The sequence below is a fragment of the Sycon ciliatum genome, chromosome 12 (genome assembly GCF_964019385.1).
Source record: "Sycon ciliatum chromosome 12, ocSycCili1.1, whole genome shotgun sequence".
Classification (NCBI taxonomy): domain Eukaryota; kingdom Metazoa; phylum Porifera; class Calcarea; order Leucosolenida; family Sycettidae; genus Sycon; species Sycon ciliatum.
In genome coordinates, this window is record NC_088654.1 from 11,787,338 (window position 1) to 11,931,516 (window position 144,179).

Sequence of the window (144,179 nt, forward strand, 5' to 3'; positions counted from 1 at the left end):
TCTTTTTCAATTTAATTTTCCCTACCCAATCTCCCTTTGGTGCGTCCATGGAGCTATGAAGCCGAGACCTCTGGTCGGCGGAGCTTAATGGGCCCCACCACCACACTCCATCATTCACCCCAGTGTCTGGAGATATGTGGATTTTGTAGAAAAAAAAGAAAAAACAATGTGGATTTTGAAGAAAAAAAAGAAAAAAACAATGTGGATTTTGTAGAAAAAAAACAAAAAAAACAATGTGGATTTTGTAGAAAAAAAACGAAAAAAAACAATGTGGATTTTGTAGAAAAAAAAAGAAAAAAAACAATGTGGATTTTGTAGAAAAAAAAGAAAAAAACAATGTGGATTTTGTAGAAAAAAAAGAAAACAAAACACCTCCAGTGCGTAAACCAACTGCCCTATAATGCCTCGAAACTTCTTCTGTTTTGTAACATGGAAAAATGCGGGCACAAGTCTTGCGATCGACTCCACCATTGAACTAAACCAGATTTCGAATGGTCAGACGTGCATAATCTACCACAAAACTGACAAGGAGTACTGAGACATCCCAAGGCATAAAAGTTGTTGTTTGTTGTTGTTGTTGTTGTTTATTTTACTTCGCAGATTCTAACGGGCAAGTTGCCCAATAACAAGAAAGCGAAGGCAAAGAAAATAATAAGGCCAAAACAAAAAATAGGCTTGTTTCCGGTCGGCAACCCCTCAAAAAGAAGACTCGGTCGGCCGGAATGAAACTTTTTTTGAATACTTTTTTTGGTTCCTCAATCGTTGTGGTATTGATGGACAAGAGCACCTACACAATGTACATTGTACATATATCATGGCAAGGATCAATGTCAAAGTTGACTGACTCACTGTTCTTGTACAGCATGTGGTGTATTCCTGTTTTCGTACATCCTGAGAAATCAAGCAAACAGTTCGAGTCCTTCCAGCTCCGTTATTCTAGCTCGTATCGACCCCATAGGTTTTCGAGCCGACAGCTGAGAATCTCTGCTACCTTGTAGGTGTTTCGATTGTGGAATTCGGTTGAGATTTGACTGAGTTATGACTCGTTGAGTGCACTTGCACACATGGCATTGCCACCGTTTGCATACATTTGGGACCAAAAAAAAGTTTCAGAATTTGGGAAAAAGTGGCCCGGTCGGGCGACCGGAAACAAGGTCATTATTTGTTTTGGCCTAATACTAATAAAAGAAATAACCGGGGGCAGCAGAAAATGAATAATAGCTTTAAGAACTCAGATGGTGAGCCAAGGAACAAATTTCCATGTTTCAAATAAGCTCTTTTAAAAGTAAAAAGAAAAGAGTGGGTGGTACAGCAGTCTTCCTAAAGTCAGCTTGAGCACTGCTCGATAGCGCTAACCAAAGGCCTTCCAACTTTACTTGGAAGGTTCACGGATATTAGTGCCAATTCCAAAGAGGGGAAAGTAAGCGCCATCAAGCCGAGTACAAGCTGCATTCCAAGGCGTCATGGACTACTGGCCTGGTATGATGACGAGACGGCAAGACAAGACAGAACGGTTGAACCAACAATTCGACAACGCAAAGCTACAACCACCCAGCTCGGAAGGGCCTAGGGCTCAATCGCTAGATGTCTGTGCAAAGATGTGTATATAGATGGGTTGCCAGGTAGCCTTAAACTTTCTGCACGTAATCATGCCAAAATTACAAAAACTTTAAAAAAAATGTTTTGGTCGTTAAACTTTCTGGTTTTACAGTACATCAGACACGTCACCTCCCTGCATTCTCAGATGTGGAGTCGGATGAGTGGGGTGGGCATGTTCTGCACGACTTCCAGGAGAGAACTGCATGGTGCAAGACTTGGAGGGGTTGAAGCACCCTCCGACTGAATAAGCCCACTGCAGAACAGCATCAGTAGCGGCCTGGAGGGGGTGGACCATTTGTTGTTGGTTACGTCCTCCGGCTGCTCTTCCAAGAGTAGTGTCATCGGCAAATAAGAGCACATCAGTAGTGACATCATGTTCATGGTTTTGGGTTCTATGCCCGTTTGAAGTTGAGAATTCAAATAAAATACAAACAAACAAACAAACAAACATCAGGCGATATGGTACGAGGAAGGGCATTAATATAGAGAATGAAAAGAATGGGGCCAAGGTGAGATCCCTGGGGAACGCCTGAAGAAACTGGGTGGGTCGGCGACTTGGTAGAGAGAACTTTGACACAGTAGGACTGTCTCCGAGGTAGTTGGTGAACCAAGAAACGGCTTCAGGGGATATTATAGTAACGAGCTGACGGAGAAGAACAGGGTGCGGTACCTTGTCAAACGCTTTCGCGAAATCCAAGAATAGAGCGTGGTAGTCAGTGCACTTGTCGAGTGCTTTAGCCACTCTTGAAGACAGGACAATTAGCTGATCGAGTGTCGACTTGCAAGGAGACAAAGCCATACTGGTGGTCTGTAAATAATCCCTGCCTATTGAGGAAGCTGGTGAGGTGCACGGCGATGCTTTCAACAAGGCTCTTCGTAAGTAACGTTCTTGTTTCTCTTTCCTCTCTTTAATTTGCATTTTCCCTCGGTCCGTGGTTGGCTTCACCCTCACTTTCCCCTTGTACGTGTACTGTCGTGCTGTAGTAGTCCGGCCTCGAGACCAGTTTGCGCCTTGCACTGTCCGTTTCTTAAGCCCTGAAGATCTAAGTATCTTAATTCTCATTCTCATTATAATTTTCATATTCGCTTTCATGTTACTGGGTTCTATGCCCGTTTGAATTTGCGAATAAAAAAAAGCCCAGTGTTCGCAGGTCTACTGTTTACTACTGAGTGCTACTACTAGTACTTGTAGTAGGTTGGACATCTGTGCAAGAGGTTTCTGGTCTCGACAGCAGGATGCATTTTTTGTTGTTAGGGTGACTCACCCATCAGCAAATTCAGCATCCGTGTTGTCGAGGGGGCAACTTCTTGCATAGATGTCTAGGAAGGAAAGCCAGAAGGAGAGAGCATGTCTGCAGCGTGTAGTGAATGTTGAGAGAGGTGCATTCACACCTTTGGTCTTCAGTACCAATGGCCTGTGTGGACGCGAATGTCTGCGGGCTTTAAAGAATTTGGTCGGCTTGATTGTTATGCATCATTCTGGCTTGCAGTATTCTTTGGTCATGATCATTTAAGATTCAGATCTCTTTCGTTTTGGTCAAGTGATTCATCACCTGTTTCCGCGGCTGCCGGGCCTCATATTTGCGTAGGCGATCCCGGGCTTTGTCATTTCTGGATGAGTGCCGTCTACGGTATTAATTTTGTAGACGCAACTTCCGGTTAATATCGACCTACTTTACAAGTACGGATGGTCTGGAATTTTAGCCGACTTTCCAAGTTGCGCTATTGCAAATAATGATCTACTTTGATAGTAGTGACTGCTAATAATTGCCTGGGTTTGACTTTGGATTTTTCTTCAATCATCTTTCCGATCACATTATCATGGACTCTCAATAAAATTCTTAGACTATAGTGCGACTGTAGTAGTGCTGCGCAACGCCCTTGGCGTAACCATGGTAACTGACTGGACTGGATTTACATAATAATTATTTCATTGGCGCATGTTCATATTGAGCACTACGGTGCTACGGGGTAGATCTACTGTTCGCGCACACAGCCAGCAATCATCTTGCTAGAAGAAGCATCGTCAATAGTAGATCTACAATTTGTTTAGCTCATTTTCTTTCTGTTGAGGTTGTGCTTGTGTTTGTTTTGCCCGTACCTGAGTAGATCTACTAGTACGTACTGCATTATACATGTATATACATGTATATACATGTATATGAATATTATTATTGTTTGCCTGATGATTGCACACAGTGCATGAAACTCAGAGTAGCAAAACACTACGAGTGGTCCATTGTTTGTTGACATGACTTGATTGTGTCAATGCTCCCCCCCCCCCCCAAGAAATTGGATGTTGAGCACTTTTTCTGCAGCTGCAGGCATAGTCTTACTGAGTATATATATTATTATATATATGCGAACTAATGCCCATACCGTGTATTCAGTCTTCAGGTCTGTTAGCCGAGTGGTATGTCCAAACTAATGGGACAAGCAGACCTCGAATTACTCGCGTGTAGCACTTTTAGACTTGGTTCAGCTGCCATAGTTAGTGGTTGATTTGATAAGCAAGACCGTATACCTTGAGCGCTTGCTTTCAACGTACAGTAGTGAACCATAACGTTCAGATTGTGTGGCTCGTTCCTTGGATACTATTGAGAGAACGATGTCTGGCGGAGGAAGTGAAGTATGTTCTTTCTACAGAACAACTATCGGAGAAGAAACGTTCAACAGCGATACGAAAGGCATCACTGATTGCGAAAGGAGGACAAGCTGTTGTGGTGGAGGCCTGGGACAAATGGGAAAAGCGGAAGGTTGCCATCAAGAAGATCTGCAAGCCGTTCCAGGATGCCAGCTCGGCTAAGAACACGTTCAGGGAGATGGTTCTCATGCGCAACTTGCAGCATCTCCTGTGATTGGGCGTATTGGAGATATTTACTTCAGCCTCAAACCTGCAAGAATTCAGCGATGTTTACCTGGTGATGCAGAAGATGGATTGTGACTTAAGTTCTAAAGTCGGCAAGCACTTGGACCACTCTGATATCATATCAATCCTGCGTGAGATTCTTTGTAGAGTTCGTTATTTGCATGCCAGAAACATCATTCACGGAGATCTCAAAACTCGCAATATTTTGATGAATAGCGACTGCACGTTGAAGATTGCTGACTTCGGAATGTCGCTAGCAGATGAAGCTGCAGGAAGCCTCAGCCCGTCGTCATACATCATTTTCATTGCTACTTGACTATAATAAACTGTTGTCTCCACGTAGGTTCATGGCTAATATTTCAAATTTAACCTATTCTGTCCATGTATTAAAAATGTAGGGATTATGTTTTCTTATATCACAAGCACTTTCTGTTCTAAGAATTTGTAAAGGCATTTTGTATGCTACATCGATTCTGGTGATAATTGATTGAACGGTTGTGCATGAAAAATCCGAGATAAAACCATAGCAGAGCCTTGTAACGGAATCACAGCCATTCCATTCCCCGGGACGCAGGACACAAAGGACAAGACTCGTTTGGTTTACATAATATTATTGACAATACGGAAATGGAGACAACGCTCAAAGGGACGAAGTGACGAACAAGAAGACTGACGAAAGGACTCTCGACTACAACATCGCGCATGCTCATATCACACATGCACGCGACTAGACGAGACAGTTTGGGGAATGCCATCACACAGGAAAACAACACATCATTTTACAACACCTGCCCCCTTGATGACATTCCACAAAATAATAAACCGACACCACGTTCCACATGCACAACAGCAAAAGGAACCACAGCAAAACGGAAAAACCAAAACCAACCAACAGCTTACATTGTAGCACAACAAAACTGGGCCACGACACAGGGCCAAACCAAGACACAAGAGCCGACGCTCTCAACCAAGCCGCACCACAGGGCCAAACCAAAAAACACAAGAGCCGACGCTCTAAACTCAGGCACACGAGAGCCAAAGCTCCAACAAAATAATATAACAATATGCGCGCAGCAGCGCAAAATAAATCTACAACGCAAATTAATGCAGAACAACAGAACGACGAGAAGAGCAACATACCGACAACCAAACTCAACAACACAGCAACGAACTGAACAGCGAGAGAAACATGATCAGACAATTAAGCGAGCAAGACAACAACAAGACGAACAACAAAGGACGACACACAGTCGGTGATGCCAGACTCATCCACTGGCCTCTGGCGAGCCACGGCCACACGCTCCATGCGGTACCTGCCGTCCCAGGCTCCAGTCCCCAGCTTCTGCCGGTCCACCACCTTCTCTGCCTCCTCTCCGCGTCGTCTTCCGCTTCCACCAGCTCCTCATCTCTCCTGATCACCTCCATCCCCACGCTTACTATTATTTGTTGACGACGACGAACAGACTCATGACAAACTTACTCATCCTCTGCGTCCCGGGTTTCGGCACCACGTTGTAACGGAATCACAGCCATTCCATTCCCCGGGACGCAGGACACAAAGGACAAGACTCGTTTGGTTTACATAATATTATTGACAATACGGAAATGGAGACAACGCTCAAAGGGACGAAGTGACGAACAAGAAGACTGACGAAAGGACTCTCGACTACAACATCGCGCATGCTCATATCACACATGCACGCGACTAGACGAGACAGTTTGGGGAATGCCATCACACAGGAAAACAACACATCATTTTACAACAGCCTTTCTGTCCACTGTTGGCCTGGTGCATGTATCTTGTATCGAAAACAAAATCATCTTGAAATGGAGTCATAAATACGTCACATGACAGTGTCCATGTCTGCAGCCAATCAGACTGTGTGCAGCAGAGGCTGGGATTGTACCTGGCTCTTAGCTGCTCATCTAACTCACCGTTGTAGTACAATCATGTATCAGCAGTGACCAGTGTGATCACCACCGGTACAGCAGGTGTCAAAGTCAATTGAATAATAATTATTATCCTATCCACACTGGGAATTAACCGTATTGCGTGGCCGATCCTTTCAAATTTAATATGGCAATGAACGGAATCAGCTGAAGCGACATGTTTAATACGAAGGTTTTATTGAAATGTAAAGTGGTGATGGACAATGAAAATAACTGTGATGGAAATGTAATGTGAACGATGAAAAATATAAACATGCATCAAACTAGCTTTCGCACAACACTCATCAGGAAGCATCGTTGTACTAATTAACAAATTGCAACACAGATTACTATAAAGGATCAATAGTGATATCATAACACCTAAACAATGTCAAAAAAAGTATCACAAGGCATTCTTGAACGATACCATGTGCGTGAAAGGTAACAATCGAACACTCCAAGGGGACAAAATTCAAGTATGGAACAACACTAGTGACAAAATTCTGGCCCAACACGGCCAGACAAACACATTCCACTGGTGGAACAATTTCAAAACGATAACACTCTCCTTTTGAACACAAAGGTCAGGCTTATGAATGCGTTGGAGCACAGCCTCCAACACCTTCACCTGTAACTGATAGCCATGACGTTCACGACACAAAACGGAGAAACATGAATCATCCCTCCATACGGTTCACTTGCGAAAATGAACAGTCTAATAAATTGTCATTTCTTGACGTACTTGTCGAGAACACTGACTGTGGAACTGTGACTTGAATGTGTCACTTCTCTTTATCGAAAACCCACGTTCACTGGATAGTATATCGCATTCGACTCGTATCGTTCCTCGCAGTACAAAGTAAACTTAGTCCTGAACCTCGCTGACCGAGCCAAGCGCATTTGCTCCCCTAGTAAACTTGCCGATGAGCTTGAATTTCTCCGCTCGGTGTTTACCAAGAATGGCTACACGGACCATATTTTGCACAAGTATTTTGTCAACAACTCCAACACCTAAAGAAGTAGCGATCGGACCTACTCGATGTCCAGTATGTTGTATGTTTACCATGGAAGGGAAAGGAGTCTATCAATGTGTGCCATGAAGGTTGCTTAGTTGTAAGACAAACCTACTATGCAGTGCATTTCACACCCGTCTACACAACGATGCGTGCGTTCACGGTGCTGAAGAACGTTCCACCAACTCAGTCATCTTGTATACAACTTTGGATGCCGGCATTGTGCTAGCTGGTATGTTGGTAGAACTGTTCAGCACCTGAGCGCACGGGTTAAACAACACACACCCGTGACTTCATATTCTATCAGAGGAAGCACGCAAAGACCGGCCCAGGCGTGGCAGGCCACGGAAGCACCCACTACCTGTGCTTCCCCAGCCTTCTCCACTAAATACAGTCCGGTTATCTGGCGCTGGTTTAACAGACTCCTTGGTGTCTGCAGCATCAGCATTAGCAACAGCCGTGACGGTAGTCGATGGTGACTTGACAGTAAAGCCTACACCACAGTCCATCAATATCACAGGTCGTGGCAAATTCAGGACCTTTTTTTATGTGAGAAATGCGCAAAAATTAATATGGCTGCTAAAGGGTACCCGTTAACCCGCTCGTTAAGAAAATTAGCCGTTCGTTAGTTAAAGGTACACCCGTTTGGCCCCTACCAGGAAGGCTCTGCCTCCTCAACAGCCGCCAGGCATAGGCCCCCTGCCGGATCCACCACCTTCTGGCCAAACCTTACCGTCGTCAACATCGGAGCAGACTACAACAACAGCTTCTCAAAGATCAAGACGTTCAACAGCTAATCACACATTATTACAGTATGAACTATGGTACCGACAAACTACAACGACAAAGGAGGAGATCCAGTGTGACGACAACAGTGGACATAACCGCCAACGATGAGGACAACGACTGAAACGGCACTGACGGAGGAGATTCTAGAAGTGAGTTGAGTGAGGGAGAGAGCGTGGGTTTGGGAGAGTGTGGGAGTGAGTGTGGGCGTGTGTTTCGACCTCGTAAGTCTTCTGTGTATAATCATTTGGTATCTCGTCCTGAATGTTGCCAAGTGTATTCTGATTCATGTTTCTCTGTTTTGTGTCGTGGACGCCATGGTTATCAGTTACAGGTGAAGGTGTTGGAGGCTGTGTTCCAACGCATTCATAAGCCTGACCTTTGTGTTCAAAAGGAGAGTGTTATCTTTTTCAAAGTGTTCAACCAGTAGAATTTAATGTTTGTCTGGTCGTGTTGGGCCAGAAGTTTGTCACTAGTGTTGTTTCATACTTGAATTTTGTCCCCTTGGAGTGTTCGATTGTTACCTTTCACGCACATGGCATCTTGCAAGAATACCTTGTGATACTTTTTTTGACATTGTTTAGGTGTTATAATATCACTATTGGTCCTTTATAGTAATCTGTGTTGCTAATTAGTACAACGATGCTTCCTGATGAGCGTTGTGCGAAAGCTAGTACGATGCATGTTAAATTGTTTATATTTTTCATCGTTCACATTACATTTCCATCACAGTTATTTTCTTAGTCCATCACCACTTTACATTTCAATAAAACCTTTGTATTAAACATGTCGCTTCAGCTGATTCTGTTCATTGCCATATTAAAATTGTGGTCACCTCGCTAGCCCCTGGCGGATTATGCCGGCATAATATTATTTGGCATAATCTTGGGATTTCGTCAAAAAATTATGCTCCGGCATAATATACGGATTCCAACGTGTAAGGTCGGCATAATCTGAGTCATCCTAATGAAGATATTATTATTATTATTAATCTTTCGATTTAGACAAAAATTATGCTTAGGGCATGGCCGTGTGTGTATGCGTGGTTTCTCAATCCTCTATGTACAGCGTGAATGCATAGTGGAACCGAGCATAATTCAGCATAATTCAGCATATTTGTTGGCATAATTGTGGCATAATCAAAAGCATAATTTGACGATTGGCCGGGCATAGTCCGCCAATGGCTACACCTCGCCGCCTGTTCAGATCCTTTCAATGTTCTAATCTTTACATTTCCTTTTCCACCTGGACTCCTCTCTGTTCTCTCTAGCTCTTCTCTTGTACCTTCTTGCTATTATTCACTTAATGTGGAGCTTTGAATAAAACAAGTCAATACTGGTACAGCAGGTAGTACTGTCATGGTCTTTCTGGTTTTCACCAATTCCAGTGCTCATGGAATGTACACGTACGCTAATCCGCACTCGAGTCAATCCCTCGTCAACTATTCTTCTCTCGCAATGGGGGCCATCGTACCACATGAAGCTGTACATCTCAGACAGCATAACGTGTAGGGGATACGACAACCCGATTATGATGTATGCTCGTAGAGCTGGAGACGTGTCTTTCTTTGATATCGTCACCTGAGGTCATGGGCAAACAATGGGCCCGTGACCGACCCGGGTCCGTCCTACCCTTCCGGAGCTGACTCCGGGCCTGCAGGCTGCGAGAATGATTCACTGGTCAAACACAATGCATGATGTGTTCACATTGAAATCCGTCGAGAGAAGTCAAGCGGCCGTGGGGCGCTGGCCGTGCAGCCGTAGCCGTGAGCCCAGCCGGTCCATTATTGCAGTGCCACAGTGTGTGTACGCGCCAGGCACGTGAGGGCGCCGGCCCCGGTCAATCCACTGGATTTCAATGTTCACCCCAAAGCAGATGACACAAACTAGCAGTCTTTTCTCGGCGAGCTTGCTGCTTTCCGCGCGCTCACCTGCTTCCGGCCACTTAGCCACCTGAACGCCACCTCGCGCTGCAGGTGATTTCGAAGCTTGATTGGATGGGCGAACACGAGATCGGGATTGTTCCTCAGCTGGCTCTCCACTTGCTCATAGCGTTCCTTGCCAGCCGTTGACCAAGAGTAGTAGGCTGGTGCGACCAAGATGTTTTCCAGTCCCCTGGACATCAGCAGAAATATGCTCGGGATCGCAAACTCGAAGAAGAGATCCTTACAGATCTCGGCGAGCAAGAGAAACTCTGCGCGCCTCGCGAGCGGTATATAGCCGGCATCGGATACGCCCTTCCGCAAGCAGTCACTACACCCCAGCGCCAGCTCGAACCGGCCCAGGTAAGGCGTCGGCAAGCGCTCCAGCACCGCAGCCGCCGCACGTCGGCCCTCCGGTCCGGGCCAGTGGACCGGATCGCCATGGAAACAAAATGGTCGTGTGCCGTTGCGCACGCAGTACTTCTCCTGATCGGGGCCCGCCAAGACCAGCCGATCATCGTCGAGCATCGGCAATAATTTATAGTGATCCATTAGAACGTCGTCGCCCAGCCACACATAGCCGTCGAAGCCCGGGTGCGCGCGCACGGCGTGGCTTATCGCTCGCTGCTGGTAGAACCCGCTGGTGGTGTTCATACCGTGTACATCGCGACCTCGGTCGGCCGCATCCGCATAAAACACGATGTCGGAGAAGCCGTCCCCGTACAGGTCCTTCAGCACTGCAATGTTCCCGGGGAAGTAGTGATTGAAGATCACAATCAACAGGACTCGCCGTCCGCAGTGTGCGCTAGAGCCCCCCTTGGCCCGGCTTGCAACAACACCACTGCTAGGACGTTCCACGTTGCTTCCGCCAGCTGCATCACTACCAGTACGACCTGATGTCCCACCATGCTCGGAAGCAAGTTCAACTACTTCAAGATCAGATGATGATCCGGGCTGTGCAGGGCCCAGGCGATGCTTACTCACAATGCGAGTACTTGTCGTGCTCCGCAGCCTCAGTGCAGCTATCGTGAGTAGTGCAGTTACCAGTACAAGTGGTACCGACTTGCACAGGTGGAAACGCTTCCACTGCGTCAAGGCAAATAATTGAAAGCAGTTTGGCCGCATGGCAGACTTCATTCCATAGTAATGACTATGCTCTACCAGCGAAACACCAGTACGCGTATACGGCAGTAGATCTACTCAGTCGTCGACAACGCAGTAAACCAGTGAAGCGGCTTTTACTTTCACATGAACCGCTGCTTCCACATCATGTCACGCACGAAGAGAGCGAGCTACACTCATTGACCGTTCGCTCCCCTCGGTCCAAACAAACCATCACGGAGCACTGACTCGTGAACACACTAGCGCAGTCTTTCAAAACCAACAATTATTACAAACACACCACGTGAAAGATTTCCGGTCGTATACGCGTATACGGTATAGCAGTGTATTTATTGCTGCGACGTGACGCACTGCTTTCAAACTTTGTGCACCGCGTACCGCGCTGCACTGGCATGGGCTGCATCCAAAAACGTGCCCAGGTGCAACCGGTAACCTGAAACTGCGAAAGACTGGTAGTAACACTAGAAGTACCTGTCCTCGCTGCTTGTGGGAAGCTACTGAAGAGCTGGTGTTGCCATCTGAAATGTGTGCGAGGTGCAGCACTCAAATGTTCGCTCGTGCGTGAAAAATGGCGGAGAAGTGCTCATTGCGCACTACTGTCAGTACTGTCTCCGCTGCCCTGTTTCGACGACACCAGGGCAGAAAATACAGTGAGGCGAGTCTGCAGCTCCAATGCGCGCTGTGGAGCCGAGGTAGCCATTCAGAAGACTACAGTGGCCGGTCATCAGCTGGTTCAGCTTGCAGGACGCTTTCCCGGTTCCGCGTCCAAAGGTCGCCGAGCTTCTTGGTGTCTAGCGGTGGTGGTGGGTACCGTGTTGCCTTGCGGACTGCAGTCTTGGTGGAAGACGGACGTACAATCATGTAGAGCTACGTGCCGGGGGGGGGGGGGGGGGGGGGGGGCTGGGGCTGGGTACCAGCCGCAGCCAGGCGATCCACTTTGTCGTTGAGGAATAAGCCACAGTGACTGCTAACCCAGACAATTAGGTGGGTGCTGCTAACAAGCTCTTGATGGCCTCAACTCTCAAGGCTAGCACAGATATTTAGAAAAGCGATCCTGTCAGCTTTTCTATTATTGTGTTCACATGGCAGAAAAAACGACATCGCTATGCTACGTAAGTTTCTACGTAAGGTGCTCGGTATTTCACTTACCGTATTATCTCTAATATAAGCACAGTCTCCAATAATAGCACGTCTCCAATAATAGAACACCTTGGGGCGGCATTCAAAAAATAAAGTGCTCAGTCTCCATTATAAGCACACTGTGTAAATTCATTATCTGTACCGGCGAAAAAAACCCTGAAAAGTGAAATGTGTGTGTCATACATGAATTTGGCATGGCAACATGCCTCGGAAATGAGGTTGAAATAATAATGGAACAGTCTCCAATAAAGGAACGTCTCCATTAACAGCACGGGGCGGACGTACATTAGAGAGGTTAAGTTACACGTTTTTTGCCCTTTTTCAAAACGCGGTGCAAATCTCACGTTACGTGTAATTTTTAGAGGTTAAGTTACACGTGCGACCTGACGTGAAATTTTGCCTGGCAGGATTCGGGTTTAGTTCGCACAAATATCAAATCTTCCAACAAACTTGATTAATCTTGATAAAATTCCGGAAACTCACACAAATTCGGTCTGGATAACCAAGCGAAACTTCCAAAAACTCACGTCATGAACTTACGTGCGGGACAGTCAACTCACGTAAAACACGTCAAATTTTACGTGAGTTTTTTCACTTTTTGACGTAAAAGTTCACGGACGTAAGACTTTTACGTGAAACTTAACCTCTCTATTGAAAAAATAAAGGACCGTGCTTATATTAGAGATAATACGGTAGGCTAAGTAAGTTTCTACGTAAGGTGCTCGGTATTAGATCTACCAGCGCGTGGTGGCCGCGTGCCGTGCACGTGCACGGCAGACATTGTGATTCAGTACATGTACAGTCCGTTTTCGGATGTGCATGCGCGAGGAACTTCCTTCTTTGGAACTGCTGCTTGCATGAGCTGTTTCGGATATTTCGTGTCCTGGCTTATTTCGCTTCGGCTCTGCTGAGACCTCCTTTCACGGAATATTACTCAATGACAGGTGAGTTGACCAGTTCCCTTTGATTCATTTGCTTGTGTTGACTCTTTCATTTACGAAAAGTGTGCTGATTTTAGGTGGAATACTAATAAATAATGGAAAAGCTGACAGGATCTTTTTTCTAAATTTAGCTTTTCTGCTGTCGAGGCCTCCTTTTACGGAATACTCAATGACAGGTCATCTCTGAGTTGACCCTGAGTATCATTCGATTCATTTGCTTATGCTCGCCCTTTCAGGGGGAAACGTGTGCTGACTTTATTCGGATTTATGTAGATCCATTCGTATCTCTTTGCCCTTGCCAACTGTGTGCGAAGAACGCGAGTTCACCTTCTTGACGGTATAGTCCGCAGTCCAAGTGCTCAAAATGTAGCCCTAAAAAAATTCCGTTCGCCACGACGGGGCACCAAGGTTTGATGTGGGGGCCTGAAAGAGGACCCCTTGAGGTACCCAAAACAGTCGAGAAGTGCTTCTAGATCTGGGGCGCTCACTCGATAGAGGCGATTTTCTTCGGGGCAAATCCATGCACAAATTTCGCGGAGCGTAAGTTTGAGCATGCATCAAACCCACTCAAAAGTTCAAATTTGAAATCTCGCACACTTGGAGTGCCACGTGGTGCGCTTCAGATGTAAAAACGTATTCCTGGACGGTACTCTGTAGTATTTAGGTTCTAGGTGGATCTGTTGATCGGGTGTGCCTCGCCTATGCCATGGTTTCACGTATTTTGGCAATACCAACTGCAGTGATGAGCTCCTGCCGAGTGCTGGCCGGCCTGGTACATGGTGCTATCTCCTCTGTACTGGAACCCGAAACGAATAGAACTCTGAAGTGTATTCACACAATGCCAAGTGCCAAATATTCTGACAGCCTGCACGGCATCCGAGGAGTCCGCAGTTCGATGGACAGGACTCATCAATCGCTACGAGCCCCTGTTGTTGAACCAGAAGAAAAAATATGCCTGTTTTGTGGCACGCTGAAACAAATAAGCGAGCTGTACAACCAAGCAGGCGACATCTCAACTCGTGAGAGTGGAAGCAGAAAAGAAATAATTGCGGAACGCTGCTGCCACACGACAAGATCAAAGGATTATGGCAGCAATCAGTTCAGCGAATCTGATCGCTAGAGAGGTACACTACCATAAGTCTTGCTATCATTCATGCACTTATGCAGAAACTCTCGCTAGGATTGTAGCAAGCAGACAAAAGACGCACATTGCAGACCTCACTGCCTCATCGAATTCCTGGGAGGATGATTTCTTCTCTGCTGTAGGCAGTGAACTACTTGATGACTGTGTTCAGGGGCGTAGCCAGGATAGTGATCAAGGTGGTTTCCTCGACGTTCCCACACAAAAGAGCATGCCTTCATTGTGGTCCTTTCATGTCGGCCGATATTTATATATTTTGTTATTACACAGACAGAAGAACGTGCAGTTGTTGCTTCGTAACTCTGAGTTTCATGAACTGAATCAATCCGATCAGACGAACATTGATACTGACCTTGGCCTGAGAGTGCTACTAATACTAAGTCCGCTGCGCTTGCCACATTCATGGTATAAAAAAATAATATATCAGTACTCTCAGGGCAGGGTCAGTATCAATCTTCGTCTGATGATCGATTTAGTTCGTGAAACTGAGAGTTACGAAACCGCAACTGCTCGTTCTTCAGTCTGTGTATTCCGCTCTTTGTCTTCGGCAAATTGAGCCGTCTACGGACAGTGGATGAACGTCACATTGAATATTTTGTTATCATAAACACAACGGCTCTACGGAGAAACATGTGGAGAACATAACGGCATGAAACAAGACATTCAAAGCGGATGATGTACATTATAAGGAAGACGTGCCGCACTGTGTACCGTACTAACCATTCCAAAATGGCCAATCATCCGACGAAATAGTCAAGTGCAAGTAAGAACGCGTAGATTGGTTTCAGGTTTTAAAAACCCGCATAAGTCCGAACAGGGATGGCTACAGTGTGCGATGTGTAGAGTTATGGTCCGTGCGTTATGGTCTTTCTTGAACGAGCTGCAAACCAAGATCGAATTCGGTTTTTTTTGGGGGGGGGGTGTGCTTTGGCACCCCAAACACCCCTTCGTATGCCCCTGGTGTTGTCGTGTCCGCTGCGTAAGTACAGTTAAAAATAGTTCATTCCCTTTGTTTGGTCTTTGGGTCGCAATATACACAGAGGTTAACTATCAGCATTGTCTAATATTTCTCGGAACTATTTCCCTAGTTCGAAACGAATTTGATGCCGCATTTCTTTATGTTTAGGTGCTGACACACACACTGCATTTTCAGCCACTGCATTGCTGTAAACCATTACGTTGACTTGCACTTGAAGTAAATGCACTCCTCCTAAGGCCGACTCCAGTGTGCTTGGCACGGGTTTTCTCACACCAGTCTCCATACATGTAATTAATCAACTCGTCTCATCCGGTTTTCTTTGTGTATTTTGTGTCCACATGTAATTCTAGAACATATAATTATTAGTATTATTGCTTTGAACTCATCCGTTATGCGATAGTGTGGTTGTAGGTGCACACTGCAAGGTAGTACATGACATGACAACTGTGTCGTGTTGCGTCATACTGTGCAGTACTATTTCTCCTCTCTACACGCCTATACTTCATCCAAATTCAGTAACATTCCGCATGCTGGCTCTCCTCAGCCTCTGTGGCTCGAATACAGTTCACAAACATCGCTATGATGCTTGCAATAGCCTCAAAATTCAAATTCATGATCCAGTTGCCATGGCAACGCATAGCAAAAACAATTGTCGCGATTTGGTCAACAAAGCCCCAACACAGCTAATCAAGAGACACATGCCTGGAAAGCCCTGCTCTTGCTCTTTCATTTGGTCATGTCAAACCTTGGTGCCCTTTCGTGGCGAACGAAAAGTCACAATTCTGCACCCTGGACTGCGGACTAGTAAGGCTTATGTTGCTGCTGAGGCTTAGATGTGTTGTCGAAATACTCGTGTTCATTGTACATTGGTACGTTACAAGTAAGGCACTAGTCATGATTGCTTCCGGCATTCCGTGCTCCGATCATAGGGTAGAATCTGAATTTTGCAGTGGCATAGCATCGTTGGCAGTTCCCCATCTGGAGGGAAAGGTTCAAGGACGCATTGGCCGAGTATGCAAAATAAATTCGCATATCAGGGAAAATCTCCATTATGGAGAGGTTCATGCATTCAGTGACTTGTTTGCTTCATACGAAACAAGCCAATGGGTGCAGTCTCGTCTCGTGAAAATCTCGTACGATTGGATTTGTTTACTCGAGTCTGGGCTGTTTGATTTGTGAGTAGCGCCGAGATTGCACCGCCCCAAATAAAGTTGCGTGCCGGCAGAGCAAGAATTACGATCTGCAATCTGTTTGTAGTACATGTACCTGCAAGAATGTGCTGTATTATTATTTATGATTATTAACTTTTATTTTACTAGGGTTTAAATTATACTTGTAAAAACCTCCATTGATTGTCTCGTGTAGGGTTAGAAGTTTCTATACTTCATACACACCTGTATAAAAAACCTGGTGGCTATAAAAAAACCTGCCGGCTATAAAAAACCTGTATAAAAACCTGCCGGCTATAAAAAACCTGTATAAAAAACCTGCCGGCTATAAAAAACCTCTTTTTAGGGGTAGATGAGAACAAGAGATAAGAGTATGAAAATCCAAAACGAAAATCGGTTTTTATAAATATAATTTAAATAAAATACATACTTCGTCCTCGTGTTTACTCGAATTATAAAAAACCTCCACAAAACACTCGGCTTCGCCTCGGGTTTTGTGTCGGTTTTTTATTTCTCGTAAACACCTCGGACTCAGTATGTATTTTATAAGTACATGTATCGTATTTTCTTTCTTTTACATGTATCGTATTTTCTCTGTTGTTGTTTCAGTTGCCGTCATGTTGCTAAAGAAAGGTTCAGTGACTCATTTGTTTCATACAAGCCGAATCAATGGTTTGGTCTGGCTTAGAATCTTTCGCTGTAGAAGAAATCTATTCGTGTCTCTATTGGAGAAATAATTGTATTCACTCCTTATAAATACCATCGGTCCCTTGATGTTCGTCCTAAAGAGGTTTGACTGGATATCATTCATACTCCCCCAAAGTCGTGTAACATTTTATTATTATGGAGTGCCTTGTTCATCTCTCAGTGCCTCCAGCCATATATCCTTGCCCCTTATATCCTCAGGATCAGTGTAGTTGTTGGAACAAGGTGTTGGACTCAACAATGTATTTGTTTACATTTTAATACATGTTTATTGTTCCTACTTTGCTGTGTTGTTTTAGACAATCGTCGACTTGTAACACTTTGAAGTCATTGAACTACTTCCAAAAGTTTTATCGACATCAACAGGATATCGAATTCAGTACAATATGATGCCGGATGACCTTATCACGACAACCCATGACTACAATTATAAACACAGAATCAACAAAAACATCTGCGGCACGCACCTCTTTACAATTCTCAAGTAAATGTGATTTAGAGTATGGACATCTGAATTTTCTGAAAGACAAGACAATTTTATGACAGAGTCATGAAATTCTGCAACAGCAACATCCACAGAATGACCTGCGTATAAAAAAAAGTATCACCGCCACTACCCATATGATTCCCCTGCAGAAGAACGTGAATCTGCAAGACTAGTGCCATTTTCTGCAAGAAAAGGCTTGCACATCAATGCGTATAATACGGTATTGAATTTGATATGATGCACATGTAGAGGCGCTACATGTAGGCCATCATTTAGGGCATTCAATTGGTGACACAACTATTATTTAATAGCCAAAAAAAAAAATTATAGCAATAAATAAAAAAAAGTTATTGTGTTCTAGTCCATGGACCCCGTCTAAAAAGTAAGAAATTAAAACGAAATGTGATAGCCGAAAATTAAAATTTCACACAAAACCTCACAATAATCACAACACTTGAGGATCTTAGTTTAAAAGAAAATACTGCTTTCAACACTTCTTTAGTCCGACCAAGAGTCCATCTTGGTCTGACACTTCACGGGTGACTTGTACGAGTACTGCGCCAACATGCATGAATAGGAAAGAGGACCACGAGGGGAAAAAGGTCTTATTATTATTATTATTATTATTTATTAAATTTTTAATAGGGCATTCCCACAGGCCTAAGGCCTTCTTACGGGGTACCCTATATGTTTTTGTATAGATGAGCGGAAGTCTGATAGCGTGGAGGAAATACGAACAGAAGCAGGGAGCGAATTCCAGCGATCTGCACCTAAGAAGCTTAATGCGTACAAGCCATAGCGGTTATTAGCCGGGGGAAGAGCAAGAGACAGAGTAACCTGCGAGCGGGTGATTGACGCTGTGTGTGTGGCATTGACTCTAGTCACAAAACAGTCTGTTAAGAGCGGGCTGCACACCTTATGTAATAATCTGTAAATAAGTACAAACAATTTGAATCTCAAACGTAAGGAGATAGAAGCTAGGTGGTATCTGGCTAGAATAGTGGAAATGTCACAGAACCTTGGATAACCAAAAACAGTTCTAACTGCACGGTTGCTGAGGCAAGTCAAGCGATCCTGTTGCCCAGCCTGCAGACTGTGATAAAAAGCATTGGAACCGTACTCCAGTTGAGCCTGTATGAACGAGCAGTAGAAGGTTCTCTTTGCATCAATTGTTAGACGGTCACGGATTCTACAAAACACAGCTAGCTTGTCGCCTACCTTTCGCTCAAGGGCACTGATGTGGTCAGCGAATGTCAGGTGCTGGTCAAAGGTCATACCAAGGTACTTGACGGTGGTCGCTGGTGGAATTGAGACATTGTCAATGGTTAGTCGGAGGGAGGAGCATACTTTTTTCGATCTGGAGTGGAACACAATGAACTGGGTCTTGCTGGCATTCAGGATTAGTCCTCGTTCACTGAGGAAGTCCCTGATACGGCACACATCTCGGGCCAGTTCTTCGGTAGTTTGTTGTAGGTTGTGGCCTGCTAGGTACAGGGCGACATCGTCAGCGTACTGGCGCACCATGCTGGAAGATGCTGCCGAGGGCAATTTGCGTACAGACAGGTTAAAGAGCACAGGTCCGAGGGTGGATCCCTGAGGAACTCCCCTGTGAGCTTCGTACAGTTCACCTCTGGACGTACGTGTTACCACTCGCTGCCGCCTGCCTCGTAGGTAGCTCGCAAACCATTGCAGGGCGCTATCTCCGACGCCAATCTCGAAAAGCTCCTGCAGGAGCATGTTGTGATTGACCGTGTCAAATGCTTTCGACATATCAAGAAACGCTGCCACCACAAATTTACCGGCATCCAGACTTTGCTGCCAGTCATTCGCCACCAAGGCTAGCAAGTCATCGCAGGAGTGTTGTCTTCTGTAGGCGAACTGTTCAGGCGGCAGTGCTTGGTTTGCTTGTGGAGCGTCACGCACGAATTCCATTAGCTGGTCAAGGGCGCAGCGTTCTAACAGCTTTGACATTTGCGGAAGGAGCGATATTGGCCTGTAATTAGTAGGATCGCTGTGATCACCTCGCTTATGTATTGGCCGAACGTTAGCCTGTTTGTACGGAGTTGGGAAAGTTCCAGATTGTAGTGAGTCTGAAAATAGCGGAGCGAGAACAGGGGCAATCCCGTCAGCTGCAGACTTGTAGATTGCTGCGGGTACGTTGTCGGGGCCGCACGCTTTACGGCAGTCCAACCGCTTTAGGTAGAATTCTACGAGGCTTGTCGGGATGCGGTCGAAAGTGCAAAAGTTGTGTTCAGGCATCGGACCTAGTGGCAGTGTAGTGTGCGTTGTAGCGGTTGGTGTAGTTGGCGAACCCGGTGATACTATTTCGGAGAATGTAGCTGTGATGTCTTTGACCTCTGCACCTGGTTCACGGTGGATCTTGATTCGACCAAGCAGAGTGTTTAGAACATTCCATTGGCCTCTGGGGTTCTTCCTATTGTAAATAAATTCGTTCTGAAAGAATGCGGCTTGCTTGCGACGCGTGAGAAGTTTGCATTGCCGCCGCAGTGTCCGGAAGTTCTGGACTAGTTGCGGGTCAGCTGGGTTCTTTCTCATTTTCCTGTGCGAACGCTTCCTCCTGAACAACAATTTCCGGAGCTCGTCATCTACCCAAGGGGCAGGTTTGTATTTGCCACGTAGTTTGACGGTTGTCATTGGACAGTGCTTGTCCAGGACCTTCTTCTCGCTTTTCATCCTGTGTGTGATTATTGTGAGGTTTTGTGTGAAATTTTAATTTTCGGCTATCACATTTCGTTAATTTCTTACTTTTTAGACGGGGTCCATGGACTAGAACACAATAACTTTTTTTGAAAACTGCCATAAAGCAGTTTTTATTGCTATGATTGTATCTGGGCTCATACAGTACGGATCGCCGGCAACAGAATCAGTCGACTGTCCGTAGGATGAGGTCTGGCAGCGAGGGTTGATCGTCTGCGTTGGTGGGGCCACCCGTAAGTAGATATCCTGCCGCAGAGAGACCGGCTACTGCTGCAGATACCTCGGCGGTGAAGGAAGTTGCTACTATGCCTGCAGGATCGCTGCCACTGCACACTCCAGAGCGTTGGCCATCAGTGCCTTCGATGACAAGATAGCCACTTCCTCCCGTAGAGGAGACGGTTTCAAATAGGAAATAGTTATGTCGCAAACCGGAACGGACTCAATATTCACTTTCTCTCTTGGTATTTTGATTAGAAAACGTATGTCACAGTGAGACTACGATGTGTTTTACTCCGAGCTGAAATTTCATGGCTCTGCGAAGACCAGAAGCGCCATACTAAGCAGGTGAGTTTTGACGTGTTGCTTCGCACTGCGACTTGAGTTTTACGTCTTTCGAAAAATCAACTTCTTGTCGCAGGTAAACAGCGGCTCGTCTCTCGCCAATAAAGCACCATATCCAATGAAAACTAATGGGAGCACTCACAAGGCTTATTGTTACTCTGTACGACTCGTAGTACTGGCCGTCGTGGAGCGATAGCAATTACCTTAGAACTCAGAGAGAATTTGACGTGCACTCTAAAACTTTTCCGGTTTGGAGCCACCTTTGATTTGAAGCAAATAATTGGGCAACTTGGAGGCAATAGGCCAATACGAAGGAGTGGCTTAGTTCGATTGACTCTGGCCTCAGAGAAAACTTCAACATGCCGGTTTCCTTCCACAGACATAATATTTCGAGTGAAAAATCCACGCTGATGATCGGTTTGGGTCTATACAAATTTGGCTATCAAGCCGTTCCGGTATCGAACCGTCCCCTCTACCCTCATCAGTGGAGACAGAGTTGACCCGCCAATGCCGGACATGTCAGCTTTATGCAGTATGCCAGTGTGCGAAACTGTATCGAAAGCACCAGCTATGTCGACTGCAACACGTCGAGCGATTCCATTGCCACCGACTATGTGGGACCACTCAGGATGGAGGACACTGAGGAGGTCGGCAGTTCCAAGCAGGGAGTAGTACAATAGTGGAGGGAGGTTTAGTCCCACGTAATCCGTGGGTACTTTCCGTGTGTGTACCACGTGATACTCAGTGACCCACGTACAGACGTTTTCTGATTCACGACATACCGTGTATGGAGGCTCACCCACGTTCCGCTAGAACGTGGGTGAAAATCAGAATGGAGCGCATTGTGCGAGCTGTGAGGGTGCTCAGCTGAAGAAGTTTCCGAAGCACGAAATCAAAATATTGGATGAGCTTCTTAGGCCCGGGTAACTTCGTCTTTGACCAGGTTTGGGCCTTTCACTTCATGCTTTTGTTTGTTCCGTGTGACTAAACACAACATTGCAACGTGGGTGCCCTTCATCCACTTTACGTGGATCACCCACGTACGCGTTTCCGTTACGTGGGAACTAAACCTCCCTACCAGTATTGTACTACTCCCTGGTTCCAAGTCGACGGCGGAAGCCAAACTGCCTGGGAGATAGGATCCTCCTACAGTCGTTTTCCACTGTTCGTTGTAACGCTAATACATTGTATGCAGCCGCGCCATATAACTCGAATGATTCTACATACTGGTTGATGAGGCGCATCATTGATTGTGGATCCAAGCCCGCGTAAAATAAACTACAATAATACAACACAAACAAAAACAATAACTACAACAACAGCAGCAGCAGCAGCAGCAACAACAGCAACAACATGGATGTACGTATGCATGCTCCTGTATCGATGTTTCTGTGTTGTGTGCCATGTTGCGGGCGTTTGCAGGGCAGTTCGCCGAACCCCCCTGCAAACGCCCGCAACATGGTCCCAAGAAGCGCTGGCGGGATGTTGTGTCCTAGGACTTTGCTGTCATCGGTTTACCTGAAGCGGACTGGTATGACACAGCGCAGGAGAGATCCACCTGGTTTCAGTGTTGTCGACAGAGGGTCAAGAAGGAAGCCCCAGACATCCCGTGCCCCAACTACCGCTGTGACAGAGTGTTCCGTCGTCCTGGTGACCTCAAGCGGCATGCGCCATACTGCAGATTTCGAGTTTAGAGCCTCAGCGTGAGGAAGCCATCGCTATCATTGCTACGGCAATGGGCGTTCAAGGTTCAAGGTGTTGTGTGCGGTCGTTGCCCTGCTCTGTGGATTATCGGATGTTGCCGTGACGTCACACAGCACAACACCACACTACAGGCCACAGCACTGCAATATCCACACACACACACACACACACACACACACACACACACACACAAACACACTACTACTACTACTACTACTACTATTGACAGCTGCCAGAAATGGCCACGCCGCTCCCCAAAGGGAGGTACTGTCAGAGAGGTTAGGGGGGAGGAAGGCAATGCTCCAAGTGGCGTTCCAGATCTTGCCGCCTCCGGAACCGTCGGTTGTGGCAAACTTGGCAGTGAAACTTGAATTGTTGGCGTTCAGCCACAGTAGGGCGCTTTGGACAGGTTCCACAACGGTGACGCTTGAGACCCGCAGCCGATTTAAATGAACGCTGACAGTTGGTGCAAGTTACACCAGGAACAACAAGAGGAGCAGGGGCAGGGGCCGGCGGCTGGTCGACATCGCCTAGCCGACACTTATGCACCGCAAAGCCTCCTCTGCTACGTAGCCATCGGTTGCATGTTGGACACTGTACTGATCCAGGCTGCTCCGATACCGGGAGCTGACGGATTGCTGAACACTTGTGCCGGACCATGTCGGAACTACGGCGGAACAGACGGGTGCAGGTTGAGCACTCGATGCTCTTCGGGGCGGGTTCCTTGTCCTCACCTGCTGCTGTCACCACTCCACGCCACTCTCCACGATCGCTTGCCAACTCAAACCAGTTACGCACTCCAGCCACGGATAGGTCCGTGTGAATGGTGTCCTTCCAGCGACGACGAGGTCCACAGAATGGCCGAGACTGAGGGAGACAGGCAAACAGCAACTGCTTCGGTACTCTGGTGTCATCAAGACGAGCCAGGTGCCCAAGCCACTCCAACCGTCTCTGCTGCACCATGCGTGACAATGGTGTCCCAACATTCGCTCCATCCTTGGCGTATCGCGAGGCCGACAGTGGGAACAGCGCATCTCTTCACAGGAACTGCGAGCACAGTGGGGTGATCCCACACCATTGTCACGCATGGTGCAGCAGAGAGACACACACACACACACACACACACACACACACACACACACACACACACACACACACACACACACACACACACACACACACACACAGTCACGTGACACAGCAACCCCAACTATGTTGTTAGTTTATTGGTTAATTGGTTAGAATGGACAGGAGTCCACAACTGAGCTCAGGGCAGGTAAAGGGACGGAAAGTTGAAGATACGCAAACAGACTGTCCCGAAAAGTCATAGCTCGACTTCGGCGGTCAACCGACTATCGCAATGATACTAATAATTATTAATTTATTATTGTGAGAACGAAAAGAAAGCAAAGAAAGGAAATGGACATATGGCTCAACATCTGAGTTTCAAATCAAAGAAACAGCAAAAATATAGACACATTCTTAGAACGTAGGTTTTAGAGAGTGTCCAATTGTCCTCTGGTCACGCGAAGAAGGACGTAAAGCAGTGCTTGCGGAAAATACTCATTCCGTCCTGCCTGCTCAACCTACAAAACACAGAATACGCATGGAAAATGCACACAATATTATCAGACCTATGAAACTGTTCCAAAAATGCGCGGATTTTGCCGCATGGTGCCAAAAAGCCAAAATGGGTCAGGCTGTCCATAATTTAGTCGTAGTTCACATGGGTCAGATGATGCCGGTCATTTTAGCTTCACTTTCGAAAACGTGATGAGCTCATTCTATAGTAATGCTTGCAATCGCTGAGCGCCGGTTGTGAGAGAAGGCAACTAGACAATACTACTTACTAGCAAGAGTACATACCCCCCCCCCCCCCCCAGAGTGTGCAACGTCTGATCCAACGCTGCATAGGGTCTTGGTCAAGTGTAATCGGATCTTCTGATGTCATGCGTACACTCCACACCAGCGCAAGGCCGGTCTCGAGGCAGGGCACCGTTGTTGTTGATCAGAGAGTACTCCCCGGGTTCCCCTCAGATGTGTACGGTATTATGAGGCAAAGATCCGATTACGCTCGACCAAGACCCTATGCAGAGCTGGATCAGGCGTTGCACACTCTGGGGGGTTATGTACCCTTGATACATGTATTAGTCTACAGAACAGTTTCCATCCATATTCTGGGGATGAATGTTGTACCAGTTCTAATAACATTGATCTTGCATTTCAAGTCAGAGCTGGGTTTGCATTCTTATCACCCCTTTTTTTTTAATATTAAAAATTATGAAAAATTATGATCCTCATTATGATTACTTTCTTGATTCTTATCAACCACCACACCACACTCTGGACAAGGCGGAATGCTGCTACTTAGTGCTTACCCCTCTTGATTACTTTCTTGCATAATTTTTTTCTCAGTTTCTCTTTGTGTTTTGTGATAAATCCTTCATGATGGCACATTGAATTTTTTGTTCTCCCATTAAAGAGGCCAAACATGGATCATCAGATCATTCTCAGTGAGTAATGTACAGTCCGGCATTTCAAAACTATAGACGCGGCGTACCTAGGCAAAAACCGTTATGCCAGCATCTATACCACATAAAATCTGTGATCACTTTGTGCATAAATTTTTCCAAATTGGGCGTCTGTTATCCAATCGTTTAGAAACTATATGAGAGTAATAATTGTGGAGCGGTCCTGAGCAATATTCCGAAAACTATTCTCAAAAAGTTCCAGCCAAATTTGAAATATTTCAAAACCCCTACGCGTCTATAGTTTTGAAATGGACTGTGGTTCACATGAAACTGTAATAGGTGTATTTATGCTACGACCTGTACATACTCACTATTCGTATTTCCCGCTCGTTCCCTTGGCAATGAGAGCCGCCCGCGTATAGAAGAACGCATGTTCCATTGGACCTCTAGTGCTGTCTTGAGTTGTCGTTGTCCTGCTCTCCTTTTCATTCTTGTCTACACTCTTGTCGAAATACTTTCCATACTCAATACCAAAACCCCTGTGTTCTGGTGTGAGGGGACTTCATTTAGCCGGAAGCTAACACTGGTGGCAGCGGAAAACGTCCACGTCTACATCGCTGGCGGAGTGTATACGCCTTCGGAGATCGTCTGCTATGAAGAACCAAGGAGAACTACCATATCCTCATCCACTCTCTTCGTCGATATTTTCCTTTCTGCATTGTCTTTCTTTCTGCCCGTCGTTTTCTTGTTGTATGCATTGTTTACAGTCCATAGGTCACAAAACCATCATGACCTATTTATGCTTACCATTAAAACAGAGAGGTTCTAGGCTGTCCAAGAGAGTGCTCAATACCGAGAGGCAGAGCTGGTTCAAACAATACGAGGACAGAGAAATTACTGTTTTCTGATGATCGCTTTACTAGTCTGTAAAACACTTTCTCTGCCCTCTTATTGTTTGTATGCTTACCAGTATCATTCTGGCGGTGCTACCAACCTCTACTACTCACCCTTTATCCCAGATTCTCAATGAGCTGGCTTGAGAGATGCAAAGTTGCCTCCTGAGAAAACAGCAGCACATCAATGGTAGCATTAGTAAGCTATAATTATTGTAGTTATAACTGGATGACTCAACAATACCATAGCACAAATGTTTGTGCGGTTCTTTAAAAAACAAAGAAGGATCTCAGTTTCAGACCACTACGTAGTACTTCTGAAGTACTAATTCTCTTGTTGTTTTTTCTCACTTCATCTAGTTTTTGGTTTGCTCCTTCTTTTTCCCTTTATCTCCAAATGATCGTTTTTTGGGCCTCTTTGCAGTGGTACATTGTACTGTTGAGCCACTGAAGTAAAATAAATTCAATACAATGCAATTCTCCCAAATACTACTACTACTACCGGTACTATCATACAATCGGCAATTTGGCGAGTTTGGCTCATCGTATGCAAGTAAGAGAAAATGTACCACTCGAAACGATAATAATTATCGTTATTATCAAATTGTCTTTCCCCTGAACCGTACTTGAGAAATCGATGCACTTCCCCTTCAACTATCCCAATGCACTAACTAGGGCAATGCACTGGGAGTGCTTCCGATGTGTTCAATATTTAGTTTCTGCATTATTAAGTATTTTCAAATTTTAATAACGCAATAAGGAGGACGAGCTGAAGTGACATTGGATTACTGTATTAGACAATGTCAAGCAATGGAGACAATACGAAAAAAATCTAAAAGGTAAAGAAAAATACATGTAAGAAGAAAAAAGCGATGGAAAAAAAGATAATTCGAACGAGTTTTAACACTCTTCAGGAATCACCGTTGTACTAAAGAACAAAATAAGAACAAAGGAAATAATATGGCAATCAAGGTATGGTAGCAAGATGCAACGACAGCACTAAAATATCGAGGTGTGATTTCTCACAAAAAGTGTGCTGAAAACAAGGGTATACAAGTACAAGTAAGAACAAGAGTTCCTAACCACCAATAGTGTGCAACTGGCAATCACCCAGCGCTCGGCGAAATTCCTACATTACGTCATGCGCAACTGGTGATCCGAGGTAAATTGTGTTCCTTGCGATTTTTGGAAATTATGCCCGGAACCGCTCCTATCTCAAGGCTATATCCTCGACATTTTGAAGCTTTTTTGAAGACATTTCAGACGTACAAGTCATACTTTCTCTTTTTCTCCGAGAATCCCTGAACATCAACCACAGGAAGAAGTGAGGATGAAGACCGCAAGTGTAGCTTGTGCCAACTGGCGAGGGAAAAAAATATTGCATTGCAGTCGAGGATAACCATTCTGATAGCTGTGAAACTCAGCCGAAAAACGCTCCTTCGACGCATTCTCAATTCCCTCAATCACTTGAAATTATCTTCGAGGAAAGGACGGAAATATGCCGAGGGCCCGGGGAAAAATAGTTTTTGAAGAGACTGGCTGCACTGCAATGGTATGGCGAAAGCAAAAGGCGATGAAGAGTCGCCATTGCAGGCATTGGCATCTAAAAAATTTTTTTAGGATGTTTTACTTCTTGTGTTGGGGACTCACATCAGAATCGCAGTTTACCCTGAGGAAGTAAGTTTTAGAAGAATTCATGGCACGACTCATCGCACTGCACCAAAAATGACACAATGAAGGAATTCCGCCGAGCGGGCTTCCATACAGGGACTGCTCAGGAGTTGCACACTCTTGGGTGTTATCAACTCTTGGTAAGCACTGAGCGTGGCAAGTGTGTATCAGCAAGAAAAACAATTTTTCGATCGCTTTTTTCTTCATGGTGAAAAGGAGGAGGGCAAAATGTTACGAGTTATGACTAACTGTCCACCAACGTAACCAGATCTTATACAGTCAGCGAGTGCGACCAAATGGCACAAAACTGATGATGACTGCATAAGATCTGGTTACGTTGGTGGACAGTTAGTCATAACTCGTAATATTGTGTCCTTCTCCTTTTCACCATAATTTAATTGGCTCACCACCCGAGTTGAGCGTTTTTATTCTTAAATGTATTTTCCTTTACTTTTTAGATTGTTTTAGTTGTAGTAATAACATGTTGTCCTTCTCCTTTTCACCATAATTTAATTGGCTCACCACCCGAGTTGAGCTTTTTTCTTCTTACATGTATTTTAAAGAGTCGGCGAGGAGAAAGCAATTTTATTAATGCAATAAAGAATATAATAGATGCAGACATGGCCATACAACAAGTTCATGGAATTTTCCTTTACTTTTTAGATTGTTTTATCATCGTCTCCATGGATTGGCATTGTGTAATAAAGTAATCCAATGTCACGTCAGCTCGTCCTTCATATTGCGTTATTATAATTGTTGTCTCCTCGCCGAATATTGCGGGGAAATTAAGCAATCAAGAACGCGCACGCATTGCCACGTTTCCATTCTTTCTTTTATTTTCGTGCCGTGGTTCAGTGGCTATCACCCCTCTCTCGCGCTTCGTGTGCCAATTTGTCATGGACCACAAGTTTTTTTTGTGAAAAAGAACCAAACAAACCTTAGAAGTATAGTACTTACTTCCACAAAGGACCGCATACCCTTCTGCTCCATCGGTGGCCAGAAACACCACAAACGATGGTCCATGCAACTTGGTATAATGAGCTTTGACCCGCCCTCCGGCGAGGATATAGTCTGGACCAACACCAGGCTCCAGGAGATCATCGAGGTCTGCTCGGAGGGTTGCGTCGTACTCGAAAGCGGCGGCAAGCTCCTGCGGGGTCAGAAGGGTGTGGTTGATGTATGCGCAGGCGTCGCCTGCAAACTCGTAGGAGACTGGCGCTTGCTTACCCAACGTGGCGAGCGAGAAGGTGCCAGATTGTACGGTTTTCCGCTTCCAGTGTCCTAGACAGAAAGTAAGATAAATGTATACATATCCGTTGTATGGTCGGATCAAGACAGTCATGTTGTCTGGGTATGTCAGTCACCGCATGCACATAAGAGCTCATGAAACACACAAAATCTGCAGTGCGAAAACAAAAGGGAAGCTGTCAGGGGGACATTTCTGAATGACATCATTATTTTGAGCAATGTAGTACATTCACACAGGATCCCCATCAGTACGAAATCTACTATTAGACCTCACTCAGCTTGGTTTGGGCTAACTGAGAACCAAGGTCGGCAGAGCGTCCCAGATCACGCCACCACTCTCCTTATTCATGGCTCACACATGACGGGTTTACGTGGCTCTAGTAAAAAAAAAAAAAAAAAAAAACTGCGCCACGTCCTGCCGCTCTCTGTCTCTGACCATTCCATGTAGTGTGCATGAGAACGGGCATTTGCAAAATACATTGACTGACAATTATTAATATACACCACCCTGACAGCAACGCCCCGACAACAAGATGGGTAGGCATTCTCCAAGCCGATGGGCACACTGCTATACCAAATTTGATCGCGTGATGTCATGCGACAGAACCTTACCTTCACAAGCCACGGAATATTCGTGGCCAGATTCATAGGTCCTCAGAACGGGACTCTGGAAAGCAGCCATGGCGTAGATCTTTCGGACATAGGCTGACCAGAAACTGATGGAAGATGTCGTTTCTCGCTGAGCGTTAAGATTAAGTTGACCCTGGATAATTTGGAAAGGACGTTGCTTGCAACTGATCTCTTTTTCCGTGCCAATGCCGATGTCCCCGAAATCAAGCACTCCAAATCCCCTCTGACGACACAGGTGTTGGGCACCTTCAAGGGAACTCACTTGTCGAGAAAGGGTAGCAGCTGAGCCCATCAGCGGAAACCTTAACTTCGGGCTCTCCTCAGTTCTTGCACAAAATGAGATGAGTTCTGCAAGAAAACATTCGAAAAAAGAAAAAAAAAGGACAGAAAAGGTTGCAGTCCGGTAAAATGTCTTGCACTCTACTCTAGAATGTAAAACCCTGATTGATACATGATTAACCAGTACTTCAATTCGTGGGCAGGGCAGGGGCTGGCACTTTGCATGGCGTTCGGAGACGATCGCGCAGTTTGTCATTTGCAATTTTTGCTTATTTCAAATGTGTCTTCATATTAGCAAATAAAACATGGATGACGCATAGGGCATGTTCGATTGGTAGGATCGGGATCCCGATCCACCGGATCCACTGGATTCGCACCCTTTCGATTGGTCGAATCCGGATCCGGATCCTTCGGATTTGGATCCGGTCAACCCTCCTCGGGGAGCAGGGTTGATCGGATCCAACGGATCCAAATGTGACCTTTGTGCGTATATGGCGGGTAAAAATCATTTTTGTACACATTGTGGTACGCACACGTGGATGGAGATAGAGCTTGTTAACTTTTTGTACGACGCACGCGATGAGTACGACGTTCACCCTTTAGGGTGCCTTGTGAGCGCCATTATCAACAACAAAGGCATGGCAACAGTCAAGGTCCAAAATAAAGTGTTCAGTTGAATCTGAAGGATCCGAGGGATCTGAGATCTGGATCCCGATCCTTACCAATCGAACATGCCCATAGTTGCATATACATGTAGACGGGAGAGAATGAAAAGAATACGTGAAGTGTAGTGGTGCGTATGGGTAGTCGGGGTACCCGTGCTACCCGCGGGGGACCTCGGGTAGACGGGTACAGAATAGTACCCGGAAACCCGAGGTCGCAGATGCCATCACGTACAGTGCACGTGTACAAACTCACGCAATTTGCCACATGTCTACTCAGTGTGAATAAAGGGAAGGCGTGCATTGTGCTGTTACCATGGAAACATTACTCCGATAGGGCATCCGCGCTACCCGTCGAACTACCAAAACCCGATACCCAAAGAGGGGGGGGGGGGGGGGGGAGGGGCAGCAATAGTCCAAACAAGTAGAGCTCCAGTTTTTAAACTTGTTTCGGTGGCAACGGGTGTTGGGAGCGTTGTGATTTGTACTGGAATCGTAGCACTCCGCAATCCAGGCCTACATGGGTGAAGAACCGACCATGACCAGTGACCACCAGGCAGTGCTAAAAACGATGTTTTAGGCTGCGTTTATACGACAACGAAGTACGACCGAAACGGAACGAAATCGTTTCGTTTACTACTATCATTTACAGGACAACGCACGAAAACGCACCCCAAAACGGAATGAAATGAAAACGCACTTGGAAGTGCTTTGAAATGTTTTCAACATATTTTCGCGCTTGTGTGAGCAGTAAAAACGATTGGAAACAGAGCACGGTCATGGCAACCATTATGCGCGATGGGAATATATCGTACGAGAAATATTCTAGCCACGTGCAGAAATAGCGTTCATGAGCTAGCCAGCTCCAACTAGCGTGTCCCCGTTCAAGTTTACGTTTCCGTGGAAACGGTTCAAAACGATTTACCGTTCTCGTGTAAATGGTTGTCGAGGGCAGCGTGTTTTGGTTTCGTTCCATTCCGTTTCGTGTCCGAGTGAACGCAGCCTTAGTACTCCCTGATGACCACCATTGTAGTAATCACCCCAGACATCCATGCAAGACGCAGTCGTACAACAATTTGAGGATGGCTGAATCTCGTGCTGGTAAAATTCGAGTCAGGGAGATAAAAACGAGGGATGCTTCCAGTACCAAATTACTAATAGACACCCTTAGCAAAAAACGTTATGTTGTAACGGTATTATCGTAAGTGGGAAAATACCGTGATTTGGGTTCGACCTTTAGCAAGATGCACGCTATTTTTAGTACGCTGTTGCCACGAGATTTGATTTCGCGCGGTACAACCATTTTTGTCACCATATACGCGATACAAGGTGAAATGCGTACGGACTATGCAATATTTGGCCAAAACACGTACCGTTGGTCACAACGATAAATCAGCCCCCATAACGTTTATACGCTGCAGCTTCAACGCTATTTGGGTGATCAAGGTACGAGTACCGTAAAAATAGCGTTACCGTTGTTTGCTAAGGGTGTCTAATGTCTCAATATCCCTGTCAATGTTGTGCCTTATTGTCGCACTATCTGACTGTATAATATCTCGTTACCTTAAGTTCGTGGATTGTTAGTCATAACTCGTACCACATAGGTCCTTTTCTGTTTATTGTTCTGCTCTGACAGCCATGGTACTGGAGATCAACAGGGGAATAGAGCCTTGCTGCTTGATATAACAATCTCCCTGTTAAATCATATGGGTGTTGGCGGGTGCGTTGCAATGGGTGTGCAATCATAGCTTTGCTGGTCATCATTCCACTCAATCTCATCCATTACTGCCAGTATTCGCAATCTAAAATGGGGCATTTTCAGTCTGCGTAGCCTATTTTCAGGTCTTACCTGGTGTGATGTCTTTTTCACACGTTTCGCCAATGTACCCTTTTTGGCAGATGCAGCGCCCCTTCACAAGTTGCCCATGATCGCAGATCTCTGTAGGGAGAGTAGAGGAGAAACATTCGGTCTACAACAACAACAACAACAACATGTAAACGCAAGAGTAAATAACCTCTCAAGAGTCTGTATTCCGGATAACTGCTAAACTCCTGGTTGTGACCACAAACGCCTAGTGGCTTTCTGTCAGGGAGTGCTTTTTTACTACTCTTCTGGTCACTTAACAGTTAAGTTAACACAGACTGCGAACGTAAAACTTGAACACTACACAATGTCAGCAGACTGCACTTTCATAAAATAAAAAAACCTCCACATAGAGGGCATCCAAAGTTTACACGTATTTCAAGGTTAAAGAGCGCATCTACTCTTTGTATAAACTAAAGGCTAATACGACTTTTTGGGGGAAATTCCGCAGGCTTCTATAGCAGACAGGCTTACAATCTACTAAACTAGCTGCGAGTGAGCATAGTGTTGCATGTTGAAGCCGCTGCTACTATTTCAAGGCGGCTTATGTGCGATTGTACGCTTCCAAAAGTGCGGCTTGTATTCGAGGGCGGCTTGTATTAAAGTGCGGCTTTTAAACAAGGCTTGACGGTACATGTAGGTGTGATAGAGTTTGCTGGTGTTAGGGTCTCCAGTGTTATGTAGTGACGCCATGACGGCAGTGGATCTTCTGCAAATCAAGAAGTAGATTACGATTATCAATAGTTATCCAGGAAGCAGTGAGATTTTGAAGTCGATAATCAAGTTGTCAAACTTACGAATGCATAATATTTGCTTCTCGGACTCAGGGTAGAGATTGAAAATCTGCATGATCAATTCACTAGTTTGCCCCCGGTAGTTCTGTGCCAAGATCTTCGCGCCGCCTTCAAGGAAATATGCACCAGATTTAACTTGAAGATGTGCAAACACATTCTGTCGAAGGTTAGTCAATTGTGACGCGGGGATGTCATTCTCGGACATGAGACGTTTGCCGTAAAAAGTGCAGGCTCGCCTTGCTGCATTGTACTTCACACGCAGTCCATTCTGAAGTGTTGATAGGTAATACTTTTGATAGGGCACCGTTGTCCAACTGCCTGCATTGTGAGAGAGGAACATAGAATAAGTCGATGATACAATTGAATTGAAGCAAATTTGTCCCAAACTCCACTGGCACCCGAGCTGATTTTCCTTTCCGCTTCCCACCAAATGTATCTGGCATCAGTATTCAATTTAGGATATGGAGAGAAAAAGAGTGAAAAAATACATGGCTGGTTGGTTCTGACTGAGAGAAAAAATACATGGCTGGTTGGTTCTGACTGAGAGTGGAACATTTTGAGAAGGGATGGTGTATGAAACGAGTGTTCACGGTACATAAAATGCAAGCACTGATTATTCAAAGGCTTACCTGAGCAGATTATAGTGGGAGGAATGTCTCCAGTGTAGGCTACGCCACTGCTTTCTTGTGAGTAATCCTGACGCATCAACACATTCCCAGATCGCCGGGCCCAATACACTGGTGACACTAGATCCCTCCTTACGCTAAACAACTTGTCCAGGAGGCTGGAAACGCAGGATTCCACGCCGGACTCCGGGTTCTTGTACTGGTCATAGTCCATCACATCAAACCCATATCTTTGGCACGTATCAACGGCTGATTCAGGACTGATCGTATTGAACTCCCCGGTGTAGAGGCTTGTACTAAATATTGCAAACCAGGTGGATTGAGTTCCAGCGGTGTTGTTACAGTTTGTCACAAAATCTGCGTGCAGAGGGAGGAAACACGAAATTGGACAGCAAGGATGTGTACAGGCCACTGAACGAAATGATCTGATTCCTGACCAACTATTCATCCTAACTGTACGAATGGTGTGTTTTTCAACAGCTGTTGGTAAGTGGCCGGTCACATTGAGGGAACAATCGTCAGATTATAAACCGGCGATAATTTTTCCTACTTTTTGTTACGGCCACACAGGATACGCATGATGAAAAAAATCTCACCCACACGAGCTATTGTTTTTGTCACCACTCGCTTCTGGTAGTCTGTCAGCTCCACTCCTGGGCCAGAGCTGCATCAGCACAGCCTCTAGAGTACTGCGAAACGGGGTAACGTTTGCGACAATAAATGTTTGCGTTTTACAAATTGAGACTGGTTTGCGCTGTTTAATGTTTGCGAGTCGTGCTACACAGTCGAGTCAGTCTTGCACTGAACTTTACGTGGCGCGAGTTTGCGTTCTTCAAAGTTTGCGATTCGGTATCCCGACATATCACCGAACGACAGTTCACCGAGCGACAGTTCACCGACCGACAGCTCACCGAACGACAGCTCACCGAATACCCAGTTCACAGAATGCCCATTTCACCGAATGCACAACTCACAGAATGACAGTTCACCGAGCGGCCAATTCGCCGAACAGACATTTCACCGAAAGAAAGAAAAAACAAAGAAGGACGGAGAGAATTTTGGATTTTTATATATATTTCAAGGATTCCCCAGAGGCCACTAAGCCTATCGAGGAGGTCTCCATTTGTCTACAGAGGTGAGCAGATCAATGAAGAACAATAGACAAGCAGCGAAAATGTTGCAATCACTAGGCCTTGACGGATTATGCTAGCATAATGTTTCGCATAATTCCTACCAAAATCGAATAATCGCATAATTCGAGGCAAATTGCATACGAATCGCACAAATAATGGAATAATCCGCCTGTTCGCACCAAATTCCATAGAGTTGTACATGTTCTACAAGTACCGTACAAGTAGATACACCAGGAAGTCGTAGGTTTACGACTCCCTTGATAACATGTCCAGTCCATTACAATCAGTGATGGCAAGAGTACATTTTATGTACTCTTGGTTTATGTACTCTTGTTTATGTACTCTTGGTTTATGTACTCTTGGTGATGGTCGTAGCTACAAGTGTAGGTCGGACGGTGCGTTGACCCCGTTGAACGTTTGCTACTAGTACTACAGTACAACGCCCTATAAAAAAATCCCCTGTTATTTTGCACAGAACCATCATATACATGTACATTAGCAGCATATAATGTGAGTATAATGCGGCATAATATGATAACTTTTAGCATAAAAATAGCATAATTCTGCAATTTTTTCAGCAATGCGAAAAGCATAATTTAACGAAAATATTAGCATAATCCGTCAAGGCCTAGCAATCACTCCACAACGTTGAAGAATTTTGAATTTTTGACAATAGAAGGCTGGTTGATATACAGTCAGACCTCGCTACTACAGAGATTTTATCGGATTTCATTGACCATGTAATGTTTACACGTTTGTGTAATGTTTACTAGGGTTGAAACGATTATACCAAAAAGCGATGGATCTAGCTAATCATTACGGTTTTGATTGTCTCATATTTTTCACCCAAAACGTACTAAAATGAACCCTTACTGTTGATGTTTCAACCAGCTAACACAGTGTTTTACTCTTACCAGTGGTGATGATTGGAATAAGGGATTAATTCAGTAAAAACTCGCTGCTTTTCAGAGCTATTCTTCCATATTTGTAATTTTTGTGCTTGCCAGTTCGGTCATTTTGGTCACAACCGTGGAAATGTAGTAATTTTTGCACGCAAACCCGACACATGCACTCAGTGCACTAGTGGTTATGCGACGTCTGACTGTCCATGTACTACATTTGCAACATTATAGCAATAAAAACTGCTTTATGGCAGTTTTCTAAAAAAAGTTATTGTGTTCTAGTCCATGGACCCCGTCTAAAAAGTAAGAAATTAACGAAAATTAATGTGATAGCCGAAAATTAAAATTTCACACAAAACCTCACAATAATCACACACAGGATGAAAAGCGAGAAGACCTTTTCCCCTCGTGGTCCTCTTTCCTATTCATGCATGTTGGCGCAGTACTCGTACAAGTCACCCGTGAAGTGTCAGACCAAAGAAGTGTTGAAAGCAGTATTTTTTTTAAACTAAGATCCTCAAGTGTTGTGATTATTGTGAGGTTTTGTGTGAAATTTTAATTTTCGGCTATCACATTAATTTTCGTTAATTTCTTACTTTTTAGACGGGGTCCATGGACTAGAACACAATAACTTTTTTTTAGAAAACTGCCATAAAGCAGTTTTTATTGCTATAATTTCTTTTGTTTTTTTAGCTAAGGATATTATTATTATAATTGTGTCACCAATGGAATGCCCTAAATGATGGTCTACATGTAGTGCCTCTACATGTGCATCATATCAAATTCAATACCGTATTATACGCATTGATGTGCAAGCCTTTTCTTGCAGAAAATGGCACTACAGTGCATTTCAAAACTATAGACGCGTAGGGTTTTTGAAATATTTCAAATTTGGCTAGAACTTTTTGAGAATAGTTTTCGGAATATTGCTCAGGATCGCTTCACAATTACTCTCATATAGGGTGCGTTCTTAAATTCTCTAGCTTCTAGGAGAAGAAGAAAAGAGAAGTCGAAGAAACTGGGATTCTTCAAGAACGGGTCTCGAAGAATTCGGAGATATTTTGCAGATGTCAAGCAAAATGAAGCGCCAAAGGGGCCGCGATCTTGAGTGCCACGAAAATAGTATGCGCTGTGCGTATGCGAAAAGGGAAACGCGTACACTCATGATCAACACGTGGCTTTTAGCCTAGTTCGCATGCGCTGATCCCAAACCGCGGGAATCTCCAAGTTTCAACCACCTCTGAAGCTTGGAGAGCTTGGAGAGCTTTGGAGAGCCTCCTAAAATTCGGAGAGGATATAAGAACAGCTCTCGAACTTTTCGGAGAGTCTCCAACTTTTCCGAGAGGATTTAAGAACGCACCCATAGTTTCTAAAGGATTGGATAACAGACGCCCAATTTGGAAAAATTTATGCACAAAGTGATCACAGATTTTATGTGGTATAGATGCTGGCATAACGGTTTTTGCCTAGGTACGCACGCGTCTATAGTTTTGAAATGGAGTGTAGTCTTGCATATTCCTGTTCTTCTGCAGGGGAATCATATGGGTAGTGGCGGTGATACTTTTTTATACGCAGGTCATTCTGTGGATGTTGCTGTTGCAGAATTCCATGACTCTGTCATAAAATTGTCTTGTCTTTCAGAAAATTCAGATGTCCACACCCCAAAATCACATTTACTTGAGAATTGTAACTAGGTGCGTGCCGCAGATGTTTTCGTTGATTATGTGTTTATAATTGTAGTCATGGGTTGTCGTGATAAAGGTCATCCGGCATCATATTGTACTCAAATCGTAATCCTGTTGATGTCAATAAACGTTTGGAAGTAGTTCAATGACTTCAAAGTGTTACAAGTCCACGATTGTCTAAAACAACACAGCAAAGTAGGAACAATAAACATGTATTAAAATGTAAACAAATACATTGTCGAGTCCGACACGTCGTTCCAACAACTACACTGATCCTGAGGATATAAGGGGCAAGGATATAGTTGGAGGTACTGAGAGATAAACAAGGCACTCTATAATAATAAAATGTTACACGACTTTGGGGGAGTATGAATGATATCCAGTCAAACCTCTTTAGGACGAGCATCAAGGGACCGCTGGTATTTGTTGCGTGAGTTTGTCTTAACCCTATTTTATAACGAGTGAATACAATTACTTCTCCAATAGAGACACGAATAGATTTCTTCTACAGCGAAAGATTCTAAGCCAAACCAAACCATTGACTCGTCTTGTATGAAACAAATGAGTCACTGAACCTTTCTTTAGCAACATGATGGCAACTGAAACAACAACAGAGAAAATACGATACATGTACAGCACATTCTTGCAGGTACTACAAAGTAACAAACAGATTGTAGATCGTAATTCTTGCTCTGCCGGCACGCAACTTTATTTGGGGCAGTGCAATCTCGGCGCTACCCTCAAATCAAACAGCCCAGACTCGAGTAAACAAATCCAATCGTAAGAGATTTTCACGAGACGAGACTGCACCCATTGGCTTGTTTCGCATGAAGCAAACAAGTCACTGAATGCATGAGCTCCATAATGGAGATTTTCCCTGTCAGATATGCTAATTTATTTTGCATACTCGGCCAATGCGTCCTTGAACCTTTCCCTCCAGATTGGGAACTGCCAACGATGCTATGTCACTGCAAAATTCAGATTCTACCCTATGATCGGAGCACGGAATGCCTGAAGCAATCATGGCCAGTGCCTTACTTGTAACGTACCAATGTACAATGAACATGAGTATTTCGACAACACATCTAAGTCTCAGCAGCAACATATAACATAAGCCTTACCGTCAAGAAGGTGAACTCGCGTTCTTCGCACACTGTTGGCAAGGGCAAAGAGATACGAATGGATCTAAATCCGAATAAAATCAGCACACGTTTCCGTAAATGAAAGGGTGAGCATAAGCAAATGAATCGAAGGAAACTGGTCAAATCAGAGATCACCTGTCACTGAGTATTCCGTAAAAGGAGGCCTCGACAGCAGAAAAGCTAAATTTAGAAAAGAGATCCTGTGAGCTTTTCCATTATTTTATTTATTTTATCTAAAATCAGCACACTTTTCGTAAATGAAAGAGTCAACACACACAAATGAATCAAAGGGAACTGGTCAACTCACCTGTCATTGAGTAATATTCCGTGAAAGGAGGTCTCAGCAGAGCCGAAGCGAAATACATGTAAGCCAGGACACGAAATATCCGTAACAGCTCATGCAAGAAGCAGTTCCAAAGAAGGAAGTTCCTCGCGCATGCACATCCGAAAACGGACTGCATGCATGCAACACAATGTCTGCCGTACACGTGCACAGCATGCGGCTACCACGCGTTGGTAGATCTAATACCGAGTACCTTACGTAGAAACTTACGTAGCCTGAGTGAAATACCGAGCACCTTACGTAGAAACTCACGTAGCATAGCGGTGTCGTTTTTCTTGCCATGTGAACACAATAATAGAAAAGCTGACAGGATCGCTTTTCTAAATAACGTGCAACCAGCGCCAGTAGTGGCAGTACGTCAGCATTTCAGCCCTGCGAAACTCAGCGCCGGTGAAGTATTAAACAGTTAGCCTGACTACGAACCAGTCATTACAATTGAGAGTAGAATTTCGGTGAGCTGTCTTGTCGGTGATATAGCCATTCGGTGAAATGTCTTTCTGTGAAGTGTCTTTCGGTGAATTGTCCAGTCGGTGGATTGTCCATTCGATGATTTGTCTTTCGGTGAAGTGTCTTTCGGTGAAGTGTCTTTCGGTGAATTGTCATTCGGTGAATGGTCGGTAAACCTTCGGGGCCTCTCGCGAAATTCGCAAACAGTTTTACGTCGCAATAGTTACCCGTTTTACAGTATTGCTCCACTTCACAGCGCAATGAAAAAACAAGGAAACTCAAAGAAATCCAGTGGAAGATGCGGATGATTCTAATCTTAAGCGGAAAAGTGGGACCTCGAGCTGATTTTCGTCACGTGGATTAAATCTCTCAAATATCCCGCTCAACGGCAAATATCCATGGTAACCACGGATTTTTTTTTAATTTCCCTCAGAGTGACCGTCCCCTAACGGGAACGTGAGAACTTTTCTACGCTTTAAATTGTCTTAATACATGTACAAGTCTAGGGGTAAGCAGACCTATACAAACTTATAGTTCACGTTTGACACCAATGTGTTGGGTGCATAAACTTTGAGCCTGTCAGATAGGCTGAGATCGGATGTAGATTCATGGGATCCATTATATTGATTGACACAATGTCATCCATGAATTGAGAATAATAATAATAATAATAATAATAAATTTTAAAATAATAATCTTCACTAGTTTGAGGGAAAGAGACAAACGGGAAAACTCTGAAGAAAAAATTGACTGTCACCACCAGGACTCGAACCAGGGACCCTCGCTTGTAGCTAGCAATGCTCTAACCACTGAGCTATGGTGTAGTCGTCATCCCAGCAGAGACTGTTCAACATTCTCTTCAGACTTCGTAACTCACACTTCCTGTGAATCCACACAGGCGGGTGGGACGCAGCCCTCACTGTACCCACACAATAATAATGATAATAATAATTTGAAACTCGGGTATTGAGCCAATAATAAAAGTAGAAAGGAAAAGGACATAATTATGGAAACGAGTTAAGAGTAACTCTCCACCACTGTAACTAGATACTATATACAGTCAGAAAGTGCAACAACTAGGCACAAAACTGACAGAGTACTGAGACATTCGACGTCCTGACACCTAGCTTCAACACATCTCCGTAGCGCTAGCCGACAGCCTTCCAACTTGGAAGGTTCAAGGTTATGGAAAGACCAAAGAGGGGAAGGCAAGCGCAACAAAAACGAGCACAAGCTACAGTCCCAACGGAACAAAGAATGTCGATTGTCACTGGACGATGACGAGACCAGTAGGCGATTTGACAAAGCGGTCTAACTACAATTCGAAGCAGCAAAGCAGCACACCACCCAACTTGGGTGGGGCAAAAATATCAAAGATAAGTTAAGAAGGGGGAAGCTTTGCGAGAACGAATTGTACAAACCGAAATCTAAACATTCTTTGTTTCGTTGGGACTGTAGCTTGTGCTCGTTTTCGTTGCGCTTGCCTTCCCCTCTTTGGTCTTTCCATAACCTTGAACCTTCCAAGTTGGAAGGCTGTCGGTTAGCGCTACGGAGATGTGTTGAAGTGTCAGGACGTCGAATGTCTCAGTACTCTGTCAGTTTTGTGCCTAGTTGTTGCACTTTCTGACTGTATATAGTATCTAGTTACAGTGGTGGAGAGTTACTCTTAACTCGTTTCCATATGTCCTTTTCCTTTCTAATAATAATAATGTATATAAGTGTGTGTTTTAGTTATTACATATTTATGTGACGGCGTTCCACTGATGACAGTCACAAGAAAACGTTATGGAACTTGACTTTCTTCATTTTTGCTGTTGTTATGAGTGCACAATTTATCTTATTTATTGCCATTAATAATAATAATAATAATAATAAGGTTCGATTAAAATGCTAAGAACTATCCTTAACATGTAGATGCACCTCTGCTGCGTTTGCACGTTCAATAGCTAAGAGACTTAAATAACGACTGATAAAGACTGATATTTCCTTTGTTACTCCCTTCATCGGTTGATGTATTTTGCGTGTCGCTGCAAATTCTGTATTATTGTTTTGATGTTGGAGTTCGGATTGAGTTTCTTTCCTTTCTTCCTCTTCTTTCAACTATTTCTTGTCCCTTTGGTTTTTAGGTTTTATTTATTTATTTATTTTTTTTATTTTTTATTTTTTTCACTTTCTTTTTGCTGTCCCACCGATGGAAATATTTCCCGGTGGGTCTGGCTTATCGCCTTCGAAAGAAGTGAATAAAGGAGGGATAACAATAGCATTCGCTCACAATGGAATACAGAGATAGAGGGCGAAGACTTTCGGCCATTCTGCTAACAGCCTTTCCAGTTTGCTCTCTATTTCATCCTCCTCTCCTATCGGATCTCTTTATCCAAACATTTTCAACAGCTGTAGAAAGGAAAAGGACATGATATGGATAAGAGTTAAAAGCCTGACGGTAACCATCCATCACTGTAACCAGATACTATAATACAGTCAGAAAGTATCCATATGTCCTTTTCCTTTCTACAATAAAAATGTTATTATTGGCTCAACATCCGAGTTTCAAATTTTCAACAATGTGACCAGTTTCCTTGGATACAAGAAAGCAACAACACTGAGAAGAAGGGTACACATCAGGCTCTTCAACAACATTTCAGTGTATCCTTTAACTCAGTGTTTTTTCTCCAGCGCTCCAGTTGAGTTACATGTACCCATCTGCCACTAGGGTTTACGAGGGGTGTTAGCGGTCGTTCCCTGCGGGAACGGACATGATAATTTACTTTTTACAAGTTGTTGGTAAGTTTTTACTGTTACATGGATACTAGCAAACGTGCACTCTTGATACTACATCAGTACATGTAGCACTTCGAAGTACTCACTTGGAAGGAATGTGACCAGCTTGTCGGAATCTGCTGTCGCGTGCTGTGTGCAGATCACGGCTAGAGTTGCGAAAGCGAACGACGCCGTCCAGAAGCGTGAAGACATAGCAGCATACGCCATCTGTAGCCACCAGAACCAACAGAACATGCACACAAGCTGGTATTAAATGTCACTGCACGCCTTAGGGGACCTTAAGCTGCCTTCTCTATCTCTTAATTTGCTGGCCCAAAATCCTTTACATAGGATTTGAAAATGTGTGCCTTTTATGCCGTTGTTGTTGGTCATCACGACCAGTAATAACGGCATAATGGTTTTCATGGAAGTTGTAAATATGTTTGAGGCATGAATGTTCACATTTTAGATTCATAGGGCGATAATATTTCTGATGAATACCCATTTTCAGCAAAAATTGGAAATTTGAGCATATTTGTTCAGCTGCTGTCATGGAAAGGACTGAAGCAGTGAATGTGCAGAAGAACATTGCAGGTGTGGTTTCATGACGACATATCGCACATGCCGTCATGAAACTACCAGTTTTAAGGATAAAACAAGGTCCAATAAAATCTCAAATCCTATATATAGGATTCGAAAAATAGGGCACAGGCCTTAGTAATATTGGGCAAGGAGATGAGCCTGAGATGTTAGTGTTTGAAAAAATTATCTTATTCAACTCTCGATATCTACTAAGACCTAGCAAGGAAGAATTGGTCACATACTTTTCTCTATGCTCGTGCCACACCCATTTTGAGTTGAAAAATATGACCAAAATCCTATAAATAGGATTTAGCAAATTAAGAGATACATACGCATGCACACTGTATACATGTACATGTATATGCACATTCACACGTCTGAAGGTTTGTGGTTTTCAATATATTTAAAAACCCGTACATTTACATTTTAAAAAAATTTATTAAATGTAACATTGAAGAACCTATGCACCCAGACCTACAGTAAGCAAGGTGGCTTTTGCTGCAAGTCCAAAAAACAATTCATAGCGCATTCTGCAGCTGCCCAGTTAGCTCAGGGACCCAGATCGTGCCATTTTCGTGAGGCTCCTGCTTCGGTATGGCGTGAGACCAGCTGCTTTTGCTGGAGACATCTGTAACTGGAAGTCAGCTTAGATTCGTCATTGGATTATGGTTCTGCTGCATGCCTTCATAGTTTTGGCGTGGACGAGGATCTACCTCTCGCAGCCACTCCAGAATCGATGGAAAGGTTTGGCAACTGGATCGGTCACGCCTCGGAGGGCATCCAAAACGGTTGACGAATGCACTTTCAACACACTTGCTGACTTTCTGAAGAATATCCATGTGGAACAATGATCATTAACCTTGTGGATTTTTTGCATATCTTCAACGGAGATACTCTGAGAGTCAGGTTGGGATCCTGCATTTTTGTCCCACTACAACAGTTACTGTAACCTAACATTATCCAAGTTTCACATTGCCAATTGTCAAGCAGCGCCCAACCACAACCGTTGTTAGCCTAAGGATACGGCGTTTGGATATGTGGCCAAGTTTGCTTCCCTTATTCGGTGGCCTGGCGTGTGATACCTCTTTGGCAAATACGGTGTGAAACGAATTAGGGGTGAAACAAAGGTGCCAAGGTCAACACACGATTACTGCATGCATGCATACATGCACTGATCTTATGTATGAATGTTGTATGATACACGTTACAATCCGGCCTTCCGGCTTACCTCCGACTTTCTTCTTCTCGCAGAGCTTCTCTTTCTCTCTCTCTCTCTTCCAACCTATTCCGTTCCCGGTAGGTGATGCTTTGAGAAGCAAATGCGCGTTTGGCTAACCACCACAACGCAATTGGAGAGTGACCAGGAGAAACGACAGGTCTTGTTGATCAGCAGTCGACTATAAATCCAGTCATGTGCTAAACGCAATCGTCGCCCCCTCCCTCCTCCCCCCCCCCCCCCCCGCCCACATGTCCCACACTCTTCCATGTTTGTCTGCACATGTAAACGCAGCATCGTGTTGTGCCCTAGCCCAGCGGTCTTTGACCCGACTGCAAGTTGAGTGGTGCCGTGTACACATTTCCGTACACAGTGCAGCAGGCTAGGCCCCGCCTGCGCCTAGCCTGACGAGCTGACGAGCGTCATGCGCCATGCGCGCCCAGCAGTGAACCCATGACACCATGCAGCGCTCTGCGGCGAGTCTGCGCGCCCTGCGCTGCAGTGCACCTGTACTGCGCATGCAGGCGGGATGTGCACACGGCATGCCATGCTCCTGGCACAATTGTGGCTTGGCTGGGCTGCGTTTGGGTGGGAATAGTACGTAGACCTACGGTTATCAGGCAAGCTATGTCCAAATAAATTGTTGCAAGTGGAATTGGAAGTGCTATCGATAATCCTTCATGCCAGTTGTGTCAAAAAATGGGAATGATTTAGAAAAGCGATCCTGTCAGCTTTTCTATTATTGTGTTCACATGTCAAGAAAAACGACATCGCTATGCTACGTAAGTTTCTACATAAGGTGCTTTTTTCTCTTTTTTTTACCATGCCTCTTGTACGGGCAAAACATAAAATAAAGACAATCAATGATTAGATCGAGCGCATGCGGTGATGATCATGTACAATGTCATTAATGACACTTGACAGATAATAATAATAATAATGCAAGCCTCAAGCTGAGATTCTTGCTTCAGCAACAACAAGCGCTGCCGAGTCTGAGGCCATTGCTGGTAAGAATGCCTTGCGTGCACCACGCAAGCACATCAGCGCTGAACGGACCAGTGCAAAGCCAATCTGGCAGCGGATGGCAGCTAGGGTGATGCTGTATGGCTCCCCAGTCTTGGCAGCGAGGAGAGAGGCGACGTGTTTGTAGAGCGAAGCACCGTGCTTTCCCATGCCTCCGGTGGTAGAGAAGATGGCGGGGACAAAGCTGGAATGCTCCACCTCCCTCAGGCGCTGCTCATACGCACGACGCTTAGCCTTTTCATGACGGACATAGGTAGCAGCAAGTGAGTGGGAACGGTTCGAAGACGCATGGGGGTTGAATACCCGTACATCAATGTAGGTGCGTTCGAACCGTCCTCCCCAAATGCCACTAGCCACGACGTCTAGGCGTGCCTGGTCGTCAGCAATAGCAGTGCGATAACGGAGTTGCTCTCCGGAGAGTGGCTGGAGGTGTGGCTCAACTGCTACCTGATGGGCCACCCGCCTGAGCAGACGAGCAGTGAGGTCCCTCACCTCGTTGTGACGAATGGACGGAAATCCACCCGTCGGACACGAGAGGGAGTGAGACACAGTGAACTGCTGCCCACACGCACACAGTGATGGTAGCCGGACCGGCAGCCAGTTGAAGCGAAGGCAAACAGCATCCCGAAACTCCGACTTCGTCAGGGTGAAGCCATGGCGTTGAAGGGGTCGGCACGTGAGCCAGCTTGAGGCACCCGGTTCCGAAGCCAGAGCGATCACTCGCTGCAGCTCTGAACTGGCGGAGGAAGAGAAGGCCTGGGCTGCTGCGCGAATTGACTCCCCGGCTGTCGCCATCACGCGCTTCTTGGCAGCGCGAACATCATGGATGGCCGTGCCAAGAACTGGATCTTGGGCGAGAACACGGCAGGTGAGGGAGGCAGTGATGTCAAGGGAGGACTGGTGCTGTTCGGCCCGGGACGACGGATGAGGTATGCCAAGGCCTCCAAAGCGACATGGCAATGCTATCAGGGTGCGCTCCTCAGCATTGACGGGGCGACCTAGGAGAGCAGGAATGAAGGTGTTGGTGATAGCAGCATCAAGCGGAGCTAGGTGCTCAGCCATACCAGGTTGTGCCCTACAGAGAAAAGTCCATTTGCTCTGCAGGCCGTACACATACGCTGAGTAGGCTGCTTGCGGCTCAGTGATAGCATACTGGCTAAGGCGGTGAACTTGTGTGCTCCACTCCTCAACCTTCTGCTGCAGGTAGCTGGTGACAAAGGCTGGCGTGCCGATTGCAGCGCCGAGGTATCTTGCACCATCGGGTTGGATGGTGACACCTGTGCCGTCGAAAATACGGACAGCCTCATCGAGGAACTGAGGTTTCACAACCAGGATGGATTTGGACGGGTTGGGAAAGTATCCGTACTGGGGGCCCTTTCCGACTAGCCGATCCCACCACTTGCGCACCCGCAGCAGCTTGCCACCCGACCCAGCGTCGTCAGCATACCAGGACTGTACCGCACCTTCAGTTGCCACAGACTTCATCAGCGGGGCGATGCCAATAGCATACATGGCCATTGCCACAGGGTCGCCTTGAGTTGTACCTTCCTCCGATGGGATCGTTTCACCACCAACAAATAGTTTTGCCGGCCGACGGTATGTGTTGACAACCAGATGGGCGAGAGACGGACACGCGTGCTGCACATTCCTAAGGCAAACTTCGCGGTTCAGGCGATTGAACGCATTGGATGCGTCGGCAAGCAAAAGACACTCTGTGGACGGATCATCAAACACACTCCCCATCGCATGGATGGCAGCTTCGATACCTCCGTCCTGGCCTGCACATAACTGAAGGCTTCCTGCAGCCTCCATGATTTCAGGGCGGATGACAGAGAGGATGGCCTTGCCCAGGATTCGGCGGAGAACCTCCCCAATGCCGATCGGTCTGACACCTGGGCTCTTGTCCAGAGGAATTAATCTGCAGGACGTGTAAGCTTCCAGTGCGGTAGGATCGACATACGTAGTTGCGAGGCGGCGCGCACATTGAGCCATAGCATCGCATAGCTGGTCAGATGCATCGGAAAAGCCGGTGCACATATGGCGCCACGTGTCCGCGTTCACTCCCGATGGGCCAGCACCTCCCTGCGTGTGTAGTGCGGCACGTCGGATGGAGGCTCTATTAAGAGCTTCGAACTGCACAGGATGAGGTGGTATGGGCGCTTGCCCGGGAATCAGTGCATCTGGGTTTGCTGGCTGGCCGATAGGGTGCTTGCTCTTGAGCACGTCACGAACAGTGCTGTCACCCACTCTGTCGTCCAGTTCCAATACACCGCCACGACCACCCTCCTGCGACATGTGGATGGCGGAGGTTAACTTTCCACCCGTCACAAGGTTGGCAAAGTGCCGAGCGTCTGTGGACTGAGCAGTTGTGGATGACTGACGTTGAAGAAGCTGTTGGATCGTGCGACATTCATGGCGTAGTTGATCTATCTCGCCGTTATTCCACTGGTGCAAGCGGGTTTGGAGACACTTTGCGAGTGACTGTGATGGTGGTCTTGTTTTCTGAAGGAGTAGTTGCTGGAACACCATGGCAATTCTGAGGGCTTGACCCTCAAAGGGTCCTGAATCTCCAAAGCCCTGCAGATAGACACTCAGTTGTGCTACAAATGCCTTTCCAGAAGATCCATGTGGCACATTGAAGGTATTTGGCCTGAAATGTACTGCCTCCTCATATGCGGCATTGATGGTGGCTGCCGTAGTTTGGCTGTCCATAGTTCCCAGGGTGAATGCACCAGTCGCTGCAGGCGAATGGTGTGGCAGCGTATTGTTGTCCTGCCTGTTTGCATCTTGATGGAGGGTCTCGTCCAAGGGCAAGGTTGCATGAATCTGTGTTGCTTGACTACTATCTAGACCTGCAAGCAGATGTGCGGCTTCCGCGAGAGAGTCATCTGGATCGGCTCTAGCACTGTCCAGTAATACTTGCCCCGTTTCTGCCGAATCCGCACCTGGTTCATCCGCATCGAGTCGAAGCTGGCTCGTGCCGCCGGCCGGTGTTCTAGCCGCCTGCTCCGCTCGGCCGCCCGCAAAACTAGAACTACTACTGCTGCTGCTGCTGCTGCTGCTGCTCCTGCTGCTGCTGCTCCTGCTGCTGCTGCTCCTGCTGCTGCTGCTCCTGCTGCTGCTGCTCCTGCTGCTGCTGCTGCTGCTGCTGCTGCTGCTCCTGCTCCTGCTGCTGCTGCTCCTGCTGCTGCTGCTGCTGCTGCTGCTGCTCCTGCTGCTGCTGCTGCTGCTACTGCTACTGCTACTGCTACTGCTACTGCTACTGCTACTGCTACTGCTACTGCTACTGCTACTGCTACTGCTACTGCTACTACTACTACTACTACTACTACTACTACTACTACTACTGAAATGTGTTTTTATTGAAAGCACAAAGCAATGAAGATGTGAATGCAAGGAGGGCAATGAATTCAAAAGGCGAACAGCAAAATTGTAACAAAATAGAAAGATAACAAATATTAATGGCAACAGCAATGTTTATACATGAAAAAGGGGAAGGAAAAGGAAAGAAAGACATCCAAACCAGAACTGCTTGAACACCGCCAGAAATGAAACTACTACTACTACTACTACTACTACTACTACTACTACTACTACTACTACTACTACTACTACTACTACTACTACTACTACTACTACTACTACTACTACTACTACCCGCATGGGCAGCACCCGGGTCGCGACACTCTGCAGCTTGGGCATGTGTGTGGATTTCGCGTGGGTCAGTGTCATGCTGTTGGTCTACAATTTTTTTGTAATATGTCCCACGCCTGCTGTTGAGAATTTGAAACAGTCTCTTGTCGGCACTCCGCAAGCAGAGCAGACGTGAGTGACTCTGGGGTCTCAGCTGTGGTAGTCGGCCTCATTGTCATGTCACGCTGTGTAGGTCTGACATCGTCAGCATGCTTGCAAGTTGACACTTCTGAACTGGTGCTTGTTGACTCCGCAGACTCCGCGGATTCCAGTAAGTTCCATGCTAGCTGTTGAGAGCTTGACACATTCGACATAGCAGCGGCGAGTGCGGCGGAGGCTATGTCATCCGCTGTGGTTGCACCGGACACAAGCGTTCTCTGAGTGGTGTGTGTGTTGGTTGTCGATCTTCGGTTGGGCGACGCAAATCCGAGTTGCTCAGGTGGAGCTGCCCCTGGCTTGGGTACGGTACAAACGGCTGGCTCTTTTCGTACGGTTACGGTGTTCTTACAGTTCGACTTCCGTCCTGGCGCGCAGCTCGTGCACTTACGATTCTCTTTAGCACATTTGCATTTGTAGCAGGTGCCACTAGGGAGGTTCTGCTCTACGTTTTGGGAACGCGACGCAAAGAATCACGCGAACTTTCTTCACGTTCCCGTAACGTAAAGAAATGCTGTTCTGCTCTATGTTTCACCTAGAGAAGTCACGTGGAATGTGTAATGGGAATTTCCCCTTCCATATTTGGCAGTTTTCTGCATGCAGTTGATCGATACCCAGCAAATCCGTACGCATTTTCTCTGCGTGTGCCACAGCGTAGAGAACCCCATCTCCGCGTAGAAATCTGAAGCCAAAACACGCGAAGCCGTAGACTCTAACCCAGACACCTGCTCTCTACGTGATTTCTCTACGTTTCACGTATAGCAGAACCTCCCTATTGCCGTTGCACCGGCAACATTGGCCCTTGGTTTCCAGATGACGACCCCCTGGTGGTCCCTCTATGCTGTCCGCCATTCCGTCAAAGCATTGTGCGATAGAGTCGCCCGCAGAGGTACAAAAAACTTCACGACGCAGAGCTCCAAAAACTACGACTCGTACAAAACACTGCATGCCACTCAAAAAAAGTAAGGTGCTCGGTGGTCTGGTGGTAGCCGCGTGCTGTGCACGTGCACGGCAGCCGGCAGACATTGTGTTGCATCAAGAGTACATAACCCGGGGGGTTATGTACTCTTGGTTGCATGCAGTGCAGTCCGTGTTCGGATGTGCATGCGCGAGGAACTTCCTTCTTTGGAACTGCTTCTTGTATGAGCAGTTTCGTATATTTCGTCTCCTGGCCTGGCTTATTTCGTTTCGGCGCTGCTGAGACCTCCTTTCGCGGAATATTACTCAATGACAGGTGAGTTGACCAGTTCCCTTTGATTCATTTGCTTGTGTTGACTCTTTCATTTACGAAAAGTGTGCTGATTTTGGGCGGAATGCAATAAATAATGGAAAAGCTGACAGGATCTCTTTTCTAGATTTTGGCATTCCTCTTAACCCTTTAAGGTTTTGACTTTTTAGTATACGGAATGCATATGGCACGGGAGATATAACACACCGCGTTACCTGTTGATATCATGTATATACAAGTTTTGTTTTTCCGAAAGCTATAAGAACACTGCATCAGATAAAAAAAACTGCACTGAAAAAGAGCGATTATGTATGGAATGCCAATCAAATGAATTTTGATGATAGCAAAAAATGCGGTATTCTGAACATCTCAGTCAACTACTGGTTAGCCTGATGGGGATAATCCGTTTGTTCTACTCTCTGATGCACTCTGCACAATCTACAGGTCGTCCAGGTGGGCCTGGAAGCAATTCTGCTTCTTCTTGATGCAGTAGTGCTTCGGATTGCCTTTCCGATTTGTGCAGACGGAACAGGCATAAACACTCTTCACGCTTTTCCTTCCAGCATCTCGGCAGTATGAGCAATCCCGCCTTTTACCAGTGCTGACAATGCCATGGTGCTTCTTCGGAGACTTGGCCGTGCTGGTCGATGGTCCAGGCTTTCGAAGGGGCACCTTGGTCTTGTCAGTGATGTTCACAAGCTGCCGGATAACTGCAAGACGATAGTCAAGCTGACTGTAATCCTTCGGCATTTTGATGACGCCTGGGTTTTTAGCCACCCACTGCTGAAAGAGAACCCATGAATTCACCACAGCTACATCCACAAAGTCAAAAAACAGAGTCTTCCAGTACTTGCGTGTTTTCCGCAGCACCCTGTACGTCGCTACGTGCTGGTCGAACAGGTCCACTCCACCCATAGCGAAATTGTAGTCATGTATCAATTTTGGCTTCTTCAATTCCAGGTCACGCAAGATGTTATTTTCTTTCACCTTCCTTGTAACATTGACATAGTCAGCAGTGCTGTGCATAGTGGATATGACTGTCACCGGACGTTTGTCCATCCATTGTAGGTGAAGGAGGTCTCCACCGCGTACAAACCGCATTTTCCCTCTTTCAGCTCTACGCTGAAACGTTTTCGTATTTTTGAGGACAGCAGGGAAGCCCCGTCGATTGACCTGACAGGTTCCAGCAGCAGCAGTTTTGTGATTTTCAAAGAGGTCAGAGAACAGGTGAGGAGAAGTGTAGAAATTGTCAGTGTATAACTTATATCCCTGGCCGGACAGAGGTTGAAGGAGTTCTGTAACAATATTATGTGCCAAGCCATGCTCCACTTGGCCGGCATGTTCACGGCCAGTGTAGATTTTGAAGTTATAAAGATAGTACAGGGCACTGTCGCAAAGGGCAAACACTTTGAAACCAAAGCGAACAGGCTTGTTTGAGATGTACTGCTTGAATGCGAAGCGTGCTTTTGACTTGACCATCCGTTCATCGATCGCAATACTTTGGAAAGGCTGAAAAAGTTCCCGGCACTTCTGCTGGAAATGATCATTCACCAAGCGGACTTTCCGTAGCTTGTCAGCTGCATCCTCAGTAGTGGGGTCGACAATGTGGAGGAAACACAGCAGAGCTTTGTAGCGAATAAAGGTCGGGATCATATGCCGTGCCCACAGCCCATGAAAGAGAGTAGATGTGCTCCAGTAGTGAGATAGATGTGGCAGTCGAGCAATACCCATGTAAATTGTCAGGCCAAGTAGAGCATAAATTTCCGCTGTGTCCGTGGGCTTCCAAGCGCCATGGTCATCTTGATAGGATGGTTTTTCCAGGATGTGGATACCAGCATTATCATTAGTAAACTCCACAATAGCTTGAACGATGCCAAGTGTGAAAAAAAGTTGAAAGAAATCCAACTCCTTCACAGGCGCAAAATCAGCTGAGAAATGGCAGCCAGGTTCACGGGCAGGACGAAACTCAGGCTGGTCAGGACACTCATCATCACTATCCCAGTCGCCGACATTGTCTTCGCCCTGCACAGGAGCGGTTGCGGCACCTCCGCGCACAACTCTTCCACGTCCGCCGCCTGCAGCGCGAACTCCGCGAACTCCGCCACGAGGAGCACGCGGAGCTCGAGTTTGTCCTCTCTGCCGTGTGGGAGCTCTGCTCTCGCGTCGCGGGCGCGCCTCGTCCTCTTCACTGGAATCAGCTGATGTGTCACTCGAGTCAGCTGAGGAGCGTGACAAGCCAGCTGAAAGCGGTTCTTCTGAAGCTTCTTCTTCGCCATCATCAGCGCTGCCGTCAGAGACCAAATCTTCAACTGGATGGTCGTAGATGAGAGCATCGTCTAGCTCTGACTCTTCGCTTGATGGCAGGCCACCTGACGACTCGCCATCAGAGTCTTCATCGTGCGCGGCGGATCCAGAATGAGAAAACACAGCGGCAAGCGCTTCGTCAACAGATAAATTCTTGTGCGCCATGGCGGAAGCTTTCGAACACTTCCTGTGGCCCAGTACAAAAAAAATCAAATGTAAACCCATGCCATGTGTGCACTCAAGCGGAACGCGGAGGTGTCAGGCAGACTTGGCCATAGCGGCAGCTTCGTAGCACCAGCGAGTACGCATCCCGCATAGTTCTAAGTACGTCAGTCGAACCGGTCGTTTTCGACCGGTTCATGTATGTGTGAAACTCTAAAGGGTTAAACTCCACCGATTGGAGATGTTGGCGGAATTTGAGCTGCTCCAGCAGCAATTGTCCAAGGTACCAGCAAAATCTGACGAAACAGCAGCGGCTTGCCGGGCGTCTCTGGCTGCCGAGGCACACAGGTTTGCGCAGTCCTCTCCTGACACCCGGTCTTTTTCACTCACACGAGAGCACCTCAAAGTCATGAGGGAGCTCCGAACAAATCCGGATATCATTATCTCCCGCCCGGACAAGGGTCGGGCAACGGTTATTATGTCAAGGGAGGACTACCAAACCAAGATGATGGTCCTACTATAGTCCTTTCCCAAACGACCAATCCCGATATAACAGATTTCGAGGGTTTTTTTTGCCGGGAAACGTTCTCAAGCTTGAAATTTCGAATTTGTCTAGTTTTGGGGTATGTATGAAACAGGGTTATCGGCCTGGTCGAGCAGTGAAGGCTTCTTCCACATCCCTTGAATTATTTCATATGAAAGGTAATCAACTGGTTTGAGGGAAAGAGACAAACGGGAATCAGTTTGGCAATGCCCTACCGCCAGGAGAATGCAAACAACGCGATAGAATGCGTCCCGGGTGGAAGGGATGATTTTTCTAAGTGCTATAAAATAGCCGACATCGATGCGAAAGTCGGCCTCAAAGTCGACATGGACGTCTTGAACAGGTGAGATCAATCAAAATATCAATGGAGAACACCCTTAAGAATAGATGTACTAGAATAGTGTTTCTAAGCTTCCAACCCTTGTGTGCTCAAGTGAAAATTGAACATATTTGGACGTGAATATATCACCAGACAAAACCTGATACTGCACTACATTAATCATTCAATGGGTATACAGTATACAACCACCATACAAACACGAGCAGGAGAATGAATGGATAGGAGAAGAGTTGGCTACCCATTGCTGTTCAACAAAGAGAAGCACATACTAAAAGTTGAATTGGATGAAAAGTATTTACAATTCACAATTACATGTACATGTATCACTTTCTGTGATGTAACACTTGCGGCGAGAAAATGCCTGTCGCGCAGACGCGCACTGTCGCAAGCAGTTGTAGGGCCACTGTCCCAGAAGTTGGCAAAAGCATAACTCTTGCCAAGCGCGTTGTACACGAATGGAGTGCAGTTCACTAGGCTGGGTGCACGTGAGGGTACTACGCCCTGCACTTAGATGTTGCAGAAGCAAAACAGATTGTGAATCATCTGTCGCGGTTGCAGCTCATCGCAGGTGTTGCATGTTGCGCATCGTGGAAAGCAGTTCATGTGTTGGGAATTGAGCTTCAGTAATAACAGAAAGAGGATCCCAGAGGATGACCGACACCGCTGACACTCTTCTGTGCAAAGTTTTGATGACGATGCTTGATTGAGACGTTAACCTGCAATGGAAAACAAACAGCAGATGATACTGATTATATATATTAAGTATGGATTATACCATGAGTATGAGGGGTATACCGCGATTACTTTCGAGAGTGCGTTAGGACGAGGGACAATTGGGGGACTCGGTATACACAGAGTACGAATGGTATAATCCAATTTCGTGTCACTTCTTGAAAATCGCAATAGCTGCTGCATGTCGTGTCAAACTACATGTTATGTCTTACGAATCGTACAAGATTTTACAGCTCGCCCCGGCCGTCCCAACAGGCCCTTACATTCCATACCGTCAGCGTTACGTCGAATGCGAACTAGGCTTAAAGTTTCCTTATTCTCGAAGTGACCCATGTGAACCGAGCGGGGTATATCGCTGAATATATCCCGCTTAGAACGGCCGCTGATGAATCCATAGGCGTGCATACAATGCATACATGTCATGTTGAATATGCCGCCAGCATCAAGGCGGTGGGAACTACAACTGCATGCATACAGTGCAGCAGCCCTAGGCAACATCTCACTAAATGTAGAAGATATGGTGGGCAAATGATTACAGTCATAGAACAGATGTCATTTTATGGTGCATGCCATTACAAGAACCAGCATTTTTATGGAACGGATGGTACTAATACGGCGAAATGTCTACGGATTCAAGATAACTCACAACAGACTTAGGCAAGAACATGGTAAAACTGAGCAATGGACTGGCACATTCAAGACTGATTCATACTTCATTTCATGAACGCAATGCGCACAGGCGAAGGTCGCGCGATGGACCAAACAAGTAACTCAACTCAAGATCAAGTCAACTTTCTCGCCGCAAACGGCCGTTGTGACGTGTTTCCCTTACGCAAAGCGAAGTGTGAATGAAGCTTTACTCTACAGATCCAAAACTGCAAACCAGTGAAGACTACAGCTTAGAAGACGGTATTATAATGTTGTGCATTGTAGATCTACTTGCCAAATGTGTGTGATCCTCTATGTAACATACATGTACATAGGGCCAAGCAAGCACAGCAAGTTCTGAATTTTAGGTATTTGGAGGTCGTGAACAGATCAGATTTGTCTTGTAAGTGATAGGTATTGCTTACCTCTACATGTTGCCGCCTCCGTGCTGGCCGAAAACGCTGCATGCTCTGGCGATAATCCGGCTTGAAATTAGGTGCATAAAAATGCCAATTTCAGCTTCGTTCACAACATTTTCGATATACGTCTCCTCTACGAAACTTCACTAAAAATATATCTGCCGAAAGAGCGTCCCGTAAAGAATACATGGTGTGAAATAAAACGAGGTGGTGCAAAGTAAAACGACGTAGGCCATGTAAAACGGCTTCCATCTCTCAGAACCAATTTAGGACAGTTCTCAAATTTGAGAACATTTTTTCGCTTTCGCGGCAAAAATCAGTCAAGAATCTGTTATATCGGGATTAGTGGGAGAGGTCTTTTTTTTGCACGTCTGGGGAAGGACTGCTAGAGGATAAGACAAAATTCTGCAGACTCGGACCATGCGATGTATATGACCATACAGAAAACATCGACACTAAACTTAGCAAATACCTATTGTCTCTTTCAAAAACACATCAAATTTCTGATTATGAGTACGACCATCTGGCGCCGACGGGATCAACACGACCGCGAATGTACGGGCTCCCAAAAATTCACAAGAAGAACATTCCATTACGACCAATACTCAGCATGTCTGGGTCACCGCAATTTAAAACATCCAAGTGGCTATGTGCCATGCTACAACCGGTACTCAACCTCTACAATAGCCACTGCGTCAAAGATACTTTCGAGTTTGTAGAAAAGCTAAAGGACGCAAGCTTTGAATCGAGCGGATTCATGTGCTCGTATGACGTGGTGAGCTTATTTACTAACGTGCCACTACGGGAGACCATTGACATCTGCGCAACAACACTGTACCACAATAAGTCCATTACTCCGCCGTCTTTAAAATTTCACACAAAACCTCACAATAATCACAACACTTGAGGATCTTAGTTAAAAAAAATACTGCTTTCAACACTTGTTTAGTCCGACCAAGAGTCCATCTTGGTCTGACACTTCACGGGTGACTTGTACGAGTACTGCGCCAACATCCATGAATAGGAAAGAGGACCACGAGGGGAAAATGTCTTCTCGCTTTTCATCGTGTGTGTGATTATTGTGAGGTTTTGTGTGAAATTTTAATTTTCGGCTATCACATTTCGTTAATTTCTTACTTTTTAGACGGAGTCCATGGACTAGAACACAATAACTTTTTTTAGAAAACTGCCATAATATTAAAAGCAGTTTTTATTGCTATAATTGTATCTGGGCTCATACAGTACGGATCGCCGGCAACAGAATCAGTCGACTGTCCGTAGGATGAGGTCTGGCAGCGAGGGTTGATCGTCTGCGTTGGTGGGGCCACCCGTAAGTAGATATCCTGCCGCAGAGAGACCGGCTACTGCTGCAGATACCTCGGCGGTGAAGGAAGTTGCCACCATGCCTGCAGGATCGCTGCCACTGCACACTCCAGAGCATTGGCCATCAGTGCCTTCGATGACAAGATAGCCACTTCCTCCCGTAGAGGAGACGGCTTCAAATAGGAGATATGTCGCAAACCGGAACGGACTCAATATTCACTTTCTCTCTTGGTATTTTGATTAGAAAACCGTATGTCACAGTGAGACTACGATGTGTTTTACTCCGAGCTGAAATTTCATGGCTCTGCGAAGACCAGAAGCGCCATACTAAGCAGGTGAGTTTTGACGTGTTGCTTCGCACTGCGACTTGAGTTTTACGTCTTTCGAAAAATCAACTTCTTGTCGCAGGTAAACAGCGGCTCGTCTCTCGCCAATAAAGCACCATATCCAATGAAAACTAATGGGAGCACTCACAAGGCTTATCGTTACTCTGTACGACTCGTAGTACTGGCCGTCGTGGAGCGATAGCAATTACCTTAGAACTCAGAGAGAATTTGACGTGCACTCTAAAACTTCTCCGGTTTGGAGCCACCTTTGATTTTAAGCAAATAATTGGGCAACTTGGAGGCAATAGGCCAATACAAAGGAGTGGCTTAGTTCGACTGACTCTGGCCTCAGAGAAAACTTCAACACGCCGGTTTCCTTCCACAGACATATTTCGAGTGAACAATCCACGCTGATGATCGGTTTGGGTCTATACAAATTTGGCTATCAAGCCGTTCCGGTATCGAACCGTCCCCTCTACCCTCATCAGTGGAGACAGAGTTGACCCGCCAATGCCGGACATTTCAGCTTTATGCAGTATGCCAGTGTGCGAAACTGTATCGAAAGCACCAGCTATGTCGACTGCAACACGTCGAGCGATTCCATTGCCACCGACTATGTGGGACCACTCAGGATAGAGGACACTGAGGAGGTCGGCAGTTCCAAGCAGGGAGTAGTACAATAGTGGAGGGAGGTTTAGTCCCACGTAATCCGTGGGTACTTTACGTGTGTGTACCACGTGATACTCAGTGACCCACGTACAGACGTTTTCTGATTCACGACATACCGTGTATGGAGGCTCACCCACGTTCCGCTAGAACGTGGGTGAAAATCAGAATGGAGCGCATTGTGCGAGCTGTGAGGGTGCTCAGCTGAAGAAGTTTCCGAAGCACGAAATCAAAATATTGGATGAGCTTCTTAGGCCCGGGTAACTTCGTCTTTGACCAGGCAGGGCCGGCGGAACCGGTCAGGCTGGTCCGGCCATGGCCGGACCACTTTCCCAGCTGGATGGTCCATGTGATTCGTGTAAAACCGGTGTAAAAAATCCAGAGGTACATGACTCGACTGGACTGTTGACGTGTGATGTGCTTCGAAGTAGCTCAGGACTCCGTGACCCGCACTGTATGGCTGATATGGATAAAAAAAAGTTGTGTTTGTGTTCTTTTACTATAATTTTCTGGAGCCTTAGAGATGCGCAAATTTGCTCTATTTCTCGTAAATTTTAAATATTTCTCCCCGGGGGAGATCCCCCGGACCCCCCTCAAAGGTTGGCCAGACCACTCCCGAACTCCTTCCTCCGGCCCTGCCAGGTTTGGGCCTTTCACTTCATGCTTCTGTTTGTTCCGTGTGACTAAACACAACATTGCAACGTGGGTGCCCTTCATCCACTTTACGTGGATCACCCACATCCGCGTTTCCGTTACGTGGGAACTAAACCTCCCTACTAGTATTGTACTACTCCTTGGTTCCAAGTCGACGGCGGAAGCCAAACTGCCTGGGAGATAGGATCCTCCTACAGTCGTTTTCCACTGTTCGTTGTAACGCTAATACATTGTATGAAACCGCGCCATATAACTCGAATGATTCTACATACTGGTTGATGAGGCGCATCATTGATTGTGGATCCAAGCCCGCGTAAAATAAACTACAATAATACAACACAAACAAAAACAATAACTACAACAACAATAACAGCAGCAGCAGCAGCAGCAGCAGCAACAACAGCAACAACATGGATGTACGTATGCATGCTCCTGTATCGATGTTTCTGTGTTGTGTGCCATGTTGCGGGCGTTTGCAGGGCAGTTCGCCGAACCCCCCTGCAAACGCCCGCAACATGGTCCCAAGAAGCGCTGGCGGGATGTTGTGTCCTCGGACTTTGCTGTCATCGGTTTACCTGAAGCGGACTGGTATGACACAGCGCAGGAGAGATCCACCTGGTTTCAGTGTTGTCGACAGAGGGTCAAGAAGGAAGCCCCAGACATCCCGTGCCCCAACTACCGCTGTGACAGAGTGTTCCGTCGTCCTGGTGACCTCAAGCGGCATGCGCAATACTGCAGATTTCGAGTTTAGAGCCTCAGCGTGAGGAAGCCATCGCTATCATTGCTACGGCAATGGGCGTTCAAGGTTCAAGGTTCAAGGTGTTGTGTGCGGTCGTTGCCCTGCTCTGTGGATTATCGGATGTTGCCGTGACGTCACACAACACCACACTACAGGCCACAGCACTGCAATATCCACACACACACACACACACACACACACACACACACACACACACACACAGTCACATGACACAGCAACCCCAAGGAAGAGCAGCAAACGAAGGATAAACATCCGGTGTATCATGTATGTTGTTAGTTTATTGGTTAATTGGTTAGAATGGACAGGAGTCCACAACTGAGCTCAGGGCAGGTTAAGGGACGGAAAGTTGAAGATACGCAAACAGACTGTCCCGAAAAGTCATAGCTCGACTTCGGCGGCCAACCGACTATCGCAATGATACTAATAATTATTAATTTATTATTGTGAGAACGAAAAGAAAGCAAAGAAAGGAAATGGACATATGGCTCAACAGAGTTTCAAATCAAAGAAACAGCAAAATAAAGACACATTCTTAGAACGTAGGTTTTAGAGAGTGTCCAATTGTCCTCTGGTTACACGAAGAAGGACGTAAAGCAGTGCTTGCGGAAAATACTCATTCCGTCCTGCCTGCTCAACCTACAAAACACAGAATACGCATGGAAAATGCACACAATATTATCAGACCTATGAAACTGTTCCAAAAATGCGCGGATTTTGCCGCGTGGTGCCAAGAAGCCAAAATGGGTCAGGCTGTCCATAATTTAGTCGTAGTTCACATGGGTCAGATGATGCCGGTCATTTTAGCTTCACTTTCGAAAACGTGATGAACTCCGTGATGAGCTCATTCTATAGTAATGCTTGCAATCGCTGAGCGCCGGTTGTGAGAGAAGGCAACTAGACAATACTACTTACTAGCAAGAGTACATACCCCCCCCCCCCCCCCCCCCCCCAGAGTGTGCAACGTCTGATCCAACGCTGCATAGGGTCTTGGTCAAGTGTAATCGGATCTTCTGATGTCATGCGTACACTCCACACCAGCGCAAGGCCGGTCTCGAGGCAGGGCACCGTTGTTTTTGATCAGAGAGTACTCCCCGGGTTCCCCTCAGATGTGTACGGTATTATGAGGCAACGATCCGATTACGCTCGACCAAGACCCTACGCAGAGCTGGATCAGGCGTTGCACACTCTGGGGGGTTATGTACCCTTGATACTAGTCTACAGAACAGTTTCCATCCATATTCTGGGGATGAATGTTGTAGACCAGTTCTAATAACATTGATCTTGCATTTCAAGTGAGAACTGGGTTTTCATTCTTATCACCTTTTTTTTTGATAATATTAAAAATTATGAAAAATTATGATCCTCATTATGATTACTTTCTTGATTCTTATCAACCACCACACCACACTCTGGACAAGGCCGAATGCTGCTACTTAGTGCTTACCCCTCTTGATTACTTTCTTGCATAATTTTTTCTTCTTTTCTCTTTGTGTTTTGTGATAAATCCTTCATGATGGCACATTGAATTTTTTGTTTTCCCATTAAAGAGGCCAAACATGGATCATCAGATCATTCTCAGTGAGTAATGTACAGTCCATTTCAAAACTATAGACGCGTACCTAGGCAAAAACCGTTATGCCAGCATCTATACCACATAAAATCTGTGATCACTTTGTGCATAATTTTTTCCAAATTGGGCGTCTGTTATCCAATCGTTTAGAAGCTATATGAGAGTAATTGTGGAGCGGTCCTGAGCAATATTCCGAAAACTATTCTCAAAAAGTTCCAGCCAAATTTGAAATATTTCAAAAACCCTACGCGTCTATAGTTTTGAAATGGACTGTAGTTCACATGAAACTGTAATAGGTTTATTTATGCTACGACCTGTACATACTCACTATTCGTATTTCCCGCTCGTTCCCATGGCAATGAGAGCCGCCCTCGTATAGAAGAACGCATGTTCCAGTTGATCTCTAGTGCTGTCTTGAGTTGTCGTTGTCCTGCTCTCCTTTTCATTCTTGTCTACACTCTTGTCGAAATACTTTCCATACTCAATACCAAAACCCCTGTGTTCTGGTGTGAGGGGACTTCATTTAGCCGGAAGCTAACACAGGTGGCAGCGGAAAACGTCCACGTCTACATCGCTGGCGGAGTGTATACGCCTTCGGAGATCGTCTGCTATGAAGAACCAAGGAGGCCCACGCAAGTGAACTACCATATCCTCATCCACTCTCTTCGTCGATATTTTCCTTTCTGCATTGTCTTTCTTTCTGCCCGTCGTTTTCTTGTTGTATGCATTGTTTACAGTCCATAGGTCACAAAACCATCATGACCTATTTATGCTTACCATTAAAACAGAGAGGTTCTAGGCTGTCCAAGAGAGTGCTCAATACCGAGAGGCAGAGCTGGTTCAAACAATACGAGGACAGAGAAATTACTGTTTTCTGATGATCGCTTTAATAGCCTGTAAAACACTTTCTCTGCCCTCTTATTGTTTGTATGCTTACCAGTATCATTCTGGCGGTGCTACCAACCTCTACTACTCACCCTTTATCCCAGATTCTCAATGAGCTGGCTTGAGAGATGCAAAGTTGCCTCCTGAGAAAACAGCAGCACATCAATGGTAGCATTAGTAAGCTATATTGTAGTTATAACTGGATGACTCAACAATGCCATAGCACACATGTTTGTGCGGTTCTTTAAAAAAGAAAGAAGGATCTCAGTTTCAAACCACTACGTAGTACTTCTGAAGTACTAATTCTTTTGTTGTTTTTTCTCACTTCATCTAGTTTTTGGTTTGCTCCTTCTTTTTCCCTTTATCTCCAAATGATCGTTTTTTGGGCCTCTTTGCAGTGGTACATTGTACCGTTGAGCCACTGAAGTAAAAATAAATTCAATACAATGCAATTCTCCCAAATACTACTACTACTACCACCGGTACTATCATACAATCGGCAATTTGGCGAGTTTGGCTCATCGTATGCAAGTAAGAGAAAATGTACCACTCGAAACGATAATAATTATCGTTATTATCAAATTGTCTTTCCCCTGAACCGTACTTGAGAAATCGATGCACTTCCCCTTCAACTATCCCAATGCACTAACTAGGGCAATGCACTGGGAGTGCTTCCGATGTGTTCAATATTTAGTTTCTGCATTATTTTAAAGTATTTTCAAATTTTAATAACGCAATAAGGAGGACGAGCTGAAGTGACATTGGATTACTGTATTAGACAATGTCAAGCAATGGAGACAATACGAAAACAATCTAAAAGGTAAAGAAAAATACATGTAAGAAGAAAAAAGCGATGGAAAAAAAGATAATTCGAACGAGTTTTCACACTCTTCAGGAATCACCGTTGTACTAAAGAACAAAATAAGAACAAAGGAAATAATAGGGAGGTTCCGGAGTACGATTTTTCGTGCCAAAATCCGTAGAGGCGCTACGGATTTTTTATACGTCGTTTTCGAGCAGTGAAATGTTCCGGAGTACGGAACTTATGTGTTTGCCGTCATTGCCTAGGTTACGATCGCAAACACGTCACATTCCCGCGCTATGCCTTTATATTTTGAAAATTTGTACCGAAATCAAAACTTCCCGCGAAAAATCCATGTTTCTTGTACCAAATTTGTACGCGAAAAATCTTTCTGCACCCGATGACGCAAAATCTCCATACGAAACATGGTTCGTGTGAAAGCCAGTCCACACGGATTCTCCGTGTCGAAAAATAGGTATGGAGCACGCCTAGAAAAAATCCGTAGCGCCCACACGGATTTTGGCACGGAAAATCGTACCCCGGAACCTCTCTAATATGGCAATCAAGGTATGGTAGGAAGATGCAATGACAGCACTAAAATATCGAGGTGTGATTTCTCACAAAAAGTGTGCTGAAAACAAGGGTATACAAGTACAAGTAAGAACAAGAGTTCCTAACCACCAAGAGTGTGCAACTGGCAATCACCCAGCGCTCGGCGAAATTCCTACATTACGTCATGCGCAACTGGTGATCCGAGGTAAATTGTGTTCCTTGCGATTTTTGGAAATTATGCCCGGAACCGCTCCTATCTCAAGGCTATATCCTCGACATTTTGAAGCTTTTTTGAAGACATTTCAGACGTACAAGTCATACTTTCTCTTTTTCTCCGAGAATCCCTGAACATCAACCACAGGAAGAAGTGAGGATGAAGACCGCAAGTGTAGCTTGTGCCAACTGGCGAGGGAAAAAAATATTGCATTGCAGTCGAGGATAACCATTCTGATAGCTGTGAAACTCAGCCGAGAAACGCTCCTTCGACGCATTCTCAATTCCCTCAATCACTTGAAATTATCTTCGAGGAAAGGACGGAAATATGCCGAGGGCCCGGGGAAAAATAGTTTTTGAAGAGACTGGCTGCACTGCAATGGTATGGCGAAAGCAAAAGGCGATGAAGAGTCGCCATTGCAGGCATTGGCATCTAAAAATTTTTTTAGGATGTTTTACTTCTTGTGTTGGGGACTCACATCAGAATCGCAGTTTACCCTGAGGAAGTAAGTTTTAGAAGAATTCATGGCACGACTCATCGCACTGCACCAAAAATGACACAATGAAGGAATTCCGCCGAGCGGGCTTCCATACAGGGACTGCTCAGGAGTTGCACACTCTTGGGTGTTATCAACTCTTGGTAAGCACTGAGCGTGGCAAGTGTGTATCAGCAAGAAAAACAATTTTTCGATCGCTTTTTTCTTCATGGTGAAAAGGAGAAGGGCAAAATGGTACGAGTTATGACTAACTGTCCACCAACGTAACCAGATCTTATACAGTCAGCGAGTGCGACCAAATGGCACAAAACTGATGATGACTGCCATAAGATCTGGTTACGTTGGTGGACAGTTAGTCATAACTCGTAATATTGTGTCCTTCTCCTTTTCACCATAATTTAATTGGCTCACCACCCGAGTTGAGCGTTTTTATTCTTAAATGTATTTTCCTTTACTTTTTAGATTGTTTTAGTTGTAGTCATAACATGTTGTCCTTCTCCTTTTCACCATAATTTAATTGGCTCACCACCCGAGTTGAGCTTTTTTCTTCTTAGGCCAAACTAAAGAAGGTGTGTGGTTCGACTCACCCGACCGACCGTACAATTTCAGCCCGACCGTAACTTTTTTTCGGCGGGCTGTCGTGTGACTGACGTACGTGGACTGAACACGTCCACGTCTACGTGCTGTGCGGCGTGAGTCTGCGGACGCAGGCGGCTCCTTTTGGACTTGACTTGTAGTTGTACTGCAGTGCAGTGCAGTGAGTGGTACGACTGCTGCCTTGTGCTGGTAGTAGAGTCTACTCGATACGCGTATACAGTGTATTTACATGTACTAAAAAATATATTAAAAAAAAAAAAAATCCGCCCGCCCGCCCGTAAAAAAAATGTCCATGTTAGTCGAACCACACACCTTCTTTAGTTTGGCCTTACATGTATTTTAAAGAGTCAGCGAGGAGAAAGCAATTTTATTAATGCAATAAAGAATATAATAGATGCAGACATGGCCATACAACAAGTTCATGGAATTTCCCTTTACTTTTTAGATTGTTTTATCATCGTCTCCATGGATTGGCATTGTGTAATAAAGTAATCCAATGTCACGTCAGCTCGTCCTTCATATTGCGTTATTAAAATTGTCCTCCTCGAAGAATATTATTATTATTCTTACGGGGAAATTAAGCAATCAAGAACGCGCACGCATTGCCACGTTTCCATTCTTTCTTTTCTTTTCGTGCCGTGGTTCAGTGGCTATCACCCCTCTCTCGCGCTTTGTGTGCCAATTTGTCATGGACCACAAGTTTGTTTTAGTGAAAAACAAACAAACAAACCTTATAAGTATATTACTTACTTCCACAAAGGACCGCATACCCTTCTGCTCCATCGGTGGCCAGAAACACCACATACGATGGTCCACCCAACTTGATATAATGAGCTTTGACCCGCCCTCCGGCGAGGATATAGTCTGGACCAACACCAGGCACCAGGAGATCATCGAGGTCTGCTCGGAGGGTTGCGTCGTACTCGAAAGCGGCGGCAAACTCCTGCGGGGTCAGAAGGGTGTGGTTGATGTATGCGCAGGCGTCGCCTGCAAACTCGTAGGAGACTGGCGCTTGCTTACCCAACGTGGCGAGCGAGAAGGTGCCAGATTGTACGGTTTTCCGCTTCCAGTGTCCTAGACAGAAAGTAAGATAAATGTATACATATCCGTTGTATGGTCGGATCAAGACAGTCATGTTGTCTGGGTTTGTCAGTCACCGCATGCACATAAGAGTTCATGAAACACACAAAACCTGCAGTGCGAAAACAAAACGGAAGCTGTCAGGGGGACATTTCTGAATGACATCATTATTTTGAGCAATGTAGTACATTCACACAGGATCCCCATCAGTACGAAATCTACTATTAGACCTCACTCAGCTTGGTTTGGGCTAACTGAGAACCAAGGTCGGCAGAGCATCCCAGATCACGCCACCACTCCCCTTATTCATGGCTCACACATGACGGGTTTACGTGGCTCTAGTAAAAAAAAAAAAAAAAAAACTGCGCTACGTCCTGCCGCTCTCTGTCTCTGACCATTCCATGTAGTGTGCATGAGAACGGGCATTTGCAAAATACATTGACTGACAATTATCAATATACACCACCCTGACAGCAACGCCCCGACAACAAGATGGGTAGGCATTCTCCAAGCCGATGGGCACACTGCTATACCAAATTTGATCGCGTGATGTCATGCGACAGAACCTTACCTTCACAAGCCACGGAATATTCGTGGCCAGATTCATAGGTCCTCAGAACGGGACTCTGGAAAGCAGCCATGGCGTAGATCTTTCGGACATAGGCTGACCAGAAACTGATGGAAGATGTCGTTTCTCGCTGAGCGTTAAGATTAAGTTGACCCTGGATAATTTGGAAAGGACGTTGCTTGCAACTGATCTCTTTTTCCGTGCCAATGCCGATGTCCCCGAAATCAAGCACTCCAAATCCCCTCTGACGACACAGGTGTTGGGCACCTTCAAGGGAACTCACTTGTCGATTAAGGGTAGCAGCTGAGCCCATCAGCGGAAACCTTAACTTCGGGCTCTCCTCAGTTCTTGCACAAAATGAGATGAGTTCTGCAAGAAAACATTCGAAAAAAGAAAAAAAGGACAGAAAAGGTTGCAGTCCGGTAAAATGTCTTGCACTCTACTCTAGAATGTAAAACCCTGATTGATACATGATTAACCAGTACTTCAATTCGTGGGCAGGGCAGGGGCTGGCACTTTGCATGGCGTTCGGAGAAGATCGCGCAGTTTGTCATTTGCAATTTTTGCTTATTTCAAATGTGTCTTCATATTAGCAAATAAAACATGGATGACGCATAGGGCATGTTCGATTGGTAGGATCGGGATCCCGATCCACCGGATCCACTGGATTCGCACCCTTTCGATTGGTCGAATCCGGATCCGGATCCTTCGGATTTGGATCCGGTCAACCCTCCTCGGGGAGCAGGGTTGATCGGATCCAACGGATCCAAATGTGACCTTTGTGCGTATATGGCGGGTAAAAATCATTTTTGTACACATTGTGGTACGCACACGTGGATGGAGATAGAGCTTGTTGACTTTTTGTACGACGCACGCGATGAGTACGACGTTCACCCTTTAGGGTGCCTTGTGAGCGCCATTATCAACAACAAAGGCATGGCAACAGTCAAGGTCCAAAATAAAGTGTTCAGTTGAATCTGAAGGATCCGAGGGATCTGAGATCTGGATCCCGATCCTTACCAATCGAACATGCCCATAGTTGCATATACATGTAGATGGGAGAGAATGAAAAGAATACGTGAAGTGTAGTGGTGCGTATGGGTAGTCGGGGTACCCGTGCTACCCGCGGGGGACCTCGGGTAGACGGGTACAGAATAGTACCCGGAAACCTGAGGTCGCAGATGCCATCACATACAGTGCACGTGTACAAACTCACGTAATTCGCCACATGTCTACTCAGTGTGAATAAAGGGAAGGGGTGCATTGTGCTGTTACCATGGAAACAGTACTCCGATAGGGCATCCGTGCTACCCGTCGAACTACCAAAACCCGATACCCAAAGAGGGGGGGGGGCAGCAATAGTCCAAACAAGAAGAGCTCCAGTTTTTAAACTTTTTTCGGTGGCAACGGTTGTTGGGAGCGTTGTGATTTGTACTGGAATCGTAGCACTCCGCAATCCAGGCCTACATGGGTGAAGAACCGACCATGACCAGTGACCACCAGGCAGTGCTAAAAACGATGTTTTAGGCTGCGTTTATACGACAACGAAGTACGACCGAAACGGAACGAAATCGTTTCGTTTACTACTATCGTTTACAGGACAACGCACGAAAACGCACCCCAAAACGGAATGAAATGAAAACGCACTTGGAAGTGCTTTGAAATGTTTTCAAAATATTTTCGCGCTTGTGTGAGCAGTAAAAACGATTGGAAACAGAGCACGGTCATGGCAACCATTATGCGCGATGGGAATATATCGTACGAGAAATATTCTAGCCACGTGCAGAAATAGCGTTCATGAGCTAGCCAGCTCCAACTAGCGTGTCCCCGTTCAAGTTTACGTTTCCGTGGAAACGGTTCAAAACGATTTGCCGTTCTCGTGTAAATGGTTGTCGAGGGCAGCGTGTTTTGGTTTCGTTCCATTCCGTTTCGTGTCCGAGTGAACGCAGCCTTAGTACTCCCTGATGACCACCATTGTAGTAATCACCCCAGACATCCATGCAAGACGCAGTCGTACAACAATTTGAGGATGGCTGAATCTCGTGCTGGTAAAATTCGAGTCAGGGAGATAAAAACGAGGGATGCTTCCAGTACCAAATTACTAATAGACACCCTTAGCAAAAAACGTTGTGTTGTAACGGTATTATCGTAAGTGGGAAAATACCGTGATTTGGGTTCGACCTTTAGCAAGATGCACGCTATTTTTAGTACGCTGTTGCCACGAGAATAGCTTTGATTTCGCGCGGTACAACCATTTTTGTCACCATATACGCGATACAAGGTGAAATGCGTACGGACTATGCAATATTTGGCCAAAACACGTACCGTTGGTCACAACGATAAATCAGCCCCCATAACGTTTATACGCTGCAGCTTCAACGCTATTTGGGTGATCAAGGTACGAGTACCGTAAAAATAGCGTTACCGTTGTTTGCTAAGGGTGTCTAATGTCTCAATATCCCTGTCAATTTTGTGCCTTATTGTCGCACTATCTGACTGTATAATATCTCGTTACCTTAAGTTCGTGGATTGTTAGTCATAACTCGTACCACATAGGTCCTTTTCTGTTTATTGTTCTGCTCTGACAGCCATGGTACTGGAGATCAACAGGGGAATGGAGCCTTGCTGCTGTATATAACAAGCTCCCTGTTAGATCATTTGGGTGTTGGCAGGTGCGTTGCAATGTGTGTGCAATCATAGCTTTGCTGGTCATCATTCCACTCGATCTCATCCATTACTGCCAGTATTCGCAATCTAAAATGGGGCATTTTCAGTCTGCGTAGCCTATTTTCAGGTCTTACCTGGTGTGATGTCTTTTTCACACGTTTCGCCAATGTACCCTTTTTGGCAGATGCAGCGCCCCTTCACAAGTTGCCCATGATCGCAGATCTCTGTAGGGAGAGTAGAGGAGAAACATTCGGTCAACAACAACAACAACAACAACAACAACAACAACAACATGTAAACGCAAGAGTAAATAACCTCTCAATAGTCTGTATTCCGGATAACTGCTAAGCTCCTGGTTGTGACCACAAACGCCGAGTGGTTTTCTGTCAGGGAGCGCCTTTTTACTACTCTACTGGTCACTTAACAGTTAAGTTAACACAGGCTGCGAAAGTAAAACTTGAACACTACACAATGTCAGCAGACTGCACATTCATAAAATAAAAAACCTCCACATAGAGGGCATCCAAAGTTTACACGTATTTCAAGGTTAAAGAGCGTATCTACTCTTTGTATAAACGCCACGGCTTATACGACTTTTTGGGGGAAATTCCGCAGGCTTCTATAGCAGACGGGCTTACAATCTACTAAACTAGGACTGGGAGTGAGCATAGTGTTGTATTTTGAAGCCGCTGCTACTATTTCAAGGCGGCTTATGTGCGATTGTACGCTTCCAAAAGTGCGGCTTGTGTTCGAGGGCGGCTTGTATTAAAGTGCGGCTTTTAAACAAGGCCTGACGATACATGTAGGTGTGATAGAGTTTGCTGGTGTTAGGGTCTCTAATGTTATGTAGTGACGTCATGACGGCACTGGACCTTGTGAAAATCAAGAAGTAGATTATGATTACCGATATCTATAGTTTTCCAGGAAGCAGTGAGATTTTGAAGTCGATAATCAAGTTGTCCAACTTACGAATGCATAATATCTGTTTTTTGGTACCAGAGTAGAGATTGAAAATCTGCATAATCACTCTGTTTGATCTTCCCTGGTAGTTTTGTGCTATGATCTTCTTGCCGCCGTCAAGGAAATATGCACCGGGCCGAAGTTGAAGGCTTGTCAATACTGACTCAGGCATATCACTCTCGGACATGAGACGCTGGCTGTGGAAAGCGCAGGCCCTGCTTGCCACGTCGTACTGCACCCACTGTCCGTTATTGAGTGTTGATAGGTAATACTTGTCGTGGTGCTTCACTGTTGTCCAAACGCCTGCATTGCGAGAGAAGAAAATAGAAAGTAGAATTTGCAATACAGGGATACAGTAAAATCTGTGAAGGCGACCACCTGTCCTAGAAGACCACTGCAACCAGGACCAAGGGATGCTATTTCCAGTCAAATGACCCTGGATAAGGAGACCACCTGGTAACAGAGACCGTGTTTCGAAGGTCCCATGAGCGGTCGTCTTAGACAGGTTTCACTGTATTTGGAAAGGCGGTGAGGTGGGGATTGCAAATAAACAGAACCAGCTGACGCGTCATTTCACGAAGGTTTTATTGAGATGTCACGAACAAATTCTGTGTCCAAAACCACTTTCTCTAGAATGTGTTTGTGAGATCTCAGTAAAACCTTCATGAAATGTCGCTACAACTGGTTTTGTTTATTACAATCGACTAAAAGCAATATAAGGATTTCGAGAAATGCCTATCGTCTCATTTAGCTTGTTGGCACAGTTCCCGCAAAACGAGTAACATTTCCTATGCATTTTGTTCTCGTTAAAAACAACAACCTGTGTGCCATGTTTCAGGTTAAAATGTTACATACTGTAGTTGGAGTTACCAGGGAAAACTGAAACTAAACCGGGTACTGTCTGTTATGCAAACGGATGCATGCTCCAAATTGATAAAACAAGTCGACACAACAATTGATGCAAATTTGTCCCAAACTCCACCGGCATCCGAGCTGATTTCTCCACTCTACTTTCCACCAAATGTATCTGGCTTCCCTGTTTAGCTTACGATATGGAGAGAAAAAGAGTGAAAAAAATACATGGCTAGTTGGTTCTGACTGAGAGTGGAACACTTTGAGAAGGGAGGGTGTATGAAACGAGTGTTCACTGGACATGAAATGCAAGCACTGATTATTCAAAGGCCTACCTGAGCAGATTATAGTGGGAGGAATGTCTCCAGTGTAGGCTACGCCACTGCTTTCTTGTGAGTAATCCTGACGCATCAACACATTCCCAGATCGCCGGGCCCAATACACTGGTGACACTAGATCCCTCCTTACGCTAAACAACTTGTCCAGGAGGCCGGAAACGCAGGATTCCACGCCGGAATCCGGGTTCTTGTACTGGTCATAGTCCATCACATCAAACCCATATCTTTGGCACGTATCAACGGCTGATTCAGGACTGATCGTATTGAACTGCCCGGGGTAGGGGTGTGTACTAAATACTGCAAACCAGGTGGATTGACTTCCAGCGGTGTTGTTACAGTTTGTCACAAAATCTGCGTGCAGAGGGAGGAAACACGAAATTGGACAACGAGGATGTGTACAGGCCACTGAACGAAATGATCTGATTCCTGACCAACTATTCATCCTAACTGTACGAATGGTGTGTTTTTCAACAGCTATTGGTAAGTGGCCGGTCACATTGAGGGAACAATCGTCAGATTATAAACCGGCGATAATTTTTCCTACTTTTCGTTACGGCCACACAGGATACGCATGACGAAAAAAATCTCACCCACACGAGCTATTGTTTTTGTCACCACTCGCTTCTGGTAGTCTGTCAGCTCCACTCCTGGGCCAGAGCTGCATCAGCACAGCCTCTAGACTCTAGAGTACTGTGAAACGGGTAACGTTTGCGACAATAAATTAATGTTTGCGTTTTACAAATTGAGACTGGTTTGCGCTGTTTAATGTTTGCGAGTCGTGCTACACAGTCGAGTCAGTCCTTGCACTGAACTTTACGTGGCGCGAGTTTGCGTTGTTCACAGTTTGCGATTCGGGGCCTCTCGCGAAATTTGCAAACATTTTTACGTCGCAATAGTTACCCGTTTTACAGTATTGCTCCACTTCACAGCGCAATGAAAAAACAAGGAAACTCAAAGAAATCCAGTGGAAGATGCGGATGATTCTAATCTTCAGCGGAAAAGTGGGGCCTCGAGCTGATTTTCGTCACGTGGATTAAATCTCTCAAATATCCCTCTCAACGGCAAATATCCATGGTAACCACGGATTTTTTTAAATTTCCCTCAGAGTGACCGTCCCCTAACGCGAACGTGAGAACTTTTCTACGCTTTAAATTGTCTTAATACATGTACAAGTCTAGGGGTAGCAGACCTCTACAAACTTATAGTTCACGTTTGACACCAATGTGTTGGGTGCATAAACTTTGAGCCTGTCAGATAGGCTGCGATCGGATGTAGATTCATGGGATCCATTATATTGATTGACACAATGTCATCCATGAATTGAGAATAATAATAATAATAATAAATTAATAATAATCTTCACTAGTTTGAGGGAAAGAGACAAACGGGAAAAGTCTGAAGAAAAAATTGACTGTCACCACCAGGACTCGAACCAGGGACCCTCGCTTGTAGCTAGAAATGCTCTAACCACTGAGCTATGGTGTAGTCGTCATCCCAGCAGAGACTGTTCAACATTCTCTTCAGACTTCGTAACTCACACTTCCTGTGAATCCACACAGGCGGGTGGGACGCAGCCCTCACTGTACCCACACAATAATAATGATAATAATAATTTGAAACTCGGGTATTGAGCCAATAATAAAAGTAGAAAGGAAAAGGACATATGGAAACGAGTTTGAAGAGTAACTCTCCACCACTGTAACTAGATACTATATAGTCAGAAAGTGCAACAACTAGGCACAAAACTGACAGAGTACTGAGACATTCGACGTCCTGACACCTGGCTTCAACACATCTCCGTAGCGCTAACCGACAGCCTTCCAACTTGGAAGGTTCAAGGTTATGGAAAGACCAAAGAGGGGAAGGCAAGCGCAACGAAAACGAGCACAAGCTACAGTCCCAACGGAACAAAGAATGTCGATTGTCACTGGACGATGACGAGACCAGTAGGCGATTTGACAAAGCGGTCTAACTACAATTCGAAGCAGCAAAGCAGCACACCACCCAACTTGGGTGGGTCAAAAATATCAAAGATAAGTTAAGAAGGGGGAAGCTTTGCGAGAACGAATTGTACAAACCGAAATCTAAACATTCTTTGTTTCGTTGGGACTGTAGCTTGTGCTCGTTTTCGTTGCGCTTGCCTTCCCCTCTTTGGTCTTTCCATAACCTTGAACCTTCCAAGTTGGAAGGCTGTCGGTTAGCGCTACGGAGATGTGTTGAAGCTAGGTGTCAGGACGTCGAATGTCTCAGTGCTCTGTCAGTTTTGTGCCTAGTTGTTGCACTTTCTGACTGTATATAGTATCTAGTTACAGTGGTGGAGAGTTACTCTTAACTCGTTTCCATATGTCCTTTTCCTTTCTAATAATAATAATAATAATAAGGTTCGATTAAAATGCTAAGAGCTATCCTTAACATGTAGATGCACCTCTGCTGCGTTTGCACGTTCAATAGCTAAGAGACTTGAATAACGACTGATAAAGACTGATATTTCCTTTGTTACTCCCTTCATCGGTTGATGTATTCTGCGTGTCGCTGCAAATTCTGTATTATTGTTTTGATGTTGGAGTTCGGATTGAGTTTCTTTCCTTTCTTCCTCTTCCTTCAACTATTTCTTGTCCCTTTGGTTTTTAGGTTTTATTTATTTATTTATTTTTATTTTTATTTTTTCACTTTCTTTTTGCTGTCCCACCGATGGAAATATTTCCCGGTGGGTCTGGCTTATCGCCTTCGAAAGAAGTGAATAAAGGAGGGATAACAATAGCATTCGCTCACAATGGAATACAGAGATAGAGGGCGAAGACGTTCGGCCATTCTGCTAACAGCCTTTCCAGTTTGCTCTCTATTTCATCCTCCTCTCCTATCGGATCTCTTTATCCAAACATTTTCAACAGCTGTAGAAAGGAAAAGGACATGATATGGATAAGAGTTAAAAGCCTGACGGTAACCATCCATCACTGTAACCAGATACTATAATACAGTCAGAAAGTATCCATATGTCCTTTTCCTTTCTACAATAAAAATGTTATTATTGGCTCAACATCCGAGTTTCAAATTTTCAACAATGTGACCAGTTTCCTTGGATACAAGAATGCAACAACACTGAGAAGAAGGGTACACATCAGGCTCTTCAACAACATTTCAGTGTATCCTTTAACTCAGTGTTTTTTCTCCAGCGCTCCAGTTGAGTTACATGTACCCATCTGCCACTAGGGTTTACCAGGGGTGTTAGCGGTCGTTCCCTGCGGGAACGGACATGATAATTTACTTTTTACAAGTTTTTGGTAAGTTTTTACTGTTACATGGATACTAGCAAACGTGCACTCTTGATACTACATCAGTACATGTAGCACTTCGAAGTACTCACTTGGAAGGAATGTGACCAGCTTATCGGAATCTGCTGTCGCGTGCTGTGTGCAGATTACGGCTAGAGTTGCGAAAGCGAACGACGCCGTCCAGAAGCGTGAAGACATGGCAGCATACGCCATCTGTAGCCACCAGAACCAACAGAACATGCACACAAGCTGGTATTAAATATCTCTGCACGGCTTAGGGGACCTTAAGCTGCCTTCTCTATACATACGCCTGTACACTGTCTACATGTATGTGCACATTCACACGTCTGAAGGTTTGCGGTTTTCAATAATTAAAAAAATATATATATTATATACTCATATATTATATATATATTTTAATTTTTTTTTAAATATATATTATATTTAAAAAAACGTACATGTACATCTATTTACTAAACGTATTAAACATTGAAGAACCTTTGCACCCAGACCTAAGCTAGGTGGCTTTTGCTGCAAGTCCAAAAAACAATTCCGATAGCGCATGCTGCAGCTGCCCAGTTAGCTCAGGGACCCAGATCGTGCCATTTTTTTGGCGTGAGACCAGCTGCTTTTGCCGGAGACATCTGTAACTGGAAGTCAGCTTAGATTAGTCATTGGATTATGGTTCTGCTACATGCCTTCATAGTTTTGGCGTGGACGAGGATCTACCTCTCGCAGCCACTCCAGAATCGATGGAAAGGTTTGGCAACTGGATCGGTCCCGAATCGGAGGGCATCCAAAACGGTCGACGAATGCACTGTCAACACATTTGCTGACTTTCTGAAGAACATCCATGTGGAACAATGATCAATTAACCTTGTGGATTTTTTGCACATCTTCAACGGAGATACTCTGGGAGTCAGGTTTAGATCCTGCATTTTTGTCACACTGTGACAATCACTGTAACCTAACATTATCCAAGTTTCACATTGCCAATTGTCAAGCAGCGCCCAACCACAACCGTTGTTAGCCTAAGGATACGGCGTTTGGACATGTGGCCAAGTTTGCTTCCCTTATTCGGTGGCCTGGCGTGTGATACCTCTTTGGCAAATACTAGTACGGTGTGAAACGAGTTAGGGGTGAAACAAAGGTGCCAAAGGGTCAAAGAACCTTCGCTTTCATTTGAAACGAACCTCCGTTTTCAATACGAACCAAGGTCAACACACGATTACTGCATGCATGCACTGACATTATGTATGAATGTTGTATGATACCCGTTACAATCCGGCCTTCCGGCTTACCTCCGACTTTCTTCTTCTCGCAGAGCTTCTCTTTCTCTCTCTCTCTCTCTCTCTCTCTCTCTCTCTCTCTTCCAACCTATTCTGTTCCCGGTATGTAATGCTTTGAGAAGCAAAATGCGCTTTTGGCTACTAGTAACCAGCACAACGCAATGGAGAGTGACCAGGAGAAACGACAGGTTGTGTTGATCAGCAGGCGACTAATCCAGTGATGTGCTAAACGCAACCGTCACTTCCCTCCCTCCTCCCCCCCCCCCCCCGCCCACGTGTCCCACACTCTTCCATGTTTGTCTGCACGTACGTGTAAACGCAGCATCGTGTTGTGCCCTAGCCCGGCGGTCTTTGGCCCGACTGCAAGCTGAGTGGTGACGTGTACACATTTCCGTACACAGTACAGCAGACTCCCCCGCCTAGCTAGCCTGACGAGTGACGCGCGCCATGCGTCAAGCGCGCCAGCAGTGAACCCATGACACCAGCGCTCTGCGGCGAGTCTGCGCGCCCTGCGCTGCAATGCACCTGTACTGTGCAGGCGGGATGTGCACACGGCATGCCATGCTCCTGGCACAATTGTGGCTTGGCTGGGCTGCGTTTGGGTGGGAATAGTACGTAGACCTACGGTAATCAGGCAAGCCATGTTGCAAGTGGAAGTGCTATCCTTCATGCCAGTTGTGTAAAAAAATGGGAATGATCAAATTTGGAATTGATCAGGGAGTCGTATTTTACGACTCCCTGGAATTGATTATGTCCTACTTTCAATATTCTTGGTGTGTCGTTTTTTAACAAATTTGTAAAATGGCCGCATCACAAACATATTGAAATGTTCTGAAGTTGACAGAATATGCTAGTGGATGAAAATTATATCTGTCAGCTGCATTGTATGCTGCGAAAGCTGTGTTTTTGACTTTGTAACTGGCTGTGTCAGACGGTGGGATTGGATTATCATAGGTAGCCCTGTTTTCATTCTCACAAAGTGTATTCCGTGACCTACTGTTCTTCATTATTGTCTTTTTTAATAGTTAGTTAGTTAGTTTATTTTATTTTACTTCACCAAGTGAACAGGCATTTCTGCCTTCTCACCAGGTCCGGAGACCTTCCGACAAAATGATGAAGAGTGAATGAAAATGTATGCATAAAATGATTAAAAAAGGGTTTGCTCCCCACACCGGAGCTCGCGCTGTTCCGCCGACTTTACTTGACACTTGACGTAAAGCCGGCGGAATAGCGCGAGCTCCGGTGTGGGGAGCAAACCCTTTCTTACAAATTATCGCCGAAGTCGCAACCACTACTTCGTAAAATGATTAAAATCATGCAGAAGATTATAATTACCGTATTATCTCTAAGGGCCTGGTCAGACTGCGGCAAAATCGAAATAATCCTAGGATTATAATCCGAATCTCCATAGTAACTTGCCGCCAGAGCGGCAAAAGCGAGAGTTGACGCTCCAAAAAAAAAGCAAGAACGGACCACGCTTTTCCGCTCCAAACAGGATTTGACGCTGATACGCCATTGACGCTGATAATCACTGATTTTTTCATCTCGATATCGAGTTGCTAATTGGCCACGGACAACAACCAAACTCCTAAGGATGGTTGCAAGGATTGCACTGAAGGTGTTGGCGATCCCCACGGTGAAGGAATTTGACGTCGTTCGTGGAGATTACCACTTGACGCTCGAAATGAAGTTTGAATTTTCATTCTCCCCACATGTGTAGTGTGATCGCGATTCAAATTCTGGACGCTGTTCGTTTTTCTTCAGGCAACCAAAATTTGCCGCAGTCTGACCAGGCCCTAAGGGCCTGGTCAGACTGCGGCAACTTTTGGTTGCCTGACGAAAAAAGAACAGCGTCCAGAATTTGAATCGCGATCACACTACACATGTGGGGAGAATGAAAATTCAAACTTCATTTCGAGCGTCAAGTGGTAATCTCCACGAACGACGTCAAATTCCTTCACCTTGGGATCGCCAACACCTTCAGTGCAATCCTTGAAACCATCCTTATGAGTTTTGTTGTTGTCCGTGGCCAATTAGCTCCTCGATATCGAGATGAAAAAATCAGTGATTATCAGCGTCAATGGCGTATCAGCGTCAAATCCTGTTTGGAGCGGAAAAGCGTGGCCCGTTCTTGCTTTTTTTTTGGAGCGTCAACTCTCGCTTTTGCCGCTCTGGCGGCAAGTTACTATGGAGATTCGGATTATAATCCTAGGATTATTTCGATTTTGCCGCAGTCTGACCAGGCCCTAATATAAGCACGGTCCTTTATTTTTTCAATAGGGAGGTTCCGGAGTACGATTTTTCGTGCCAAAATCCGTGGAGGCTCTACGGATTTTTTATACGTCGTTTTCGAGCAGTGAAAAGTTCCGGGGTACGGAACTTATGTGTTTGCCGTCATTGCCTAGGTTACGATCGCAAACACGTCACATTCCCGCGCTATGCCTTTTTATTTTGAAAATTTGTACCGAAATCAAAACTTCCCGCGAAAAATCGATGTTTCTCGTACCAAATTTGTACGCGAAAAATCTTTCTGCACCCGATGACGCAAAATCTCCATACGAAGCATGGTTCGTATGAAAGCCAGTCCACACGGATTCTCGTGCCGAAAAATCGTATGGAGCACGCCTGGAAAAAATCCGTAGCGCCCATACGGATTTTGGCACGGAAAATCGTACCCCGGAACCTCTCTAATGTACTCGTACCTCCGCCCCGTGCTATTATTGGAGACGTTCCTTTATTGGAGACTGTTCCATTATTATTTCAACCTCATTTCAGAGGCATGTTGCCATGCCAAATTCATGTACCCTGTCAAAAGGCCTTAGGCCTGTGGGGATTGCCCTATCAAAAATTTAATAATAATAATAATAATGTATGACGCACACATTTCAGGGTTTTTTTCGCCGGTACAGATAATGAATTTACACAGTGTGCTTATAATGGAGACTGAGCACTTTATTTTTTGAATGCCGCCCCAAGGTGTTCTATTATTGGAGACGTGCTATTATTGGAGACTGTGCTTATATTAGAGATAATACGGTATGAAAGTGGATAAAAATGATCGAATCACGAGACATGGAGCATGAATTTATGAAGTATGGACCAGGCCTGCAGGGCCAGGGAGTCGTAAAATACCGTATTTTACGACTCCCTGGTATGGACACAGCTACAGAGCATGCAAAACATTTTTATGAAAAAATGTGTAGGATGATTAATGATGAAAAATCAAGCTTGGATCGTGCTTGGGTCGTAGATATAATAATATTATGACAGAGAGAACACTTTTTAGTGATGGCAAGACGGCCTGACCTCGTCCAAAGGCCCTGCGGAAGCAATTCACTGCCCTCCTCGTCCACTCATTTCAGGGGCCTATTTTATACAGATTTTACACAAAATTGCAAAGCACCCACCACTATTTATACCGACGTGGCAGGGAGAATTAAATTATATGCTCCAAATATTCTGGTCGATGTTGATCTATGATAAACTGGCTTTCATTTGCCACCACCCATGTTTCGATACAGCCACCCGGAGGGGAGAAACAGCCAGGGGTGCGTTTGGCTGGTACGATCTAGAACAGGATCGAACAGCTGGTGCACATGGAGCAGCCTCATGCCAACCAAACGGTACTCCAGAAACAGAGCACATTTTTGTGAAAAATGTGCCAAACTTGGTGCATTTTTCAAAATGCGTATGGGTCACCATGGTCACTTTGTACGGTACAACGAATCCAACCCAAAAGCGTATGCACGTGATCATTTGCATGGGACCAAAATCGATGTTCCCGCCAGGTTTCACTGTGAAAAGTGAAACTGCTCGGTCTGCTCCAGCCTCGAGGCCGGAGCAAGCAGAACATGTTCTGGCCGACGCAGAACAGGTGCAGTCCCAACCAAACGCACTGTTCTGGTGAATCCTGTTCTAGTTCGTACCAACCAAACGCGCCCCATAACCAGGACTTGAGAAGAAAAGCAAGTTTTACACATTTGTTAAAAAATGCCAAATGTTTAAAAAGCCAAATCACCTGGTACAGTACGATCGTACGTAGTGCTATAACGTAGTGGGATTTGAGAAGGACGGTTCGAACGCACCTACAAAATCATTGATGTACGAGGCCATCTGCAATTATAAAAGTGGTTGGACTTTTGGATGCTCTGGTTGGAGGAAGAAGCTTGAAGAAGCTTGCTTGGCTGCTGAGTTGCTTGGTTGCTGTTTGGTCTGGAGCTGCTGTTGTATCTTCAGGTTGGCTGAGTTGACAGTGTCCTGCCATTGGATGAAGTCCTGGTCCAGGTCCAGGTCTGGTCTAATCCTTAGCGCTAGGGCTGGCGCTGGATCACGCGCTGGAGTGGAGTTGTTGTGAACCCTCTGGTTCTCTAAAGTATCAGGAACGAACGACCCCACACGGCACGAGGACAACTATTTATTCTCAACAGTATATTTCACTTCCATCGACTAATAACAATGAACAATGAATGACTGAATGAACAACTGAAACAATGAATGACTAACACTAAAACCACCAGGTAGTTATAGCGTGAAAATGACAGCGTATATGAGAAAACACCAAATGTGGCACCAGTGGCATGGAGGGTTCATGGACGTGCTGGACAGGCATTCTCCGCAGATTCTTACAAGTCAGGGGAAACGGCCATCAAACCCGCCCTGGTCGGATAGAGACTTGTTCCAGCTAAATCAGCGGAAAATCCGACTCCACAAGAGATGGCTCGCGAACAAAGGGGACTGGGCGCACATCAGGACTTCAAGCGAGCCAGATCTGCATGCTCAAATGCGTACCGCAGAAAACGCAATGAGTACTTCCGCACCCAGTGCAGTGAGAATAACTCTAATCCTCGTCAAATGTGGTCGGTTATCAATCAGGTCACAGGACGAAGCCGTCAACACCAGGAGCCCGCATGCCCTATGGATGCAGTAACCACCGCGTTCCACAAGGTTATCACGGACTCCAGCCGGCCGCAAAGTCTCCAGATACCAAGCGGACCACCCCCACAGCAATGTCTCATCTCCTTTCCGCTGGTTACTGTCAGGGAAGTTGAGCGGTTACTACGATCAATCAACACGACCAAGGCCACAGGAAGTGACGACATACCCGGTTTTGTACTGAAACATAGCGCTGATATCCTTGCCCCTTCACTGGTCACACTGTTTAATGCGTCCCTGTCTAGCGGGGAAGTGGCAAGAGGTTTCAAGCTAGCACACGTCACACCCCTGTTCAAGGCCGGAGACCCATCCGTGCCCACAAACTACCGCCCTGTGTCGCTGTTACCCGTGATCTCTAAGCTACTCGAAAAGCTGGTGCAGAAAGCCCTGGTTGACTTCGTCGACCCAGCTCTCCCTAACACCCAGTTTGCATTCCGCCCTGGACACTCGACCGAAGATGCACTGGCACTGCTCTCGGACACCGTCCTCCAAGCAAGAGACAATGGTTCTGTTGTAGCAACATGCCTGTTAGATATGAGTAAAGCCTTCGACAAGGTGAAGCATGCCACCCTCATCCAGGACTTGTTCAGCATCGGTATCTCCGGCACAGCCCTGAAATGGTTTCGCGACTATTTGTCTGGGCGCCATCAACGCGTTCGTATGGGCTCCCGACTGGGCAGAACTGTACCGTGCACTTGTGGTGTGCCGCAGGGCTCTGTACTAGGACCCATGCGGTTCTCCATATACACTAGAGATGTCCCCTCTGAATCTGCGCCGGCATCATCACTGCAGTTTGCGGACGACATCGCCCTGACATGTGCAAGACGGACAGCGCAAGAGGTGTCTGATGCGCTCAGCTTGGCGGTTACCTCCCTCTCAAGTTGGCTGGACGCTCGTGGTCTTGTACTAAATGCAAAGAAGAGCAATGTATTGGTTTTTACCAGCAGCAGTGGGCAGCAGCCGGACGTGGTTGTACGCTGTCGAAATGATGTCCTTCCGCACACCACCAGCGCGAAATACCTCGGCATCTTGATCGATGAACGAATGGCCTGGCAACCGCAAGTTGACCGGTGCATCTCACGCACTGCTAGGAAGATTGGTAGTCTGTGGCGGGCGCGACGTTGCCTCACTCTAGCTAGTCGAAGAAAGTACTTCCTATCTGTCATCATGCCGGATTTGATATATGGATCGTCCGCCTATGGCTCTGGCTTGACCCACAACCAGCTAAACCGCTTGCAGGTGGCCCAAAACCGCGCAGCAAGGGCGGTGTTCGGACGACCACGATTTACCAGGGCCAGTGACCTCTTGGAGAGGCTCTCTGTTTATCGCGTGGACGAGGTATATCGCCAGAAACTGCTCGTGCTGGTATGGCGGTGCGTTCATAACCGTGCCAGTCCTGCTCTGCAGGCACTGTTTGTCAGCAACTGCGGAGCAACTCGCCTTCAGCGCAGTCTGGGCCTGCAACAACCAATAGCCAGAAGCCGAGCAGGCCAATGCCGACCGGCATCTCGCGGTTGCCTGTTATGGAACCATATACCTGACACGGTGCGAGCCATGGGCAACATCCCAGCATTCCGCCGAGCTGCCATTCCCTACACGTTGTAGACTGCTACACAATTGGTCACACCATGGTATTCAGTACCCACGAACTTTGCAAAGCCGCGCCGATAATATGATAATGTACCGTGGTGCATGCACCGATGGTACCACCACTTCGTAGACTGCCTCCCGTTCATTTCTGTGCTCCTGTCTTTATTCTCGTCAGCTGTGTACATCAGCAGTTCAATTCTGTGCTCCAGTCCTCTTTATTCTCGTGAGCTGTGTACTTGTTTTGCTGTTTGTTTGGTTTATTTGAATTCGCTCAGTAACCGTGTACTTCAGCTATTCTCTCCTCCCTCTTCTGAATTTGACTCTCCGCTGGCCTTCTCTCCTCCCATCCCCTTACATTGTATTGGGCCTCCGCAGCTCCCCCCCCCCCCCCCCCCCCCTCCACGCACACACTACATTGTCACATAGCACAACTCAACCATTCGCTACCCTGTTATTGAGCACTCCTGCTCGTTTGGTCTCGCGAATCCAAATAAAATCAATCAATCAATCAATCAAAAGCATACACATACAACATACAACTACAGCGCACACAGCAAACCGCACATAGCGCCTGTAGCGTATGCCACGTCGTAAACATCAGCGGTACGGCGGAGTCGGGATACAGCTGCATTGAAACGAACACAATGTCACAAGCGAGAAGGCCTTTCACTCTCGAGAACTTGTCGTTTCACAACATTATCCTGGCGTGGTCGCCAAATGTTGTGAACCCTCTGGTTCTCTAAAGTGTCAGGAACGAACGACCCCACACGGCACGAGGACAACTATTTATTCTCAACAGTATATTTCACTTCCATCGACTAACAACAATGAACAATGAATGCATGAATGAACAACTGAATAACTAACACTAAAACCACCAGGTAGTTATAGCGTGAAATGACAGCGTATATGAGAAAGGCATACACAATACAACATACAACTACAGCGCACACAGCAAACCGCACATAGCGCATGTAGCGTATACTACGCTGTAAACATCAGCGGTACGGCGGAGTCGGGATACAACTGCATTGAAACGAACACAATGTCACAAGCGAGAAGGCCTTTCACTCTCGAGAACTTGTGGTTTCACAACAGGAGTGCTCGCGCCTCTGTTCACACTGCTGGCTTGTCTTTACGACGCTATTTTCGAGACTTGCTGCGGCCGTGTCTGCGGTAATCTGGTGCAGGATGAGCCTGGGTGACGTCGTAGACTTGGCCATTCTCACTTTCGAGGAACTGCGAGGTTTAGCTCGGCGGCATAGCATTGATGGCCTGGACAGTATGGCTCGCGCGGAGGTGGTTGGGAAACTTCGCGAGGCTGGTGTGGGTGTGTTACACTCATCAGCTGCTGGGGTCGTTGAGCGTTTGGATGAGATGATGCGGATTGTCGCTAGCATCAGTGACGAGTTGGCAGCGCTGAGAGACGACCGGGGGTGGGAGATAAAGGCTGCAGAGGAGAAGGGAGTCCCCTTACTAGAGGTTGAAGTTCCACCGCCTGCTGCTGACAGCGTCGGGACGTACAGTGCGGCAGTACAGTCGTCACCATGGCCACAGGTACGTGATCGGGACAACGTACGGGGACGCCCCAGTACGAGTCGCACTACGCGATATCAAAGTCACCCAGGCACTCAGGTCACGTCACATGTCACAGTACCCACGTCAACGACACGATCCACTGCACACTCCTCCGGATCTAAGACTGCCGTCACATCCTACTATCAGCGCCCACCAAAACAATCAACAACCCTACGAGCGGCATCCAGAACAAAATGCAAAGCCCTTTATGTGGGAAACGTCCACCCTGGATGTTCTGCGGAGAGCATTGAGAAGTGGTGTAGCGACAGGGGAGTCTCCGTAATAAAATGCTCAGTTTCGGAAACGAAGTACTTCGGACTGGCTTTTGCCCACGTGGTTCTCCCGGAATCCGACTTTGAACGATCTATGTCTGCCGAATTTGGCCAGAAACCCTGCGTGTACGAGAATGGCGATTCGCATCTGACCGCATTGCTACCTCCTACAACTAACTATGACTTCACCCACTCTCTCTCAGCCACCACCTTTTTGCCCCACTGTGGAACCCATGCAGCATGATGTTATAAGTAACCTTGTCTTCCCAAACACTACTGGAACACTGAATCCACTGGCCCGTCCCTTTTATCCTCCCATCCATACTGCCCTTACCATCCTTTCCCTCAACTGCCGCTCAGTGGTCAACAAAGTAGCGGAACTCACTGTTATGTGCAACATCTACTCTCCGGAGGTTATTATGTTTGTGTGAAACATGGTTGTCCCCTGCCAACCTCTTCTCATTGGCAGGCTACACAGTTCATCGACGGGATCGTCCCACCTGTAATATTCAATCAGCCAATCCTACCAGAGGTTATGGTGGGGTAGCCATACTGGTGAAAGATGGCTCCTTTACATCGGTGAAGCCTCTGGCGAATCTTCTGCAACCGGGCTTGGAGGCCATCTGGCTTGAGCTTCGCACAGCCAACTCACCCCAACGTCCACTCATAGTCTGCGCCACCTACCGACCTCCTGGTGGTACCCTGGCGGATATCCAGGCCTATTCTGATGGTCTGGAAGACTGCCTTCTGTCAATTAATCTATCTGAATCCACACTACTCCTCACCGGTGACTTCAATGCCCATAACTCGAGCTGGTTGGCTGGTGATCGGACAACCCCGGTGGGTCAGTGCCTTGAAACTGCCTTCAGGTGCTTCGGATTAGAGCAACTGGTCAACTTCCCTACGCACTGTAGCCCAAGTGGCCGGTCATCTTGCTTGGACCTCATCGTCACAAATTCACCCCAACAGTTCCTCTCCGTTGATTCAGCCGCTCCACTGGGTAGCTCTGACCACGTGCAGCTCATCTGTCGAGTCCGTCTCCCTGCCACGTCCAAAAATCCAACCCTACACCATCACTTCCTCCCAACATCTACCCCTACACCCCCAGGTTACAATTTCAAGTTGGTGTCATGTTGCGTATGGGATGACCTGAATGCTGAACTTGCTGATGTCCACTGGAAATGTCACCTCCGCAGCTCGCACGTGGATGACGCTCTTTCGTCTTTCCACTCTATTCTTAGCATCTAGCAGGGCCATGGAGAAGCACCTCGGGTACTTCTCCCGGCGTCCACTCTCCCCCTCATGCCGACGTTTAGGTCAGCCACCTTGGGTTGATGCCCCCCTCCGTGCCGCCATTAAGGCAAAGCACGATTTCTACAGTGTGTGTAAGAAATACCCAACCCAGCTTAACATGCATGTATATCGATCTCAACGGAACTTGGTGAAGAGTCTGACTCGATCGAAATACCGGGGATACATTCGGTCCGTACAAGCTACGCTGCAGGACAAAAACCGCCCATCACTGTTTCAGTTCGTGAACAAATTAAAAAATCATAAAGTATCTCGTGACATCCCGACACTCACCATTAGTTCTACGCAGCAGGCTACTACCTCTTCAGCTAAAGCCACTGCATTGAACTCTCAGTTCGCCTCAGTGGCCGTGCCTGATGACCCTTCCCTACCCATTCCCCCCTTTGCCGAGGAGTCGGGTGAGGTTGACCGTCTCACATCTGTCTTTACTACGACTGCTGCCATTCGACGTTACATTCGAAAGCTCCCGTCTGACAAGGCTCCGGGCCCAGACGGCATCACTAATCTGGTATTAAAGTCCCTTGCGCCCTCAATAGCATACCCCTTATGTCTGATTTTCAACCTATCATTCCGCACTGGTCGTTTTCCCTCTGCATGGAAAACAGCTAATGTTATACCGATCTACAAGAAAGGGTCCCGCCACGAAGCATCAAACTACCGTCCGATATCTCTACTGTCCTGTGTTTCCAAACTCTGTGAGCGCGTTTTCTACGATCAATTGTACTGTCATGTCTCGTCACGTTTGAGTTCAGCTCAGTCCGGATTTCGCAGAGGCGATTCTACCACCCTCCAGCTGACGCGCCTGGTGCAATTAGTGTGTCGACATCGGGATGCTGGAGATCTAGTCGGGATTTGTTTTTTCGATCTTGCCAAGGCCTTCGATACCGTCTGGCACCGGGGGCTTTTGGCCAAGCTTCGTGGATCATTTACTGTAGACGGCAATCCCCTGCTATGGCTGACATCTTACCTAACTGGGCGAACGCAGTACGTCACGGTACATGGGACGACCTCGGCCGACACAACAGTACTATCCGGAGTTCCCCAGGGTTCCATCCTCGGCCCCCTTCTTTTTATTGTATACGTCAATGATCTGCCCGCAGCTGCCCCGGGCACATCACTGTTCGCAGACGACACAACGATCCTACGGGCATCTCCTAACATCACTGGCCTGATGAGTAACCTAGCTAACGGGATTCAAAGAGTTATTTCCTGGATGTCGTCTTGGCGGTTATCGCCCAATCTGTCTAAAACTAAAATTATGCTCTTTCCTTCTCAGCCCGATGTTCCGCCCCTCCTCCATCCCACTTTCCCCCAGCCTATAGACATAGTCTCCAGCCATAAGCATCTTGGCATTTTCATTGACTCTAATCTTTCATGGGAACCCCACATCGATTACATATGTAAACGATCAAGTTCATCTTTAGGAATTCTCTCTTCTCACTGTTACCATCTCCCAATCTCTTGTAAACTCCTCTTTTACTCAGCTTACTTACGCCCCATTTTTGATTATGCAGATACTGCTTGGGCTGGAATTTCCACAACCCGTGCTGCCAAGCTCGAGATTCAACACAAAACGTTCTCAAAATCCTCCTCCGAAAACCCCGCATGCTTCCATCTTCCACCCTTTATGCCCTTGCTGACACTTCCCCTTTGTCTAAGAGACGCAATTCACATCTTGTCACCCTTATCCATTCTCTCAAACTCAATCTGTGTCCACCTCACCTCCACTGTTTCAACTGGTTCTCTTCCCGTAGCACGAGAAACTCCCTTTCCCTTCCGAGACCTAAGTCCTCCTTTCTACTTCACTCTCCCTTTTTTATTGCGTACTCTGCGTGGCTGGCACTTCCCCAAGAAGCTAAGGACCTTTCTTCCCTCCGCCTTTTTAAGAGCCTTGTCGCGCCTTGATTTTGATTTTGTTTTCTTCCCTCCGCCTTTTTAAGAGCCTTGTCGCGCCTTGATTTTGATTTTGTGTTTCTGATTTGGTTGCAATCACTGCTTATCCATGCCGGTTCCTTTTTCTTCTCCTCCCCTTCTCCCTGCCTTGCCGTGGTTGGCTAACACCCTCTCTCTTTGTATTGGCCGGTGTTCTCACTGTGCTATGAGATGCTGTAATAAATAAATAAAATAAATAAATGTAACGTGGTTATAAATTTCTCTATTTTTCTCTGCTTTCTGGGACCATGATGTGTCAACCATTGCCAGGCGGTTGGAGTTTAGTCTTCTGGTGTCCAGGTGTCCCTTCACAGAAAATCTGGCCTGGCCGGCGGCCTCTAGTAAAGGTACAAAATGTCATGCTGCAGCACGTGTGTGTGTTTTGAGGCCGTGAAAATAGGTGTACATGTACCACAGTACCATACCGTACAAAGGAGTCGTAAAGTACCGGTCATAGGTGACCACATAGTTCGAGAGATTCTTCGAGAGAAGCATCCAGCAGCATCACCTCTAAACGAAGACGCAGTTATGGACGGAGAGCCTCTGCCCCAACCACATCCGGTCATCCTGAAATAAAGAATATTATTATATTATTATCTTCACGGCACTCAATAGGGATGTTATTCGCCAAGCTGCGCTGCGCACGCATGGTGCAGCCGGGCCTTCAGGCATGGACGCAGCCAATTGGCGAAAGATTTGCACCTCCTTCCGCTCAGCCTCGGATGCACTCTGCGATGCTCTGGTTACCTGTGCCAGGCGAATAGCTACCAAATATGTGGACCCCATCTCACTGGAAGCTTATGTGGCTTGCCGTCTAGTGCCTTTGGACAAGCAGCCAGGTGTTCGGCCTATCGGGATCGGGGAAGTCGTCCGCCGCATTCTGGGCAAAGCCATACTTCAGATTGTTGGCTCGGCAGTAGAGAGTGCTGTTGGCTGTCTGCAGTGATGCGGTGGGCAAGAGTGCGGCGTGGAAGCCGCCATTCATGCGGTGAAGGCCACCTTCGATGATGACCACTAGGAGGGAGTCCTCGGTTCGCGGATGCAACGAACGCATTCAATCGCCTAAATAGAGCTGTTTGCCTGCGCAATATTCAGCGGCTATGTCCTGAGCTCGCGCCAGCTGTTATCAACACCTACCGCTCCCCAGCTCACCTGTATGTTTTGTATTTGTATTTGTATTTGTATTTATGGATTCTCCACAGGCCTTAGCCTAAATTGAGGGAGTCTCCGTCAACAGCTTATGAAGAAGCTGAGGAGAAAAATAAAAATAGGAAATAGAATGATGCGGGGTGGTAGTAATATAACACAGTGCTCTATGACACCGCTACTCTACGTGGAATGAAACCAGAGGGCTCATAACGGGTGATAGCAAAGTGTGTGCGGACAAGAGCGGTAAAACATTTTGGGCTGGATACAGTACGAATGGCAGCCGGGAGGGAGTTCCATGTGGCAGTGGTGACAAAGAGAAAGGTGGCACGGGTGTGTGTGTGCTGGCTCTAGCAGGTGGGAGTAGATGTTGGGGGCGCCTGGCGCTGTTTGACACTGAGTAGCCTAGGTCCTCCAGGGTCGTCATCTGGCTATTGATAAGGTGGTGGAGCTCAAGAAGGCACTGAATGTGTCTTCGCCATGCGAGGCTGGGCCACTGGAGGTGCGCGAAAAGTGAGGCTTTCGGCTCCGTTTGAGGAGGATACACGCCATACTTCCGCAGGATCACACGTGCCACTCTTGCCTGTAGCCGTTCAAGGGTAGTAGCCTGAGCACTGGAGAGTTGAAATTGCCAGAGGGATGATGCGTATTCAACCACAGGTCGAACATATCCAGTGTACAAGCGGCTGGCTACGGCTGGGGTGATACGCTTGGTCATGTGGATCAGAAGGACTGCTCGCTGGCGAAACTTTGTCGTGATGGTGCCGACGTGGTTGGTGAAGTCGAGGTTAGAGTCCAAGATGACCCCAAGGTGTCGGTGAGTCGTTACATCAGACACGTCATCTCCCTGCATTCTCAGGTGCTTAGTAGGGTGGGCACGTTCTGCACGACTTCTAGGAGAGAACTGCATGGTGCAAGACTTCGAAGGGTTGACGCACCCTCCGACTGAATCAGCCCACTGCAGAACGCCATCAGTGGCGGCCTGAAGGGGTGGACCATTTGTTGTTGGTTAGGTCCTCCGGCTGCTCTCCCAAGAGTAGTGTCATCGGCAAATAAGAGCACATCAGTAGTGACATCAGACGATATGGTTCGGGGAAGGGCATTAATGTAGAGAATGAAAAGAATGGGGCCAAGGTGAGATCCCTGGGGAACGCCTGCAGAAACTGGGTGGGTCGGCGACTTGGCAGAGAGAACTTTGACACAGAAGGAACTGTCTCTGAGGTAGTTGGTGAACCAAGAAACGGCTTCAGGTATATGATAGTAGCGAGCTGACGGAGAAGAACAGTGTGCGGTACCCTGTCAAACGCTTTCGCGAAATCCAAGAATAGAGCGTGGTAGTCAGTGCGCTTGTCGAGTGCTTTAGCCACTCTTGAAGACTGTTGGAGGAGAAGTGATCCTGTCTTCTGAGGGCACCACTCAAGGAGGCCCATTGACTATGCCAATGTATGCGCTTGGCGCAGTGCCACTGATCCGGGAAGCCGCCGCTGCTGGGGCCATGCAGTCCTGGTATGCCGATGACGCAACTTCAGCCGGCGCTCTCCGACGAATGCGCACCTGGTGGTCCATCCTAGTAGATCGAGGCACCAGGTGTGGTTACGACATCAACCCGTCAAAGTCCGTTCTCCTCGTGAAGCCACAACATCTCGCGCTAGCAACAGAATTGTTTGCCACAACCGGGGTTAACATCCGGACGGACGGCTATCGTCATCTTGGTACTGCCCTGTTCTGCGACGGTTACGTGTCCCAGAAGGTTGACACATGGTGCACAGAGCTGCAGACCCTCGCCAAAACATGCGGCGTCTCAACCTCAGGCTGCTTACGCTGTCCTTACCCATGGTCTCCGGCATAAGTGGTCATTCCTTGCGAGGACAATGCCAGCCATCGCGGGCCTCCTGACACCGCTGGAAAACTCCATCAGCCAAGTTTTCCTCCCCGCACTGACTGGTCGCCAGGCCCCCGGCGAGGAAGAACGTGCCATCCTGGCGCTTCCGTGTCGTCATGGTGGTTTGGGAATTCTAAACCCAGGAACCCTTTCCCAGCAGAACGACACGTCTCCGTCTGTCACCAGACCTCTAGTCGAGCAGCTCCTTCGACAGGAGGAATCCATCGAGGAAGGTGTTGCTGCAACCAATGCAGCCAAGGCGGCCCAACGCACAGCTAATCGCCAAGATCAGGCAATGGCCCTCTCCTCCCTCAGGGATACCCTGAGTGACGACCACAGGCGGACTCTGGATCTAGCCGCAGAGAAAGGTGCCTCCAGTTGGCTCACCGTAGTCGGCCATCTCGCCGGTTCCAGTTTACCATCCACAAGGCTGGCTTCCGGGATGCCCTATGTCTGCGGTACGGCTGGACCCCTCCCCGGTTGCCGTCTCACTGCACCTGCGGAAAGCCCTTCGACACCACCCATGCCCTATCATGTGCCATCGGAGGATTCACTGGGATGCGCCACAACGAGCTCCGGGATCTAACCGCTAATCTGTTGCGTGAGGTTGCGCATGACGTCAGCGTGGAGCCAGAGTTGGATCCCCTCTCGGGTGAAACATTCCCTCTCCGGTCGGCCAACACGGAGGCTCATGCTCGTCTTGATGTGGCGGCACGTGGAGTGTATGGGAGTAGGTTAGAGAGGACAATGTTTGATGTTCGGGTGTTTAACCCTTTTGTCCCCTTCAACCGAAACCTTACTCTCCCGTCTGTCTACAGAAAGCACGAGCAGGAGAAGAGGCGTAAGTATGAACGGCGAGTCCTGCATTACTCGTTTGTTCCCGTGGTTTTTGCAACCACTGGCGGCCAGGGGAAAGCTGCTTCGGCCCTCTTCGCCAGGATTGCCAGAAAGCTGTGTGAAAAGCGCCGTGAGCCTTTCCCGGTTATGATGGCTTTTGTACGGGCGAAGATCTCCTTTTGCCTTGTTCGGGCAATGGTTGCCAGTCTACGTGGTCACCGTCGGAACCCGCCTCGACATCTGTCTGGTTCGGCTGTGCTGGCGGCTGCTGAATGTGCCCTGGTGCCATAAACGGTGTACATGATACAGTACAGTTTCTTTGGTAACGGTGTTTCATTTACTTTTGTATTTTCAGTTCGTTTTCTTTGTATTTAACTCCTCATTGTTTTTTTTACCAGGCGTGGGCCATCCCCCAGCCCTGACTTCATAGGTGCCAAACATTTTACGTGTTTCATTTCTATTTTGAGAGTTTAATAAAAAAAAGGTATTTTACGACTCCCTGTTCAGTACTGTATTATGATTGTAACATTGAGTAAAGTAATGCCTAATGGTCTATATAACACCTGGGAATGTCACTCATAGCTCCGGGAAAAATGCATTGTCAAGGTAAGGGCACCTGTTCTCCGAGTTACTGCAAACGTCAAACGGCATTTTGCCTTTGAATCGCCGATATCTCGGCTAGATAGGTGATACGAATATTGAAATTGTGCTAAATCTTTTCAAAATTCGGGTCACCACAATCGCCCTCCTAGAAAGCCCATCAGGAAAATGATCTCTTTGCGAGACGTTCTATGGATACAAGAGTGGCTGGGGCGAATGCCTGGGTGACCAAAAGTTGCGAAAGGAGAGAAAAATGGGAGTTTATAGAGAGAGGTTCTGCAAAAACGAAAATGCGTACAAACTATTACTTTCGCTTTGGCCATCCTTGCTCCTCGACTATAGTCGCTGTTGAGCACTGCCGATAACCGTATGGAAACAATGAAAACTAAAAAGGATTCCCAACTACATATCAACACCCTGAGTTCGTAACTTCGAGGCTTATCACTTTGTAACATTGATTAAATTTTGTCGATTTTAGGGGCATGCCCATGATGTCCATTTGTGGCGCTGTCCCCTACGAGTATGAGTATGGCAAGTGTCGGATTTCGCTTGCCGCGACTGTACATGACTGTATCTGCATGTATGCTCTTGTGTACTAGTAGAGGTTTCTGTGTTGCGTGAGATCGGTGCCCTGCTCTGTGGATTATAGGATGCTGCAGTGACGTCACACAGCACAACACCACACTACGGCCACAGGACTGCAATATCCACACACAAGTCACACACACACAGAGCCACGTGATGCAGCAATTTTTTTGAAGAAGATCAGCACACAAAGGGTACACATCCTGTGTATTTGTTGAATTTATTGGTTAATTGGTTAGAATAGGCAGAGGATTCCACAACTGGGCTCCGGCAGGTGAAGGGACGGAAATTTGAAGATACGCAAACAGACTGGGAAGTTGTCCCGAAAAGCCATGGCTCGACGTTGGTGGGCAACCGACTATCGCAATAGTAATTTTATTGTGAAAACACGAAGAAAACAAAGAAACAGCAACATATAGATGCATTCTTAGACAGGGGTAGGTTTAAGAGAGCGTCCAATTGTTCACGCGAAGAAGGACGTAAAGCAGTGCATGCGGAAAATACTCATTTCGTCCTGCCTGCTCCACCTACACAATACAGAATACGCATGGAAAACGCACACAATATGGTCAGGCGTATAAAACTGCTCAACAAGAACGTGGATTTTGCCGCTCGGTGCCAAAAAGCCAAAATAGGTAACTGCCCATAAATTATACAAAAAAGAAAGACCAAGGAACTACAAGTTATGCTATACTGTCCACTAACACCACCAGTTACTAAACAATCAGCTCATGCGATAACATTGCACGACACTGACCGACGGTACTGACGTTCTACAACTAACTGGCTAACAGCTCTAGCACATCTTGGATGCGCACTCCAACAGCCTTCCAACTTGGAAGGTTCTAAGTTATAGAAATAACATAAGGTTGGGGGGGGGGGGGTAGTTGTAGAACGTCAGTACCGTCGGTCAGTGTCGTGCAATGTTATCGCATGAGCTGATTGTTTAGTAACTGGTGGTGTTAGTGGACAGTATAGGGTAACTTGTAATTCCTTGGTCTTTCTCTTTTGTATAAATTAAACCTTGGCTCTCCATCTGAGTCCTGTCCATTATTTATTAATGGTTCACATGGGTCAGATGATGTCGGCCATTTTGGTTGCACTGTCAAGACGTGAAGTCCGTGATGAGCTCCTCAGTCTATTTAATAATGCTTGCAATCACTGAGCGCCGGTTGTGTGGGAAGGCAACTAGGCAGTACTTGTCTGCTGAACAGTTTCCATCCATATTCTGGGGATGCATGTTGTACCAGTTCTAATTGCATTGATCTTGCATTTCAAGTAGGAACTGGGTTGCAATACTAACATTCTTTTTACACGATTACTTTCTTGCATTAAAAATTGTTTTCTTTCTTTTTAACTCGGATGCTGAGCCAGTCAATATAATTTTAAAAACTAAAATAGAAGAAATCACATGGAAACGAGTTACGAATGTCTCAGTGGCCTGTTAACTTTTGTGCCCTGTTATCGCACTTTCTGACTGCATGTTGTGGAGAGTTGCTTCATAACTCGTTTCCAGGTGATTTTTTCTTTCTTTTCAGTGTGTTTTGTTCGAATCCTTCATGATGGCACATTGAGTTTTTTTTTGTTTTCCCATTAAAGAGGCCAAATGTGGATCATCAGATCATTCTCAGTGAGTAACGGAGTTCACATGAAGCCATTATTATTGTTATTACTTCAGAAGTATTATTATTATTATTATTATTATTATTATTTTAATATGGCAATAAGTAGGACGAGCTGAAGCGACATGTGGACTACTTTATTAACAATGTAAGCGATGGAGACGATGCAAGAAACAACCTAAAGGGTAAGGAAAAATACATGTAAGAAGAAAAAGGGCAATGGAAAAAAAAGATGATTCGAACAAGTTTTCGTACAACACTCTTCAGGAATCACCGTTGTACTAAAGAACAAAATGAGAACAAAGGAAATAATATAGCAATCAAGGTCCCAAACGCGGGAGGCCTAGGAAAAACCCATCACCTAGACGGCAGGATAGTTCCCTGCCGCTGTCTGCCGCTCCCCCTCTGACATCTGTGTTGGACGGGCTGGAGCTTGGCAGCTCTTTGGAGGTGCGTGCGGAACCGCCACTGGTGCAGCCCTCGGGTGTGCCTAAGTCTGTGCCTCTGGGTGCTTTGCATGGGGCTGTGCCTCGAGTGGTGACAGCACCTCTGCCTCCCCCTGACCCTCCTCCTTCGAGGTCTGTGTTGGTGGGGAGCACCCGTGGTGGTCGATTTGTCCCACCGGAACCAGAGCTGGATTCAACAGAAAGACCAACAACCAAGGCGGCAACAACAACACCAGCTTCACATCCAACAACAACACCAGGTTCACATCCAACAACAACAACAACAACTAATCCACAAAACAAAGCAGCAAATGACAGACCACGGAGATCTACAGCAGATTACAACCGGACCTATGAATTCACGGTAAAAATACAAAGGAAACAATCGGAAAGGACGACGACTGACGTGAAGGCAACGGCATTCAGGGTTGGCGTGGGTGGTGAAGGTGAGACGCAGGAGGATGCAAGTGAGGAGGAGAGTCAAACCGCGGTGGATGACGGAGCAGGTTCTGATTCGGACAGTGAGGGAGAAGGTGAGCTGAGTGAGGGTGAGAGGGAGTGTGAGGGTGTGCGCGTGAGTCGAGATTGTGTGCGTCCGTCTCGTAATAACAAGTCTTCAGTATACAATCATTTGGTTTCTAGTACTGACTGTTGTCGTACTTATTCTGATTCCTGTTTTTCTGTTTTGTGCCGTGCTCGTCATGGTTATCTTTTGCAGTTACAAGTTTTGGAAGCTGTTTGTCAGCGCATTCATAAGCCGAATTTGTGTGTCCAGAAAGATAGTGTTATTACCCTAAAATTGTTCAAATAATGTTCTGTTGTGTAGTGTGGCAACGTTGTTGCCACTTGTGCCTAAATGTGTTTTGTCACCTTCTTGTTTATTATTGTTATTATTATCATTCGTTCTCACTTTTTTGTTTTTTGTTGCTGATACACACTTGTCACGCTTAGTTCTTACTTGTATACCCTTGTTTTCTGCACACTTTTGTGAGAAATCGCACCTCGATATTCTAGTGCTGTCATTGTATCGTGTCACCCTACCTTGATTGCTATATTATTTCCTTTGTTCTCATTTTGTTCTTTAGTACAACGGTGATTCCTGAAGAGTGTTGTACGAAAACTTGTTCGAATCATCTTTTTTTTTCCATTGCCCTTTTTCTTCTTACATGTATTTTTCCTTACCCTTTAGGTTGTTTCTTGCATCGTCTCCATCGCTTACATTGTTAATAAAGTAGTCCACATGTCGCTTCAGCTCGTCCTACTTATTGCCATATTAAAATTATTGTCTCCTCGTCGAATTTTTAAATTATTATTATTATTATGAAATGACCCAAAAGCAATGTGCCTATCGAGGGGTTTATTTATGGACCTATTTATGCTTACCATTATCATTCTTGTGATGCTACCAACCTAGATTCTCAATGAGCCTGCGTGAGAGCTGCAAAGTTGCCTCCTGAGAAAACAGCAGCACATCAACGGGAGCAATGAGAAATATCGAAAGGTAAAAAGCAAAGCAATGCTGACTACGAAGGACACTCCTTGGTCTGAGTCCTGGTGGCGGAAGTAATTGTTTTTTCAGCCTTTTTTCTTCCCTCTTAAGATCTTCGCTACCTTGTCATTGGGAAGAAATTCCCGTTTGGATTTTGCGAAGTAAAAAAAAACAAAAACGGAGCCCCTTTGAACTCCCGCTGCCTTATGATCATCTGTTGTACGGTACAGTAGAACGGCGTTTATCCGGACGTCAACTATCCGGATGATCCGGATTATCCGAATCGCCTCATCCGAACACCCTTGAGACAGCCCGGGTACCTAGGGTGGCGGATAACCGACACTCTACTGTTAAATAGGGTATTTTTTCATTTGACCCGACGAGACCACACGACGCTTGCAGATCACAGCACGAACAGTTCACCAGCCACACTCCACGAAAGCAAGTAGTAGTAGTACTCCTGACGAGTCTTGTTTCGTTCCATAGAGACCTATTACTACTATTTGACGGACCTATTGAAGATGGCAACAAAGAATTATTACTCTACTGTTTGGTTATGAGACCACATAAACGGCTGTACTTCCTGAAGGAAAGAATTACTAGTAAATATTATTAGTTATTCAATGGATCTTCTTCTCCGTGATGTGCATAGTTGCACCTTCTCTCCCCCCCCCCTCTGTATAGAGGTGACATAACTCGCATCATTTTATATTTTGGCGCTACACTCTGCGTAACGCCATTCATAGAGCACAATGCACGCTACCTTCTGCTGCTTCTCCTCCGTGATGTGCTAGTTGCGCCTTTTCTCTCTCTCTGCCCCCCCCCCCCCCTTCTGCATACTAGGTGACATAATTCGCATCTTTTTTGGCGCTATACTCTGCGTATATACTGCTCTTATGTGGCTTCCACGGTATTCATTGTTATTACCTGACGATGGCCAAGTGCCGAAACGTTGTAAAAATAACGGAACTGGTTCGGATGTGATGTGCAGCGCTATGGGAATGGGTGTGTCCACCCGAATTCTTTTCACAGATGAAGCTGCAGGAAGCCTCAGCCCTTCTTCAATGGATCAGTCGGGGAAATGAACTGCTTTTTTCTTTTTTTAAAGTGTAAAAAGGCAAGACCCACCAGTAGGCATATGCGGATAATGCCGGCAGAAAAATTGGCAGAATTCGGTACTTTTTCTGGTAAGTTTCATGCATGTTTGGTATGTGTAAACATAAAGAAATGGAACAGAATTCGAGGAATTGCCCGCCATAAGGTTTGTATGGTTCTGCCAATTTCACTGCTTTTCGAGCAGAATCTGCCCCCTTTTCGAGCATTATCCGCACACCCCTACCCACCAGGACTCAAACCTTGGACCTTGCTTGTCATGAACAATGCTCTAACCATCTGAGCTATGGGACCAGGCTGAACCTAGTTGGTCCGCTGGCGGAGCGGGAAAAAAGACCCAAGTGCCATTGGTATGCATAGTATGTGTTGTGAGCTGCCTTTGGAGTGAAAAAGCAAACTGTTCCTCGCCAGCGCATTTTTTTAGTGTTTATTTGAATTCGGATAGCTCAACGGTACAGAAGTACAACTACAAAGAGCACCGAATAGAAGGCTCCGAGAACGGGAAACCAAAAGACAAAACAAAAACAGCAACATCAATTTACTGATTATGCACATTGCTTGAAAGCAAATCACAACATTTTAGGTTGAGCCTAGGCCTTGACAGATTATGCTAATATTTTCGTGAAATTAGGCTTTTCGCATTGCTGAAAAAATTGCAGAATTATGCTATTTTTTTGCTAAAAGTTATCATATTATGCCGCATTATTGTCTGTCTGTCTTTCTCAACCCAAGTGGATGCAGTATGTGCAAATGTCAATAGGAAGGTTGGAGCATTTGTCCACGCAAAGCAGAATATCAGCATTTTTGGCAAACGACTTTTCTATTTATCGATCATTCAGTCCACATTTGAGTTTGGCAGCACTGCATATATCCATTGCTTATCACAAGCCCTATATGACAAGCTTCTTACTGCCAGCCGCGTAGCATTAAAGAGAATATTTTCGTTGGATAGAATGACTCCCACCACTCTTCTATACAGTCATACTAACTTGTACGCCCTTGAGAAACGCCTCAACTTCAAAACCTATGTATTTGTTTACCGCTGCCTGAATGGACTTGCTAGTCCTCTTCTGCGAGACCGCTTTACCTTGCGCGCCCATGGTGCTCGCACTGCAGCCACCACCCGTGGCCAAGTCTCTGCTGCTCTTGTTCTGCCCCCCGCTAACACCCGATATGGCTTTAGTGCAATTTCTTATTTGGGCGCTGCCAGGTGGAATACACTTCCACCGGCTTGCCGCATGTCTAGTTCACCAGCTGAATTTCGCTCATCCATCAAATTATACCTAGGGTTCCCTGTAAAAAGGCGCTGACGCCTGTTGGGAATTCCCTAGTAAAAGAAGAATAAATAATAATAAATAATAATATTATGCTCACATATGCTGCTAATGTATTATGCTTCTGTGCAAAATAACAGGGGAATTGTTTTGTAGAGGGCGTTGTCCTGTAGTAGCAAAAGTTCAACGGGGTCACCGCACCGTCCGACCTAGCTACGACCGTCACTGATTGTACATGTAGTGGACTGGACATGTTCTCAAGGGAGTCGTAAACCTACGACTTCCTGGTGCGTCTTTTAAAAGCGGGATTCACAGAAGCTTTTTTTGCGATGCGACACGCGATGCGACGCGATCTGCGACGGACGCGTGCGATGCGAACTCGCGAAATACCATTCACAGAAGAAGTCAGTGATGCGACAACATCTTGCTGATTTGGCTACGTTACCATGATATTCGCGCGGTTTGATACAACTTGTACAAATTTATAGGCAACTCTTGAACCTTTGTACAACTTTGCTGTAGAAAAGGTCAAAATCGTACGCCAAATCGCTTGTCGCATCGCATCGCATCGCAGAAGTTCAGCCAAGCTCAACTTCTGCGATGGCCCAGTTGCGTGGGGTGCGACATGGCTGCGATTTGGGGTTTTCCCAGTTTCGCGTCTGTCGCATCGCGTGTCGCATCGCAGAAAAGCTTCTGTGAATCCCGCTTAAAGGCCAATTCACAATACAACTTTCTGCGACGCGACATGCGACTTGCGACACATGCGACGAGCTGCGCCAGCGATACACGGTTCACAATATTCTTCATGTTTGCGACATCCTCATGCACAAGTAGTACTATGCACGTGCACTGCACGTGCACCCAGGGTCGAAACTGTACTCCATTTGTGTATGTCGCGTGTCGCATGTCGCAAAAGTTGAACCTTCTTCAACTTCTGCGACAGGTGCATTGCAACAGCTTGCGACAGCTTGCGACAGCTCGCGACAGGCAGTTTCTTGTCGCAACTGTCGCAAATCGCGTGTCGCGTCGCAGAAAGTTGTATTGTGAATCGGGCTTAACGGGATTCACAGAAGCTTTTTGCGATGCGACACGCGATGCGACGCGATCTGCGACGGACGCGTGCGATGCGAACTCGCGAAATACCATTCACAGAAGAAGTCAACGATGCGACAAAGTTTTGCTGATTTGGGTACGCCACCAAGATATTTGCGCGGTTTGACACAACTTGAAAAAATTTATAGGCAACTCTTGCACCTTTGTACAACTTTGCTGTAGAAAAGGTCAAAATCGTACACCAAATCGCTTGTCGCATCGCATCGCATCGCAAAAGTTGAGCCAAGCTCAACTTTTGCGATGGCCTGCGATGGCCCAGTTGCGGCAGTTGCGTGGGGTGCGACATGGCTGCGATTTGGGGTTTTCCCGGTTTCGCGTCTGTCGCATCGCGTGTCGCATCGCAAAAAAGCTTCTGTGAATCCCGCTTGTACTTGTACCAAGAGTACATAACCCCCCCGGGGGTTATGTACTCTTGCTTGTACTTGTAGAACATGTACAACTGTATGGAATTATTTGACGCGAACAGGCGGATTATTCCAATTTTATGCGATTCGTATGCAATTTGCCTCGAATTATGCGATTATTCGATTTTGGTAGGAATTATGCGAAAAATTATGCTAGCATAATCTGTCAATGCCTACATGGTGAGGCTGTGTTGAATACAATGTCATGAGCCGTCTCAACCCGGATTGAGTTCAACCCGAGTCAAGTTTCAACCCGCCATGAACACAGATTGACTAGCTCGTTTATAGATTACGTGTATACACGATGCATTGCGCTTGACCCGGGTTGACATTTCGCCCTGGGTTGATTTCAACCAGGGAGCAGTACAATACGGTATTGTACTGCTCCCTGATTTCAACCCTCCCCTAATAGGCGATTCACACGACAGGCAAATCCACGTTTGTCAGGTGCCCGCAGGAAGTGAAACGTGAGGCTGAAGTTCACACGGCCGCGGGTGGCGGCCAGAGCTCCCGCGAGTATCCGGTGAGTATACGGCGTTACTGTGGTGATTTGGAATGAGTACCCAAAGACAAAGGCCAAACAACCAGTGTTCAAGACTACCGTACGATAGTACGACCTCACAGCCTCATAACTGTAAAAGTGCCCGCAGATGAGTGCATTATATTTCAGAATGCTCTGTCTCCATATCAACGTGTTTGGCCTAATTCTCTAACTTGACAGCTAGTTTGTAGTGTATTTTACATGTTTTATGTGAATTTTGTGTTTTATTTTGTGCGCATGCCCTTTGGCATCTTGGAAAGCGCACATTTTTTTGTTGTCGAAACTGTCCGTTCCACACTTGCTCTTCGGCCTTTTTTCTAGCTCGCCTTGAGTGACGGCTGCGTTTTGTACGTCTTGTACCTTTTCAGTTTTGAAACATTTCTTAGTCTTTGTACTTCTTCTAGTTATGGATACTGGTATGGAGACGTCGTCTACACCGTCCAGCGAGATGGTTGGAATCCTGGAAAATATCCAAGCCAGCATGCAAAGCATTGCTGATCGTGTAACGAGAATCGAGGATAGTCAAAGACAAAATCCTTCGACTGTCTCATTCCTCGGCACGTCCACACCATACAAGGAGCAAAGCTCCAAGTCATGGCCGGATGATAGCAGTGTGATGGAGGAAATGGAGAAAGAGACGGAAGAGTTGGACTCCAAAGGGGTCAAACTTTTTCCTGTGTCTGATTCAACTATGGGTTTGTTGAAGTCGAGTTTTTGTTCCGCCTTGCCGAATCCGAGCAGGCGACAAATTCGTGACAAGTTTGGTGCCCCAAACTGTCCACACTCGGCTTGTCCTGGACTTGACAAAGTCATGAAGTCCAGGATGTCCAATGAGACAAAGTCTCGAGACAAACAATTGGCGCGCCTGCAAAGCTTGGGCCTGGACGCCGTTGGTCCCCTAACTCGAGTGTTGGAGGGAGCAGAGAGTGGGGATATCTCTGCTTGCGAGATATTGGAGGCTGTACAGTCAGCAGTCAAACTCCTCGGGAATTTTCGGCCCAATGTAATCGGGAACGCCGTCAAATTGCCCTCTCTAGTCTGAACCCCCGCATTGCGGATATGGCTGAGGACGACTCCATTTTTACCGAAGCCCGTCAACATTTGTTTGGCGACGGCTTTTATAAGAAGGCGAAGGAGCGTGATGACGAGATGCGGGTGCTGAACAGCGTTGCAGCCAGCAAGACCCATACCCAGTCAGCTCCTGCCAAGAAACCGAGCGGTTTCAAGAGCCACCAGCCGGTTTTTCACCGGGACTCCCGCAATTCCCGTGGAGGATTCAGGGGACGAGGACGGTACCAGCCTTACGCAGGCAATTCGAGCTTCAGCCACGGCAGCAGCAAGAAGTCCTCGGACTCTGCCAAGTGACATCCAGCTCCAACAAGTCCAAGTCCAGCACACGAGCATCAGCGGGACCAGAAGTGCCTCCTCATGAATCATTTGAAAGAAATAAAATTTCTTCCAAATATGTCTCAATCTCCGCTTATGGTGTGCCTGAAGGACTTGGGTTTTGTGGACATGGCTCAAAGCATAGCCTTACAGAGTCCTCCCCTGCAGGGAAGATACAACTTTTCATTCAAAATTGGAAAGTTCTCACATCCGACCGTTGGGTACAGGATTGTGTGCAAGGGTATGCAATAGATTGGATTGCTCAACCCCATCAAGTGAAACCGCCCCACGAAATAGTCTTTTCCGGGGAAGAGATGAACTGTCTTTCACTAGAAGTGCAAAAGATGGTAGAGAAACATGCTGTTACGGAAGTACAGATGAAGAAACAAGAGAAAGAATTCATTTCTCAGTTGTTTGCAGTCCCGAAGAAGGACGGGGGTGTGAGACCAATAATAAATCTGAAGAGTCTCAACACCTTTGTGAGGAAAGTTTCCTTCAAGATGGAAGGAATTCACACTCTCAAAGACCTGCTAAAGCAGGGCGACTGGATGACGAAAGTCGATCTAAAGGACGCTTACTTTGCGATCCCGATAACGCCGGAACACACATCCTACCTGAAATTTCAGTGGATGGGAAAGACGTACCGGTTCAACTGCCTACCTTTCGGTCTGTCGTCGGCTCCATGGGTCTTTACCAAGACCACGAAGCCAATAATGGTTTTTCTCAGGACACTCGGACTGAGAGTAATCATCTACATAGACGATATTCTGATTCTGGCAGAAAGCGAAGAGAAAGCTCGTCAACACACAATGTGCCTGATCTTTCTACTCGAAAACTTGGGTTTCACAGTAAACCAAACCAAATCCCAAGTGATTCCAACCCAGGAGACAGAATTCCTCGGGTTGACAGTGAACTCCGCAACGATGGAGCTGAAGTTACCCTCAGACAAGATCAAGAAGATCAAGTCCGAGGCGAAAAGTCTACTGCAAGCAGATGCCTTGACGGCGTTGGCAGTTTCCAGATTTCTGGGCAAACTGAACCATGCGGCCCAAGCAATCGCTGCGGCACCATTGTTTTACAGACACCTGCAGAGGTGTCTACAAGTGTCTCTCGAGGAGGGGAATCAAGAGTACTCCCATCCTTGCCATCTGTCACCAGATGCCAGAGAGGAACTGACATGGTGGACGGATCAGCTGTCTCACAAGAACGGGAAACAACTCCTGTTGGCGAAGCCGGACATGGTGATAGAGACAGATGCATCCACAATAGGCTGGGGAGCATCTTTCAACAATGTTCGAACAGGCGGACCATGGTCCCCACAGGAACGACACATGCACATCAACTGCCTGGAATTACTGGCGGCATCCCTTGCGATCAAGAGCTATGCCAAGGATGCTACAGATGTTGTGATCCATCTAAAGATGGACAACACGACTGCCCTGACTTACATCAACAAACTGGGAGGAACCGTATCACCGGAACTCAACCGGTTGACGAAAGAGCTCTGGGTGTGGTGCTTTCAGAGGAATATCACTCTCAAAGCCTCTCATCTCGCGGGTTCGTTGAATGTGATTGCCGACGAGGAATCCCGAGTGATGAAAGACAGATCGGACTGGATGCTATGCCCGAAAATCTTTCAAAGGATAAACTCGAGATTCGGCCCACTGGATGTGGACCTCTTTGCCTCTCGACTGTTCCATCAACTCCCACAGTATGTGAGTTGGAGACCCGACCCAGTAGCAATAGCCACAGATGCCTTCACAATGAACTGGAAAGTTTCGAACGGCTATGCCAACCCACCTTGGAACTTGATAGGCAAAGTCCTGCAACAAGTCCAACAACAGAATGCAGAGATTGTGCTTGTGGCACCGGTATGGCCGGGCCAAGTGTGGTACCCAATGCTATTGGACATGCTGATCCAAGAGCCTTGCCTCATAACGAGCTCCAGAAGCCCGATCCAACCAACTCACCCAGTCAACGAACCGGAGATAAACCCACCCCTAGCCGTGTGGAATATCTCAGGTCAAGATACTCAGCAGAGAACCTTTCGGGAGAGGCTTCAAAACTTCTCCTCGCATCTTGGAGACAGAAGTCTGCAAAAACTTATGATTCCCTCTTTAAGAAATGGGCATGCTGGTGTGTCGAAAGGGACATTGATCCCATTTCGGGAGATATAGCCGGCGTGGTTAACTTCTTGGCTTCTCTTTATCAGAATAAGTACAAGTATAGGTCCTTGTGTAATTATCGATCTGCAATATCATCTATCCACGACAAAGTTGATGGATACGAAGTGGGATCACACCCAATGGTAAGCAGACTACTGAAGGGCGTCTTCCATGAAAGACCACCCCAACCTAGGTACTCCTCAACGTGGGACGTATCAAAGGTCACAACATACCTGGTCTCACTAGGTCAGAACGAGCAAATGTCCCTCCAGGATATAACGTTCAAAATCACGATGCTGTTGGCCCTCACTAGGCCATCGAGATCGGTGGATCTTGTGAACCTTGATATAAGGTTCAGGCAGTTTAGCCCGGAGGGCGTAACATTTCACCCGACAAAACTAGCAAAGCAGTCCAGGCAGAACAAGAAGATTACAGAGTTCTTCTTCCCAGCATTTAAGGACAATGCACTATTGTGTCCTGTGCAAACATTGAAGGATTACGAAAGTAGGACCTTGGCGAATCGAGCTGATGATGAAAAGCAAGCTCAACTCCTGATTGCTACAATACAACCCTACAAAGCGGTGTCATCATCGACCGTAGCCAGATGGATTAAAACAGTTCTGGCGTAGGCCGGAATCGATACGGATATCTTCAAAGCGCACTCGGTGCGAAGTGCTGCAACTTCAGCTGCAGCAGACGCTGGGGTCACAACGACCGATATCCTCTCTGCAGCAGATTGGAGCAGTGAGAGTATCTTCCAAAAGTTCTACTACAAGCCTCAGAAGAACAACACCTTCGGGAAGGCTGTCCTGTCTACCAAGCTGTCGACCACTGACAAGCTACAAAATCACGTTGATATGGAGACAGAGCATTCTGAAATATAATTACAGAATGGCTCAGACCACGCAGTGGTCGCCAGCTATTCTGGATTATATGAAGAATGTGATGTCGAACATATCAACGTCCCTTCCCTCCCACCCGTCTACGTTGATATTGGGATAATGCACTTGTTAGAGGCTCGCTATCAAAGGCCGAAGAGCAAGTGTGGAACGGACAGTTTCGACAACAAAAAAATGTGCGCTTTCCAAGATGCCAAAGGGCATGCGCACAAAATAAAACACAAAATTCACATAAAACATGTAAAATACACTACAAACTAGCTGTCAAGTTAGAGAATTAGGCCAAACACGTTGATATGTTCGACATCACATTCTTCATATAATCCAGAATAGCTGGCGACCACTGCGTGGTCTGAGCCATTCTGTAATCCGCGGGCAAAAAGGCCATGGACACTTTTGATTCCCGCGGGCAAATTTTGGTCACCCGCAGGAATATCTCCATGGTGACTTTCCTGTAAACGTGGATTTGCCTGTCGTGTGAATCGTCTATTATAGACGATTCACACGACATAAGGCTGTGTTTACATGAGACGTTTCAACCCGGGTCAGATTTCAACCCGCCTCATACACAAAATGAATGGCGAGTTTACATGACGCATTGCGCTTGACCCGGGTTGAAATGTCGCCCCGGGTCTCCCCCAGGGGAGGGTTGAAATCAATCCGGGTCGAAGAAATCATACTTACGTACTTCTGTGCGTATCTCGTGCCAGGTTTGAACAGCACTGCAGATGCAAATTTAATTTCACGCGAAAGGATTCACGTGACCATACAGAACTCTAGAAGTGGACTTTTGGCGGCATATCAGTATTTGACCCAGGTCAACTGTCTTCATGTAAACGCTCACCTATTTTGTCTATCGTACAGACTTTCAACCCGGGCTGAACTCGACCCGGGTTGAAGTTTCTCATGTAAACACAGCCTCAGGGACCTATGGGGGGGGGGGGGTGAAATCAAGAAATCGTACTACCATACTTCTGTGTGTGTCTCGCGCTTGGTTTGAACAGCACAGCTGCCCTGCACAGGCAAATTTCCCGGGTCGAACTCGACCGTGCTTCCCCAGTTATGTGTTCAGCACTGGTTTCTGCATTATTTTTCTTTACGTGATTTACGCATTGCCACGTTTCCATTATTTCTTTTCTTTTCCTGCCGTGGATGGCTATCACCCCTCTGGAGCTCTCTCGCACTTTGTGTGCCAAAAAATGGTTATGGACAACAAGTTTTGTTACTGAAATAGAACATCCGAAGTATAATACTTACTTCCACACAGGACCGAATACCCTTCTTCTCCTGTAACGGTGGTAAGAAATATTACATACGATGGTCCGGATATAGGTTTATAATAAGCTTTGACTTGCCCTCCGGCGAGGATATACAGGTGGTCTAGACCAACCCCAGGCACCAGGAGATCATCGAGGCTTGCTCGGAGTGTTGCGTCGTACTGGAAAGCGGCGGCTAGCTCCTGCGGGGTCAGAAGGGTGTGGTTGATGTATGCGCAGGCGTCGCCTGCAAATTCGTAGGAGACTTTCACGCCCCTTGGCAACGTAGCGAGTGAGTAGGGGCCAGATTGTGCTCGTCCTACTTTCACCTTCCAAAGTCCTAGACAGAAAGTAAGATAAGTGTATACAAATCTGTTGTATGGTCCGATCAAGACATGTTGTATGTGCATGGCGGTCACCGCATGCAAATAAGAGCTCATAAATTGAGCAGAAACACACAAAACCTGCAGTGCGAAACAAAAGGGAAGCTGTCAGGGGGACATTTCTGAATGACATCATTTGAGCGATGTAGTACATTCACACAGGATCCCCGCCAGTACGAAATCTACTAGTATACCTCACTCAGCTTGGTTGGGGCTAACTGCGCTACATCCTGCCGCTTACTACACCATAGCCGAATCTACGATAACTTATAAAAATAATAATAATCCCTGATCATTGATATTGCTGTGCCTGGTGATCCACGCGTTGCTGAAAAGGAAGTTGAGAAACGTGTCAAGTATCAACTTATTGCTCGCAAAATCCATCGGCTATGGCAAGTTGAGACTCAGATTGTTCCTGTGCTAGTTGGGACTTTGGGCACTGTTTACAAACAGTTGCCAGGATATCTTGAGTCCTTGACACCATCGGTATCACCAGCTACTGCTCTGCGTCTGAATTGCAAAAGAATGCTCTCCTTGACTGGGCGGCTACCCTGTGTACGGTCCTTGATTTGTAATGCTCTGGGGTGGGTGTTCTTTCGTCCTATTTTCTTCCAAACCCGGTGGGTGCCAATCTCCGGTCTTCGGCCGAGTGCTGATGGATAATAACAAGAGTAGATAAACAAGAGTGTGCAACTCGCGGATGGGTAGGCCCACGGCGGAATGTTTTGCTGACGTAATCTTTTCGACGGCGCACGAGCTGCGAGTCTTTCGGAAAGTTTTCCCTCGTGCTCTTGGCCGGCTTTACACTACAAGGTCGGTGCCCAGCACGTGCTCTCACACTGCTCTGCGGCGAAATGCGCGTTCTTCTGAAAAAAGGTGACGTCAACAAAAAATTCCGCCATGGGCGGGGGTATCTGCAGATTGTGCAGGAAAGATCCGGAGTTGCACACTCTTGTTTATCTACTCTTGATAATAAACAGTTCGCGTACAGGGCAGCAATGTGGTCCTAACCTTTTCCGCTTCTGTCTCTTTTGAGCTCTGCTACATGTGACGGTTGATTGTCCACGTGAAAAAAAAAGAAAAAAGAAAAGTAAAAATAATACCCCGAGAGAAATGAAAGTGCACAACCTGATAGACGGATGTGTATGGAGATATACGACATATGTACAGTAAAACCTGGGGTAAGCGACCTCTGGGTGTAGCGACCACCTGCTCTTAACGACCGCTTATCCATGCACGGACAGTTCTACACGCACACTGTGGGACCTGGTTCGAAAGACCACCTGGCTTTAACGACCGCTTTTGCTTGCACCGTGGGGTGGTCGCTCGAAAAATCTAAAATTCAGTCGGGCACCAAAGGGTAAAACCAGGTTTCACTGGATATGCAGGTGCAAATAGCCTTGTTTCACACTGCCTGTACTGTGGGGTGCAAGGTGGGCGAAACTCGAGTCACGATCCAGAAACGGCCATTTCTGGGATCCCTGAACACCTTTCCCAGTTCCAAGAAGGGACAACAAGAGACCTATGCACTAAATGTTTGGGGAAACATTGAGCACAGCTGCAAAAAGGAAAACTCATGCTATAAGTCTGCTTTGCAGTAGAACAACAATGAAAGGAAGCAGAATAAGACGAGTCTCCTCTAAATCCCCATGAACGAAATAAAGGCGTAACGGCGATCCGCGCCCACCAAAGCCCGGCCAAGGAAGGGCGCAAGCTGCCCTAAGCTTCTGTGAAAATAGACTTTCTATACCACACTGTCTCTCTACCCCCCCCCCCCCTGAGTTACAGGACGATGACGAAACTACTAAGGCTATTGGTCAGACTGGTCTCACTAGAACTCGAAGACGCAGAGCAACAGATCACCTAACGTAGGAGGCTCAAGTTTATGCAGTAAACATAGTAAGGGGAAGGGGTTGTTGGTGTACAATTTTGTCCTTCTCCTTATTATCCATAATTACATGTACATTGCCTCACCTTCCTTGTGCAATTTTGCGAGGAGATCTGCAAAAAGCATTCAAAAAAAAGAAAACAAAAAGAAATGTACTCAGACGGAGAGCCAAGGTTTAATTTATACAAAAGAGAAACGACTGTTTATTAACTGGTGGTGTTAGTGGACAGTATAGCGTAACTTGTAGTTCCTTGGTCTTTCTCTTTTGTACAAAAAGAAAATGGTTGCAATTTTTTAGAACACGGAAGCTCCACTGCAGCCAATTCATGTCACGATCAGTCACCACCATCACACCAAGGTGAAGCCCCCAAGGGCGAAAATTTGGAGATTTCATTTCTTTTGAATAGAATTTGCAGCGCCAACGACCTTGGTGTGGTGTTGGTGGTGACTGATCGTGAAATGGTTGCAATCAGGTAAATTATAGCAGTGAAGTCTAATGATAGCTTGCATAGACCTCGGTCCTACCGGTAGGACCTACCGGTAGGACCATCATACACAGACATGCTGCATGGCCTCTGTTCTAACATTGACCTAAAACTTGTCCCTTAACTGTTGCTAAGGGGCTAATGAAGAAGTCCACAAATTTTAGACGTGATCGCACAAGGCATACTACGAAATTCCATGGTAACAACCCATGGTAACCATGGAAACGGAGTATGGAATTATGCATTCCACGGCCTTGGCAAGCTAATAAAAACATTAGGACCTCACCACAATTGATGTGCCATGGTCAAAATTCACTTTGGACAGAGTTGCTAGCGCACCAACATGATTATGTGCGGCCATTTTGACAATCGGTAAAATTGCGCATACGCAATGCACTGGACATAGCCTTGCATTTTGCGCCATTACTTTGCCTGACAAAGACCTCATCTCAACAATTGTTTAAAAAAATTCTCAACCAAAAGCACTTTTGCAGCTCGATTTCTTGGGTCCTACCGGTAGGACGGTATGCAAGCTATCACTAAACACCCTGATTCATAAACGATGTACATGTACATCATGTTGTGGGCAGGGTCGGGGCTAGCATTTCGCATGCCGTTCCGACACGATCGTGCAATTAGTGATTTGCAATTTCTTTATTTCAAGTGGGTCTTCGTATTAGCATGCACATGTACACGTACACTAGGGTATACCGGGTGTTAGCGGCCGTCGTGAGTTCCCTTCGGGAATGGACACGATAATGTTACTCTTTTTTCTGTACACTCATACCTCGTTTTTCCAGGCGGTCCAGGACCATGCACTTCGAAATGCCCGTAACTCCCGAATCCCATACATGTACGTTTTGATGGGAAAAGGCCATAGATACGGCATAATCATGATGTCACTGATTCCACAAAAAGTGACCAAAGAGTAAATGCAGTAGCATTTCCACTGCACCTCGCCAAAATGGTGCCCGGTAGACAGAAGTGCCCAGAACTACTTCGGGGTCCGGACAACCGACGTATGAGTGTAAACATGTACGGACGCATACTGTATGTCAGCGCCTTTAAAGCCATGGCCTTATATTCGAAACACTTCTGCTTTCCTAGCTATTTTAGATGCAAACTGACTCACCCGCAACGCCATGCTGTAAAAGTCAAAGTTCACACTAAAATTTCAATCTACGTCCACTTGTTCACCCTTTCTGATGGGCTGGAAGTTTGAAGCCATGGCTTCATAACTGAGACTGGCTTTATAATCGAATATACCGCCATGGCTATAAAGGTGCGGACATACGGTAATACATGTGTATGTACTAGTAGATGGGTGAGAGCGAGAAGAACGCGATAAACAGAGAGAACAGGGAGACCAGATACAGGTCACACAGGACAACACAGTTGAGTGATAGCGCTATTCACATCACCAGGTGTGAATAGGGTGAATGGATTCCGAACCGATTCCGGGGCTCATGACATGAAAATTGAACGACTTGAAAGCATGCGAATGGATTCATGAATCGATTCAAGTGCAGAATCGAACGCAGTCACTATCATGCAACAAGATACACAACTTTGCGTTCATCGTGAAGCCATAGACAGTTTTACTACTCTGCAGCAGAATTGATCCATCGTATGGTGTAGTTCACATTTAAACTCAGAAAGGTTGGTGTTGGAGGTCAGGGAGAGGGGCTCAAGCTTAACTAGTTTCGGTGGCGACGGGTGCTGGGAGCGCCGTGATTTTGTACTGGGATCGTAGCACTCCGCAATCATACATGGGTGAAGAACCGACTATGACCAGTGACCACCAGAGAGACTGAAAACTAGGGCTGGAACGAATATTCTAAATCGGAACGAATCGAACACCTTTCTGAGTCATAGTCGCCATTCTCAACATAATCATAACATAATACTAGGCTAAATTTCAGCAGCAATATTGCTTGCACGTGAAAAGGTTTAAATTTGACTGTAGTGGTATATCCCTGGACATTTAAACTACAAGTAATTGTTTTATTTTGAACAACCCAGCCCTGTGTTTATTGCTCCTTGTGTAGCATATACTGTGACACGTGTAGTTTTCCTCACTGTTCATTTCTATTGCATGATTTGCATCAGGAGATCCCCTCGACAGGCCGTCGCCTCTGGGAGACCCTTTAAATGAAATAAAAATAATAAAATAATTGAACAAACGGCGAGGAGACAACACTTTGATAACCGCAATCAGTAATACAAGCTGGATCGACATTTGTGTACAATTTATTCATGTAATGTAAAACTGTGGAGACAATGTGCAAGAAAACGATGAAAATGTGAAGAAATGGTGTAGAGGAAATGAGGATTCAAACAAGTTTTCGTACAACACTCATCAGGAATCTTCGTTGTACTAAAGGACAATGAAAACAAAATTGAACTATTATAGAAAATCTAAGTTAGAGAAATAACACTAAGAACAACAGCAGTGAAATTTACAAGTGTGAATTTTATCATGAAAGCTAGAGCAATAACGAATGCGTGTACTAACACTAAACTTGCAACTGAAAAATGAACAAAGAAGAGAAAGGGACAAAGTGATAACAAATAACAGCAGTACATTACACCTAGAAAATTAACGGCCAAGCTTGGCCGCACAAAACATGACACTTTACTTGAACAATTTCAACCCAATTATACTATCCTTCTGTACACACAAATTAGGCTTATACAGACGCTGACAGATGGCTTCCAAAACTTTTAACTGTAGTCCATAACCATGACGACCACGGCACAATACAGTGAAAGAAGAGTCGGAATACGAATTGCAACAATCAGGACTAGCCAACAGATGATTGTACACTGAAGACTTGCTACCACGAAACCTACGCACAACGCTAACATTCTCACCGGCACTCTCACGATCACTACAATCGTCGTTCTCCGACTCATTGCTCCCTTCACCGTCCGTCCCATTATCCGCTTCCTCTCCGCTCTCTCTCTGTTATCCCACCTGACTTGGTCCATTGAATGGGACTCGGCCGTCACCCTGCTGTCACGTCCCTCCTTGCGCCCTTGTTCGTTGAGTGCATAGCTTCTGTTGTAGTTGACTGTTGATCGTCTTGGTCTTTCAATAGTGGGCTTGGATGGTGGATTAGTTGTGGTGGCTGTATATTGCATTGTTGGTGATGGTGTGGGAGCTGCTGATACGCAAGGTGGGTCTTTTTGAGTTGGCAATTGTAGTGTTATTGCCATTGTCGATGTTGCTCGCGGTCTGTCACTGGCAAGCTCCACCGCCGCAAGAGCTGACGGCGGAGGATCAGGAGAAGGCAGTGGGACCGGGATCGCAAGCGGCACCACCCCAGCCAAAGCCGCCGGGGGCACTGACGAAGGAACCACTGACGGCAGGAGCAAAGGCGGCGACACAAGCCGGCCCGATGGGCCACCACGCACACCCTCCTCCACCACCGCCACCAGCGACGGCGGAGCAAGCACAGTCTGTGAACCAGGATCCACAAGTTGTGTAGATAACGGTTGTTTTCTGGGTCGCCCTCGCTTCGATCTTTGTTGTTGTGCGCAAGGTGGAAGTATGTGACGTGGTGTGTGTTGTTTGATGCATGCGTTTAGGTGCTGAACAGGTGCTGAACAGTCCTCAAGTAGTTTATTATTTTTATTATTTTATTTTACTATTAGGCCACACGTTTTTATTTCTATGTTTCTCGTCACCCGCGCGCATACGATTCAGGAGTCTGGAAGAAAAAAGAAAAAAACTGTGCTGCACTGACTGTGCATGTGGGGACCAGCACACTTGTGCACATGTACATAATGTGGCCTGGCCTGCGCGACACATGATGCAAGGACGGCATTTTTTGTGCGCAATCTAGCTGCACATGCAGAAGCTCCTACCATTATACTAGTTGCTAACTATGGATGATATTTTGCATGGTGTATCATTGAATTTTTGTGTGAACAAAGGTCTAAAAGCTCTTTTTTCGGTCATTTTTCATTTTTTCCACCTCTCGCATACGTTTTTAGATTTTCAGGTGACGAGAAACATAGAAATAAAAACGTGTGGCCTTATTATTTTTGTGGGGGAGAGGCAGGGGCAGCTTAACCGACCATACGGTCTCGGCTTCATTGCAACCCAAGCGCTCCACAAAAACAACAACAACAACAACAACAACATTTTGTCCTGTTCATTGTTCTGCTCTGAGAGTCACCACGAGTCGTATACTGGAGATCGGCAGGGGAAGGGAGCCTTGGTGCTTAATGTGAGCGCCTCCCTGTTACATTGTTTAGGTGTTGATGGGCACGTTGCAATTTGGTTACAATCGTAGCTTTACTGATAATCTATAAGAAGAAAAGAGGGCCAAGGAGCTACAATCACATGTTACGGTGCTTTTTTTTTTACTATGTTCACAAACCCAGCTCGAAATCATGGCCACTGTGTGTTACACCACCAGTTACTTAACAATCAGCTACAATCAATGCGATAACCAATTGCGCGACACTGACCAATGGTACTGGCGTTCTACACCTGGCGTATAGCGTAACCTGTAGCTCCGTGGTCCTTCTTATAAATTATCCTTGGCTCTCCACCCGAGTCTTACTGATAATCATACGACTTGGCCTCATCCACCACTAAGTGTATGATTCGCGATTGTAAAATGGAGAATTTTCAGTGTGTCGGTCTGTGTAGCCTAAGTCTTACCTGAACTCTTCTTCTTCTCACACGTTTCTCCAATGTACCCTGCTTGGCAGATGCAGCGCCCCTTGACGATGTACCCATGCTCGCAGATCTCTGTAGGGAGAGTAAAGGAGGTACATTCAGGTATTCCCAGACGGATGAATATTGCTTTATCGTACTACATCAAAGAATACAACATTCCAAGCTCTATCTTTGTAATACTGTAGCGGGCCACAGTCTCTTGGAGGCAAAAATACAAGGGTCTCAGTGAACACACTGTAAGTGGCAATTGAAATGTACTGGCAACGAAATTAACTATAACTGGCCATGAAATTAACTGGCAATGGAATTAACTGACTGGCAACTAAATTAACTAACTGGCTATAAAAGAATCGTGAGCAGCAGCTTTGATACAAAGGCAGACTCCGTACGCTAATGTACGGGGATACGCTAACGTATGGGAATACAGTACAGGGATATGCTATACTCTAAACACTAAACACTATACGCTTTGAAGTCACCAGCGTGCCAACGCTACAATACTAGTACAGTTGTTTGAAACTACTCGAAGTAGTCTAGTTCTTTGCTACGGTGCTTGCAATTGCAAATCGGTTTCAACACAAATTTCCCATTTCGCTCAAAGCTGGCTCCTTTTACATGTGTCCCCAAGTGAACCGTGTTCGCCCACTATGATGGTATGGTCCAGAAACCCTCCGCTCCTTGGATATTGGAGAAGATAAAAAATTGACTACATCAGCGTGCGCCATGCCAGCCTCGTAATGGCATATGAAAAGAAGAACACGAAAAAAAGATAGAAGACAAAGGAGAAGCTACGCATTGAGCCCACGCACCATGATCGAGAATAATGTTGGGCGTTTTCTTCGCCATCTCCAGAGAAAGTTTACAAACAATTCAAAATCAATCTAAAATCCAAGATAACCACTCAAACTGGTGTGGTAACGCATGGATCAAGGAAGTACATGAACGTTTACTGCAACACAGAGAGAGAGAGAGAGAGAGAGAGAGAGAGAGAGAGAGAGAGGGAGAGAGAGAGAGAGAGAGAGAGAGAGAGAGAGAGAGAGAGAGAGAGACAGAGAGAAGAGAGAGAGAAGAGAGAGAGAGAGAGAGACAGAGAGAGAGAGAAGAGACACAGAGAGAGAAGAGACACACAGAGAGAGAGAGAGAGAGAGAGAGAGAGAGAGAGAGAGAGAGAGAGAGAGAGAAGAGAGAGAGAGAAGAGAGAGAGAGAGAGAGAGAGACAGAGAGAGAGAGAAGAGAGAGAGAGAGAGAGAGAGAGAAAGAGAGAGAGCTAATTCCCAAATTGTAATATTGCACTATTCCCATCGTCAATCATAATGCTGGGCAAACCTATACTGTTTGAAAACCAAACAACAACAACAACAACAACAACAACAACAACAACAACAACAACAACAACAACAACAACAACAGCAACAACAACAACAGCAACAACAACAACGTAGTGACGTCATGGCGGCAGTGGACCTTCTGCAAATCAAGAAGTAGATTACGATTATCAATAGTTTTCCAGGAAGCAGTGAGATTTTGAAGTCGATAATCAAGTTGTCAAACTTACGAATGCATAATATTTGCTTCTCGGACTGAGGGTAGAGATTGAAAATCTGCATGATCAATTCACTAGTTTGCCCCCGGTAGTTCTGTGCCAAGATCTTCGCGCCGCCTTCAAGGAAATATGCACCAGATTTAACTTGAAGATGTGCAAACACATTCTGTCGAAGGTTAGTCAATTGTGATGCGGGGATGTCATTCTCAGACATGAGACGTTTGCCGTAAAAAGCGCAGGCTCGCCTTGCTGCATTGTACTTCACACGCAGTCCATTCTGAAGTGTTGATAGGTAATACTTTTGATAGGGCACCGTTGTCCAACTGCCTGCATTGTGAGAGAGGAACATAGAACAAGTCGATGCTACAATTGAATTGAAGCAAATTTGTGCCAAACTCCACTGGCACCCGAGCTGATTTTCCTCTCCGCTTCCCACCAAATGTATCTGGCATCAGTATTCAATTTAGGATATGGAGAGAAAAAGAGTGAAAAAAGACATGGCTATTGTAGTTGGTTGTGAATTAGTGTGCAGCACTTTGAGAATGGAGAGTGGATAAAACGAGTGTTCACTGGACATGACATGCAAGCACTGATTATTCAAAGGCTTACCTGAGCAGATTATAGTGGGAGGAATGTGGCCAGTGTAGGCTACGCCACTGCTTTCTTGTGAGTAATCCTGGCGCATCAACACATTCCCAGATCGCCGGGCCCAATAGACTGGTGACACTATTTCCCCCCTTATGCTAAACAACCTGTCCAGGAGGCTGGAAACGCAGGATTCCACGCCGAACCCCGGGTTCTTGTACTGGTCATAGTCCATCACATCAAACCCATATCTTTGGCACGTATCAACAGCTGATTCAGGACTGTTCGTATTGAACAGCCCGACGAAGGGGCTTGTACTAAATACTGCAAACCAGGTGGATTGAGTTCCATCGGAGTTGTTACAGTTTGTCACAAAATCTGCGTGCAGAGGGAGGAAACACGAAATTGGACAACAAGGATGTGCACCGGCCACTGAACCTGATTCAATACCAGCTATTCATTCTAACTGTACGAATGGTGTGTTTTTCAATAGCCGGTGGTAACTCTAACGTGAGAATTTTTCTTTACTTTTTTTTTACAAGCGTTTATACATGGAAACGCCACAACCTGAATTCCAGGCTGTGTATGTTTTCCTGCCTGATATTGCCTGTCTTGCTGTATAATTGTGCGCTTTGGACCTTATCGCAAACATTAACCGACGTCGTCAATGTATGGCACCGGAAGAAACTACGTACCATCATTGGTATCACGTACCCACAACGAATCTCGAACACAGCGCTGTATGCCAGAACCGAGCAGACCCCACTATCCCAAGTCTGCAGGCAACGGAGACTGCTGTGGTTCGGCCATGTAGTGAGGGAAGGCGAAGAATCGTCCTCTTCCCAAGCCCTCCTAATGTCGATCAACACAACAGACATACGACGACCCCGAGGACGGCCACGTCTGAGATGGATCGACGTTGTCAAGAAAGACTTACAATGCATTAATCTGTCGCTTCTGGATGCTGTGCAATCTGCTTCTGATAGAGCTGCTTGGCTCGAAATTGTTAACAGATGCGTTGACCTCATGCAATGAGTGAAATGCGAACTGTCATTATTATTATTATTATTATTATTATACGAGTCTAGGGGTAGGCAGGCCTATAGTTTGCATTAAATTTTGACGCCGATGTTTCGTTAATTCCTTACTTTTTAGATAAGGTCCATGGTGGTTTTGAAAGCCATTTTTTAATTGTCTATAGGGAAAGATGCAGGACTAGACTACAAACCCTTTTTAGGGGCCGTCCGTGGTTACCAATAGTTTTTGCAAAAACAAAAAGTTTTTGTATTTTTCAGCACCCACCCACCTATCTGTTCTGCAGGTAAAACGACTTCCAATAAAATATTGATGTAAATTTTCGACATCCAGAAGTAACTGGGCATTCTCTATCTGGATTCACTAATTATTTTCAAAATGAAACTCCTTCAAACCCACCCACCCCCAAACGAAAACTTTTCGTTTTGAAAATACTATTGGTAACCTTGGACTGCCCCTTAGAAAGCTGCCGTAAAGCAATTTTTGTTACTATAATGTACATGGATTTCACCAGGGAGGCACAGAGGGTTGGTCAAAGACCGTGATTGATATAGAGAATGTACCTGGTTCAAGTCCTGCCTGGGAGCGGGGTTTTTTTTCAGCCGTGCTGCTACCCACAGTCCACTAGGAGCTCGTGGCTAGGCACAGGTGGTGCATGGGTGCGGCAAAAATGGGGTTTCTCGGCTCGTGTGCCAGCGGTTGTGAGACATATCCTCTCCACCACCGGTAGGCCCTGCATCTGCCTCTAGGGTTTACCGGGTGTTAGCAGCCGTCGCGAGCTCCCTTCGTGAACGGACACGATACTTGACTTTCTACTGTAACATGGGTGGTAGCAAGAGGGCACTCTTGATACTACGCTAAAACCTGGCGTAAGCGACCTCCCGGGTTTAGCGACCGCCTGCTCTTAACGACCGTTCTTCCATGCACCGACAGTTCTACAGAGACACTGTCGGACCTGGTTCTAAAGACCGCTTTTGTTTGCACCGTGGAGTGGTCGCAGTAACAGGACAGTAACACCTGTTACTGTACTACAAGAATTATTAATTTTTTTGTTTTATTCAAAGCCCCGCATTAAGTGAATAATAGCAAGAAGGTACAAGAGAAGAGCTAGAGAGAACAGAGAGGAGTACAGGTGGAAAAGGAAAGGGAAAGATAAGAACATTGAAAGGATCGGTCAAGCAATACGGTTAATTCCCATCCGCGTGGATAGGATAATTATTCAATACTGTTGATACAGGAGTACTTGATGTATCATGCTAGCTACTCATGTATTGCGCATGTACTTCAAGTTGTTATCACCCGCATAACGCGTATTGTTACGTTATACGCCTTGCTTCACGTGATTACGTCATGTCTCTATTGGACGCATGCACGCATCCATATTCTGGATTCATGTGTTCTTCTCCTTGCTCTTCTTCCTCACTTGAGAATGTAAATAATTAGTTTCTATTATCTTGTCACCAAACTAGTTCCTGTTGTCTAGTAGTAGTGGTGTGCATGAGAACATAACATGGCGCAGTGAAGTTTCGTACCTGTGTTTTTCTAGTTGCCCGTGGTGCATCCCGGTTGTGTTCGCACGAGGCCTGCAGGTCCAATTACATTAATTTTTATTTATTTCTCTAGTCGTGACCGTCTTCCGAAATGTCAGATGCAGCTGCACCAAGTGTGCCGAGCGCAGATATCGCTGCTCTTGCTGATCTCTTCAAAAAGCAGATGGAGGCAGCCAATGAGCGAGAGAAGCGTCTCGATGCAATTATCACTGGTCTTACTCAACAGAGTCAGCCTCGCTCGTCGCCAGCACCGCCAGCTCCAAAGCCTGTCGCGGCGGAGCGACCCATGCTGCTGTCCTCCGCGTCCCTGTCAGAGTTTGCTGCCTGGCAGGAACTGTGGGAAGACTTCTCTCGGTGCCAGCACCTGACAGCACAGTCAAGGGAAACCAGGGTATCTGCCATCCGTCAGTGCCTTGACGAAGACCTCAGACGTTTTATCAGGGAGGGCACCATTGTCATCGCGACCAATCCTGATGCGTGTGACGTCTTGGAGGCGGTCAAGCAGTTTCTTCGCCGACAAAGAAACCCGATACTTGACCGAATTGAATTTTATAAGCGCACGCAACAGAAAGGGGAATTGTTTGACGGGTTCCACACTTCCCTGAAGGAGTTGTTTAACACGTGTGATTTTGTGGAACACGAGCTCTGTTCTGCCTGTTCGGCACGTGCCTGTTCTACGTGCAAAACTAATCTTGCACGGGTCCACGCGGACATGATGCGAGACCGCATTGTGATCGGTATCCTGGACGACACCACCCGTCACAAACTGTTGTCCACCTCCGACCTGACATTGGAGGCGACAGTCAAGGTGTGTCGTGCAGAAGAGGCAGCCACACAGACCAGCCACCACATCCCTACCGCCGGCCAAGTCAATGCTGCCAGGAAGTCGTCTTATCAGCGCGCGAAGTTAGCTTCACAGCCCCCAGTTGAGGCGAAGCACACTTCTGCTCGTGATAAGTGCCGTAACTGCGGACGCACAGCGCACACGAAATCGCCGTGTCCCGCGATCAACAAAGTGTGCCTTAACTGTAATGGAACGGGTCACTTCCGGGCAATGTGCCGCAGGCCTGCCAAGAAGCCGGACAAGTCGTCCAAGATCGCACACTTGCGACTCAACCGAGCATCTCTGTTGGACGACGCAACAGTTTCCGTTGCCACCCAGCTTGTGACCGAGCCAGAGCCCGTAGCTCTTAGTTGGCTCCCGGATACTGGTAGCGACGTTGATGCCATCGGCACTCAACACCTTGACCAGTTAGGCGGATTTGTCGAGAACCTGCTTGACGACATCGACGATGTTCGTACCGCAGATGGCGCCAGTCTCACCCCCGTTGGCAAGATTTCGGCGACTCTCAGTTGTGGACCAAACCAGCACACGTCCACCATTCATGTCTATGATGGTTTGACTGATGCCCTCCTATCCCGTTCATCCTTGCACGCCCTAGGATACTTGCCGTCCGGCTGGCCGAAGCAAATCGCAGCAGTCCAACAGGTAGTCCCATCGGCCGTTCCCGATGCACCTGCGGACAAGGTTGTGTCCAAAGCCACCGACTCAGAGACGATGAGAGCCGAACTCCTAGCTGAATTCGCTGACGTCTTTGATGACTCTGTGTTGAAGCCAATGCTTGGTGGACCTATGGAAATTAGAGTGCGAGCTGATGCTAAGCCTGTCGCTGCATATCATGCCCGCCAGATCCCGCATGCGTACCGTGACCAAGTGAAGTCCCAGCTGGATGACATGGTCCGGGATGCCATCATCGAGGAGGTCACCGAACCCAGTGCGTGGTGTCACCCAATTGTCATCGTGGACAAGAAGGGGACAAACGAGAAGAGGCTCACCGTTGATTTCAAAAAGCTCAACGACCAAGTCGAACGCCCTGCTCACCCCGCACCAAGCCCTCGTGACGCTGTATCCAGCGTTGGCAACGCAAGATATTTCACAAAGCTAGACGCCCGCCACGGCTATTGGCAAGTTCCTCTGAGCGAGGCCTCCCGTCCGTTGACCACATTCATGACACCTTGGGGTCGGTACAGGTACCTACGCAACCCACAAGGATTGGTCTCTGCCGGAGACGAGTTTAATCGCCGCACCGACGCCGCGTTCGCTCATATCTCCCAGTTCCAGAAGGTCGTTGATGACTGCCTCGTCTACGATAATGACCTGAACACCCACCGATCTCACGTCCGGGATGTCCTGCTCTGCGCCCGGGAGAATGGCATTACTCTGAGCGCCAAGAAGTTTGTGTTCGGCATGCCAGCCGTGGAGTTCTGTGGTTACCGCATCAGTGCTGACGGCTGGACCGTCGATGATGCCAAGGTCAAAGCTATCAGCCAGTTTCCAGCTCCCAGCAACCGCACTGATCTCCGATCGTTTATGGGTCTTATCAACCAGTGTGGTGAGTTCACCCCGCACCTGTCTGAGCACGCCGCCCCGTTGCGCCCATTGCTCAAGACGTCCAACGAGTTTGTATGGGACTCAGTTCACACAGACGCAGTCAACGCTGCCAAGGCTGAGCTGTTGTCACCATCAACGCTGTCATTCTTCCAACGTGACCAGCCACTCCGCCTAGAGACCGATGCATCTGCTTTGCATGGCCTTGGCTACGTTCTGTGGCAGTTGCAAGATGGCAAGTGGCGCATTCTCCAGTGTGGCAGTCGATTTCTGTCGGATCCAGAATCCCGGTATGCTGTCATCGAACTGGAGCTCCTAGCTGTCGTCTGGGCGGTGAAGAAATGTTCTCTCTACCTCGCCGGTACATTGTTTGAGCTTGTCACCGACCACCGGCCCCTCACACCAATCATCAACTCGTACTCGCTCGATCAGATTGAGAATCCCCGGCTCCAACGCCTGGTCATGAAGCTTCGTCCATACCAGCTGCATGCCACTTGGCGTAAGGGTACTGACAACGCTTTCGCCGACGCGCTGTCCCGCAATCCAGTGGATGATCCCACCCCTGACGATGAGCTCGGTGAACACCCAGCCCTTCGTACTCCTGCCATACGCGCTTGCATTCGGAAAGACACCGAAGGCCAGATTGCCAATCTCCGGTTTGCCGAATTGCAAGAAGCCGCTCGAGCTGACTCGGATTATCAGGCACTCCTCACCACCGTCCGGAACGGATTTCCCGACGACAAACGCGACTTATGTCCTGCTGCCCAGCCGTATTGGACCGTCCGTCATCATCTTACAGTCGACCAGGACCTGGTACTGAAAGGTCCTCGCATTGTGGTCCCGCGTTCCCTCAGGCGTAGTGTGCTTGACGACTTGCATGCTGCTCATCAAGGTCTCAACCGTACCAAGGCTCGTGCTCGCCAGGTGGTGTATTGGCCCCAGCTGTCCAACGACATTGACAATATCGTTCGCAGCTGCGCTGAATGCCGTCACCACGCACCTTCCCAAGTGAAGGAACCGCTGCTGGCAACTGAGGATCGTTGTCCTGCCCTCCCGTTTGAGAGCACCAGCGCGGATCTGTTCGAATGCCAAGGCTACCAGTTCCTGGTATACGTGGACCGCAAGACCGGCTGGCCCTGTGTTGCCAAGATAGGACGCACCGCCACCTCCGCTGACGTAGTCCGTGCGTTCCGAGGCTGGTTCGCGGATCTCGGTGTCCCAGCTGTCCTGACGACTGATGGTGGTCCGCAGTTTACAGCGCAGCGTTTCTCCGCCTTCTGTCAGCGTTGGCAAGTCCGCCACGTCAGATCCAGTCCGCATTACCCACAATCGAATGGCCATGCGGAGGCGGCTGTCAAGGCCATCAAATCTCTCGTGTACAAGACCACCACCAACGGAGACATTAATGTCGACGCCTTCCGTCGTGGCTTATTGGAATGGCGTAACACTCCCCGTAGCTCCGGTCAGAGCCCAGCGCAGGCCCTGTTTGGCCGCCCCCTGTCGTCATTCGTGCTTGCCCACCGGACCAGTTTTGCCCCAGCGTGGCAAGAAACCGCTGACGAAATCGACAGTCGTGCCTCTGCCCAGTCTGAAGCAGCCAGTCAGCACTACAACCAGTCTGCCCGTTCTCTGCCTGCCCTCCACCTTGGTTGCCCTGTGGATCTACAAGATCCCCGCAGCAAGTTGTGGAACGCCCGCGGTACCATTGTCGCCATTGGGAGCCACCGCGACTACATGGTCAAGCTTCCCAGTGGCCGAATATACTGGCGAAACCGTCGCTTTCTTCGCCCTGTTGTCTTGCCCGTAGCACCTGCACAGCCGATGCCTGCTACCCCCCCCCCCCTCCCCCATCACTCAGCCTGCCCCGCCAGTCCGGCGCAGTCAGCGAAGCCGCCAACCCCCGTCTAGGCTGAATATTTCGAACACTCGTGGCCAAACTTATGATTAGCTGCCTGTGCGTCTTTCTGCCTCTTGTTGAGCTCAGCTATTTTCGTATTCAGTTATCTCTATCTGCTTTGCCGTCCTTTCTAGTTGGTATTAGATGCCTTGTTGTCATCTCAGAAGGGGCGTGAGATACATGTATGTAAATGTAATTGTTATATTTCTATCTCAGAAGGGACGTGATGTATCATGCTAGCTACTCATGTATTGCGCATGTACTTCAAGTTGTTATCACCCGCATAACGCGTATTGTTACGTTATACGCCTTGCTTCACGTGATTACGTCATGTCTCTATTGGACGCATGCACGCATCCATATTCTGGATTCATGTGTTCTTCTCCTTGCTCTTCTTCCTCACTTGAGAATGTAAATAATTAGTTTCTATTATCTTGTCACCAAACTAGTTCCTGTTGTCTAGTAGTAGTGGTGTGCATGAGAACATAACAGTACTCACTTGGAAGGAGTAAATATGGTCTATCGGAATCTGCTGTCACATCCTGTGTGCAGATCACGGCTAGAGTTGCGAAAGCGAACGACGCTGTCCAGCAGCGTGAAGACATAGTAGCATATGCCATCTGTAGTCACCAGATCCAACAGAACGTGCACACAAGCTGGGACATGTAATTTCTCTGCCCAGCTTAGGGGCAGAGACTAAATATAATAATTATCTTGATGCACTAGTAACATCCTTCGCTCTTCTCTGTCGAGAGCGTGTTCATATTTGTCACGCACTTGTAATTGATATAATTATTTTGCGCACTGTCAGCCCTCACTTAAAGTCTAGACACGTACGCGCTCGTATGTCCTGGTGTTGGTCATCCATTTTCTTTCAGTCGCGAAATTTCATAATTGAAGAACGTGACAAGAAATTTTCTTGAAGAAAACCATTGCTATTTCGTTGTGTGACATGAGAGCTGGCTTTATTTTTGTTCATAGCCATCTTGCGGTTAGCCCTTTCCCAAAGGTGCTCGCCCTTTTTTCGCCCTTTTTGGCCCTTTTGGAAAAGCCCGTTTCTTTCGCCCTTTATTGCGTTTTTGGTGAATATCACCTTTTTTGAGCTTTTTTAGCTGAAAAAGTGCTAAAACCTGTTTGCTCATGCATGCGATCACAGTTTCCGAGTGCTCGATGGGCCTTGGCACGCCGATTTTGTGGTGGGCAACAAGTTGGTGAAGCTTGTAAAAGCCTGTAAAGGCTTGCACAATGCTGTAAAAAGGGCGTTTTTTGAACTTTACTTCCTGTTTTGCCTTTCGTGGACCCATGAATGGAAGAGTACGTATTCATTTCTCAGCTTGGGTTCATATCTGAACATGTATCATGGCTATGCTTCACTGAAAAAAGAGCACTTTTTGCCTGTTTTCACTGAAAAAAGAGCACTTTTTCAGCATATTTTGTGGGACGCGAAAAGCACTAAGTGCGAATTAAAAGAGCACCTTTGGGAAAGGGCTACTTGCGGCAATCTTCACATCGACTACTGTAAAAGCCATATGTGCATGTATGACTAAGTGCTAATTCTAACGAGTTAACGAGGAGAAAGCTGTCCGGTTACAATAGAAATCGTTATACAGAAATCGACACATATACTGTTGATATTGAGCGTTGAGAATGAGTGAGAATCGTTACCTTTGGCACACGTAAACCAGTCGATTTTAGGAAATCGGTATAATAATTATAATTATACGCCTCGTTAGAGTAATGGCTTTTACAGTATTGACTTTCTTCCTTTTATCTCTACTTTTCCACATCATCCTTTACGCTTATTACCCAGTGTTTGAAGCTCGGATGTTGAGCCAATAATAAATGTAGAAAGGAAAAGGACATAATGGATACGAGTTAAGAGTAACTGCCCACCACTGAAACTAGATACTAAATGAGCCCCTAGATCCAAGAAGGGGGCTTATGTCATTTTTGAGCATTTTGAGCTATCCACATGTATACCATTGCATTGCTGTATCCCAGGAGATCACTCTGTAAAAGAACCCAGGTACAAAATCTCCATCTTTCACAGAGTTTTGGGTGTTTCCATAAGTCATTTATACATTGGCTACTACGGATAATACGGAAAACTCACCAAAGACGGGGTAAGTGCAACTAAGCTAGATGTCAGGTCGTTGAATGTCTCAGTACTCTGTCAGTTTGGTGCCTAGTTGTTGCACATTCTGACTGTATATAGTATCTAGTTACAGAGGTGGACAGTTGCGAGTGCACAAACGAGACATGCACTCTTGTTATTAGACTTATGCCTGTTTTGATTATCACTATAACGGCAGTATACAGCAACGTAAAAACAACAACAACAACAACAACAACAACAACAACAACAACAACAACAACAACAACAACAACAACAACAACAACAACAACAACAACAACAACAACAACAACAACAACAACAACAACAACAACAACAACAACAACAACAACAACAACAACAACAACAACAACAACAACAACAACAACAACAACAACAACAACAACAACAACAACAACAACAACAACAACAACAACAACAACAACAATCGTGAGAATAAAGATTTGAAACAACAACAACAACAACAACAACAACAACAACAACAACAACAACAACAACAACAACAACAACAACAACAACAACAACAACAACAACAACAACAACAACAACAACAACAACAACACCACCAACAACAACAACAACAACAACAACAACAACAACAACAACAACAACAACAACAACAACAACAACAACAACAACAACAACAACAACAATCGTGAGAATAAAGATTTGAAACAACAACAACAACAACAACAACAACAACAACAACAACAACAACAACAACAACAACAACAACAACAACAACAACAACAACAACAACAACAACAACAACAACAACAACAACAACAACAACAACAACAACACCACCAACAACAACAACAACAACAACAACAACAACAACAACAACAACAACAACAACAACAACAACAACAACAACAACAACAACAACAACAACAACAACAACAACAACAACAACAACAGCTGAAATGCGACTACAGCATTACCCTGAACAGTATCACAAAATTAATGTCGTGCCAAAGCACGTCGTCATGGCAACATCACAGGACAGCGGAAACTTGGCCTTGCGCATGACACCTCTTTGGCAAATATGGTGTGAAATGAATTAGGGGTGAAACAAAGGTGCCACGTTTTCATTTGAAATGAACCTCCGTTTTCAATTCGAACGAAGGTCAACACACGATTCTTTTACAGTTCCCCTTCAGGCGCAGTCCAAGGCCTGCTATGCATTTGCATTGACACTTCAGCACCGAAAGCCAAGCGAAGCATGACCAGTTGATCGTACAGACCACAGTACTCAGTATAACGGTACATGCAAACAGTTAAAGGGGAAGTTAAGGCAAAAATTAAAATTTCACCAGTTGTAGTCTTCGGGGTGCTGAGTCAAATGGTCTTGGTCCGAGAAAGCTGAGACGCTCCTTCCTACTTGAATCCCAATCGAACTCGCGCACTTCCACCGAAACTGGGTGACTGCGCCCTACTAGATGGGGATTTGTATGCAAAATGTCACTAAAAGCGCCATTTCGTTCTTATAAAAGCACGGATGACCGCGATTGGCCCATATGTTGTAGTCTTTTGGACGCTGAGTCGACTGGTTTTGGTCCGAAAGGGCTGCAATGCAGCGTTCCTCCTTTATTCCCAATCGAACATGGTTGAACAAGCGGTCACGTGCTCCTGCGTACACCAGTCAGCTGGTCACCGTGCCTGCAGGGTACAACTTACTAGCCTGTTTGACCTTTTTTGGGTGCAGTCTTGTCACTCGAGTTGAACTCGAGTTGAACCTTGGTGTGAAAGTTGTCGCCTGCTGGCGTGGTGACCAGGTGATTTGGGCACCCAGGAGCACGTGACCACTTGTTCAACTATGTTCGATTGGGAATAAAGGAGGAACGCTGCATCGCAGCCCTTTCGGACCAAAACCAGTCGACTGAGCGTCTAAAAGACTACAACATATGGGCCAATCGCGGTCATCCGTGCTTTTATAAGAACGAAACGGCGCTTTTAGTGACATTTTGCATACAAATCCCCATCTAGTAGGGTGCAGTCACCCAGTTTCGGTGGAAGTGCGCGAGTTCGATTGGGATTCAAGAAGGAAGGGAGCGTCTCAGCTTTCTCGGACCAAGACCATTCGACTCAGCACCCCGAAGACTACAACTGGTGAAATTTTAATTTTTGCCTTAACTTCCCCTTTAACAGTGTACCGTTCGTGTTGTTGTTGTTGTTGTTGTTGTTGTTGTTGTTGTTGTTGTTGTTGTTGTTGTTGTGTTGCATAAGTATGGCATCCAATTGACCGTAACTTTCGTGTTTCTCAATGGATTTGAGTGAATTTTTCACCACACATTCCTGCCACTATGCTGGCCCGCTGGACATGATTTTAAAGTTCTTGCACCTCACTGACAGGCTTTCCAGGCCGGAAAAACTCAAAATTCCGCCATAGTGCCATGGTGTGCGAGCCACCCAGGAGCCAAAAAAATGCATTTACAATTTTTACACATTTTCTTGCCCATTCTGTCCGTGCACGGGATCCAAACCTAAAACAAGTCCAGAAGCAGCCCTGGGTGGTGGGATAGGCCCCTCAACGTGGCCCTGGAATCTGTCACACTGGCACGAGTGGGCTTTCTCTCACAGACTCCAACAGACCGAAGCCAATTTTTGGAATTTTTTAGGTTTAGGGTGTGCTACGAGGTCGTACCTTTAATACAACATCCAGTGCTGGGAAATCCACAGCAAGCCATTTCCACAGGCCTGCACACCAAATCCAGGATGCCCTCAAAAATCGGCAAAGACTACCACTCACGTTCCACTACTGCCTAGTACTGAATCCTACCTGACTTCTTGACACGACTCAAACTTGCCAAAGTCACTAAATCAACGTCAACTACAATAATCAAACCACATATCTGCAACGTCATGAGGGTGCTGGCAAAAGTCCTGCTGCACGGCGGCGGGCTTTGCCCGCCGCCGTGCAGTATTTGCCGGCCGCCGTGCAGCCCAATACGTGGCTAAAAAGTGATTTTTTGGACTTTTTGGACTTTTAGCAAAATTCTGCACACTTTCGCGTGTTTCCATGGTACGACAAGTTGCGCACGGTCTGCTCACATTTAAATACAGTGCTGCCAAAAAAAATCTTTCCTTGCAAGGGCACATTCTCGGCCATAACTCTTGAACGGATGGTCAGATCGAGACAAAACTTTTAGAGATTTTGCAGCTATTCATGCTCTTTCAACCGATGTAGCACTCGATATGAATTTTTAAGTCGCACCACAAACGGGCGGTTTCGCCGCCTTTGATACATGTGGACGACAGACGGAGAGAGAGAGAGAGAGAGAGAGGGGGGGGGGGGGGGAGGGCAGAAATACGGAGAGAGGAAGGGTAGAAAATAAATAAGTGAGTCGACTTCAGGGCTACACTAAAGCAAAAACGGAATGGGAATTCTCTATACAAAATGGCATCATGCAATGGTGCCAAACACGGTTCGCATGCATGCATGCAGTGATAATACTTCCACACCTTCGTTCATTTTGATGGAGACGTTCCGCTTGGCAAATACTTTAGGCCTTCGTTTCACCCGTTAAAAACAAATCAATTTGTGTATGAAGGTGGCATGTGTGATTACAAGTTACAATCCGGCATTTAGGCTTACCTTCGACTCTCTTCACGCACTGCTTCTCTTTCTCTCTTCCAACCTATTCCGTTCCCGGTAGGTGATGCTTTGAGAACCAAATGTGCCTGTGGCTAACCAGCCCAACGCAATGGAGAGTAATCAAGAGAAACGACAGGTCTACAGGAACAACAGTCGACAATTTAATCCGGACATGTGCTAAATGCACCAAGAGGTCATGTACTCTTGATTGCACGTTGTGCACCCAGGTTCGAGCGGATGCGAGGTACTACGACTACATGCCGCAGGTATGTAGACCCGTCCAAGCCCCAAACGGGGGCGGCCCAAAGCTGCTTGTGTCGCCTGCATGTCCGGTTCAGACGCATGCACAGAGCGAAACGTCGTATACCACCTCGAGTGCAAATGTGGTGATAAATATGTCGGAGAGACGTACCGCAGCCTCGCCACCAGGACAAATAAGAACACAACGACGACGCACGCAACACAGTGAGCGGCACCGCGCTGGGTGAGCATTTTGCAGCCAAGCATGCATCTGAACCATTGCCATTGGGAGCAACGGCCTTCACGGGTATCCGGGTTCTTGGTTCTGAGCGTGACCGCCCCAGGAGGAGGATTCGAGAGGCCATCAACATCAGGGAGCGATCCCCGGAAATCAACAGCAACAGTGGCTGGGACCTGCTATAACACCACCTGTGCGGCCTTATTGGCTTCTAGCATGCGTTCTGGGTGATACACTCGGCACATTTGTGTGGGCAATGCATGCCTTCACGTACCTTGGCTACCACCTTTTATGGAGTATGCTCTTCCACATTCTACCATGGTGGTCTACAATCATCTTTCTTGCTCAGCTACCTTTAGCATCATGCATGGGCTCTACACACCTCACTGGTGGTGTGAGACTGGAACTGTGTTTGTATCCCTGCTGTAGCGCAGTATCTACTTTCCTCGCCGTTTGTAGTATCCCTGCTGTAGCGCAGTATCTACTTTCCTCGCCGTTTGTGCTTGTGTTGTCATGTACATGTAGTAATGCACACTCGCCATGACGTGCTTTGCACTTCTCTGCGCGCGCTGTCACTATTAGCCATTGGCGGACTATGCTCGGCCAATCGTCAAATTATGCTTTTGATTATGCCACAATTATGCCAACAAATATGCTGAATTATGCTGAATTATGCTCGGTTCCACTATGTATTCACGCTGTACATAGAGGATTGAGAAACCACGCATACACACACGGCCATGCCCTAAGCATAATTTTTGTCTAAACCGAAAGATTATGCCGACCTTACACGTTGGAATCCATATTATTATGCCGGAGCATAATTTTTTGACGAAATCCCAAGATTATGCCAAATATTATACCGGCATAATCCGCCAAGGGCTATCAGACATCCTAGGAGTCGTAACTGGGGTATTTAAAAAAAACATCTGCAGGCTTTCTGACAAAGCTGTATTATTATTATTATTTGTAAGAAAAGAGTTTGCTCCCCACACCGGAGCTCGCGCTATTCCGCCGACTTTACTTGACACTTGACTGACTCACGACTGCCATCCAGAGCACACGAGAAGTCCATCGAACCTTCGACTCGGCAAACCTGCAAGAAAGCACCACTCCCTGCTCAATACACAGTGTTTCGGGGAATTATTATTATTATTATTATTATTATTATTATTATTATTGAAAGGGTTTGCTCCCCACACCGGAGCTCGCGCTATTCCGCCGACTTTACTTGACACTTGACTCTCGTGTGCTCTGGATGGCAGTCGTGAGTCAGTCAAGTGTCAAGTAAAGTCGGCGGAATAGCGCGAGCTCCGGTGTGGGGAGCAAACCCTTTCTTACATATCATCGCCGAAGTCGCAACCACTACTTCGTATTATTATTATTATTATTATTCTTTTCCCGTTTGTCTCTTTCCCTCAAACTAGTGAAGATTATTATTATTATTATTATTATTATTGGAAAGGCTTCCTGTCTGAAGCCTTTCCATACTGGTACTGTACTCGATGTTCCAGTTTTGTGACACGAGAATGGCACGATCTGCCATGTAGATCACCAGCACTGATCAGGTGCATTGTACACAATTGTGTAGCCTACGTCATACCGGCACTAGAGCTGTAGTACAATCATGTAGTTATTATGCTCCTACCTCGGAAACGATGCCAAATTATGCTCCAAATTTTCAACCACCAAATTATGCCAATAATTATCCCGGCATAATCCACCGGTGCCTAATGTAGGATACAATCATGCAACAGGCTACTGGCACTGTGTAAAGTGGAGGTTTATAGCAGGAAGTGGTGTACGAGTTTGCTGTCGCTGCGCTTCTGCTGTTTCTTCTCCTTGTTTGGTGGTTTTTACACAAGAACTCTCCAATTTTTAGTTGCGATATTAGCAACTTTTGAGCTTTTTCTGACAATATGGATGCGGTTTCAGCAACTAGCACTTGTTTTGACACGGTTGCGAAAAAGCATAAGTTGCGAAAAATTATGGCATCTTTGGGAAAGGGCTAACCTGCGCCTGATCAGTGCTGGTAGTGTGCATGGTAAGGGTTCGAACGGAGGTCATTCGGACTTAGTTTTCAGTGAAGAGCAGGGTAGAATTCATGGCAGTACATCGTTGGATGCACGAACTCGTCTTCTTCAAAGTTCTTTCTCACGCTACCTTCCTAGAGCATCATCACATACGGGGAGCTGGGTCAACTCCCTGTGCAGCATGCCCCAGTGCGTCCGTCCACTGTGCAGCGGGTCCACCAGCGAGCGGTGCTATCGGCTTCACTACTGCCAGGGCAAACGCACTGTGAAGCTCGACTTCTACTGCACTGGCCAATGACGGACGGCGTTGGCTACCTGTATATCTACCATGTACCAGTACAGTCGGTGTCAACCAGGGAGTAGGCTTTTGCGACTCCCTGGTAGGCACCGGCGGTTTATGCCGGCAGAAAAATTGGCAGAATTCGGTACTTTTTCTGGTAAGTTTCATGCATGTTTGGTATGTGGATAAAGGAATGGAGCAGAATTCGAGGAATTGCCCGCCATGAGGTGTGTACGGTTCTGCCAATTTCACTCCTTTTCGAGCAGAATCTGCCACCTTTTCGAGCCTACTCCCTGGTGTCAACACACTGCGGATGCGCTTTACCCACCAAAAGAGCCATGTCCGTCCATGTCACGTCAAGGGTAGTATATGTACTGGTATTATGTTCCTAAATCGGATTGGAAATCGTGAGCGAGTTGCTAGAGGACGAACCTGCGCTTGCCATGCATTACAAAACCGTGCCTGCCTAGTACTAGTCTTCGGTGCAGGATTTCGTTTGCTTTGCCGCGTTCTTGCATTACTTGTTTGCAGGCATCTGCTGGCAGTGCTGCTGCTGCAAATGAGGTATCCCACACTCTGGCAGTGACGGAAGCCCACATCTCGCGAGATTAGTTGCCATTTCTCGCTTCCTTCCTGCGTGTTTGTTGCTTATCGTGTTCTTGTTTGTATTCGATTTGTTTTGTCCACTTCCTTTAACTTATTTTGGAAACACTGCCCCATGCTGTGTGATCAGTCGTGTTGAAAAACAAAACAAAACAAAAACTACTAGTATTCCCACAGCTGCTGAGAGAATAGAGATTGCGAGCGTGAGAGTGAGAGTGAGACCGCAATTACAAAAAGGCACAATCGTGTGTGCAGCGCATTCCTCGGATTTCTGTGAAGAGAACCCCAAACAAAGCTGCGCCGCGGTTGTCGGTAGATCTCCCTGCATTTCCTCTTTTGATCCTACCAAGAATAATTATTAGTATTATTATGCCAGAGAGCAGTGCAGTCGTGTGGCTCTACAATGATGTAGAAGGGCAACTGCATAGATAATGCGAACCCACCGCATCTCCAGGTTGATCATCGAGCTACAATTACACTATCCACACCTCTTTCTCGACGAGAGTGCATCTGCTGTGCTTTATGGCACGGTCTCTACCACCATCTGTAACAGTGTTGCTATACCGACACTATGTTCGGCCTGCGTTAGAATATGCAATTCCGGTCTGGCACTGCCGGATAACTGCACGGCAACTTTCAGCACTGGATGTTCTGCAGGCTAAGGCATGCCGTGCCTTATTGCGGAAAAAAGCGGTTCAGTTTGATACACATGAAACAAAAGGAAACAAAGGAAAATCTTAATATTTAACCCCCAACCAGTGCACAACGTCCCAATGAACTGATATTGACAAACCATGGACAGCGCTGTTCAAATCTCTTTCACCATAAGTACAGCACACCCTGCAATTAAAAAAGCGGAATTCCGCTGAATATGTAGCGTAACCTCGTATTGAGTTTTCTTTAGAAGTTTATCTCTGGCACTCTTTCATCATTAATTTTACTATCCCAATTCTGCACGCTTACAATCATACTATTTCTTTATCTCTTTCTTTGATCACCTATAGCGATTGCTCATCACTTCTTTTACAGAGTTGGTATTATGAAAAGTTTGGAAACCCCCCTCGATTGGCGAAAGCCTTTAAAAACCAAAAAATACAAAAATTACAAAATTTAATTTGATGCAGGCTGAAGACACGCGGTATCAGCCTAGGGTACAGCGTTGCAGCCTTGTACTCGCTTGTCATTGTTTCGCGGAAACGTCCGGCGCTGGACCGACTGCATTCCTCATTCTTCTGGCAATAGCCAATCCAGGACTGGCAAGTGGCAGGAGTGTCCAAAGCTTGCACTGCATGCACTGACTTCACCCATGCCAATGAACGACAGCAGTATTGTCCACACACTATACTGTATAGAACAGGTCATGCAAGCGCTCGTGACCTCTGAACCGAACTGCTCGGGTGCATGGTGCACGTGCTGCGCGAGGACGCTTTTAGCACCTTCTTGAAGTAGTTCTTCTCATTCTAGCGAGTCACTCGCCAAGCGCCGTGACTGCTCTGAGTCTCGGTCGAGTAGCGTGTGACTCTGTGAGCGTTCGCCTGGTCTATGCAATATGCGCATGGCCTATGGACATGATATTTGCGGCGGGTGAGAGAACGTAATGTCCAATGCGTATCGTCTATGCTGCACAAGAATCGGTCAGGATCGATAGGAAGCACAGTGCAGTGTGTACAATCATGTACATGTACTAGACAGGGTAGGTGTCCATGTCCTACGCGTGTGGCGACGGTCCATTCTCGCCTCGCCCCACCTGGCAGGTCGGGTTCGAGTGTAGATTCCGTTCATGTCTGGTTGTGTGCGTGTGATAGCACCCTGCCAGCAATGTTACCGAGAGCTGTACAATACACTGCATGCACTCTGCAGCTGTATCTCTGATCCTGCACCTGAGGCGTCCAGGGACGGGTAGGAACAAGGTCTCAGGCCACTGGGGTTCACACCATGCACATGTACCAGGCCAGGGTGTATTTTACTACTCCTTGGTTCACACTGACCCGAGGGGAGAAGTCCCGTGCGCCCTGTCAGTGGCGGCGATCGAAATTCGGCCATCTGCACACAAAGAGTCACACAGTACCGGGCCATGGGGACAGTTGATGAAGGACACAACTAGCGGCCGTCCCGACGGCATCGTTCACTGCTTAGCGACGAGTTGTCCCTGACCATCGACGCGGATTAGCCTACTGATACAAGAGCAAGATAGGGATTAGGGCGACGATTCTATAGAGAGAAAACAGATTCCGTATGCTATTGATAGCTGACCGGTGTCCATGTGTGTGGCGAGTCGTACTGTTGGAGATACTCTTTTTTTAAACGTCTTTACTACTTTAGTGTTCGCTGTCACTCTCACCGCAGCAAGTCAGCCGATCTAACTAACTTCAAGATCCGCCCGTGAGTCAGCGTGCGAACTCTCCTCCATCGCAACGGGACCAAGCCAGCTTTGCTCACGCATCCGAACAGCGTCGCAACAGGCCATTCGCGATAGCGACTGATCGGAGCTGAACAAGTCGACCTGCCAGGGCGGCGCATGTTTTCGGAAGCGGAGGAGCAATTCAAAACCCGAAGAGAAGTGCTGTGTGACTGAACGGTACAACCTGGTAGGGACACTGCGATTTCGTTCAAGTAACGGGAACAGTCAGTATCTTACGACAACACTGCTACAGTGCTTGTACTACGACGCTTCTGAACTACCACCTAGAACAGGACGATCCAGCTATAACTACATTGTCCTAGTACTAGTAGTAGCAGCAATCCGCCTCCGACGATTTCAGCTCGTCAAGCTGCACGTGCGTCGCTCCTGGTGGCAATTTAGGCCATAACTTTATAAGAATGGCGTTGAAGCAATGAGCAACGTCGTTGGCGAGGTGTGTGAAGCGGGACGGACACCAAGTCTAGAGCGCGCGTCCAGTGGCAAACGTACTGACTTCGCAGCGTGTGGCAAGTGAGAGAGAGAGAGTGAGGACAGTGGCGAGCAGAAGTGATTTGCAGCGGCTCTTGAGACAACCTTGTGTTGCATCGCGGGTAGCAGGAAGCCTGGCGATTGCACTCTTCACTTCTCACTCTAACACATTCTCGCACTGGACCATCGACTGTTCGTGCATCGTCTTCGCTGACCAGTTCTCACAGCTGTTGTTGAGTGCGGGAAGTCCATAGGCTAATGGGCATAGGAAAGCGCACGGTCAAGAAGATTGGAGCTTGCTGCTTGATCTGAGTGGTGGACTTTGTGCATGTGATCACGCTCTCAAGACAGGTCCCGTACACACAGCCACTCAGTGCCACCCCGGTTCCGTGGGACTGTGCGGAAGTGAAGGCGAGAGCGCGGGAGACGCAAGTGACAGCGGGCATTGTGGCAGTGTGGAAAGAGCAGACGACACCACAAATCTTCGGAGGCTTTCTGCGCCCGTGAGATACAACTGCAGAAAAATCACAATGTCAACTCCTCGCCTTGATCCCGAGCTAGCGGGCTCAACATGGCGAGAACTGCCCACCGACTCACTAGATTTCTGCCATCGCCTAGCGGACGTTGCCGCCCTGCAGTACTCGAGACATTTGCAGCAGTTCGCAAGCGAAACTGGCAGCGGAACACGGCGCAGGGACAGTGTTGGTGGCAGTGGTGAGCGACGTTCGTCTTCTCCCTCGGAGTTTGCTGCGCTGTGCGAGGTCTTCTGTACTGCCCTGCACAGGAGTTTGGTGAACGAGGCTACGGACCGTGGGGAAGCGTTGGTCCTGGAGGAGCGGAGGCACACCATCAGCATGAGTCGGCCAGCTACAGCCTGCGGTGACGTTGCCAACTCCACTGTGGCACCCAAATCATCTACACTGCAGCTGGACAGTCGACGGATAAGTCGGAGCACGTCGCCTCCCGCCGAGCGACGGGCGAGCAGTGGCGGCGGAGACGGAAAGATACGACGGTCAATCTCCAAGCGCATGCCGTCGTTTCTGCGCAGCACAAAACGAAGCAACAGCACTAGTAGCAATGGCGAGGGCAGCAGCAGAAAGCAAAAACCGTTGAAGAAAGAAGGAGTGCTCCACCAGCTTGTTGATGTGGAGGGTGGCGAAATTCGCTGGGCCAAGTGCAGAGTTCTGGTCAAGAGGGAACGCAGCGGTCACGTCATTAGTTTCTATTCACCGCCGAAGGTAAGACTATTGGAGGGCCTGGGAGTATAAACTAAACTCGCACTCACGCTTCCTTGCAAGTACAGTGCTGGCAACTGAAATCCGACCCCCTGAGCGGTGCGCTCACGTCACAAAGACCCAACACGGGATGGTAAAACTACAAAACAGAGACCGCTAGAATGTGAACCCACAGCTCAGGGGGTCGGATTTCAGTTGCTGGCACTGTAGGAGCACTTGAAAAACGGAGAATTATTATGCGAGTTTCCTGAATCAATTACTTTTCACGACAACTCCTAACTTCCTCTTGAAATCAACGAAAGGTGTCACAAATTAGAAATACATTAAAGTTTGATGGGAAATGTTCGCCAATTTAGAAGCGCATGTTTAGTTTTGTTTCCAAAATATTTGAGACAAGTAGGATAAGGAGGCATACCATCTTTCTGTGAGCGAAACTATAATCAATGTTGTTCAGCATACAGAAGTGCTATTCAAGCCAAATCGAGATCATACGGTTTCACCTTTGCATTTCGCAGATTCAAACCTACAGCAATGTGCGGTCCACCTGCAAGACAGATAATATGAAGTGCACCTGCAAAACGATATTATACTTCTTTTGCCCATAGTCCTCAATGATAGGAATGTAGAATTGATATCTGGCGAAAAGCTCTCATTGTTTGATGTAAATTTTAGCCCCAGGTCTTCTGAGCCAGTGCCAGATTGTAGACATTTGTGAAAAGCATGCCTGTTTAGAAAATTGCCCTCCGCTGGCGAGGTCATCGTTACACCCTGTGGAAAAACATGAAATCCTGGACAGTAATGAAGGACAGGTGTCACTCGCACCAGTAACAGTGCTGCGGTGTCTCGCCCTGTGTAAAGTAACGAGATGGCACTCTCGCGGGGTTGCGACTGGCGCGCTCCAGGACAGCCCCTGGACGAGATGAAAGAGACCTGTGCCGCTGGGTTCGGTCCGGTCTTTGATGTTTGTACAAAGCCCTGAGCACGTTTTGGCCAGGATTTCCCGTGTTATGTACCAGAATGAGCCCAACTAACTTAAAATACTTGCAATACAATCATGTACATATTCATTGGTTTGAGGGAAAGATGCAAACGGCAAAAGTCTGGGAAAAAAGACTGTTACCACCAGGACTCGAACCAGGGACCTTTGCTTGAGGCCAGCGATGCTCTAACCGCTGAGCTGTTGTGTAGCTGTTATTCCAGCAGAGACCGTTCAACATTCTCTCCAGAATACATGTAAAGTCACTAATAGGATACTGTTACCAGGTTCAGTAGAGCTCCAAGCGAGCTCAGTACCGTAAAAGCAGTGTCGTAACGCACCAGTCAAAACAACCCTGAGCTGGCCCCATCAGGCCACAACTTCAAGTGTTGGGCAAAAATAATAATGAGACCAACTGTTGTTTTAACAAGCGAAATTCAGTCCACCTTGCGAGTAACGGCCCTCTACTACCTGAATAAGTAGCTGTATGGATGAAGTGTTAGTTAGTGAGACAGACTTTAAAGATGACCCTGGGATCACAGCATCCGGTGCAGTATTCCCTCCTGTGTGGGTCTCCTGAAAAGTTCTTAGAGATCTGGCATTTCAGGTAGTTACGTTCGCACTTCCGATTCTAACACGACTGCATTCTTCCTGCCGTGAGCGTGGGTGTCCTCCGTCATTGGTGCTTCTTATCAATGTTGTATTTACATTGTACCTGTATCTGTGGTGACTGCACAGGCCGTAGCTTAAATCTAGGGACTCTCCCTGTGCATGTTTGCCATGTTTGCCTCACTGTGCATTCCCTGGAAGTGTCTCCCTGTGACCAGTGGACCAAGACTAGAATGCATTGTAAAGGACGAGCAATCACCTCACGGGAGACAGACTTCTGTTGTGGGTTCATATTCTGTATACATGTATACGCAGTACATGCACCTACACATCCTATTCTTGGATTACTACTCATAGATGTCAGCTGTTTCAGGGATCAATTTGTCAATTGGTCCCAAATCACTAGCCCCCAACGTGAACTAGCCTACTAGCCAGGAGAGCAGGACAGTACAGGAAAGCGTGGTGTTTGCACTCACTTCAGACAGCACCGCTTATTCTACCCAGGCAGCACGTGGTGTTCACTAACAATAGTCCTGCACTTCTTGACCGCTGGTATTGAACTGGAGTGAGCAAGGGGGAGGGGGGCTAAATTGGATTGGTCAGCCAGCCTCTATGCACACACCAGGCTGACGTGGAGTATTGTGGAGGGTAGGGGCTGGATTCATCCTCCTGGCTGCTTCGAGTGGTTGGTCGGTGGAACCCTGTAGTTTATGGCTGTGGGGCCAACAGCCAGATTGGTATATTCATTGTTGGACAACAGCCAGTTCTTGTCATGTGACTAGACTTCTCTGTACTACATGGTCCCATTTCATGTACTGAGTGAGTTTTGGGCAGCTTTGACCAGGACTATACCACTGAATAGAGTAGGGCATTGCTCTATCCCCAGTCTTGATCAGTACGTAGCCTTGCTTTGGCTGGAAGGGTGGCCGTGGTGTTTGTGATGTGCAAATGATGCGGGTAGTCCAGCAGCCACACATACCATGTGGTGGCATATGGAGAGCCAGAGCAACAACTCCATTAGTTGGTCATGTCAAATGGATGGGAAGCAAAGTTTGAAACTTCAGAAACTTTTTTTAAAGGGCACAGCCTTCAGCCAGTCAAGTGAATTTCTCCGTTTACACGAAACCAGTGGAGTCTCAGTTGTTCTTCCTGTTCTTCTATGGCTGGGAGCCCATTGAGAACTGCTGGCACATCTGATTGACGTTGCATGGCGTGAGAATGTGGTCATGTACTTGCTCAAGGGTCCAGTGCTAAATTTAGGCACTTGACAGTGTAAGTGGGTGATGAGGCTTGACATGAACAGTAGCAAAGCACCGTGTCCCTGTGTCCCCGGCAGTATGGGCTATGGCTAGTACTAGTAGTAGTAGAGGATCGCCATCCCTGGCTGCATCAGCTTTGTGCAGTCAGGGCTAGGGAAAGAGAAAGAGAGAGGAGGGAGGGGGGGGGGGGTGGAGCAGGGATGTAAAAGGTACATTGTACTTCTTCAAAGTACATGGATGTCTGAGTGGGTGTTGGTGGCTCTCATGCCAGTGGCCCGCATTGTTTCCTCTGAACAGTACAATGGAAATCTACTTTGTTGCCACTACAGTGCCGACTTAGTGCTCACAAAATACAGAGCAGTTGGTGAGCAAATCACTACTGTACATGCACATGTACTTAATTAGTTGAGCACCCATGTTTGATGAGATGTGCTGGACTCCATCACCTCTCCTGGTTTACTGTCCTATCATGGTGTTACTTTTGGCAGTGTGCAAGAGTACAAGAGGCCATATATACGTATATTTTGGAAAAAAGGGAGAAAAATTCCCTTCTGTGCTTGTGATACTTGCACAGTATACGTGTGGCTAGTTCCTTGCCAGCACAAGATACCTGCTTTTAGGACATATGGCGAGTGATAGCAGGCCAGACAGCATCGTTTGAGAGGCATTACTCAGCAGTAGAGGGAAACAATGAGAATCACACCAGCCTGAGTTGCCATGCTTACTTAGGCAGCATCATGTGTCACAGTTCAGTCAGCCACCACCTGATGTACTTTGAAGTACTGTACTTACTAGTACAGTACTTCTTCATGTATCGGGACTGGAGTCATGTAGGGGTACTAGTAGTGTCCTGCCAGTGCACATGTTCATGCATGCACACACACTGTCACAAGAATGGGGCCATCTACTGTGTATTGTGTATTGTGTAGTGTGTGCTCTGGGTATAGCTTGTGCACGTACATGATACAGGAGTGCACTCTGGTACTGTTGTTGTGGTTTGCTGCCTGTGCAAACAAAAGACCTGCTCTTGACTAGGGCAATGGGGGGAAAGGGGCTCTTGAGTACTCACACAGTCCACATCATCAATAGATCGTGTTCTAACATGTAACACCATCATTCTGTCCTGTTTGAGCTCTGTAAGCACCTCCAGCCACGCAGTGCACCTGCGCACAGAACACCAAAAAGAGGAAGTAGACGTTTCCCCGACTGGGACAAATTCAACATCAATGTTGTGTATAGATAGGGAGACGGGAATGGTATGGTATGGGTTTCGAGTCGTTTTCGACTTTACTTCATCAAGTGAACAGGCCTGGATGCCTTCTCACTACCCCATTGGCCTGGCTCATACAATGCAACTCTAGACTGAATGGCTGATAATACAGTCGTGATGCTACATGAAAACTGCACAAAGGCACGGAACCATTGGTTACAGCGAATCGGACGCCTGTAACTGCACCCTGTATCTCACAAAGGAACCTTAATTAACGACAGATCGTAGTGCTCAATACCTATAGCAGAGCGTGATGAAAAGCTCACAAAAGGTCCAGTGAATTATAACGTTCAGTCTCTACTCCAGTTTAATGCTTAGTGAAGAAATCATCAGGAGGCAAATGTTCATACAATGGGAAACTATATTTACACAAATAACTCGTTGCAGAATGAAGTAAGTGTCTGCTCCGAACGTCCGAGCTCGCGCTTCCTGCCGACCGACTTGACACCTGACTGACTCACGACTGCGCCTGGAGCACACGAGCCCAGTCAGTCGGCAGGAAGTGCGAGCTTCGACGTTTGGAACGAACACTTTCTTCACAAATTGTCGCCGATGTTACAATATCTTATTTCGTTGTAGAATGCCAGATGAAATAGCTTTTCTCCGATCCTACCAAATGTGTCTCTGTATACACCAGACACAGTGCAGGTCAGCAAAGTGAAATCTGAACTAAAGTGCATATCTGCACGGAGCTCCGGACTTGCACGGCCGTTGACAGCTCCGTCAAGTGATACAAGCCAGTGCTGCTGGAGGTACACACGTACATTTACTGTGATATCATCGGAACTGGTCGAGGTCGCCAGTTTTGTACTGTGGCTCGGATTTCAGTCAGCGCAACTGATCATGTCCAATTCATAAGACTAGTCAGCCGCAGCTAGCTAGTTGGCAGCGTGAGGTAACCGTGTTTTCCGGTGTAGAAACTGCGCTTTATTAACACCAGCAATTCACCCAAAATGTCGGTGCAGCTTATACTACGATACTTAAATTACCGTATTTCCCCGTTAGTTATTTCTCCCCAATGACTTAGTACCCCATCACTCCGAAAGACAGTTCCCCCCCCCCCCCCCCCCCCCGAAAGATAGTAAGTTCGTACCCGTCCTACATGTACAGACACCGTACAGTACATACTGAGTACATCATATGCACGGACACTAGAGTTGCGCAGGCTTCCCACTGCGTGTCATTTACCCCCGATAAAAAGTACTCCCCGAAAGATAGTACCACCCCCGAAAGTTAGTACTAATGTGGCTGCTAAGTTCGAAAGTTAGTACGTACTAACTTATGGGGAAATACGGTAATGGTGATAAAGAGGGTAGATGCCTGTACTTCGTGAGAAAAATCTGGGTGCGGCTTATATTCCGGAGAATTTGGTGAACCTTCTCCAAAGTGTGGGTTTCACGGTTAGAATGTTATTCACAGCAGTTTGGTGTGTTCTCGAATATGCTTTCTTGTGTCCTGCCACAGTCCGCGAAGCCACGTAGCGGCGTGCTGTGCTTTCTCATCAATGAAGTGCGTCCAACCACCTCGCTGGAGCTGCCCGACTGCAAGCACAGCTTTGTCGTGAAGGTAGGTACAGTAGATGGCAATGGATACGTGCAAACCGGTTCATCATCATCATCATCATCATCATCATCATCATCTGCGTTGCTGAAAAAAATAATAAAAGTAAAATTTTAAAAATAATAAACGGCATTATGCAGCTGTGTAAGCAGTAGATGCACAGTGCGACTGCCAGGCATCTCTGTCAGATACAAACCGGTTACATGCAGCAAAAGACCATGAATGTGTGCCTCCCATTTGTTGTCCCCTTGCCAAAGCAGTGTGTGTCTGTCATGTATCTGGTGGCAGGCAGATGGTCTTGCCACACAAACTTGAATCTCTCGTAGATTTACTGGCCGGTTGAGTCCCGGCTGTGATTATCTTAAAGAGACTTGTTGGGCAGCTGCAGCCTTGCAGTCCTTCCCCATGTGCGTGGTTGGAGGCACGGTGATGTACATGTACAGTGATGGACTTACAATCCAACCCCTGGATCTCAGCGCTGCACACTTTCCTGAGTTTGATTCTGCACGGTCTTGCTGACTGAAATCCAGTCGCGTCACTCAAGTTTGCGCCTTGCACCATTTCGCAGCCCACTGTTCGCAGGTCTAGCACTGCGCATCGTGTATTTGAGTGCCACGACTGGATTTCATTGAGCAGCACTGCACATGGCACCATTGCATACACTCATGTACAGTGGTTTCAGGTGACATCCAACCGCTGGATCTCGGCACTACAAGCTTTCCGGAGCTGGAAATTGCACGGGGCCACTGCACAGAGCATACACGCACAATGTTGTCCCATGTACCATCCAACTCTGGATCTAAGCTTTGCAAGCCTTCAAGGGTTGGATTCTATTGGATGTACAGATATTAAACGGGTGCCAACAATCTGTGCTCTTTACATGCTGAAGGTTGCTTTGTACGAGTTCACGTTCGACCGGTCACATAACTGCATTGCTCCATGTTGCCTGTCTCGTCGTTCTGTGCAGGGCATCAATGGCATGGAGTACGTGCTCGACTGCAGCAGTCACGACGAGATGATCTCCTGGGTGGAGACGATACGCACCTGCTCGCGCTTTGATGCCGACAACAGGTAGGAGAATGGTACTGTAGGGGCAAACTGGGCCCAGATCCGGGACAGGGGGGGGGGGGGGGGGGCAGAGAAGGGGGCTGAGCAGGGGAGGGAATTGCTACGGTTCCTACTGCCATTGATATGTTTTTTCAGGGACTCGCCAAATTAGACCAACTAGAGAGTCGCCAAATCTTTGCGCAACAAAAATCTTACCATTTGCACAGGAGCCCAATGTTTGCACTTTGCAGGGAAATGCATTTCTTACCGCCACCTCTAATGTAGAGCGTATTGTGAGTGCACATGTTACACTTTGGCCGGCCCATACTCCCTACATAGCATGCAAGTATGTGCTCATTGAAATGGCATCAGGGAAACATGGATGCAACGAATGGGGTTTTCGGGTACAGTCAGACCTCGCCTAACCGCACACATCCGTTTTCCACAAAAATATCCGGATAGACAAGGGAACCGGATAACCGAACGCACATACTGTATGTATGCATGACATATGCTGTAAATCGGTAACCAACGATTTTCTTCCGGATGGCGAGGGATCCGGATAAAAGAGGACTGGATAAGCGAGGTCTGACTGTATTTGACCACTTGGTGGTGGGTCTGATCTACTAACCTGCCACCACTTGAAGAACTGTATCTGCGCCTTGATCCTTGACGGCGGTGGCGTCCCCAAGGATGCGGAAAACTTGATCTTTGGGTCTCACTGCAGACCGTGATTTTTTCAGAATTCTTGAAATGGTTTCGATGGAGTGGAATCACCAGCACAGGTTTTATCACTCCATACAGAGCCTACATGATGATGTCATGATGATGTCATTTGCACAGTATCTACACAATGTCGTGTGGCTTGCCAAGAATGGATCAGGGCCGCGCAGCTATGTTAAAAGTGTCTTGTTCATTCTTGTTCTCTCTATGCTCTCTTCCAGGTCAAGATGCAGCGTGATTCCAGACCTTCCAGGTAAGAAGAGACAAAGAAAGAAAGTGAAAAAGGAAAGAATAAAAAATTGGGATTCACTGGCCAGAAAAAGCCACTTCTGGTATAGGCCAGGATAAAGTTTGTGGCATTCAATTCATCACTCTCGGAAGCCGTTGATTGGTGCAATCATAGTACAGTTGTCCCTCTATAATCCGGCACCTTTTGCAACGGCATTTTCTGCTGGATAAACAAGGGTGCTGGATTATCAAATTCTGCCCTCCAACCCGGCCCACATGTTAACATATGAGCCGCCATTAATCATGTGTGTGACCAGGACCGAGCCGTGTGACTAGAGGTACCGAGTCACATGACCGAGGGACCAAGTCATGCGACCAGGGGGGAGCACTTCATGTGACCAAGTGCTACAAGTACCACCCGCTATGATCAGCGCCCAAGTTTTCCCATTCTGTGCGCCCTCCTCTGCTTTCCAGTAGTTGAAGCGGACTATGACGAGGCCGAGGGAGTATCACCAACGGAGGCACATGGACTGAGTCTCGCATCCCTACGTCGTCACTCCATAGCCTCGCCGGCTCGTCTCTCCCTGCACTCGGGTAGCGCCAGTGGCAGCAGCAGTTCTGCATCGCGTAAGAGCAGCTGTAGCCACTCGGGTTCGTTAGGCGCTCGCGGCTCTGCAGCTCGCCTTTCGACAGCCAGCCTGCCTGCAATACGCACGTCGTCGCATCCGTCTGCTCGCGCACCCACGCTGCTCAGCCAGGTCTCTACAAAGTCACAGGGCCGGGTAAGTATGGTGTGTGTGTGTGTGTGTGTGTGTGTGTGTGTGTGTGTGTGTGTCCACGTGTGTCTGTCTGTGTACACATGAGCATGTGTGCTTGGTAGGGCAGGGCTGGGCAGGGCTGGATTCCTTTTGCCCAAAGTATTGTTGGCCTTCAAGAAGATTACCTTGGTTTGTACCAGGAATTTTTGTTCACAAAATGCAGTCCTTTAGAAATACCATCAACGTCACCCAGTGCTTGTCAGTCACACAAAATTCATACACACCGGCCATAGCTTCATCTAAGTTACACTTGTGCCAATTCACGGCCCAATAGGGCTTGAACGTCACAGCATAGCAACAATTTCAAAAATTCAAAAACTGGATCCACTTGGATCCAGTTTTTGTATGGATCCAAGCACATTTCAAGC

General features: G+C 46.6%; 4 protein-coding genes across 5 annotated transcripts in view; 1 reads left to right on the forward strand and 3 right to left on the reverse strand.

Moving 5' to 3' along the window:
- Window positions 1-24,262: 24,262 nt before the first annotated feature.
- On the reverse strand, window positions 24,263-44,281 carry LOC135828710 (uncharacterized). The gene is made up of 9 exons (XM_065341133.1): window positions 44,142-44,281; window positions 42,439-42,559; window positions 33,926-34,279; window positions 33,300-33,614; window positions 32,488-32,577; window positions 29,680-30,045; window positions 28,777-29,100; window positions 26,263-26,313; window positions 24,263-24,370 (listed from the first exon to the last, which is right to left on the reverse strand). The coding sequence occupies exons 2-8, from the start codon at window positions 42,557-42,559 to the stop codon at window positions 26,279-26,281; spliced, it is 1,605 nt and encodes a 534-aa protein (XP_065197205.1). The 5' UTR covers window positions 44,142-44,281; the 3' UTR covers window positions 24,263-24,370; window positions 26,263-26,278.
- A 15,121-nt stretch (window positions 44,282-59,402) lies between these two features.
- Window positions 59,403-70,962, reverse strand: LOC135828801 (uncharacterized). The gene is made up of 7 exons (XM_065341233.1): window positions 70,686-70,962; window positions 69,508-69,801; window positions 68,673-68,762; window positions 65,875-66,240; window positions 64,974-65,297; window positions 61,655-61,705; window positions 59,403-59,743 (listed from the first exon to the last, which is right to left on the reverse strand). Exons 1-6 carry the CDS (start codon window positions 70,894-70,896, stop codon window positions 61,671-61,673), a joined length of 1,320 nt encoding a protein of 439 aa, XP_065197305.1. The 5' UTR covers window positions 70,897-70,962; the 3' UTR covers window positions 59,403-59,743; window positions 61,655-61,670.
- Window positions 70,963-92,149: 21,187 nt separating this feature from the next.
- LOC135828237 (uncharacterized) lies at window positions 92,150-127,923 on the reverse strand. The gene is made up of 9 exons (XM_065340688.1): window positions 127,803-127,923; window positions 122,570-122,690; window positions 115,224-115,577; window positions 114,627-114,941; window positions 113,054-113,143; window positions 107,980-108,006; window positions 105,624-105,962; window positions 95,366-95,435; window positions 92,150-92,441 (listed from the first exon to the last, which is right to left on the reverse strand). The coding sequence occupies exons 2-8, from the start codon at window positions 122,688-122,690 to the stop codon at window positions 95,401-95,403; spliced, it is 1,281 nt and encodes a 426-aa protein (XP_065196760.1). The 5' UTR covers window positions 127,803-127,923; the 3' UTR covers window positions 92,150-92,441; window positions 95,366-95,400.
- A 5,307-nt stretch (window positions 127,924-133,230) lies between these two features.
- The window catches only part of LOC135828796 (SH2B adapter protein 2-like), a 14,829-nt gene continuing 3,880 nt past the window's right edge, over window positions 133,231-144,179 (forward strand). Inside the window, exons 1-5 of one of the 2 annotated variants that reach the window (XM_065341229.1) lie at window positions 133,231-135,324; window positions 140,900-141,001; window positions 141,963-142,066; window positions 142,987-143,018; window positions 143,471-143,775. In XM_065341229.1, coding sequence (XP_065197301.1) covers window positions 134,617-135,324; window positions 140,900-141,001; window positions 141,963-142,066; window positions 142,987-143,018; window positions 143,471-143,775 — 1,251 coding nt within the window. In that variant the 5' untranslated portion in view covers window positions 133,231-134,616. Of the gene's footprint in view, window positions 135,325-140,899; window positions 141,002-141,962; window positions 142,067-142,986; window positions 143,019-143,467; window positions 143,776-144,179 lie in introns of both variants that reach the window. The other variant, XM_065341228.1, reaches the window with a different exon arrangement.

What these genes read in the sequence shown, in the direction of transcription:
- LOC135828710 (XM_065341133.1), bottom strand. Translation starts at nt 42,559, where the DNA reads ATGGCGTATGCTGCTATGTCTTCACGCTTCTGGACGGCGTCGTTCGCT. An exon ending in TGAAAAAGACATCACACCAG is followed by an intron (nt 30,046 to 32,487) that starts GTAAGACCTGAA and finishes GTTTTCTTGCAG; the next exon opens with AACTCATCTCATTTTGTGCA. An exon ending in ATATTCCGTGGCTTGTGAAG is followed by an intron (nt 29,101 to 29,679) that starts GTAAGGTTCTGT and finishes CTTTCTGTCTAG; the next exon opens with GACACTGGAAGCGGAAAACC.
- LOC135828801 (XM_065341233.1), bottom strand. Translation starts at nt 70,896, where the DNA reads ATGGACTATGACCAGTACAAGAACCCGGATTCCGGCGTGGAATCCTGC. An exon ending in ATATTCCGTGGCTTGTGAAG is followed by an intron (nt 65,298 to 65,874) that starts GTAAGGTTCTGT and finishes CTTTCTGTCTAG; the next exon opens with GACACTGGAAGCGGAAAACC. An exon ending in GTATGCGGTCCTTTGTGGAA is followed by an intron (nt 61,706 to 64,973) that starts GTAAGTAATATA and finishes CTGTTTTCTCAG; the next exon opens with GAGGCAACTTTGCATCTCTC.
- LOC135828237 (XM_065340688.1), bottom strand. Translation starts at nt 122,690, where the DNA reads ATGGCATATGCTACTATGTCTTCACGCTGCTGGACAGCGTCGTTCGCT. An exon ending in GAAGCAAATATTATGCATTC is followed by an intron (nt 113,144 to 114,626) that starts GTAAGTTTGACA and finishes CTCTCCCTACAG; the next exon opens with AGATCTGCGAGCATGGGTAC. An exon ending in CGCAAAATTGCACAAGGAAG is followed by an intron (nt 105,963 to 107,979) that starts GTGAGGCAATGT and finishes CTTTCTGTCTAG; the next exon opens with GACTTTGGAAGGTGAAAGTA.